Genomic DNA, 113,677 nt, shown 5'->3' on the forward strand with positions numbered 1-113,677 from the left:
CATCACTCCAAGCAAACAGACGTCGAAAAACAGGACTTGTAAATTGTATAAAATAGAAAATCCAAAACACTCACGTCTTCTTCGACACCGCCAGCACAACATAAAGGGTTGTTTTGAGCGCTTTAATGGCACAATCAGAAATTAACCACATAGATGCGTGTGAGTATATGTGTGTGTGTGTGTGTGTGTGTGTGTGTGTGTGTGGGAGAGAAAGCATGAAAGCAAATCCGCTTTTGTGTTTTCCCTCTGGACTGTAAGTGTTATGTCTAGGGACCAGGATTACAACTACACCTACATTCTTTAATTGCATTTTTATCAAACCCGGGAAAAATGATGATGTAGAAAATAAAAAAATATATACTACAAGAAGACAAAGTTAACAGCTATTAAAAGAAACATTGTCACTACTTCAGGGTGTAAGGCACAAATTTACATGTGGAAAAACAAGCAGGCAATACCGATGTGTTTATGGTTGTCTTTTTTCACCAGCTCATCTGCGTGACATAGCTAGAGAAAATACGTTCTGAGATGGAGGCATCGCTCCACTTGCGTGCAGCGTCATGTACAGCTTCTAATTTTCTATGTCTGTGTGTGTGTGTCTGTATGCAGATTCCTGCACTGTTGCTGCAGCTGTGCCTGTTATATTTGCAACATGCAACAGTGAGCATTGATGGCACTGGTTAGCCAGCTACCAATCAGGACAAATGTTACTGTACTGACTCACACAAAACCACAGTGCTGATTGGGGAGTCTGGGTAAGGGGTTGGGGATATTCGCTGGAGGAGTATAAGGGTAAGAATTGGGAAATCTGATTGGTCTAAAACAACAGAAATTCTGGTCCGTGAAGGTAAAGGTCCCTGTCTGGCACAGTTTAAATAAATATCTCCTCCTCACCACAGAGGTCACATATATCTCAAGCTGCAGGTCCCACTGAGCACACAGTAAGACCTAGTGGACATTAAGTCATCAGGAAAGTTCTACTGGCTCCAGTTTAATGACTTTAAATATTATTTTTTTTCCCCTTACACATTAATTATTATTAAAAGATCTCTTCTCTTTCCTCCCTCTCTCCCTCTCTGAGCCTAGAAAGTCAGTCATTTTTCAAAAGCACTTAATAAAAATAAATACAACAAGCTATTAGTATTAACAGTCATGTGTTATTCAGTAACCAGTACAGTAGAAGATTCTTCTGGCCCAGGCTTTCGGTCAAACCCAGGCAGGACTTGATTGCTGTAACACTGAGAGGCTTTGCACAGTTTCCGACAGAAGCCAGATGTGTGTCCTTTCAGTCAGAGCTCAGTCTCTCTGTGTGCCTGCTCACTTGGATTCCACAGTCCTCAAGGTACTGTACAAAGTTTATTTTCCAAACCCTCCGCACTGTCTTCTTATATGCTTTAACCAGCATGTGAGAAGTATCAAGTTCCGGTGACCAAAGACACCACAAACGAAGGGAGCCACCGTCTTAGATGCTACAGAGTGCCGTAGGATGAAATATTCAAGACGAGCATCATCTTCTTGTGTTTCAGTAGCACATGTTCCCATGTGTGTTTACAGAGGAACTGGGAGTCAACCAGAGCCTGAGCTCAATGATGGTGACAAATAACAACAACCATTTGTATAATATTTACATATTTATATAAAAAGAACGTGTTTTCTTTAAAAAACTGTGTTGCTTTTTCACTGTACTGTACACCAAAAACAAACAGACAAAAAACACTAAAAGGAGATGCAGGTTGTACAGTATTTTCAGTTTTTTTTTATCTCTTTCAGAAAAAACCTTTCACCACTGTCCATTCACATTGGACTGACTGGCTAACAAGTTCACTATGTGCAGGAGTCACTGGACTTGGCTTTTGTTGAGAGTGATACTACGGTGGGTTTGGGTGGGACATCGGGCTTGAGATGTTTGATGCCTGTTCGGGGCAGTGAACCGTAGGAGCTCATTCCAGGCTGCCGTGACAGGGATATGCCCTGCGCTGTCATTTGTATGGAGTCCACCCTCTGAGGTGCAGGTGGTGGAGTCTCCACGCGGTTGAAGCTGTGATGCCTCGCCAAATGGGAGGAGTTAGATGAGTTGGTGTTGTGCTTCTTGAGGACGGAGGATCCAGAGGCAGCGGATGCTGACCCTTTACGGAGCCCATAGACTGACGAGTGAACCTCTAAGCGTTTGCCCATCTGTGGAACAGCGGGAGGGATGGTGAGAGAGGCCTCGCGTTGGGGCACACGAGGCGGCAGCACCCCATCCGGATCAACCATGTTGAGGTTATGACATGGGCTCTTCACTGTCTTGTACTCCAGGGTTGCCCCCTGGTCGTCCATGACACTGTGGCCCATGCTCAGGTCACTATGGTGCGGCTGCTCCACATACTCGTGCTGGTAGGACTGTTGATGCTGCTGTAGATGAGGCTGGAGCTGATGCTGATGCTGTGGCAGAGGCAAGACTACCACGCTGGGTATGTGCCCCGGTGATGCCCTCAGGGGTAGGTCTGTAGAGATAACAGGGGAGCCCATTGGTGGCATGTCCTTGGTGCAAGCGTTGATGAGGTTCTGGTTTCTCTCCCACTCCCGGCTTCCTCGGCTAGGCTTTCGACGTGGCTGCATGGGGGTGGATTCGGGCGTTGGCAGAGCAGCGAGGTCCAGGTGGTGCTGGTCCGCTTTTATCAGCATCTTCCCATTTGTTGTCAGTCTCCCGTTGTGCATCAAAGGGGTGAGGATCGCCTCAGGACGACCATCTTTGGCCTGTGTTTCAAACAGACCCGTCAGCTTGGTCACACTGTTCATGGATCCCCGGCGGGAGTGGAGATGGTGGCTGTCCTTTTCCTTGCGGCCTGTCAGGTCCATGTCTCGTCGCCGGTGGTCGCAGACACAGTATACAATGATGCCAGAGAAGATGGCCCCCATGGCAAATGCTAGAATGACAGCGATGGCCAACAAGGTCACAGGAACCAGCTGGTCACGACCCTTCTGGTAGCTCTCACGAATCACACCTGTGGAGAGATGTAGAGATGACATTCAGACTGACAGACCAACTGAGGTAGATACCGCTGCTGATGCATGACCTTCTCTCTAAGAAAAGCAAAGCTGTTGGGAGGCGCTGCATATTATTAGAGTAACCAAAAAAATAGAAGATGATATTGAATTACGACAATTAAAAGATATTTTCTGGGTAAAAAGATTAGAGGTTTAAATCATTTCATGAAAAACATGCAAATCAAGAAGGGTTTATCCCATCATAAGGAACACACCTATTCAAAATGGGCGCAAATTGTAGCTTGAAGTAGCAACATTCAATATTTCCCAAAAATCCAATCTTAGGCTGGAAATGTGTTTTGGAGGGGTGATTATGATTCACATTTTAAATCCCAGATAAAACCGTCTGCTGAAATGAAAAAAGATATGAGCTCAGATAAAGGAGCCTGAAATACCCAAACCCTTTCTTCTCATAGATGCAAATGGGAGACTTTTCATAAAGCTAGGATTCAATCTCATGAATCACAGAGAATACATTAAAAAGCCTCCGATTAGGTGCTAAATCCAATGAGCTGTGTCATCAGTGTCTTATGAAAGCGCCACTTTCAAAGGCTGGCAAAGACGCCCAGCGATACGGCCAAATAAAAGATAATTCAATAACAGCAGCTATGAAGTATTCTAGCAATGGCAGAGTGCGAGCAGCAGGTTGTGTGTAATAAAATGGGGTCAACGATAATCTGCACACACATACACATGAGTGTGGACACACACAACTCCCACACGCACATGCACACACACGATAACCTCCAGCCTGTTGATGGATGCAGACATCTAATGGAGCACTCTGTTCGTTGGGTTAAACACACCAGTCCACAGCAGAGAGATTTATAATGCATTCACACACGACCTGTGACCAACACAGATCAGTTACCGCAGACAGAGGATTACACAGGTGGGCTCTATCACGTAAAAAAAAAAACTCCCACAGTGCACCGCTGGTCTTAATACCGTGGCTCAGTTACACGTGTGTTCTTCACTCATTGTCTGATATCATGGTATATATTATTCTCTGTGCAGTACATGAAAGGATTTTGAAATACTGTCTTTCACCTTTTTATGACCTTTAAAACCTGTGAAAATCTAAAACACAAAAAAATGTAGAATTTCTAAGAACAATAACTTGATTTTAATCTTTGTGAACTTCACTAAACTTCAATAACCTATAGTACCTATTTATATACAAGCAGCACTAATGGGTAAAACGTTTCATGAATCATCCTCACTTATTTCTGTTTACTTGCATTTAAAAACTCATTTTTTACCACCTTTTGGCAACTTTGCAATGTTTACACTGTTGCTGTTCAGTAGATTTTATTTCAAAATTTAGAAATGTATTATGGAAAGTGAAATCCAGTACAGACAGGAGCTGCAAACATCAGCGTTTCTCACAACTTTGATGTTTGCAGTTCTTGTGTTTCGCAAGAAGATTGATGCAATTTTGTCTTGTTACTGTTTCCATAAATCACTCCTGCAGATCATCATTAAAGTGTTTCAATTTGCTCTGTAACTTTCCAAAAGAAGATACCACAAAATGAAGCGCTAGTTGCAGTAATTCTGTAAAATCCTGAAAAGGGGCCGAGTAAATCGTGTTTCGGCTTTTCAGCTCAGCAGTGTCACAGAGGATGTATTGAGAGAATCTTCTTTCTGTGTCTCCTCAACAAGACATAACACAGACACAGAAACAACACAGTAATCTGTTCTCATGGAACCGAAATCCAGACTCTCTTCAGCTAACATCCATAATCCTCACTCGCTGCAGTCATACTTCATTAGGCTAAAAACACGACTTAAAGCCCATTCCCAGCTGTAATAAAGCACTAGGCAATGCATCACCCTCTGCATTGACTTTAAAGCTCAACCTGGATAAAGAGGAGCAGTTACATTTTGCTCTGATCATTCCTCATTTTTTTGTAAAAACAAAATGTCACTTCTGTCTTTAACCGAGTGCTGACAACATGCAGCTCGGCCATACCTCATTTTGGAGTTAAACAAAAGGTTCAAGAACTTCTTTTCTGGCCAAATTGGTTTCTTATCAAGGATGTGCCTGGTGGTGTGGATGGTGTGAGAAGTGATGACTGTTATCTGCAGAGAAACGTTGGGGTTTGACAAGTGTTATGTGGGCTGTGCGACCAAATGGCCTGCCTGCCTGATGAAACATCTGCTTCCCATCTCATACATGATCGGAGAATAAAAGAGATACTTTTCCTCACTGCCATCTTTCATTTTTTTTGACATTCTTCTGTCCTTAGATCTTTTTTCCTCCCCACTTTCTGCTACTTTGCTGCCTAACAGAAACAATGAATCACTTTTGTGACTTTCTGCTTGTTTCAGAGTGTTTTCTTTCACACTGTTCCGCTTCCATGTGGTTAAGTGTTCCTTTCACTGGAAACTGGGAAGGCTGTAATTATAACCTCGTGGTCCTTGTGAGTTATCATCCTTTGGCAGAAACGACAATGGTGACGGGTGCTGCTTGAGAGCTGCCGGTTTAAACATTTCTGTGAACGATGAAGAAAAGGCAGACAAATCTGGCTTCACTTGAGGTGAGGAGCCCCTAAAATCTCCAAAAAAACCATTTACAAAGAAAATGAAAGTGCAAGCATAAACAACTCTTTGGCAAATCTCACTTTTTTCCACAATCCTTTGATAAATGTAAATAGGTTCATCCATCTCTGTCTATGGTGCTTACATGCTGAAAGTGTAAGTCAAAACTGTTATGAATTTTCATGACAGAGAATTTATTGCCGCCAAAGGTTAACTTCTTCAACCAGGGATTTGGATTTCACATTGAATAACAAAGCCAGAGGGCATCAGAGCCAAATGGGTTGTCCATTCTGGTGGAGGAGGCGAACTGTGGAGCAGGATCTTTGTCTTCTATTCTGGGTGGGAGAGCCGTGGTTAAAGCCCTATTTAACCTGCACCACTTGGCTCTTCCTGTCTGCAACTTAAAAAAGAAAAAGAAAAGAAAATCCTTTTATTCTTTTTCTCACTTTTTCACCCCTTCCATCCATCACTGAATCACTGACACACAACCACTGTATCTTAAGCACTGACACACACTTCTGGAGGTTACTTAGCCAAAGGCCGTGGGTCACACACAAAAGAAGGAAAAACTTAAAAGACTTCCGTCTTTCATGTGAAGAATTGTTTCTCATCTTAGAGATATTCAGTCCATCGACTGAAGGTGGCAACGCCGCTCATTTTGTTCGAGGCTACTTTTTGATCCTGGCAAAACTTTGCATAACTTTCACAACATGACCATGAAAAGTATCAAAATGCTGCTAAAACCCACAGCTTTTCTGCTTTGGTCTAGTCTTGGTGGAATTCTGCCTGTACATTGACTTGCCTTGCCCCCACAATGCATCGCTTTGCATCCTGCAGTTCAACACTTCTCTCAGCGGTTGAATTGATTTAAATTTCACACCGCCTCAAGCCTCAACGTGCAGATATTAAACAAATATCTCAGAGATTCTCTGTCAAAACAGCCTGGGTCGGCAACACTTACTTGTAAATCAAAAACATTGTAATCTGCTGTGACTGGAACTTGTGAATGCAGTCTCTCTCTCTCGCTCTCTCTCTGTCTGTCTAACACATAGACACTCTAACACTCTTTTAATCTCTTCAGAAGCACCAGCTGACTTAAGCCCACAGAGCTTGTCTTTGTGTTAGCGTTGAGGAAACTTCAAAGGCAGTTAAACATCACAGAGGGGTTACGAAGAGGACCTAACCTCTGACTTTGAGTTGTTACACAAAGACATCGTCTGCAAAATGATAAAAATCTTAATCACTCTTAACTGGACTCGCTGAGTTGCCACTTGTTGATGGACAGAACTGTGCAATTTAACAAGTGAACAACTGAAGCAGTGGAAGAAGAGATGATGAAGAGGAGCAGAAAATGTTGAGTGGGTACTGTTTACTCTGCCTTTGTTGCAGCGAGCGGTTTACTTTGTGCAAAATAGTTTGTTTTCTGGAGCTTTTAAAAAGGGGCATTGGTGTTTAGATGATGGCAGCAATTCATTAACTTCTATTTAATCCTCCAGTTAGGATATTATCCCATTATGTCGTGTGTATCTTTGTTTTCGAGAGGCACTTGCATCAATGGTGTTATTCAATATTAAAGCATTCATCAGACAATCCTGAGTCAGTGCATTGCATACTAATGAGCCAGTTAAGACATAATTAAACCACTAATTACAGCATTCTGCACCTCAGGTATTAACACTGATGTACTAACTTATCCACCACCTCCCTGCATACAAACTGTAGTTTTTAATACTCACAGGAAATCAACCTAAATTAAACGTCCCTGGGAACATTTTTCATCAAGTGTTTGATGTCTTCAACTGACACCACAACTGTTTCTGTTAATGGGTGGTGAGCTTGTTAAGTGAGAATACACAGCATGAAATACGCAGCTGAAACAATGATTCCACTTATTTTTGTATTTTACTGCTATTGCATGTTGAGATAATAAAAACAGGAGCTCCCTCAAGCAGTGGAATCATAAGTCACAATTTAAAAACAAAAGTAGATTTTAAGACCAAGTAAACTCCTGAATGGCTTCTCTTAGTGTAGTGTTCACTCCTGTTAATTACTATTCAGTATTAATGAGTCAGGGTTACACAGATATTGTTTCATTCAAGTGTATTTAACCATGATACATTTGCAAATAATATGTGGCTTCTGAGTTTTATGATCAAAGAGCTACACACTATGGCTACATTTTAAATGCAGGTGCTGATAATCATTCGGAAACATATTCACACACAGGCTGTATGTTGTTCCAGAGAACAAAGACTCAGCTTGTATCTGCTTGATGAGTGCCTCACTGGTGGACATTGCGAACGTGACTGTTTAAATTCAGTTCAAAGTGGAATAATGACAGCTGAATTTGGGTTAGACAAGCTTCAGACGCACAAAGGATGAGCTGCTGCGTTATGAGATTCGGTCTCACATGGCTAAAAAGACAAAACAAAGCTTTTGTGCGGACTGGCAATGGCGAGAGGGCTCAATGAAAAGCAAAACCGAAACATTAAAAATGAAAAAGTAAGCAGCAAATGTGTGGAAAACAAAAGCCATCTTAGAGAACAATACGCTAATCAGTGGAGGAAATTATGGCTTTTGGCTTGACGTCAGCAAGGGAAGTGCGTAACACCCAGGGAAAACATCCAGTCCACAGTTTCTATTATGATTCACAATTAGCCACAAATAATTCTTCTGCCTCACAAAGGCCGATTACAATCTTTGGCCAGTAAGAATCACTAAACCAAATATCTACAGTTAATACAATAGTAAAGGTGTTTGAATGACACAAATATGAGTTTTTAAGTCATTTGTTTAAAAAAGGCCATTCACCCAACTTGTTGCCTAAATTCTTTTTTATGGGATTAACCTTAATCCCATCATTCTCCTGCAAAGACATTTGAATATACTAATGTTAAATTTCCCTGTGTGCTTGCCTTCACACGCTCCTGAAAAACTCCAGCAGCGAAATGCATCATCGGACTGTGAGGAGATTTCATGTTAAACTAAAGCCTCTATTACCTCAAATCTTGCCGGCTCACCTCCAGGGGAAAGTGATTTGAAAGGAGAGATGTCTCTATCTATAATAATCAGACTGACCAGGAAATTGCTCACTGCTAGGAGACATCCAGCTGAAAGCTACTGTAAGGTAATATTTATGTACTGACCACATTTAAAAGACAGCTACTAAATGGAGTTGTCTTTCCACTTGGCAGTACTTGATTGTGAGGTTTAGTTAGCAGAACTAATATGGGGATAAAACAGTGGTGGCAAATTTGCTAGAGAAGCTAAGTTCAAAGCAACATTTTTGTTATTGCAGGGCATGTAGCTGGATAGAGTCAGGACAGAGGAGGTCAAAATCATAATAGTACTCAGCTTTAAAAGGCAGTGTGAAACCAGAATTTGACTGTAAACAGCACTTGTTACTTTGTCTGCTGGTGCTGGATGCATTTGACAGTTAATTCCCCTCATAAGGACAGGTAACATTCAAGACTGACACAGCAACCACAGTAATGATGGGGAATAATTCCTTCAAATCCCTCCCAGAAAGTGACATGAAGTGAAATGCTTATTCTATCAAGGCTTTTTGGATGTAAAAAAAATAAAAATAAATAAAATCTAAGTGCCGCATCCCTGTGTGAGCGGGGTCATACTCTCCCTCTATCATACCTCCATCATATCCAGCTCACCTTGGCACACAGGTGTCAGAGAGCTGCCTGCAGCTGAAAATAAGCCTTGCAGAGCAGCTGTCAGACAGTGGGTATTACCGTGAAATCCCGACACTGGGGGAAATCATATCTCTCAATAAATTACAGTATAGCTCTTGTGTAATAGAAAAGAAACACCATGAAAATGCCATGATGTTGTTTTGGAAACACATTGAAAAGAAAAAAAAAACATTGTGGTGTTTTAGATTAAATCTGCAAAGCAAGATGAATAAAAGTCAATTCATTCAGTAACCTGACACTCGTGAATATGTATGTTGTGATTCATAATGAGTATAATAAGAGACGGCAAAAACATCTCACCAGACACCCATGTCTCCTAGAAATTGTGTTTATATAATAATACTCATACTCGTGAACTCTGTACGGCTTCGCTTTGTGGTGAAACCTTAAGAAAATCCTGCTTAGATTGCATGTACAGGCAATGTTTCTTCAAGTGTAGAAAGTGTTAAATGCAGTTAACAATCAGTTTATTGGGTACACCAAGCAAAGATTACTGAACATGAACTTTCCTGAAGTAAATTTTAATTTGATACCACTGTCAGTATAACATGGTTTTAGTTATTGTATTAATTAAGAAAACATCTTTTCTTATGCTTCAAAGCACTGTTGACATGTGAGGGTTTGGGTGTCTTAACATAACCTTTCTCTTACTGTTAGCAGGTATTACAGACAATGAAACATGTTGTCAGGAAACATTTTGATCTCATTGTATTCAAAATTAGGGTGACATTACATTATGCTTTAAAGTTTATATGTAGCTGTAAGGTAGCTGTATATATAAATGTCATTTCGAGGAGACAGAGTTGCACCAGTCCTTATTGATTTTTGGTATCTTGCCCAACACTGTTTCAGCTGCGGTTAGTTGAGTTAGTTAGTTAAACATTAGCTACAGAATGAAGACAGGGTTCATGGTTAGAACTGGGGCCCAATATGAGAACAAATAACTAAGACAAACACTGGTGTTCACTCTGATCAGCTACAGTATCTCAATGACTTATAGCCTCTTATTCTCCCCTGTTCCATCTCATCTTTCAGCCACCACCTTCATTCTCTTCACTTCCACCCTTATAACCTTCACTGCTATATTGTTGTTCTGTGCTGTTTAATAAATCTTTATCATGTGTGTTCTTTTTCTCTCTCTTGCTTTTCACCACTCCCTCATTTCCCACGTTTCTCCCCCTGTTGTTTCTCTCCATCTCTCTTTCCTTTCACCTCTCCCCTCTCCTGGATAGCTGCTGTAATGAACCCATAAATTGAAGCAACACAGTGGTGGCTACAGGTCGGGGTTGAGGGGGAGGGATGATGTAAGAGGGGAAGGGGTATTGGAGAGAGTTGAGCCTGACAGAGTGAGGGAGACAGACGTAGAAAGAGGAGAGAGAGCAGAGGGGGAGCGGGGCAAGGACTCATTCCTGCAGACAAGGGAGGAGATATGACTTTAGTTGGAAAGGAAACAGACAATAAGGGTAGAAACTGGGGATGAGGAGGAGGTGCAGAAAATGAGGAGGAGGAAAGGAGACAGAGAGAGGAAAGGGGGAGGGGCATTGGGGGAAGAGGCTCCATAAATTGGTCCAGGAATTAATTTGCACTAGGTAAGGTATAGCCTTGGAACATGCCATCCCAGTCAGATGAGAGGTCCTGTGGAAGGGAGACTGATCACAATGGCAGCAGATGGTGATTTCAGGGGCAGGGTGAGCAATGGGAGGAGCAAGGAGAGGTGTGTGGTAGGGTGACAGGAGTGGAACAAACAGATGAGGCAAAGACAGACAGACAGACAGACAGACATACAGACATACAGACACCAAGCTCAAATGTACTGTGAAACACAAACGGCCACCTGGCAAGTGCAATGGCCCCTCTGGAATGCCAGATAATGATGCTGTTGGGTGCTAAATATCACCAGTGTGTGAATACTCATCAGTTTGCAGCATTTCTAATTACTCTGGTGGTGTTGGGCTAATACATATTGGCAGCACTGTAATATTCATTAGCAGATAAGATTCCACAGTGTCTCAACTGCAAATGAAAAAGTTGGGGCTTAATTGTAATTTCTTTTAAATCACAAACAAGCTTGCAAATGACTTTCGGTATGTATAACCCTAAATTTTTATACTTAATTTAAAAAAATTGATGGTATGGTTGAATGTTTATCTCCGTGTTTTCTCTGTCAAATTGGCTGCTTGGATTCATCTCTGTGGCATAAAAATGGAGATGAAATGACTTTTACAAAGTTTCTGATGCCACAATCATGTCTCATTTTAACTTTCACATATGCAGTTTGAAAAGTTTTCACAGTACAGTTGACACCTGAAGCCAGTAATACTGAGGGCGACAGGAAGGAAGAGGAGGCAGGATGGGTGGAGCGGTAAATGAATACTGTTGACTGTGGTGCTCAATGTGCCATGCTGGAAAAGCATTAAGCTGCATGGAGGCAAAACTCTGCTTAATACCATCAAAGCAATCAAGGCAGCAAAATATATAAATAGCAAAAGAATGTATAATCTTAGACCAAGCCATGCAAAATATCAAGAACTGCTCACAGGAAACCAACACAAGAAATCTTGTCAGAGCTGACTTTCAGAGAAAAGAAAAAAAGAGCTGCAGAGCTGAAATTGAAATAGAACTTATAAATACTGAAACAAGCTGCAAAGGTTTCTTAAATCATAATAACAACAACAATAATAATAATAATAACAACAATAATGATCATACAGAAAAAAAAACAGCAGGAAGCATTGTTTTGAAATGTGAAGACTTGTTGCCATCACCTGAGCATAAACATCCCACTTTCCGCCCAAATGTAAGAAAAGGGACATGGCAATGACAGCTTTCGGCTTTTGTCAAAGTACGACTTTCCTCACCCATTTGTTGTGAGGCTCAAGTAATGTTACACCTGCTCAGGTAAAGGCAACAAGAAGAGTGACAGCATGTTGTGATGCTGGCTGCAGGCATGCTGTCTGAAGTCTCTGCCACCATTGTGCTTGGATCTACCCATTGGTGCCTTGCTGCTTCCAGCTGACATGCTGTTCTCACTGCTGCGCCTCTGTTTATTCTATAGACAGTAGATACTGAAATGTGTGTGTTGGGAGACTTAACCAACATAATTTCTTATTTATAAATATTATAAATGCTCAACATTACAAATTAGTTTTGTGAGTATGTGTAAGGCTATATGACATCATTTAGCTACTATCAGCTTCCATCTTCTTAGGGATTTAGAGTTTTTTAGCTCTTTATTTAACAGACTGTTTATTTGTTTTGGATTCAGATGGTCTTAAGAAACCTAATTTTGTCAAGTGTAATTTTAAACACGAGAAAAAACAATAAAAATGTCATTGAATAAAATCTCTTTCTTAGCTGATTTCTTTTTCCTCTGTCCTATTCCATTTCCCTGTCTTCCTCTTTACATGCAGTGTGTTTATGGAAAGTATTGACCGGTCTGTACTCATGACGAATCACCATTATTAATGATCGATATCTCCTCAAGGCTCCAACAACATAAACTCTGTTATTTAGCAAGGACATGTTGCATGTTGTTTTAATGAGATCTATAATATGTCTGGCTGTTTTATTAAGGGGCACAACATGGATCAGAAGGACCATTTTGACCTTTTTACCCCCTCTCCGATGTGTGTCGTGTCTCCTTCCCTTCTGTCATTTTCTCACTGTCTCATTCATCTAGTAAGCTGTCCTTGAGGCCCTGAAGCATTAGGGAGGTTGTTAACACAGGAAAAAAGGGCGTTCAATGTCATGTTGCTGTGTCGCAAAGAATGAAAGACCTGGGGTCTGGGCTATCTTCTCATGGAAATAAATATGTTGCCATATTCCTTTCAGAGTGTAATGGTCTGCATATTACATTCTAGTTGATGGATAATAAATTAATCCTTCAGAGTGTGTGTATGAGTCTTTGTGTGAACATGTATCTTAAAGAACAAACAGTTGTTTGTACCTGCATCTTCTCTATGTTTTCTGTAGGTGTGTTTACCCACATTTCGTTGGGGGGTTTACCTGCACAGTGTGAGGCAATTTGTCCCCTAGAGAGACAGTGATTCTCTACTATCTCTACACCTCGTCAGCTGGAAGCAACAAGGCAGCCGCAACTCTCAAACACCAATCTGCTCCCCCCTCCCTTGCCACAGGTGACAATGGACCAAATTGACTGCTCACTGTTGCGTTCCAAGGCTTACCATTGGCTTTGGGCTGAGTCTGAGAGGGCACGGCCACGTAGGGGTCCTCCCCTTTGTCTGAGCTCATTGGGGGTTCCTTCCGCTCCACCATGCGGCCCCGCCCCAGGGGGCCCTCGGCGGCCTCAGGTAGGGCCGGGGTGGGGAGTGAGAGGGTATGGTGATGGTGGTGGTGATGGTGGCCTGCCAGACACAACACAGGTTAACTCACGCCTGGGCCGTACAGGGACAAGTGAGCATGGACCAGCAGGGGTAAAGACGCACACACACCCACACACACACCCACATACACTAGCTGCTGGGCTGTGTGAGGCAACAAAGTGTTTCTCCCTTGGTGATCCTGAGCGAATCATTAGCAAATGTGTGTGTGTGTGAGTGTGTGTTTCTCAAAATAGACATGTCTTTTTTTCCCCTGTCATTCTCTGCCTCTCTCTGCCTTTTTCACTCTCTCCCCTCCTGTTCTGACTGACATGTCAAAGCACTGTTGGGCCTGTCAGAGCAGAGCAGAGTACAATAATATTTCTCCACAATCACCATAGGGGGCCTACCTTTGAAATGAAGGACAAGAGACAAACTTTGTTTCCACTGCTCTAGTCAAAAAGTCTGCCTCTAACTTTTCTTCTACGGCACAGAACTTCTATGTTCACACTCTTCCCCACTACCTTTCTTAAGGCTCGTGCTGCTTTAAATCAAACTTTTCAATCATTTAATTTACCTTTAAATCAGTTGGTTTTGGTTTTGGTTAATTACCAGGCCAGATTTATAGACATTCTCTGGTTGAAGCTTCTTTGTTACTTTTCTTTGGCTCAAGACATACTGTCACACAAAAGCTGTCACACTTAAAGATTATGCTAACTAACATTTGTGTTCATTTCTGTCTTTTTTTCCCACTCCTGCTCCTATTTCCTATTCACTTCCATGTTTCTGTCTTAGTTTGAAAAAAGAAGATCTGTCAAATGTTTCATATCTGCACATCTGGTAATCTGTATTGAGTGAAGCCCTCAGCAGCACGGCTAGATCAATCATCAGAAATATGTCATTAAGACTTAATTCTTTTCTGTGATCTAACTCCTCCTTGTAATTAAATTCCTTAATGGCTAAATGAACTACTGGCCAATAGTTTGAGGGGTTATCATAACATATCCAAGAAGTTACTCTGATGGTGAGACTGTAACAACAAGAGTAAAAACAGGATGTGTCTGTGGATAAGATTTTCACAGTAAAAGCCCTAACACCTAAAATTTTGACATTATCTGACAATTGCAACAAAGTACTCTTTCATGTGTGGAAGACAGATCATATCTCTCTATTCTCCGTTTATGGCAGCACTTCTTTCAAACTGTTTTTTTTCCCCCTGCATCCACCTGTCTCAATTTTGTCATCTTCTTTCATAAGCAGAATTTGTGTATGAGCTTTGTCTGTATGTTTATTTTTGAACCATGCTAATCACATTCCCGTCCCACTTGCTTCCACTTAAGCCACCCTACACAATTTTGCACAATCTATAAATTGTATTTAACATGTGTTTAAGCCACACGTTTAAGGAAATAGGAAGGAAATCTCACTTTGATGACAAGCGACAACACTTTTATCAGCCTCCTCTGTGGAGCTCAGTCCCCAATTCCCATTTTAACATGCTCTCTCCACGGAGGAGGTGACAGCAATCTGTGTGTGTGTGTGTGTGTGTGTGTGTTTGCAGAAATGTGAGTGCCTTTTCAATATGTGTTTACGCCTGTGTTTGAAGATGGAGAGGCTTTCCAGGGGGCTAACGTTGATGCTGCTGGTAGACTACGCACAGCAGACACCCGCACACAACACCACCCAGAGCCTCCTCCCCCTCCTCCTCCACCGTGTTGCATGGCAATCATTAAAATGATTTATTTAACTATTGGCCCAAGGCTGAGAGATTAGTGTGACAGGCCTATTTTATAATTCATTCCCCCACCGCCAGGGGAAGTGCAATTCAGGCAGATGACACACATAGAGAGGGAGGGCTCGGAGACTCAGAGCTCCTCCACAGATTAGAAAAAAAAAAGCCCTAAACTGCCGACGGATGCACATCCCTCTCTTTATACAGATTAAAAGAGAGGAGAAGTCTAGTCTGGAGTAGAGGAGAGGAGAATAGAGATAGGGCATTTATTTATCTTCAAATCCATATCAACTACCAGCAGATAGACAGAGGGGCTGGGGCAATAGCTGAGACTTCATCTGGGGGGTTGTAAACTGGGTGTTGCCTGTATGTGTGTTTGCGTGTGTCTGCCTGGAAACACACAGCCAAGCCTTTGGGAGCATATTCAGCAATATAGGGGTGCACACCAACACAGATGCTTTTTCTGTGACCCTGGATCTCCAAAAGGAGGGAGAATCACAGAGGGGGTACAGCCATAGGGTGGTGAGACAGAGAGCGCTGGGCCTTCTGGAAAAGCTTCAAAATATCTTTTCTTGTCATTCTCTGTAGGTCTGACTTTTTTTGATCTGGCAGCTGCGAGGTGTGCGTGTCTGTGTGCGAGCGAGTGAGAAAGAGGGAGAGAGATTCACCAAAACTGATGCGTCCTCATAATAGATAAAAATAAGGTGAATAGGTGATAAGTGTAACACTAACTTTTCTGTTTATCATTCCTTGAAAAGAATTATGGAGTTGAATGAGGAACATTGTATGAGTCAACTATCAGTGAAGTTCAGCATGTTCAACTGTGATATAATGTTGTGTGAATCAGAATGTATAAATATTTGTGTGCCCGTACCATGCATGTGCTTGGTTATATTAGGCTTTGTGCGCCGAGCATCTATGTCTGTGCAGAGAGTCTCTGCCAACTGTAAATGCTCCATCGTGGTCGTCAGAAACGTGTCTGCTCTACGCTGACTCTAAACAGGCTAGTTTAATCTCGCTCCCTCTCCCTCTGTCCACATGTCCTCTTTAATTTGCACATCGAAGTGTTTCTTCACCATCAAGGCCTTAAAACAGCAACAACTAGATCCATCCAATTAGCAAAGCAAAGGTCAGGGCTAATCAATGCTACTGCGCAGGGGATGACGAAGACAGGCCAGGAGGAACAAGATGAGAGACGAGACCTAATAAAACTAATAGGATCACAATCTGCTTTAAACATTGTTAATTCTACATTTCAGGTTTCTAATTCTGCCTCCTTTATTCTAAACACTAAAGAGGCTGGATGAGGGGAAATACTGTGCAAAATTAAATTGACTGAGAAAGCTTTAATGTTTTATTACCTTCGTAACTGGTGGGAATGTCTATGAAGAAGAAGGAATAAAATGAATTCAGCTAAAACCTGGGGTCATTAATAACCTGTCTTTGCACAGGTGGGAGGAGTTTTCATTTCCTTGAGAGGGAATATTTGATTGACAAGATGAAGAGGTGTGGCTGAAGTTAAAGAGTCTGAAGAGATGAAATGCAGCACTTGTCTTTTATCTGATTTCTTCTACAGTATATAGGGGATACATACCATTCAGTGCCACAAAGGTATCTGAAAGAAGAAGAAAAGAAATGAGGGGAAAGTGTTATTGTGTGCAGTAAAATAAGCTTTTGCTTTAATGTGATCAAATACCATGACTTTTTAAGTAATTTGGGATTGACTGGCTGTTCGATATTCCCTTAACTTTTAATCAGAGGTGATCTATATGGCCTCTACAGCTAATGAGGGCCCAACGTTATGGGTTCTCTAGACTAAACACACTGATGAAATTGAAGGGAAAATGCACCACTTCCATTTGCTCTGAGTAAATAGTTGAAATTGAGATGAAATGGACTAAGATGAGTGATTCAATGTCAAATTGTTTTGAGGTCTTCTAGCAAATTGAGCAGCTCGGCAGAATATCAACAGGGCATCACATTTAACAAATCCAAATAGTTATTCTGCACACGTAATGATCAAATATACATTCACTTTATGTGCCAGTCTTTGGTGCTGTATAGTAAAAGAGACCTTTCAAGACTGCTGAGGTTGACCGGGTTGAGAGCCCTGTTTTATTTAGTGTTTCAAAAAGAGCCCTGTGATTTCTCACAAGTAAAACCCCTTCCTGTGTGTGTCACTGAATGTTTGGGTTGTGTTTTCATAGCGATTTGCAAGAAGGAATCCAGTCTTTGCTCAATGGGGCACAACACTCTATTAACCGGGGGACCAGAGAAACAGCGGGAGAAGGACAGAGGAGGATGAGAGCCGAAAGGGACAGATGGATGGAAGAGACTGAAAGAGAGGATTGTGAGGGCGGAACAGACGGGGGAGAAAGAGGTGACAGCAGCGAAGAAGGAAATGGAGGGCCGAGAGAAAAGGGAGATGGAGTTAACAGAGAAAAGAGAAATGGTATGGGGTGTATAGCAGAGAGGAGGAAAGATAAGAGTGAAGTGGGCCTGCTTACTTTGGCAGTCTCCCAGGCCATCTGTGTTACCATGCTCCACGTCCTGCTCAAAGGCTGATCTGCGGGGAACAGAGACATCATGGTCAGCAATGGAAAATGGGCCAGGCCATGCAGGCTCACCACACCTAACAAAGTAACAAAGCCGTAGAAATGCTACAACAAAACACCCCCAAACACTGCAAGCGCTGTGCTTGCTAACGGTGAAGCCCTATACTGGAGAGAAATCAAAAAAACACCTAGCAGTTGCCCCGGAGGCCTAAAATCAGTGGTTACGAAGAATGCTGGCAGGCCAGGAAATCCATAGCTGGCATGGGACTCATTGCCTTTAGTGTTGATACAAATAGATTCATGTTTTATTTGACTGCAAGAAAAACCGATATCTTATGTTGTTTAGCTTTAAAATAGATGCTGCACTTATTTGCTTTCTTGCCAAGAGTTAGATGATTTTGTACCCGGCTCAGCTCAGGGTGAGAAGAGGGGGAAACAGCTAGCTCGTCTCTGCTCAAAGGTAACAAAATCCACGTACCAACACCTCTAAAGCGCACTAATAACAAATACCTGCACAAAACTGTGTAAACACAACACTTTGGTTGTTGTTGGGGGGGTGGGGTAGGTACTACAGTATTACTATACCAGCTCCGAGCAGTTGCCAAGCAACCAGAAAAGACTCAGAAAAGTTTCTGGTCCTGGCCAAGACATAGTACGGCGCAAAACATCGTGTATGAGTAAATAAACGAGATATAAAGTAATAATTAATGACATTTTCCTTAATACTAACCTGCTGCTGTTTTTCCTGATTCATGTTTACTGTCCAAGTTTTTTCTTAAAACATTCCTTTAGAAAGTAAGGAGGAAATGTACATAATACACTTTTTAAGAGAACTCAAATCTTTCTGCTTTTACTCTCTATCTGACATCATCTATGTTCAGTAGAGATAGTATAAGGTTGAAGTCCCAATCACACGGGCCAAAACCAGAGCAGTGAGGGGTAGCCATGCTTGAGGGCCATCATATGACACAGAGGGAAAGAGAGAGGGTTTCGAAGATGTTATTTTCAGATGCAATCTGCACCAAGACCTGTTTTCTTCCTGAAAGACCACCAAGCAGGCAGTAAGGAGATCTGTGAAACAGAGCGGACCAACTGTCAACCAGGATCACAGTCACGCATGACAGCTTTTCACAGCCTCCCCCCCTCCTCTTGCCTGTCCACCCGCCTCTCATCCTCCGCACCCTCCGCTGGTCACAATTATAGCATGAAGAAGAGTGATTTTCGAAAACAGCATCACACACCCCTTATCCCCTGATCAGAGCTGAAAGCGTGAACCTGACAACAAGACCAGGGACAAGAGATTTTAGTGAAGGGGGGTACCACTGAATTTCTGCTGTTATGTTCACAAATCAGAACCAAAATCTACTTTTGTACATTTTTATGTGGAAGAATATTTAAATTTTTCATGCATTCATTTACGCTTCATCATTTTATCCAATTTGACAGAAACTTAACTAGGAAGGAGAGGGTATATTTAACTCTCTTGATAAACAGTTTCCATTTTAAAGAAAAATATATGATAAAGGCATCACGGACAACAACGGCATCCTCTTCTTTATTTGTGGGGTTAGTGCTAGATTTAATCTTCTTATCTGATTTGCTTATCATACTCATAATCACAAAGCAGACGGAGAATTGCACAATTAAACCTGTCTAAGGACAAGTGCCATCCAAGTATACAGTACCTGGTAGCTGCCAGAGTTTCCTTATAGACTTTGTCACCTCTCGCCCCTCTGACTTCGTTGAGAAGACCAAAACACTGGCCACCATGTGGTCATGGTTCCCAAATAAATTGCTAATAACATTACAGGCTGTAGATTACATGGTTTAAATCCTGTTGGTCTTGAGATGAATGTACAATTAGTTATCACACTACAGCTGCGGTGTCTAAGCCGTACTTGGCACATGTGAATGTGAAGGAATGACAGTGTGAACTCTCAGTTAAGAGGTTCAGGTCCTGTAGTGGCTACATTATAGTGCAGTGTGTTCGAATGTGACACGACAGACGGTTCAGCTCAGGGTTAAGATCCCACCACAACCACACAATGCATATTTAAATCAAATTGCACACTGTGTAACCAGAGGCAGATTTGGTTGCTGAAATGCAGGTCAGGCATGATAACATTAATTATTCATATCAGAAGTGAATGCGCATCGAGGGACTTAATACACTGTATGGTGTGAGGTGCTGCATATTGTTGCCCTACAACTTGTCCATTTAATAGGACTCGTGGCTTTCATTTACAGGACATATTTGTAGTAAACTTCAAATGTAGGGATAGTTAGGGACTCAGTCAGTATTTGCACACAGTTTTAACATGTAATAACTCACACATAATCCAGAGAAAAGTCATTTCTTATTTTGACGTTATTTAAATTATTTAAATAATTTGATTAATTTAACTCATAATGTTATTCACTCAGTGAAACACAGCTATGAACCTTGTTTACATATTAACAATACAGCATCATATGCAATCGTATGCATGAACAGGGGGTGATTGGGGACCATATTGCAGGCGACCAGAGGACAAGCTGTTTTTAGGCAGTAGGTATAAGAAGCATAACTCCACATGGGAAAGCTGGCACGCTATCACCAGGGCCAGATGGAAGAAGAAAGGAGGGGAGGCATGCAAGAGAGAAATAATATGTCAGAAGAAAGAAAGGAGGATAAAAATAGATACACAGACTTGGATGAGTTTGCACAGGTAAGAAAACAGAGAGGTAGTTGGTTAGGAGAGGTAAACAAAAACAGACAAGAAAACATGGAAGAAAGAAGTGCTGGAAAGGGGGTTTTATTGAAATGAGGAAAAGAAGAAGTGAAGGAGACCAGCAGTCCTTCCTCTACAGGAGCCTTTTTGTATAAGCAAACATTTTTGTCTAACACCAAAATGCATCTGATTTCTCCCTCCTGTGTTCCATCCCCCATTCTGTCCAGCCTGGCAAATGCTGTGAATATCTCTTTACAGTCCAACAGATCCTACCAAACCTAATCCCACCCTCTCTCCCTTAGAAATGCCGTACAGTGATGGAGAGAGGTCATCTGCCCTTTTAAAGCCTCTGTGTCGGCTCCCTCTCTGAAGTGGAAACTCAATCAGAACAACCACCGCTTTGGCTTTGCAGAATAATAACAGGATGGGCCTGTGTGTGTGTTTTTGCAAGTTTTAGCATGTACATGTGGGCACATGGGCCTTCGGTGTATTGGTATGCCAAACCAATCGTTTTGCAACAGGGCGATCAAATTCATTCATCGTCAAAAAGCCACCAGAGCGCTGGTGCTTTTGTTATGACTTCATCTGTGAAAAAATTTTTCCCACCGCAAAACTCCACATGCTGTTTGTTCAGAAAGCATAATGCAGTTCTGTGTCATAACTACTGCCACAAATTATAGTTACCACGACCATCTAGCTTTCCCCGGCGCTGCATACCCAACCCCGAGCCTCGGGCAAACAACACTTTCCTTCCATTCAACCTTCCAATGGCCTTTTCAGCTGAAGGAAATTACACTTACACACCATAAAATTAGAAAGATCAGAGACGACAAATCGAGAGAGAGGAATGCTACTAGGCATGACGACAAAGGCGGGGTACGGTTTTATAAAACTTGCTCGGAAAACGTGTCTCTTTGCTAAACACAACTAACCAGCACAATGTTTCACTTGCTGGTTAATACAGTAGTCACATTTAGCCACTTTCAAAGATATACACCAATCAGCCGCAACTCTAAAACCCAATGGTTTTTGGTGTAAGCTTGTCTTATACATGAACCCTAGAGAATGTCAAGAGTAATATTTAGCTTATTGTATGATGATGGAAAGTTTCAAGCCAAAATACTTCATGGCTTCCCTTGCCTATGTGTGTTGACAGTTTGTGTTTCATGCAGATTATTGATATAAAAGTGAACAAACAACTATTTACCTAACCTTCTATATGGAGAAATGAACAGTTTTTCTCTTTGCCACTCTATTATGACTCCTATTGACTTACTTTGTGTTGCCCACCACTTGTCTGCAGGCTCCTTCTGACACCCAACCACAATATGGGTCTCTGGAGGCTATACAGGATCTGGAAATCAGAGACGCACACCATCAGCCCCACGCCACATTAATTACTTAGTTCTCATTAATGGTCCTTTTGGAAAATTCCTTTTGTACTTGTACCACTTTTCAGAGAACAATACTGGACATACAATTCACAGACAACATCAAAAAAGAGAACAATCCAATCATACAAATTTATTCAACAGAACTCAGTGGAGGTTATAAAGAATCTAGTGTTTGAACAATGGTTTGATGAAGATACGCACTTCTTGCATCTTCCATGCCTTTCACAACGCGAGAGCGGTACTTTCACAACACAGGAGGAAAAAGCGACCCACAGCGCGTGACTCTTGCTGTCTATCTGCATGCCAATGATGCGCTTGTCCTCCACACCATCTATACTGCACCTAGAGGAGGTGGAGAAGAAAACAGAGAAAGGGATAAACAAGAAGTAGAACAATGGGTTTCATCTCTCTACTCTTCTGTTATTTTGGGACAGTATAATAAACAGTTGGCCAGGAGAAATGTAAGAGGTCACAAATTTAACAGTTCGTTTAAAAAGGTAAAAGGAGCACGATCAAGATATGGCAGTGAGACAAAGGGTGAGGTCAGGGAGAGCAGAGATAACGTTGGACTAGAGAACATGGGGTCAGGAACAGAGTGGGAGATAAAGAGAGATAAAGAAAGGGGTGATACAGATAGAACAGATAAACAGGCAGATGGGCACTGTGAGCAGACAGCAACAACACTGCACTTAACCGTAAAACCCACTAAGAGTAACTCAGCCCCCTCCTCTTCCTGCTCCATCCTTCCATTGCGCCATCCCTGCTTCTTTGTGTCCCCGGCACCATAGGAGCACACTCTAATCCCTTTGGGTGTGTCAAGCACTTTTCTATCCCTTCTCTCCGTCCATTCCTCTCGCCATCCCACCATCCAGCTCCTGGGATTTAATCTCCCCTTCGCAGTGCTCTGGTCCTGCATTATCTCTCTCAATTAGGACTTAGAGTCATTCTGCACTCTGTAATACACGACAGTCGGGCCTGCTCTGATCCGACCAAGCAGGCAGGGAGGCAGGCAGGCAAAGTCACTTATTGTACGCGACTGAAGCCAGATGGCCAACAGCAGACGAATGCTCGGCCTCAGCCACAGCGACAGAGAAGAAACAAAGTGGGGAAAAACAGAGAAGGCGCAAGAAGGAGACACAGCAAGGGGAGAGCAGAGAAGGCAGGGCCTGCCCTTCATCCCCTCCATACGGCTCGTCACATGGCCGCAGCATGTTGGATAACAAACAGCGGTAACCTTGAAAGTCCTACTGTCAAGTCCTCAGTCTCTTTCCCTTCTACTTCCCGGTTGGCTAACACGAAAACATATTCTCAGCTCTGCTTCCTTCCATCTCCTCTCCCTGGTCTTCACCTCTGTTCTCTCTCCCTCTGTTTGTACTGCCATTCGTTCTCCCTCATCTATTAATTTTCAACTAAATATTTGCTTTGGCAGGGTGGTACTGTGCTTGATTTTTTTTTCCTTATTCACTTCCACTCCAAACACACAACAACTCTCAACTCACCATACCCAGCTCACACGAACACAAACATGCTCTAATGTCCATACTGTACATGCACCAACAGACGTGCAACCTATTACCAAGAGAAAGCAGACTGGCTCTGAAGACAAACACAGAGCCTGGTGTTGCCTTTAATCAGCCAGTGTTTTGGAGGAGCTGGGCTCCGCTGTGGTTGGGAACCACAGTGCTACATTAGCCAGAGCCTTGGGGTCTATGTCTTTAATTTTGTAGCTGTGGTTGGGCAGAGTGTAACCTGATAAAACTCTTTTGAATGATGGAGTAGCCATCTGTTTGGCTGGCTTCTCAATACAGCTTGGGTTGGGGGAAGTGACTGGTACCGATGGAGCTGGTGGGTTGGCTGAGCCAGGAGATGGTTGGAAACCTGTAATATTACACATATACACACACTCTCTAAAAACACACACATTCTATATTTGAGCTTCTTTTTTTTCCAAGTGTCTCTCAGTTTCTATCCATCCCTCTCGCATATACATGTACACGCAGTGCAACATACTTGTCAGGGTTGTAGACGTTGACCTCCTCCAGAAACAGGCTGTCATTGAGGAAGCCCTTGTTCATCTTGGCCAGGAACTTGAGGACGATGCCTTTCTCAGATCCCAGGAAGACCACCGTGTGATTCTTATGAGGACCCGCCTCATTGTCCACCACAATGCGCGTCAGGCGATACCTTCACAAGGAATAAGAAGTAAAATAAGTCTAGCACTTAACCAGTCTGTCAATTAGTTTGCCTGAGAGAGGACCGAGTTTGCCCATTAGATGTGCATGTACAAGCAACAGATGGTGATGAGAATACCAGTAGGAATAGTATGTAAATGTTGTCTAAGTCCATGACTCTTCTACCGCAGCGTATTCAAAACTTTGTCAGATTCTAATTGCATCCATAAAAATTTCATATAATTTGCGGAAATTATATAATCAATCAATCAATCCATCAATCAAGGAGGAGCCTTTCATCATTCACATCAGCTGTCTAAAGCACAATAAGGCACAGCAGGGGAGATTCCATGTTAATATTCCCTTTTATTAATCTCATTATTTGGCTGTCATTTCATTAGAAACTCAATCAGATTGCCATAAGGCATGTCAGGTGGTTTCTCAAAGAGAGGCATTAAAAATAGTTGCTCAAGCAACAGACAATCGTTGTGATGATACTTTCTCTTCAAACTGACACGGTTGGGCTCAACACATGGTGGGCGTGCATAAAACTCAGTTTTCATTTTAATAACAAGCATAAGTGCATTTTGGATCAATGTCTTTTTGTGGGTGTTACAAGTAAAATGCAGATGGATCAAATCAGAAGAACAGGTTTTTAGAAACACCTTGTGAGGCTGTCTACTTTTACCATCTGATCTAATTGCTTCACAGATGCTACTTAGAATATATCTATCAATTACTTTCAGGGCCAAGAATCTCTTGAAGTTATCAAAAGACACATATCTGCTCATCTGTGTTTATTATGCAAATCCTGTTTTCATGAGTTTTTAATTGGAGGAGATTGGATTTTAAGATTAAGATTGAGATCTTATCTGGAAATCTGGGAAGTCCACTTTGAATGGTTTAGTGAGCGTTCTGAAAATGGGTGAAGAGGTACCACTTGGTAAAATACTTTTTACTTGGAAAGAGAATTTGTTTTGAGCAACATGAATATAAATTTTAACTACCGTAGAGAATACAGTTTACACTGTGAGCTCAATACAAAACAAAGGCAAAGTCCTCCCATCCCATTTCTTTCTGTTTTCTTAAAAACTCTCTTAAAATGCTCCATGTCAGTGGTTTTATCCAATCAACAATAACAGCAGTCTAAAGGTCTAATGTGGTTTTGATCCTTTCAAGCGTAACAGGAACTCCAAGGACTATGTCAATGGGATTTGATCTCAGCAAAATAATACAATCTCAAGGACTAAGACATCCACTGTCTTTTCTATTCAGGATAATAAAAATCTCAAGAGGGGGATTCTCCAGAGTGTCTCCCCCCTTCATTTGATTCATTGTGCTCAGCCAGCTGAGATCCTTGCCACAGCACAGCAAGTCTCAGGACAGAAAAGGCTTTTCGAAATGTGCAGCAGACCCTCTTGCTGAATTTCAGGCTGTCCTCTCCAGAGTGTAACAAGTATCAGACCCCATAACGGATTTTGTTTCAAGTTGACTTCAGCTCAAGAAGAGCACTTCACATAGAGACTGTTAGAGAAGTCATAAAAGTCCTGGCTCCATGTCCACCACCTATGCATTCATGATGCTTTTTGAGCTTACATAATGCTTTTAACTGCTGCCTCTGACTTGCATGCAAGGTTCTGCTCACTGTGGTGTCAATTTAAATCATATAAAACAGCCTGACTGCTAATTATGCAAAGACGGAAAGACTGTGTTATTCATAGTATGGCCGTATGATATGCACCAATGAACAGAAGAAGTTATAAGATAACCTTGATGAAAGCTGTTCATATTCTGACTAAGCCTGTATGTAGGTCAGAGCTTAGCAAAGTAGCAGCCAAATGTGATACGACAAGAATAATTTGTAAAACCCATGGAGAATCCTTAAACTGATGCTACGACCACTGAGGTTTGTCAAGGGTCTGGCAAGCAGTCCTAACCTTAAATCGTGAGCAGCTGAATTTCAGAATGAGGTCCCAGTGAAAAACAAAACAAAGTAGATTTTTACTTTTTACCAAATGCTCTGTCAGCTGGTTTTGCCTTGCTGATGGGATGGTGGCGCATCATCCTATTCCCCTAGAGGTTGACTGAAATGTCTGTGTAGTGTAGCTAAAAGCAAGAAAGACCTCTATGATCAAATGGTATCAGCCACACTGCACTGGCTTTTGGGAAATGGGCTCAACTTTAGAAACTCTGGAGAAAAGTCAGGCATTGAAGAAAAACAAACTTTAATCCTCTCTAAGGAATATCCTCAAAGGATTTAGACAAACAATTTGCAACAAAGACTAAACATAGTTGAAATATTCTTCTTAATAGGGGCTTATAAGGTGTAACTATGAAATCACACATTCCAACCACTACTGAGAATTCAAATAGTTACTAGTGTGGTGTGGGTAGGTGTTTTCTCTACAACAGCAGAAATAGGTCAACTGGTCGGTGGCCGGGTACTACTGCGTTTTAATGAGCACCACTTCAAGTAATTATTGTCTTTGGCTCAGGAGGCTCATAGATGAAGACAGTCTTTGGAGTGTCTAATACTTACCGGACCATGGTCTTGAGGAACCAGGGCCTGTTAGCGATGGAGGGAACGGCCTCATCCATCAGAGGATGCATCTTAATGAAATTGAGTGTGTCGTCTGGGAACTCGTTGGACACTTTGTACCTCTCTGCGGTTGGAGTGCCAGCACAGCTGCCAGGCCTGCAAATGTAGACGAGCAAGAGGAAGGTGATGATGAGGAGGCTTGATGTGTGAAAATAAATGATGAGCAAAAGGGGGGAAAAAAGAAAAGAAAAACTGCAACACTGACTGTAGGAGGAGTGCCCACTTTTTAATGACCTGAACTCCAACAGAAGACAGAAAAGTTCTGCTCCCAAAAATCAATGTGAGCATTGCTTTAAATTACTAAACTCTCATTCCAAGAGGCTTTGGTTAGAGCAAAGGACATAAGATTTCTTCTTTTCTCTGGCACTGAGACATACTATCCATGTGATCCTTTTACAGGGAGTTGGTGAGCTGCTTGTAAAAAAAAAGAAGTGCTTTTGATAGTGTATCCCCTTTGCAGGCATCTCACCTCTGACAGCTTGTAAAACCCCTTTACTGCATGGTCTTTGATACCCTGCCACACCACATAATCCACATCCGATCTTAGAAATATTAGCCAGATGGTCACTGAATATCTGACACTGACAACATGTAAAGGCCAGACCATAAATTGTTTATATATATGTCTACTCAAGGGAAATTGATGTTCATCTTTCTGTGAAAATCTTTATTATATAGGATTTGAATGTAATGTTGTGTAAGTATGACTAAAAGGAATCCAAGGAGAATCCTTCAAACCTTTGTGTCCATCTACATTTCCATCTCTATCATGTCCTTAGAGGGAAATGACAGAATATCAAGGACTAAAAAAGTTTGTAGTTTTGACTGAAATCCTACAAGACCAAATTAAGTGCTGTACAAAAATCTATAATGAAAACATATTTAAAAAAAACCTTTTTAAGCATTCAAAAAAGCGCTTTCCAAATTATTTCAAGTCATGTAAAACCTTCAAACAGATTCTGTTAAATTAAGTGAAAGAATTTGCAGAATCATTTGTCACAAAAAGAGACAGCAACAGCCATCGCTACAGCATTTTCTCTAGAGCTCACATTTATGTCTGGGGACATATGGAGAGCAGAATGAAAACAGACATCTCTTAAATATGAAAATCTGTAAACCATTCAGTATGAGAGTGTAACACATGGAGGAGCAGTCTGCTGCAGGACCAGACCTAGGTGGCATTGTTACAACTCTCCGTCTGTTTGCCTGCAGATAAAAGGTTTGGGAGGAAGGAAAATGAAATCAATCACAACAATCCCTGCAGAAACAACAGTAGTTACATCTGATCTTTGCAACACCTGACCTTGTTGAGCATAAACAACTAATTATATGCTAAATGAGAAAAGTGAATGAACTCACACATATACACTCAGTTGCACAAAGCATGGAGATGAATGCAGAGTACACGCTTTCTGTTGGCGAGGATCTGCCTCATCAGCCATATGGCAACACACACACACACACGCACACAAACAAAGGATACCAACAATTATCGTGGCACAGATCTTTGGAGTTAAGCTGTTTTTTTTTTTTCCTGGAGGATAGTAGAGCAGCTCTTAGCACACTAATTAGCAAGCAATAGATTGGAGATTGATCAGGCTGGTACATTTGTGGAATTAACCAGCCATCTGTAAAATGATCTCATGCTTCATTTGGTAATACTAAGTCCTTCTTTGATGCAGTTGCATGTACGGAAGAAGTGAGGTAATGGCTTAGAGCTGCAATTGTGAGAAGAGGTGGTGTCGGTGTGTGGGCTACTGCGAACATAGTATGTAGCTGGGATGCAATGTGACATAGGAAGCAGCAAAGTATGATGCAACATGATTTAAACATGTAGTCATATTCACACACATCTTAATTCAACAATTGTATGAATTGATTGGGGGGTCACATATTTAATTTTGTTTGTATTTGTGTGTGTGTGTGTTTGTGTGTGTGTGTGTGGGGGGGGGGGGAATAAAAAGAAAGGTAGGAAGAGACAAACAGTGTGAATGAATATATTGTGTGTGTGACTGTGCTAAATCCTGTGTGTGTGTGAGAGAGAGCTGTGGTTAATTAACTGCTTTTGTACCTTGGCTTGGGAACCTTCTCCTCAGGAAAAGGCGTCCAGGTGGAGTCTGGGGATTTCTGCTCTTTGAAACGCCCTGTGAACGTGTTGGCCACCTCCGCCATGTCATAGGCACATACTGCTGAGCCTGGAATACTGCCACACACACACACACAGGCAAAAATGCATTTAACAGATCAAAGAAACACCTTGCCAAGTCTGGACTATCACCAGGAGACAGAGAATAGATTTACAGTCCCCTTTCGGAAGGGTTAAATCCCGTGGGATGTAATCATTTTAGCTGTTGGCTGTTAAGCTGGGTGATATAAATGTTGCAAAATCTTGTCAGATTAGAGAAATAAGACGTCAAGTTATTTATATTTAAACAAAAAACATTTTTTGCAGCAAAAGCTTTACTTCAGTATTCTAATAGAATTATTCTTGTTTCTGTACTTATTACAGTTTCAGTGCATACAGTTGGGTGCAAAAGTTTGCATATTCCTCATTTTAAAATACTAAAATAAGTAAACAAAATGTTATTTTAATCAACATTATATTTAATGCACATTCATCTAGTAACAATCCAAAATCATAATTTAATTAATGTATTAATGTATGTATGATTTTCCTTATTGTACCATAACTTTTTTGTATACACTCCTTTTATGCAAAAGCAGTGTATGTATATGTTTGCATGCTTTTACAATGAAATATGTAAAGGGATATAGGGGATACAAATATAACATCAAAAATAACCTTTTTGCCATCTCAAAAAAGCGGGGGGTGCAAACTTTTGCACCTAACTGTAGTATACTGTTTACTGTAGTGGTGTTTGCAAAGCCTCATGAAAACAACATTCTGTAAGATTCCCGATGAAGACTGGGTTTCCCAAAAATCCTCTAGGCATCAAAGTTTATCACAAGTCCACTGTTAGGCAAGAAATACAGACAACAGATTATCTTTTTATTGCTATTCATTTTTGGGGGAAAAACACCCATCCTGTGATAGCAGCGGACACACTGTCTTCTTTCCATCTGTGTGGAATCAATGCATAGCGTGTTGCTGAGTCACATCTCTATTTCGCCTGCATCTGCTCCCAGAAATAAAAACTAAGAATTGCGTATTCTTTATCAGACTGTCCTTTAAAGGGAAATCTTATTCTGTCCCTCAGCCAGCTGGATTTTATGGCTGTTGCATCATGGGTTAAACTCATCATGTAGACTTCGGGGAGACAGCGTACACAAGAGCAGTATTATAGAGAACAAGGTCAGAGAGCTGTTAATCCTCGGCTTGGCTACTAAATTACTATAATTGCCCTCTGCATTGGATATGTAAAGAAAGTTAGACAGTCATATGTCTGTTTATGCCAGGCTGCAAACAATTCTGAGAGATGGTGATGGTGAGCGAGTCAGCCAGTTAGCAAGCGACTGAGCCAGACATCCAGACAGACAATTAAACGACACAACCCCTGAGTGCTGCCTACAGTCTGAATGTGCTCCCTGTAATTTCACCCCCAGACTGTTAAATGGAAAATTAATGCCAGGATCAAAACCAGCGCTTATAGAAATTTTCACAGGCTCTGCTTCATTGGGTTTTAATGTCCATTAACCACGCTCAATTGCATTGTCACAAGCAATTGTCCTATCTGCTAAAAAGCAGCCATAAAATGGAAAATTACAATATAAGCGAGCTATCAGCCAAGCTCTATGCTGTGCGGTAATTTTCAATTTAGATATCAACTCACCGCTGCCTATAAATATTAAAGCCGTTCAGAATATGAATTGTAAAAGGAAAAATAAGATTAAAAACCTGTGTGTCAAAAGGGCAGCAAAACTGTTTTGACAGAGATTCAAATATTGACCCAGTGGTCCAAAACTTTACACGTTGCCAAGAGGCACAGCAGGGACACGCACTACTAACATTGACAAAGGTCAGGCTGTCATAATGGTAAAGACCTGAGGGCTTTTTTTGAAGTATTTCAAGCTAACAAAGATAATCAGGTTAATAAATGTAAAGTGCTAAACAGCTGTTATCACACATCACACAGCAGAGGAACGGGGAAAAAAAGACACTGATCAAGTCATTTTCTTCTCTTACTAATTTAAACCTCTTCAATGTGTTAATGAGTTTTCATGCTATTTTTGGTACCTGTTGTACGGTGTGGAGAAGGTTGCCATCACTACATCTCTCCCATTGATGTGAATGACATCTGTCACCGCCTGTAGGATGTTGAAGTAGAAGTGGGAGTCACCAGGAATAGAGCAGTTGAGTCGAGACTTGAGGAAAGAGGTCCACTGTTTTTCCAAGACACGGGGTGAGCCGCCTCGGTCATTCTTACAAACCCTCGCAACACGAGGAAACACAACCTACAAGAAACCACACACAGGTGTGAGCTTACATTTGAATTGCTTTTGGTTTTACAGGTCACATCTGTGGTCTCAGTCTCTTTCACTAAGTGTAAGTGTATTTAGCACTATAGATTAGCACCATAGTCAGAACAACAATGGACAGCTCTAAAAAAATTTTAATCTCTTTCTTTCAAACTTGTTGTCAAGCCCAAGTGATGTGACTTGTAGCAATTTATCAGATTTCATGTTGCCCCTTTGGGAACCACAAAAGGCTGTTTAAAACATTTTTCGCATGTGCAGTTTTATTCCCCAGTAACTGCAAGCAGACTTTGCAGTTATTAAATTGGTGTGGATCATTTACATATTTGTTAACCACGTTGGTTTAACAAATCTGAATAACAATTTGGTGACTTTATTACCAAAGCATTTACCCATTTTTGCACTCGTGTCAGCATTTAAATATAAAATAATAAAAAAAACAAATACATAAAGAGTCCTTTTTGCAGCATTAGAACATCTTCTAGTAATCGTTCATATGATTTAACAATTTTAATACAATCAGACAAACAAACAATAAGTAACCAGAATTTCCAAGCTACATGTACTTACATGTACTCTGCGGCCATCGTGTTTGAGTATAGTTGTGACTAATCTCAGACAGTATCATCTAAAGTCCCTTAATTAGCTATTATTAAGCTTCAGCTTGTTATGTCATCCATGTGAATTAGCTTGGATGAGTCCATAACGTACTCAGAAAATGGGCAAACTATATCTTATGTTGACGTTCATGTGAAAGCTCTACACAGAGTAAACATTGAACCACCAGGTTTAAGAATATACTTTTGAATTTAATTCCCGGGAGCTGTCTATAAAGGCCGTGCTTGGCTCTTTTAAACGACAAACCTTGGGGAGACACCACAGTGTCTTAATCCAACGTTTCATCACTTTATAGCAAATTAAAGACACATACCAGTAAATTGGTATGTTTGATATGCTGTTAAAGAGTCAGCACCTGGCAACAGAAAATTTAAAGTATACAGCTTCAAATAGGAGCCCGTGGTGTAATTACAACTCTGCAGTAAGATCATGTAGCCAGTATTGTAATTAGTTGTTGTCACACTATACTTAACAGCAATAAATCTAACCCTGACCTGAAATTGCAACCTAGAGTAAACAGTGTGAATGGGAGCGAACAGGCATTTTAACCAGATCCCTGCACACATGCACACCCACAGACAATCACACACACACACCCTCACCCATGCATACCCACCTCCCCCCCATTCATATACAGACACAAATGTCCATATGCAACGAACGCACAATTTCAACGAGAAAAACACACACGCCCACAGTCATGAAAAGAAGATACACTGACCTGTGAGATTATACAGCACTGAGATTACAGAGAATGTTTTATATAGAACAGGCGAGACCCTCAAGTTGGATGTGGAATTATGTCAGCTTTGCATATTACAGTTCCCGGTGTCACATTTCTACTCCCAACAGTTAGGTGAGCACTGGATTATCTGTGTGTTACTTGGGAAAAGCCAGACACACCTTACACTGAACAAATAGCTTAATCGAGGCTTGTTAATTCACTTGTGTGTAATGACATTTTTATGCTTTTGCATTTTCCAGATAACAATGTGACAACCCAGCAATAAACTAACACCAACATGGGGAATGCCCGTTTCTTCTTCAGGCTTTCTACTTCCCCTCCACCTCATTTCTCACAGACAACTTGGGAAACCTTAGTTCCGAGGTCAAATAGGAGCATTACCGGACAGATGCAGACGTGCAATTCAAGTGATGTATTTAGACGTAAAAATAAGATCTACAGACATCCACCGATTTTTTTTCTTTGTGAATCTATTTTAGGTCCTGCATCCTGTCCAGTGTTTATCTGTTGCTGAAAAATGTCTTGGCCACTTTACAGATCCTGAAAACCTCCTTGCAGTTACTTGATACACCCATATCCTGTTAGTTTCCTCAGGCATGTCCCGATTTGCGCGGTAAATAGGAAGTCACCTCTGATTAGACTTCAAACAATAGCAGAAGAATAGGGCCTCTGCTTACCTTTCCCATTGTGTTGTACTCCATAGCAATTTCCCTAAAGAAGAAGTAGATGAAGTCACCATAATCGACTGCCTGAACAAAGTAGGGCTCTGCAGGAGGAAGAAAAAAATATAATAAAATATGAAGTGGCGTTTTGCCGTGACAAAACAGTTCTGACACCATATTTCACAGTAAACAGCCAGAATATCTGTCATATTACGCAGAAAAGCACTGACTGTGATCCTTGAGTGCCTCGATCTATCATCCATCATATCAATGAAACAATTTGCATGCAAGAAAAGGGGGATCGCTTTATTGAGTTTTGACAGGCAGGACTTGTGCTTGTTTCTCCCCAGGGCAGAGCAATTTCCTGGCTACCTCAACTCTACCAGGGCAGGTTGGCAAAATGACTGCATCAAACAGAGCGTGCAGCATTAACATACTGTAAGTACCCCTGCTCTTCATAGCTAGATTCATACACGGAGCCGCAAAGACCCGTAGACACATAAATCATAAATCAAGAAAACACAAACATATGGTGGCTCATGCCTGTCCAAATTGTAGTTTGTTTTTTAACTTGTCAGCCAGCTTGATACTTATGAACCACAGGGACGTTGTTTGTGTGTCCCTTACTCACCTTTCAGCCATTTAGAGTCATGTTTGACAGTGCGCAGAGTCGGGCTGTCTCCTAGGCTACGATAGATGACTGCATCGATCGCTAGAAAGTCTGTTACAGTGGCCGAGTACAGCTTGCCATCTGGAGAAGGAACACAGAGATGGAAAGAGCAATAAGTAGGAAAGTCGGAGATGGGGAGACGAATGAAGAGAAAAAGGCAAAGGGAGAAAACGGTGAAGAGAGTGACGTTAAGTCAAAGAGAAACACATAAAGCCACTCAGAGATTCCTCCGCTCCGTGTCTGGATACACAAACATGTTTCAGATGGCTCAAACCTGGAAAATGAATGAATCACACAAACCAAAGTGACTCTCTGATGGACAACAAACAGCCTGTACACACACACCTCAACATGTTGCACATTTGTAATTGCTCATTCTCGCACACACACACACACACACACACACACACACACACACACACACACACACACACACACACTTCAAAAGCACAAACAAACACTGCACTCACGCACCGTCTGGGAGCACCACGCAAACCCACAGCTACACACTTACATGCACATACATCCACACAAGTGCTTTACAAACACGATCCACCACCAGCATGACCTCAGCCTGCTTTGGCTATAACCACAGTGGAAACTCAAACTACATAATTGAAAGGATAGCAGTGAGAGGAACCTTGTTCATTACTCAGTGCTTCCAGCTCCTTCCAAGCAGCTCTGCTACACATTAACTGGTCAAGCAAAGCTCTGCTTATTGGCATTAAACAGGCAGGGACAGCTCATCAATACTGCCACAAATTGGTCCAAGTAAATATGAATTGGGGCTAGATGTTTTTAGCAGGCTGCATCAGAAGAATCGTACCACGCCAACGGAAAGCTGACTCATTCTTATCCAATTCGTTTGTAACTCGTCTTCAGTCTTATGTAAATTTTTTCAATGTGAGTGAGAAGCAAAGAGAATGACAGAGAAGCAAGAGACAGATGATTCTGTTGGGGTTTTTTTTCTGTTACCATAGCTCTACTGATGTGTTTCCAATAGGGTCTAATAAGGAACAAAGTCCCGGCACACAGCAAATGTGGTCCCAAGTTCGATGATTTGCTCTAGTGCATATAACACACATTGGCTTTCGTTCTTGACATGTTGTCAGAGTATTGCTATTAGAATAAACCACAGGGTATTAAGAACAATATTGAATACAACCGCAACTAATCCTCCCGCTCAAACAGACTCAGCTTTCCCATCTAGCTCAAACATGTTCCAATGTTTAATAAGTGCAGATAGGAGAAAATCAGGATTAATGTTTTTGCCTCACGGCAGTAGTAGTATCTCACAAGCTTAATCTATTTTCACCCTACAGAAAGTTGTGCAGATCTTCATTACTGTTAAATCACAGGACGGTTAGTGAACGTTGATGAATGTAATAAAGAAAATTCTCAAATTAACACAAACACACACACACGGTTAAACTTACCAGCAAACAAGGCAACATTGGCGTGCTTGGCATCATATGGGCAACGTGCCATCCCACTGATCTCCTCTCCCAGCGCCTCTAGAGTGTCCGTCTAGGGTCACAAACAAGGTGAAAGATCAAGTCAATCAGGGTCAGAGAGTTAAGACAATGGCAGTGTTGTCAAACAAACAATGGACTTGAAATACTGCTTTAGACAGGAAATGTTGGTTCCCAGTTGGAGGAAAAGATCCAGAGGGACAAAATAAGAAACATGTTAAAACAATGCAAATCTGAAGGCACTGCTAAAAATACCGTGTTAAAGACGATAGATATCGTGTAAGACATAATAGAACAGTGCCAAAAGGCTGTGGTACCCAGCCCAGGAGTGTGTCCATTTAACATCTGACCCAAACTAGCCTCCCATGGATCCCACTCTGGTGTCTTACTGAGAGCTGTCAAACCAAAGCAGAAAGAAAAACAGGCCTTTTCTACAGCACAGTATGTGTAGATGTGGTTTGTTTTCTCCCTGCCATCCTTAACACTTTGACAGGCGTTAAAGAAGAGTTTTAAAAACCCTAAAGGCAGATCTTCAACCCATTTACGGCAGTGTTTTCCCTCTGCCCTGATTTCAAAAGTCTGTGAAGGTGAAATAAATGGACGGGGGGGAAAATGGGTGCCGGTTGTTTTCGAAGCACTGCTGGTCTGCTTTTGGGTTTAGTGGAAAGATCTCTGTAAAGTGGAATTTACTTTGTGCCCATTTGCAGTGTGATTGGCAGCACATGGCAAAGGATCAAATGTGGGTGAAATGTCACTATCTTCCCCACCATGGGTAGGCTTGTCTTCCCCAGCAGGCCATAGGACACCCTCTTTCCAACAGATACACACAAATGCGAACACAAGAGAGCAGAGAAGAAAAGCCATGCTGCACTCGCCAAAGGCTGAGGTCAGGGAAGATTACTAAACACACTGTTTGCCTTTGGACTTCACAATCCATAGTCGTTTTTCTTCCCTATCAGTGTTTCTATCTCTCTCATACTCCACTTCCTCGCTTCTCACTTTCTCCTTTTCTTTTGACAAAGAGGAGCAGAGCCTGCCAAGACTGTAAACCGCTTACACCGCCCTTTCTGGTCTGTAAACAGGTCATTTTGTTTTCTATTCCTGTCTCGGCGGAAACGGTTATCATCTGCCCACTAAAAAGGTCACACACACACTCCGGCGCAACGCTGGAAAATCCTGCCAGAGAAATTGTTGAGGCTGATTTGGCAGAGAAAATTACAAGTGACCTTTTACAACAAACACACAACCACCAGCAGCGGCGCGTTTCTCGATTTCTCATTCCCTCTGTTTCTTCAGAAATTATGGCTGAATAATATATGGTATGAATGCTGGTATGAATATATAGTGTTATTAGACAGGGGAGGCTGTAATTATGGATTAGGCAAAGTTAATCATACAGGACGTGAGTGGCTGAAGGTCAGGTGAGTTCCATCTCTGGTACAGAGCAACAGGGCAACTCGGTTGAGCTTGAAACATCATCAGCTTCTGTGGCAGCTACCTAACAAAAACACTCCCACACATCACAAACACACACAATCCCTATCTCTCATGCCACAGCAGCTCCCCCCACTCCTCCATCTTCTCAGTTGATTTCACCAAGGCAGTGACCTCTGTCTGCTGGGCTTGACTTGCTGTCACTGATCTATTCCTGCCACTTGCACAGAGGAAGACACTCCCAGCCCGGCGGCAGATATACATATGGCTCCAGTCTCCTGTCGAGCTGGTGTGTGTGGGGAAACAACAGCCAAGTGCTTACTTCTTTGCCCTTAGCCTTGTCTATAGCAATATTCAATATTTCAGAAAGGGGCAATAGCAATCCATAAAAGTGCCACACTGAAGCACATTTTTAAACATTACCATAAAGAAATTTGATGTTTAAACAGCCAGATGGATTTTTTTTTACCTTGTTTACCAGGCAAACCTCATTATGCTGTCAACTCCAGTAGCTGGAAAAAAGAAAGAAGTGCTTCAGCTTTGTAGAAACACAATTCAAAGTAATGGGATGGGAACAGTGGTGCTGTCACACTTCGTCAGAGCTGCCTCATTGACACACTGTTCTGTGGGGATCTACTGTAGCCAAGCAGACAGATCTACAGTCACCTTGGCTCCAGGTGGAGTGTATCTAGATGAATTAATTAATACTACAGCTCATGTGGTGATTTCCATAAGCTAAATGCTAATTAATTTTACAAACATAATGTAGATCCAAACCATGCCCAACAGGACTGTTATAATTGGTTGAACATCAGCTTCAGTACTCAGGGTGAGGGACACGTTCTGCTTCAGCGTCTCTGTTGTTTTTATGAGGACTCTTTAATGGGCTTCATTTGTCATTGCAGAGGGATTTATACAATCTTACTAAGGACAAAACTAGGGTAAACTGTGCTAGATCCTACTTAACAGCTCTTTGCTTTAAACCTGCTTGAAATCCTGGTGAAATATGCTTGAATATGCTGCTTGAAATATTGTTGAAAGTACAAAACATATATTCACAATTTGGTTTTATGGATTTGCTGCATGATTGTGCTAATTGTGCTAATTGTGATGGAAAGTTAGTGACTTGTTAAGGAAAAATGCCTAAATCCTTCTTTTACTGACTCTGGTGTAGGATACATTTTCGGATCTGTGCCATACAGTTTGCAGCTGAGTTGAGTCCTCGTATATTTCTTTGTATGCGTTCCATATTTCCACCTGCACATCCTTCTCCAACTGTAAGGGTCAGGAGCACAAGTTCACACCTGGGCAAGAAGGAATTGTTTAAACCAAACAAGAACACATCCCCCCAGGAGATTAATGGTCATGGCCCATTTTTCTGCAACCTGTTTCTGAGCCCTGGGAGGATGAACCCTTTCTCTGACCACCTTTTACACTAAAGCAAGAAACATGGAGTCTTCACAGTTCCTAATTTGTCTCAGTGAAGGATCTCAGCTGTCCAGTTGAGGTTATTTGGAAGTTGAGTTTGAAATATTTCAGTACTAATCCAAGTAGGTTCTTAATTTTGTGGAAACTTGGTTAGGGCTTCACAAATGTATTCTCCAGGGTAGTTTCATTTCTCACCTGACCTGATTAGGCGAGTTAGGTGGACAATAGGAAAGGGTGTATTTTCCAAAGATCCTGTTTAACTTCCAGACTCACCAGTCACATAAGAAATTAAATGACACTGTCTAAAGGCAGCTTCAAGATCCAGCTTCAAGAAGGACGACAGAGCTCAGACTCACAGGAAGAGGAGAACCCTTGTAGGCTAATTGTTTATATAGCTGGTGTGTGCAAGAAGTTAAAATTGATCTTTGGAAAACAGAGACTCATTTGTCCAAATGACAAGACATTAAAACACAGAAAAAGTACTATGATGTACACAACCCACTTCCGTGAACAGTGTTCAGAGCTCTACATTGCAGAGAGCAAAGAGCCTCTACACAGGTAAATGACCCAGCACAGCAGGGGCAACACCTTAAGACCAGCCTGCCCGCCTGTGAGGACAAAGGACACTCGTTTGAGCACAATAACGTACACACTTAGGTCAGAGAAGGTAAATGGTTTGAGAGAGGATTGAAAGGGGCCATCCACGGTGTCTTCAAGTGGAAAAATTCTTTCCTCTGACAAAGGGACAACAATGTGTGTGCCAGTGAGGCCACACCTAACAATCTATTCTTTCAACATATAAAATGTTGATCACATGAAAAAAGCAACATTGTCTTCTTTTTTTAATGTACATTATGTCAAGCAAATAGGTTGTGGCACAGCAGCTTTATAGAAACATGTGTTTTCACCTCGTTGATTACAATAAATTCCTTTGTGAGCTATACATTTTTTCAAAGAGCAGGGAGGAAATTTCCCAGTGCACCCCAGTCCACCAGTATCAAGTCGACAACGCATCACCTGGGACTCACTGCCTCCAATACTCCCCACTGTTTTCCCTGCTTCACCCCGGCAACAGGCGATGAAAGTGACTCCAGTCATGTATCAGCCCAGCTGGATGGGGTGTTTATTATTACAACACAGCAAGGGAGTGACAGAGGTAGAAAGCAAGAGAGGGAAAGACAGAGGAGTCGGGAGGGGGGGAATTAAGGCTGGCAGAAAATGAGGAGACAGGGGGGAGGGCAGGAGTGTTTAATGCTGTGGGAAATGATTGTACCTACTGAGGTTTCTGTGTTTTTCTGTTTGCGTAACCACGTTCTGATACTAGCAGCACAAGGCAAAGGTGACAGATAATGAAAAGAAGCTAATGGAGAGAAAATTGGTAGGTTTGGAGGAAGGTAAGAGGTAAAAATAAAGAGGTAACCAGGCAGGGAAGGTGTTTGAACAATAAACAATGTGGGGCGTTGCTGATTTGGGTGAGTGCCCTCTCTGCCCCCTCTGTATCTCCCCTCTGCCTCCCTCCACCTCTGCTCCCCATCCATCCCTCCATCCCTCCCACTTGGCCTCACAGCGTAGTTGATTAATGTGGGATGAGGCTGGCCCTGAAACAGAAGCTCTTTTCAGCACTGTCACACTGGGGAGATGGAGAGGCAAACTGTGGCCAAGGTGGATTTAACCACAAACACACACAAACACAACACCCACACACACACACACATTTGACCAAGCAGAGTGGATGAGCCCAGCACGCCATCAAAGGCCTGGTATCTGCCCAGAGAGTCTGCCAGTCTGCCAGCAATAGAGTGTCTGTGTGTGTGTGTGTGTGTGTGTGTGTGTGCGTGTCATAATTTTGTAAAATGTGTGCTTTGAATGTTTGCTTGTTTGCACAGTTGTCAGTGATTGTAAGGGTCCATACACACTTCGCCCTTCACATGTGCCCCAGCATTTGTATATATGCTTGTATATGTTTATGCAGGTTTGCATGCAAATGATCTGTGGCAGTGTTGACAGCCTTTATATTTAATCAGATTTTAGTCACGGTATAATGATTCAGTTACTTAATTGCTATTTTATTCAACTAAAATAATTATAGTGTGACAAGTGGAAATATTTTTCAAGAGGAAGAGAATTTGTAAGCACATTAAACTGAATCACTAAAATTTGCAAGTGCTAATTACAGTGAGTAACTTTGAAAAAGTGGGCAAATATTTAATGAACACTTTTGTTGTGGGCAGATGTTCCGCTTGGGCTACTAAGCCTTTATCTTAAACATTTTGCATTCATTTTGACATTAGGTAAGTGATCTCAAAAACCCTTATGTGCCACAAATCATATTCATAATGCATTATTTTTTCATTTTGCACAGGCAAGCATGCCCATTTATCTAAGCCTTACTATGTTTTACTACACTCTATTTCATGTCCCCTTAACTCCCGCAGACTGGATGCAATATCTGTGCAGTACCGGCAAAAACACAAACCTTGAACTCATAACCAGAGGAGCAATAAAAACCTAACCACGCCCGATAAATGCAGAGACATAAATTCCATTTTCCTTGCAGGAGGACTGTGAATTGAAAGACGTCCACTTCAAGTGTTTGGCATGCTGAACCACAAAGGCAACGGAGCGGAGACATCTTGTGTTTTTTAGTAAACAGATCTGGTGAACCAAAGCAGGAGAGTGTTCCCCGCAGGCCACCTAGATAACATCTCAACAGCTGTGACCATTGCATCTCATCCTAACAAAACATCCTTCAGAACAAAGCCACTGCTGTCTTCCTGTCTTTCTTAGTGTCTGCCTGTCTCTATCTGACTCACTTGTCTTTATTTTCTGCGTATTTTGTTCAAAGTCTAAATTACATCTAAGAGTTCTTCACCAGGAATTCAGTAACTTCATGTGCTTTAGAGTTTAAATAAAAAAATTGAACATTATCAATTAAAATGCTGCTCTTTTTCTATAATAGTTTTTCATCCTAACCCTGGGTCAGCAAAATGTCTTCAGAAGAATAGAAAGTCCCATGTGAATGAGCTGTAAAGGCAGTTCTGCATCAAATCAGCAGCGGATTTCTCTTCTAGGGAAGCAAGTTTGAAGACAGCCTGTCTGTTTCTTATGTTTGTCTGTCTCCCTGCCTATTTGCCTTAAAATCACTGCAGTCCCTGTGCGTATGCTTTTGTATTTGCCCATCTGCTTCCTTGTCTTTCTTTTCCTGACATCTCCATTTTTATCCATCGAGTCAATCTTAACAACAACCTTGACCAGCAGTCATTGAATGCATCTTTACAAGGTAGTTTTGCTTTTCTTGAAACCATTCCAGACAAGCCCACATGAATACGTCCAGGCAGTCGTCTGTTAACAGAAGAAAGATGAATCTGATTTCTGGATCAAGCCTTCACCTGTGCTTGAGTGTGTGTGTGTGTGTGTGTGTGTGTGTGTGTGTGTGTGTGTGTGTGTGTGTGTGTGTGTGTGTGTGTGTGTGTGTGTGTGTGTGGATAAGAAGACAGGTTTCTCAGCTTCTAAATCAAGCATGTCAAAGTACACCTGGAGAAAGGCCCTCCGCCTGCTAAGTTGTTAAAATCATCCATCTTCGTCCATCGCTCCGTAGCTCACCCCCTTCAAATTCCCATATGGTTGGGGTTAAAACAACACTTCCTGTGTGCTGTGTGAGTGTGTGTGTCGTGTGTTGAAGAGAGAGAGACAGAGAGAGGGAGTGCCAAAAAAAGACAAACGTAAAGTGGCAAGGAGACTGCACAGGTATGTGCACAGTATGTGTGATGAATGACTGTCATTGAGGTCAAAAAGAACCCTAAAGAGTTTTTATTTGTGTGTGTGTGTATGTGTGTGTGTCCCTACCTTGTAGGTTCGGCAAGAAGGGTTGAAAGCATTTGTTCCACAAACAAACAAGGTGTCATCATTTTGCTGCAGGAGAACTTTGATGAAATTGTGACATTCGTCCTTCAGGGAACACAGGGTAGGAGAGAAAGGAAAAAGAATAAAGGTGGTTCACGATGCCATTTGTGTCTTTTATAATAGATACTTTTGCAGTGAAAGCCTCATGTGGTTTTTAAAACAAGAGGCTCTTTCTTTTCTTCTCTTTTGAATTACAGCATGTAGTGCTCTACAGACAAGTGAAAAGCAAGCGTAACAAACATCAAGCATAGAATCATGAAATGTACCATTTCCTTTTGGTACATTAAAGCAGATTTTAATATGACATTTAGCAACTTTGTAGAACAATAATGGAATTATTATTCATTTTTCACAGTTTTGGTAGAACTTAGAAACACAGAAACCACAATTGTTGGGCCATTTGATTTGAAGATTCTATGTGAGATGCTCTGAAAAATGGTGGTAGTAGAAGGTTACATGAACTGCAGCGTGTTACTGCACCTGCAGGATCTCCCGTGTCCTGTGTTAAAGTGTGTGTGACTGAACATGTGTATAAGTGAGTGAAAGGGAAATGGAGAAACTGTGAAAAATTGCACCCGGTACAGTTTGTCTGCATTGTATAAAGTGTGATTATAGAAGTGTTCTGTGAAGAATTTGTTCTAAAAATGAAACTTGTAAGTGTAAGTACTGTACATTAGTTGTGTGCTGTCTCTACCTTGTGTTTCCCTTTCATTCTGCACGTGTCCACATCTGGCTGTCTGGACTTCCATGTCATTTTCTGGAAAAAAAAACAAAAAAACAAGAGGAGTGGGAAGTGAAGAGAAAATTAAAGTCCGAAAGCAAACAAGATAAACACAGAGAAAAAAATTAAAGGCAGTATAAAGCTTAACAACCAATCTATAATGGGAAATTCTTTCATCTGAAATTCTCTGTCACTGACTCTCTTTGCAAGACACCTGCTCTGAGGTGAAGTTTCGTCTAAGTGCTGATTGGTGATCACTTTACCTCCTTGAACTTCTAAATCTCTGCCATAGAGGGGGAAATGCAATACCCATCCTGGATCAGAACAGAGTCTGTCCAAGGACAGATCCTTCACATTGGAGAGTTGTTTCTGTGAATTGATGGGGTGGCACACTCAGACACACAGACACAAACACATACAATACGCCTTGGACTGTGGGTCAGCGCGAGCCAATATCTGTCAGTCGGCCACAAACATGTGAATAAACATATAAACCCGCTGTCATTGTCATCATTCATCATTCAAGGTATATCTGGAATCCAGCCTCACACACACAGCCTTCCGTCCCTGCCCTGTTTGGCCCGAGGGTTGGCGTTAAGCCCCCAGTTCAGACCACCGCTTTCTCTTTACAACATGTTTGGAGCACAGCCACTGATTAAAGAGCCTCAGTCATCAATCAATCTACGTGTCTCCCACCAGCCTTTCATCTGCAGCCTGCTCTCATTAAGACCCACTCGCTGGGCTTTGACATTGAAGTGGATGAGGTGGAGGGACGGCGGGTTGTTGTATACAGGACGATGGTCTTGTTTGAATTCTGTTTGCATGCATTATGTTACGGGCAAATGATGGCACTGAGGAGTGGTTTGAATGGAATTGGAAGTAACTTATTACAGCTGAGGACCTATGTAAATATGAGAGGCTTTTTATAGTCTGAAAATATACTTTTGGATCTTGATCCCTTCTGCATCCTGCTTGTCTGCAGTTCTTCCTTTGTTTCCCTTCTTTCGGAGCTCTCTGCCCTTTATTTTCCCTGCTCATCTTCTCATACGCAGTTCCCCGCTTTTTTCTCTACCTCACACACTTCCTGTACTAGTTTCCACTACACAGCCATCAGACCTTCCACTGTCCCACTGATCGTGGATGACGCAGGTCGGTTTGCTAGGTGACTGACTGGCTACTGACTGAATAATCTACTTAACAGGGGACAATAGTGAGCATGACAAGCTCACGCCGGTGACTTTGTGAGTAAGATGTCTGGCAGGTTGCACTCAGGTTATTGGGGTTACGTTGTCCATCGCAGCACACTGAGAACAACATGTCCTCAATGAGACAGACGTCTCACTCACCTTACTGAAAAAGATCTCATCACTGTTGGCAGTGTCTGTGTCCACCGTGTATATGTGATCCCTATGAGCAAGAGAGAAAGGGAGAGAGATGAGACGATAAGAGGTCAGACAGCAGTAGACAGTCAAAAATTCAACAAACAATAAACCCATTTCTTTTCTCCCCGCTCCGCTTCCCCCCTGCAGGCAACAAACAGCGTCTGAAATGGGGCTTTGTATAAACTTTGTTCAAACTTCAAAAAATGACAATAAACAAAAGGAGGCCAGAGCTATTTGCTCTGTCAGACAGAAACAGTCAACAAAGGTTTAGAGCGTAGTGGCACAGGCCTGGGGACAAAAGCCTCTTTGTCCCAGAGAAAGGTCTTGAGGGGGGAGAGGGAGGAGGGGAAGGTTGAGACGGGAGGTGCCAAGTCACTCAGAGCTGTTCAGGTCAATTAAGCCTAGTGTTTGAGCCACAGGAAATCTATACTAATACTCGTTATACCTCAGACAAGAAGACTTATGTGTGCTGGCGTGGAAATATACAGGCTTCTCCTGTATTACACAGTCCAACCATACAGGCCCCAGCAGGGCATATGGAAGACATAAAACTCACAGGGGTTAACTGCATCTCAGGCAGGCGCGCAGGCTGGTTGAGCAGACATGTAGCTACACTTACCTACTGTGGAGAATCAGGGTTCAGGCAGAGAGGCGGTCTGAGCAGGAGCGACAGGAAGAAATGGGGATACACCTTGTTTGAGGAAGAACCAAAGGTGACCGTGCCAAACAAGGTAACTGCTTTAATTTGTCGGAGATTAGATGCTGAACGTGTTTTTAATGAAAGTGTGTAACAGTGGCATCGTCAGACTCACAGCTTAATTACGTTCCAGCTCCCCAACCTGCGCTCCATCAGCCAGCCTTCCTTGCTCTCTCATTAACTAAATCTAATAAAGTCTTCGGAGGAACAGGCGTCTTGAAATGAATCCACTTATATCGCTTTCCTGGGGGCCACCGCCATCTCCTCGAGGATAAAACCAAGTCTACTGTACATTATCAGCCACAGCGCTTAAATTGAATAATTAATCTTTGAGTGCAGTTGAAATTAAGAAAACAGCGCAGCTTTCTCAGTGGGAGAGGACACATTTCTGGTCAGGCGATTGGTAAAATTTGAAGATTTCTTTTTGCTTTATTTTAAAAATTAAAACACATCACAACACTTTTCTATAGTACAACATGGGAGCACATTGCCAAACATTTCTGGCTTACTCAGTTCAGAGTGAGACCCTGTTATAAAAAAAATCCACTGTAATCAAAAACATTTTCACGAAATATTCAGCTATGTCAGGAAGGAAAGAAAAGTCAACTTAAGTTTAGGAGGATGTATCCCATGCCCTTCTTACTGTAGATTCAAGTTCGCTCACTTTAGAAAATGCCAGATGCTGACTGTCACTGTGCAGTCTGCCATGACTAAAACTAGAGCACTTCAGGCCAAAACCACAAACTCCACTGTAAAATGTTCTTCATTAAACCTCTGTGGTAGCACTACCATTGCACTACTCTAGCTAATTGATCTGGATTGAATGTCCCGGGGTTCCTGAACAGCTCTTCTGTGTTTCTGTGTGTTTCAGTGTTTCTTTCACCTTGGTTGCAAGTGTAATAAGATACAGGTCAAATGGCTAAAATAAAGGTGGAAACCGGTACAAAAAAAAAAAAAAATCCCCTTCAATGTAAAAGACAGAAGAAAAAACTTTTAAATGGAAAAGAACGATTGGTGATTACAGTGATGGGTGATATCACTATAATGTTCAGCTATGTCTCAGTGATTTGTTCAATTAACTGCTCTTATATCTTAAAACATCAAACTTTATATTAAAAAGACTAAACTAAATCAAAAGCTATTAACTCAGAGGATTACTTGGCGGATTTACTGTAATCTCATGGGTTGTTTTACTGCCTGCAATTTTAAAACTGCTCATGAGTAATCTGTAATTGACTGCTCCATAATTTTCTCCCCATCCTGTGCCTCTCTTGTCCTGTTGCTGACAGTGCTCTCTGGGGCCAAAGGCTTTCAGCCACAGGGTTTTTGGTTCCAGCAGAGATTAGAGGGAGCCAAGCGATGAGACGTCCCTCAAACATCCTGACTGGAGATGCAGAAGGACAATGGGGCGGCTGTGTCTGTGTCAACACCAGCTCTGCAAACACACACACACACATGTGCAAGGAGACCCCCTCCTTTACGCCAACATGCTCACACAAACGCACCCTTTCCCCTCTTTATCACAACACCTAAACTCACATTACAACATAGTCACTTCCATCTGGAGGTTGAGTCACATCTATAAAATGTCAGAGTGAGAGAGAAGCAGGGTCTTCAAGAGCAACACTGCCGCTATTGTACACCATAGACCATTAACTACAAATCGAATACAGTTTGCATTTGTTAACTAAAGCAAAGTTAAACATTGATTTCTACTTTCCAGGAAGCCAGTGTTTTTTAATTGATAACCTATGGAAATGAAACGTGTGTGAAATACATGATGCATCAGGCATTGCCAAAAAGTTTTGGAGTAATGTATGAAGTGTTGGGCTGCATTTGACAATTATTTTCTCTAATTATATATTTTCTTTATTTCTTTAACGCTTTTCTGTATGTACTGACAAAAAGTGTAAGGAAAGGCTTGTCACACTTGCCATGGCCCCATAACAAATGAACAAATCAAACAGTAGCCAAACGGACCATACAAAATGTAAAACGTTTCATGTCCAATTAGTTTTTTGGCTTTAATATGTTACTGTTAAACTGAATCCCACTGAAAACCTGGAGACTGCAACGCTGCTGGCTGCTTGAAGGTAGAACATCAATCTAAAACACTCTAGTGTGTTTAAGCAAATGGATGGCACTGATGTGATGTCTGACTAGCAGTTTCTTTGCAACTATCGATATGGTTTTACACTTTGCAACAATTAGCATAACCTCAACTTAGTGGGTACTTTTTTATTCTTACTTCATATTATTGTCTTGTTATGGGTCTTCAAACCAGATGTGCTTGATCAGTTAACCCAGATGCTCACAGTCAAGGTCTTGTTTCAATAAGAGTTCAGACTAAACAACTGTCCTGAGGAAACACTGCTGCTCTGTTAAGCAAAAATTCAGCAAAGATTAATCTTACAACCTAATTTAGTTTTGCAACAGACCATTTCCATTTGCTCTGAGCAGTAAACGATGAATACAAAAATAGGCATCCTATTGTTTATTGTTTTCTAAAATAGAATCAATTTACATTACAGATGCACAAATTTACATTTGAATTCTAAAATTATTGTGAGAATGAAAAATGTTGTGAGTGTTTCTCCACTTCATTTGCATACTATGTGGACTGATCCACACTTTTCTGATCAAATTCGCTTTGTGCTACAACTTGCATTTATTTTTTGGATGAATGGCGCCATTAAAAAACATGCCAACTTAGCATTTAGCAGCTGTTTGCTTTGTACCATAGATGCAATGACAACTATTACAGGATAGTGCAGAAATCTTTAAACTGCATTGATTCTGGGTCCAGATGAATAAAACTCTGTGTAGATTCACAACTTCAACCGCATGTACCCACAGAGACAGTTTTTATAAATCTCATCATGAAAAGTAGCACACAAGCCTTGTGACCACGATCACAGTTAACTCTAAATTGAAGTAGAATCATGTGAATACTTGTGGTCACTCCACTGTGGAAGAAAGACAGGAAGAACATTTACTTATTGTAATGCATCAGCGAGATATAGCGAGTTATCAGATATGACTAAAAAGGATGGCCCTGGACTTCTAGCACCAATACCACTGACCTATTAACATTAAACCATCAGCACTTTGACATGTTAGTCTTCTGCAACATATGGTCGAAGGATGATGAGGTATTGACATAATGTGCTCATGCATAAACAGCTTTTACAAAATGACTGGAGTATGTGTTTCTCACCAAATCTATGTTTCAAGTGTGGGAAACGGTGTACACATGTTTTTAGTGCCTATGTATTTGGCCCCTGTTATGAGCAGGGTCTTTTTCTTGCTGCATGTGATTCTCTTTCTATCTACTTTGTCTCTTTCAACTTTAAACAACAAGTCAGACATACCCTGAATGTAGAACAGTAACACAAAACATATGGATATATAGGATCTGTGTTGCCGATGTTGAAATCTCAAACACTGAGACTCTGAGGAAAACAAAATAACAGAAGCCATTGACTGACTGTCACTGTGAATCACTTGGCGTGGGCTTCACATTTCCCGAAATTCAGTGACAGAAATGTGTGAGTAGGACGGAAGGTATGCAAATATCCTCTTCGATACAAATATGGAGGCACTGTAAAATGATGGGTACAGAGAGAAAGAGCTGAGAAGTCCAAGTTAGACAGTAGACCAACTGAGCACGGGCAAGAGTGTGAGATTGAGTGCAATAGAGTGGCATAGAGGGTCTCCATCGGACATGTGGCCATGCATGGCCATGAGAACACAGGGGCTTTGTGTGGAAGAATGTCGTTTTCATAACAGCACATTTCTTCTTGGGTAACCGCGGGCCAGCTTGGTCCATCTGCTGGGTCTTTGTCAAACTATCTCACACTCACTGGTAGCAGAAAAGAGGAGAATGTGATTAGCATGCACCCTGCACTTTTTACCACCACCCTGCTTTCCTCCAACTAAATGCCTGCATGTCTTCTCTCCTCTCCACCCCCCACCCTTTCACTCTCATCGCCCTCTTCACCCATATTCCTCTCTCTTCATAACTGGATCATGGGTGGTAAAGGAGGGCCCATTGTACATTGTTTTGGCTTTCACTGGTTCAAATCCTCTTCTCAAAGTAAATGGGGGGGGGGGAACCAGAGAAGCCAGCAGGCACCTTTGGGATGTGGGGGGAGTTCTTGAGGTTCTGAATAGGCTGAGGGCATCAAGAGGCCCTCAGTGATGTGGTGGCATGAAATACAACAAGCCAGAGTTCACTCACCCCAAAGCTGAAGCCTGTTGTCCTTTTGGAGGGTTGGGGCTCGTCTATAATCTCTCTACATTTGTTTTTTTGGGTGTGTCTCTGTGTGCATATGAGTATGTGTGTTTTGTCCGTTGCTAGGTCGGCAAGAAGACTTGTTTTGAGCATCCAAACATGGTGGAGATAGCCAGGCATGCCTAATACCTGCATGTCATTTTGTTTACATGTATTGATTAAAATGTATTCGGGAGTCTCAAAATATTTTCCACAAACCCGTTTACCGTCCTAGACAGCCCAGTAAGAGCTGGGAGTGTTTGCACTTTAAAATTATGTGTTCTAAGGAAAGGAACCAATTTGTTTCTGAATTAGCTTATTTTTTCCCTTTGGAGGGTTTTGTTTTATCTGCACATCAAATAACAGAAACATGCTGTTAAGCAATATGCTACTTTTTAACTTACGGTGAAAAGGCATTCCAGGTAACACCAAGAACTGTATCCTAATTACTGTACTGTATATCCACATACTGTATTTCTGTTTAAAATAATATAAAAAACATAAACAACTAAGTTATTTGGAACTTTATTTTGGATTGCATTCATGTAAAGTGAAAGACATTATACATTATGTGCACCTGATAGTAGCCAAAGCAGTCCAGTGATGCTGACACAGCATGACAGCTGTAGAACAGTCTCAAGGGGACAAGGACAAAAAATAAAGGATATAATAATAACCTAACCGTGTTGATATAACGCCAATAAGTCAATGTTTGCAGAGGTGGAACGTAATTAAGTACATTTACTTAAGTGAATTACATAAGAAAAATTTTAAGGCATATCTACTTTATTCAATCTACTTCATTCTTCAATTGCACAACATTTGTACTTTTACTTTACTACATGTACAGTAGTTGCTACTTTTGTAATGTGATTATTAAAGCAAAATAATAATAGAATTGTACTGATCCTTGATGCGAAATTGAAAAGCTGACAAATAGTACGTACATTAAATGAAGCTATTGATTACTGAAGTTGAAAGCTTTGTTTGACAGTGTGGACGTGGCTGGATATCGGTGCTGTTAGTAGAGGGAGAGGAGGCAACCATGTAATCCCAGTCATTAGTGGGTTTTAACAGGATTTGGTCCTGCTACAATAATGGAGACTCTAGTGGCCTCCACTGCAGGACCCAAAGAGACCCAACCGGGAAGAACAGCGGCCACAGAGGCGCAACTGTTCCAGAGGACTCAGCTGAGAGAAGGTAATCTGGATTTTAAAATGTGTGTGTGTCTTTGTGTCTCCATGTGACTGGTAACACACCACAAATTTTGGTCCCTGCATTCGCTAGGCTGATCTTTCTCTCTGTTTCTCTCTCTCCCACTCACACACATACATTCTCTCTCTCTGGTTCCCATGCTTCCCAGCCTCAAAGAGGGTGTAAAGCAAGTGTGGTTGGCGTTACCATGGTGAAGGCTGACCGAGGACCGGGAATGGCGACTATGCCCTGCATGTGGAGAGACCTGGGGCATGCTGGCTAGGCTGGCTTCTCACACACACACGTACATAATTATGTATGGCCTGAATTATGTATGGGCTGCCTTGTCTCATTCTTTGGATGTCTCTACTCCTCACATTTGCAAACCAGTTGCGTATAATCTGTGCATTTTCACATTTTTAGCTCAGCCGTCATTCCCATTGTTAACAATAACACTTGAGGTAATTGCTGAGATCATGGAAACCTGGCAACAATCTGAAAAAAGAAGCCAGATTAGGAAAAAAACATTTAAAAAACCATAAGTAATATGACAATCATAGAGAATTTAAAGAAACCATTATCTTAGCTAAAGGTATTTAGAAACGACAACAAAGGGAATGTTCACGATCATTACCCAAACTGTCTGTTGCAAACATCCATCACAGTTTAGATATCTTTGCTTACCTTTTGCTGAGCAATGAGAGATCATTGCCAGCATTTTGGGTGTGATTATCTTTAGGTTTACCCCCAAATAAAGTGGTAGGTATGGTTTAAATCTTGGCTTATTTGCAACCTATTTAAATGCCTGACTCAACTCTTGCCAAATTCTCCCCAGAACTTAGTAATTACACTGAGAACCACTGATTGAAATTATGCTTAAAACAATGAAAATAACACCTCAGTTGAAATTAAACTTTATTTTCCGTTACTTTATAACTTCATAACTCTAAACATTAAACATTTTACTTCTAAAATAGCTGCTTAAATAATTGAGAGCTGATAAAGCGGAGCTCATCTTGCAATAGTTCTCACAATGGTAGCAGTCCAAGAAAACACATGGTTTCTTCTGGAAGCCTGGGGACTGACAAAAATGAGCTTGATATCGCCACGGCACAAACGTCTGAGAATTGAGATTGGAGTTTAGATATGTCTGTCTGGCTACTAAATGGCAAGTGGTTTCAATCAAATCTGTTGACTGAACACACACACAGACACACACACAAACACACTGACACACAGTATACAGAAGTCATTGTAACATGGACTGCTGTAGTTACAGCTGTATACACACACCCTGGTACACACTCTCACAGACACATATTCACATATTTTTTTGCAGAGATCGAAATGATAAATCTCCCATTTCGCTGTGATGAATTCACCCAAAATGCTGTTCACAGTGTACCCTGACCATGAAATATGGGCCACAGGAATTGAATCTTCCTGCGTCCATACAGTTTATAGCTTTTTTTAAAGCTTCTGAATGTGAGTCTACTGTTAAACACCTAAAATACACATGAGAACAGACACATATGAACCACTCAGTTTGTACATAAATATGTTTGTTTGTTTTAATGTTCATTACACATACTTTAATATAAACTATCTCAGATTATTATAGATGACGTGTAGCTAAATTCTAAAATAAACAAAGGTTTGGAAAAGGTTGGTACGTGTTTCTCTGCATAATCATTTTCGTCTCTCAGCAGGTAATTGTGGAAAAAGTGAGAGAAATCCAAGACTAATGTTTGTCTTGTCAAAATTAAGCAACCAAAAAGACTTTTTGATACCATTTATATAAAAAGACGGCAGTCTAATATCATGTCAGCCAGTGCTGACCCAACGGATAATGAATCTCATTGAAACTAATTCACAAAATAGGATTCAGAATAGTAAGGGACTATTCACAGTGGATTCATAATGAACGTTCAATATATGAGTCTAAGAGGGTTAATGGTATTTTACACATATTGGAAAAGCCATATGACCTCATCAACAGAGGCCATTTTGTTCAATATCTACTCACATACAATGGCTGAAAGAGGACTGCAGAAAGAGCATCTGATTCCACCAAATCAATACATTTCATTCAAGATCCCAAACTGAGGACGAATTATCAATCACTGCATCTGTTGCTGAGTTCCACCGCTGCCAAAAACTTGACTCTTTCCCTTTATGGATTAGGCCACTTTTGTCTATTTACAATTTCATCAGTTGCTATGTTTACATGCATCTCGCAGCTTAAAAATCTTGTGACTTTATTGCCAGCGCCAAAACAGGAGCCAAAGGGATTTAATACACTGAGCAGCCATTCAAAAAACAGGCTGAAACAGTGTTTGGCTTTGGACTGCATTCACAGTGGCCATCTGCAAGCTGCTACGCACCAAGAACTGAGGCTCACTGGTCTAGAGGCATGATGGCAAAGCTGTGTGATTCTGGCCCCAGAATAAACAAGTCATTTGACTGGACAACCATCATAAAAGCAACTTTTGATGTTGCCTGGTTTTTTTTCTGTTGCATTGTTCATTGTTTCATTCACTGTTGGCTCGTTTTCACATTGATTTCTGAAGTGGTGATTGTCTGCGCTGTTTGCCTTAAACTGTTTGTCATTCCAACTTTTACATGTCTTTATTGATATTCTGTTAGGGCTCATGGATCTTGTCCATTGACCTTCATTTGTGTCTATGATATTGACTGCATTCTTCTCTATGTGAGGACCACTGGTCATTAAGCTTGGTCTAATCTAAGGCAGACATTCCAGTTACTTAGGGGCCACATAACCCGGCCATGTGTCAGAATTCCTGTCCACTTTAGGCAACTATGCCAGCGTGGGACCAACGCACCAGGTGACCTTACACATGCACACAAGCACAACTCACTGCATACAAAGTCACAGGCTGTTACACCCACCCCCACCAGCCCACCAACACATGTTCACCATCCCAAACGTATATCTATACACTCACATATGCACAGATGTCACACTCAAGAAATTGCTTTTAAATCCATTCCGACAACTGGGCAACATACTAAACCTGGTAACACACACACACACAAAGACACACACACACACACACATTCACAAACACCTACTCAAAGAAACCCTCTCATTTCCCCCCTTTAGCCCTTGGGCCCCTGCCACCCCATGTGGAGCAGGTGGGCAACAGGCAGACCAAGTCTCTGGCGCCCCATCACACACACACACACACACACACACACACACACACACACACACACACACACACTTCACATATGCTCTCTGTTTTACTGTGTTTCCTTTCTAAATCTCTGCCCACATCATCTGAATGACCCCAGATATGTTAAAAAGCTCTGCCCCCCCTCGGCCACTTAATTTGACATGCTTGGAAGGAAAACAAAGCCCCCTATTGTGGCTTTCAACAGTATCCAATCAAGCTTGCCACTCAATTAGCTATGGACGGCATAGAACAAGCGGATAAGGATCCATTTTATTAAGGCCTTTATAATGCTGCCCTAGCATTATACTGTACATTCTAGCCAGCTTGGAAAGCAACCCCACCTGTTGCTGCTTTGGACATGGACCTGACTATTTTTACAAATCGCTCACTTTGCCATGAGGTGAAACAATATTTCTAAAATACTGATGATAGGAGAAAAGACCAAATCAATATTGATTTTCTCCAGGGCTCCAGATGGTGTAATTGAGCTATATTATCTCAGAAAGTTGAGTCACACGAAAATAAAGATACACACCATTGGACAGATAGAAAACAATACAAGAAGGTGACAGACTAGAATAAACGCAACCAGAAAAATAAAGGAGATTTAATAATCGAATTGCGAGGGCAGCAAATATAGAAATAAAAAGATAGAATTCTTGTATTTAGTCCTTTGCTGAAACTGTAGTTTGTATTTCCTCGAATCACAATTATACCTGTATTTATACCCTAAATTTGAATTATAGAGAGTAGCCTTTTGTCGTTTCTTTAGGGGTAGGTGTTTCATTTCCATCAGTGCATGTGTATGTGTTTGTGTGGCTGCCTAGATGTTGAAAAAAAAACCAGGGCACAAGTCTTCAGAGACATCGTATAAGGTAAAATGGGTTTTGACTGCAAGCCCAAAATAGAAAACAACGAAGAGGTAATGAAAGAAAAAGTCCAGCCTGTAAAGTGCTTCAAAGTCTTAGCATTTTGCTTCGAATTACTCCCTCTAGAGTCCCAAAACTTTAAAAGGACTCAGCACAGCAGGGCTCCTAAGTTCAGTTCGATATTTGCCTGGATCTCAGCCCTCAGCCATTTTTTAATTCTAACAAAAACAAACCTCAACTGGCAACAGCCGATGAGATTCATTTATTGCTGAAAGTCAACTTCAATCAGCAACTGTAATATGTGAGGGAATGATGAAAGATTAAATAATCTTAGTGGAACAACTCTTGCTCATTTTAATTATTCCTAACCTACAGTGGCCTGAACTTATATTTCACAAAGCAGTGAAACTAGCAGTAATTTGGAGTCTCCTTAAATGTATGTCTGTCAGTGATTTTCTTTTTATCACTAAATAAGGGCCAGGGACAAATAGCAACAATTTGTGAACATGCATCTAAATGCAGAGAAAACACATCTGACCAAATAACCATTATGACTCACCTGGCAGCGATGTATAATGTCCTGTTCATGATCATAATGAGCTGGATGTCCAGTTTGTGCCGTTGTGTGTTGTTCCTGCCAGGTTTGTGGCCTACAAAGGCTGGATACTGCTTCGTGTCTGCAAGGACAGGATACAAATTAATCATTGCAAAAATAATTTTCTAATTGAAAAATTGTAGTAACTGTAACATCAGGATTTTTGAAGTTTATGTATTTTTTATATTTTCTCAAATGTCTCATGGGTTTAGGCCAAATGTCAGGCCATATGTCTCAGCTGGATGGGAAAACGTCACCACAATTGTTGCTTGAGCTCCTCTCACGACCTTAAATTGAAGGCTAAAATGTGCTGCAAGGTACCATGCAATTGTTCTATTGTTAGTGGCTTTGGATGAAAGCGCTTGGTTTGAATACACAGTCTAATATAGGGGCAGGTCTGCGTGAGGATGGCTGGCTTCTGTTACAGCTCTCCTGGCCAGGAGGTACAGCATTACACCCGGAGAGAGTAGAACGGGAGAGAACAGAGGGAAAAACCGAAATAACACAGGGGAAACAATGACCATATCTTTATCGCCTGCCACAGTGTTTATCACACACAGCATTAGGAGCCCAACAGAAAAATAGCGGATTATCCTTTGATGTAGGGTGGGCTCCATTTCAAATGCTGCTTTAAATCCTTCATTTTAGTGTGTGTAGAGGGCCTATCTGTGGGCGCCAAATTACACTCCATGCCTTCAAAATGCATTTGGTGTTGGGGGAGAAGGAGGCAACGGAGGAAACAAGGGTTTGAGAGCGATGTGGAGCAGCACAAGGATAGAACAAGTGAGAGAGATACCGAATAGGGGGATTTGCAAAGTGGAAAACAAAAAAGAGAGGCAAAAGAGTGCAGGCAGAGTGTGAGGGAGGACTTGTGATTTGAGGAGAAACAGCCTGACAGAGAGAAAGAAAAAAAAGACAGAAAGAAAGATACTTACAGTTGCCGTGTGAGATGCTAATAGGCTCGCTGTCTTCGGGGAAGCCGGCCCCGGCTATTTGCAGCAGCGTGAAGTAGAGTAACAAGGCCCCTGACCTCATGGTCGCACCAACGCTGCTGCTGCTGGTCCTCTGCTACAGATTCACCTCAGCCTGTACAAAGACAGAGTGAAGTGGCAGACACAGAGGAGATGGGGAGGGATGAAGAGAGGAGATGGGGAATGCAGGAGGAAAACAAGACAGAAAAAACAAGGTTTGTCAAACAAATCTGTTTTCACCTGACTTCCTCCTGAATTACTTTCTGCATTCTTTGTGTGAAACAAAGAAACGCAGGACTCAGTGCGGGGAGCGAGGAGCAGCAGAAAAGAAACGAGTTGGACAAATAAATTCAAGTTCACCTGAATTAGCTGTTTGTGCATTTTGCACAGCCCATTGCAGTCTGTCAGAGATATATTTATATATGCATTTTCGATGACTCAAGTAAGCTGTGTTGCAAGCAAAACAGAATTAATTGGATTAAGGTGGTAATATGCGTCATAGATCGATGTCAGGCACAGAAGATCTCTGTGCTTCCTCCTTCCTCTCTCTCTCACTCACACACACATGCAGAGTGTGACAGGGTCTTAGTGAAGTAGCAGAGCTCTTGTTGAGATTAGTCTGCTGTAAAGTATCAGCAGTACCTGGAGATGGTGTGAATGGTCTGGCAAGTACCTAATTTCCCATTTGTCAGTTTTCTACAAGGGTAGCAATCCCACACCCAAATTCCTACAGGCTGATGACAACCATGAGTTACATCTGTGCATCAGTATTGCAACTGCACTATTTCCCAACAACAGTGCTTTACTCTTCTCCTTTTCTTCCATATCTCATTTCCCACTCCACTTAGTCTATACCTTATTCTCTGTCAAGCAAGACTGCTCACTTCCAGGAAAAGAAACACCTGCATGTATTTTTTCTTGATTATCTGACTTTAAATCCCGAACAACACAATGTTCTCAACAAGCTAATTTACTAATGTAGTGTATAATGTGTAATGTGCCCACTAAGGTGGATTTATAGCGCATGCCCTAATTGTGTTGATCTAATATTTTCATTGCACAAACCAAGGCAACTGAACTTTTCCTACTGCAGTTTGTGGCAAGAAATTACACCCATTAATCATCCAAGACAATTATTTCGTCTGTAATCTAATCAAGAATAAAGCATTTAATTTGCATAAAGGACTATTTTTTTTTGCAGTTGAAGCTGCAGGGGTTAGATGTTGCTAGGTAGATGGAGTAAGGGATGTTTCAGGTATGAAGAATTAAATAAAATAGTCAATTTCATTTGCTCCACTCTGATAAAAGTTGTTTATCCCATGGTGTATTTTCATTTGCTATTGTATAGATATACAAAAAGGGGGAGAGAGAGAGAGAGAGAGAGATGGGGGATTACTTTCACTTTTCTATGTCTTGTCTCTCTCTCTCCCTCTCTCTTTCTCTCTCTCCCCTCTCCCCTTTTTCTCTCCATGCTCCTGTGAATCTCATTCAGGAGAGGAATGAAAACACTATTCACTGGGAGAATCACTTTAACACTGAGGAGAATACCAATACTAAAGCCTGGATACGACCTTGATCTCACAAGCTGCTCTGTTCCCCTCCCTCCTTTTGCACTTCTTAGCCTTTTTTTTGTTATTGCACGCTACAATTTATGAAGAGAAAAATACTAAAATGGATTTTCCCTCACCTTTACCCTTATCATACAGTGAAGGCTGACTGAACTACACTGACTGACTTGGTGGTGCTTTCCAACTTTATCCAAATTTTAAAGAAAAATTCTTGCTTCTCTCTAAACAGTACAGCAAACCTCTTTAGTGGCACTGCAATGTGTTTTTCTGCAAAACCTTGATCCGGAAGTCTTCTAGTAATTTACTGACTGATGAGCAGGAAGAGGCACAAGACAGAGCGCTGAGACCTAAGGGTGCCACAGTGAATAATGAAGGGAGGTTCTGCTAAGCAAGAAAGCATGATGTAATCGGGCTCCGTACTGGAGTCTCACAAATGGCAATTATTCTGTAATTATATTTTTTAAAAAGGACTTGATTATGCTACAATCAAACAAGAAACTACAACATCTGCTTCTTCAGTATGAATACTGCAGTGTTATTGGTTGTTTAAATTAACCTCGTGGGATTAATCATACTCGGCGCACATAGTGAAACTCGGTGGCTTCTGAAGGCAAAGCACATATTCAATCCATATCAATGGGGTGTGATAGGATGCTCAAAACTGTTAGTCAAACCATCTCGCCAAAATAAATTGAGCACAAAATGACTTAAGTGAAACCCTTAAGCCTTCCAGTGCCCCTTTCATTACCAGCTGCCACACATGAGTAAAAGGAGAGAGCGAGGCACAGTCTATCTTTACCGAATTACATCCTTTATGTGGAAGAGCAAATTGCTTTCCTGTGTGTGAATGTGACTGTGTGTGTGTGTGTGTGCATGTTAAATTCAGATATATAATGCTACGTTTGTATAGCACTGTAGATGTCGGCTTAAACACAGGCACACCTACAAACTGAGAACATCAGGATCCAGGAATCAAGGCTCGAACATGTTCTGATACTTCAACATTAAATTACCTACTACCCAAAACCACACACTTGTGCAAGGTGGAAGTGTGTGGATTTCCTCTCTTGTAAAAGCTCTCCTTGAAAAACAACCAAAGAGAAGACATAAAGAGTAACAGTGGAGCCCTGTGCCTCCTCCTCAGGCTTTTAATAGATAATAACATTTTGAGAACCTTAGCTGCTATTCCCTTACACCCTCAGCACACTCTCAGTGACAAAATAGCTGGTTATGTGTGTGTTTGTGTGTGTGTGTGTGTGTGCGTGTGTATATGTAAAAAGCAGAAAGGGGAGAGAGGGGAGAGAGTTAATCAAGCTGGAAGCTGGCAGGAGGCCACCAGCAGGTAATAAAAACACAAGGACCCCCCACAATCTGTCTACTTACCCACCATCTTATGAATAACTGCACTCACACACACACACACACACACACACACACAAATGTATATAACTAGAAGCAGGAACCTTGAAGAAAACTTCATGTAAACTCACATAAATTCATCCAGCTCAAAGCAGACAAACTTTTACAAACACAGAAACGGGCCCACGCATCTACTTTCCCTCCAAAGACAGAGCATGCCTCATGGGAACAGCCGAACCAAACTGCATTAGCTCGAATAATAAACAAATTATTAGGCCTAATGATGTTATTGCTGCTGTTGCATCAACATGTTAGCTATGGGTGCTCGCAGCTAAAACATGCACACAGTAACACTCGTTTATTAGAGCAACAAGGTCAGCCACAGTGGGCTCGAGGTGAGGGAAAGGAAGGAAATGTTACCCGTCATTTAGCTACACATTTAGTTTGTCACTCTGGTAAAGAGCACAAATAAACAGAAAGCAGAGGTCCAAACACACGTGATGAAGCATACTCACACACACACACACGCACATTAAACATGTTAATCTTGAGAAGCTCCTATTTATTCATCTTCTGAAGGCACCCACTGGGCCACCCATCAAACTGTGCAATGAAGTGAGAGTCTGCCATTTAATTACATCAGAGCAGACCTGTTGACAGTGATGTTTCGGAATGCATTTAGACACTGTCCCACGAAGAAAAACGACGGCACCTCTTGTTTCAGCCGAATGCCTAAGAACAACACATGTTTACGCTCAAATGTGACCTCGTCGACGGTAGAATTAGTGTGACATCGCTGCACAGCTACAGATGGATAGTTACAAATGAACGCTTTAACCTTCACCAATCTGTTGAGGGTTACTTTTGCTTAACCACAGTGGTATTAGTTCAAAAAAGGGCTTTAGATTTGTAACATAACCTTTGATAAATGCTGTTACCTTGTGAAATATGGCGTCAGATCATAAAACACCTACTGTAAGTGAGTCATTCTGTAGGACAGATACAACTTGGGGGATGTCTTGTGTATTTATGTTTGTGTCTGTCGTTCATGCCCATCAGTCTGTGCTTGAGTCACATATTTTGAATGGCTCCTATGTACAGATGGTCTTACATAGCACAGCTTTACAGAGCAGTTGGCCTGTGTGTTAAAGACATACATACATAGGGTCATATGTTCTGTCTTTAGATCAAATCGTGCAATTTTTAAACATGTTATGGTCAGACACTTGTGGGGTTTTCATCATTGTATAATCAGAGGGAAGTGTTCCATATGAAGGTTTTAAAGTAGCAGCTTCTTGTAAATGTTGTCTGACAGCATTGATACAAGTGCAGCCTGCTTGTGTTTATATTTGGCAGTCTGGGTAATGTCCACAGATCGGTGCTGAAGGGTTAACAGATGACAGGAATGCCAAAGAGAATGGGCTTCTTACTGGTGGTTCATGCTGTTGCATGTCTATGTGTCTTTGTGAGCCAGTCGCGACATTTGGAGGAGGCATTCATATTTGTATCTTTAATTGGAATTTTGTAATAGACGACGCAAGTAGAATGCAGAAAACACTGTTTGGGAGTTTGCATCAGTTTAGGGAACACCGTGTAATAATCAAAGAGTTGGCTGTAAGTGTCTATTCAAATGAATTATGGGGAAAACATGTTTTTCTCTGTTATTCACAGATTTCACAAGGACATTGTCTTCAAAAAGCAGCTTCAAAAACATGTTTTGTGGAGTTTCCAGACACTTCATTTCTGCAAGGAAAGTTTTTATACTTGTGGGCATTTTGACTCACCTGCATTGTTTGATTGGATAAACTCACTTTAGAATACGTCCAAACTATAAAAACTATATAAAAGAGTTAAAACTAAATGAGACAAACTGGCCGTTTAAACATGAGTAAAAGTAATACAAAGGGTGTCTCTGAAGATTACTTTGTGTGTGTGTTGCTTCTCTGCTTGCTTTTCACGGTGGCCGGAACTGAATAAGAAGTGATTTTCCAAGCAGTTTCCACTGTGTGACAATCTCATAGCATTGCAGAGCACAAACAGATCTTACACACGGGTGTGAACACAACAGCCCCAACAGCAGACCACACTAAAACCACACACTTTTACAACATGACCACATAAATACCAAATTGCTAAGCCTAACTGAGGTTCAGACTGCCATCCATAGTCACACCTGTTCAAAGGTATGTTGGGGGGAGTACTGAAAGTGGTGAGGTGTGAAATTAGAAGAGAAGAAGACCAAGCAGGGAATGTTGAAAATAATGCACTGATCCACCATATGGGGATAAGAAATACAGCGCATCCAACCACCTAGGGTGCTCAAATAGGGAGGGAAGCTTGGCAGGTATTTACACTTGTCATCCCTGGGCTGATAAATCAGAGAGAAAAGACAGGAGGAGCTGTCTGCCTGAACCCAGGAGGCCATGAGAGGAGGGAACAGCGAAGGAGCAAGAGGGAGGAACCTGCCTGTCTCTTTGAGAACAAGAGCCAAACTAGCAACCAATATACTGTAAGCACTCTAGTACAGGCACACACACTTGCATACTCCCAGAAATAATGCTTAAGCTATCAAAAAAGCATCCTGGTGTTTTGCTTTTCCTTGCTTGTTTTTCATCTCTTAGATGTTGCTTTTTGAATGAATATGTGTATGGAGGTAATCCATCATGACTTGATTATTAAAAGACAATGAAGCGGGCATGAATGAGGCACCCTGTTGCTGTAGGCCCTTTGATGAAACAGAGGTCTAAATGCAAGAATGTCCCCCTTCAAGGAGGTGACAGATTGATTCTGGAAGGGGGCCAAAGACTTCTGAAAAAGACAAGAGGAAAAAGAGAGACAGAAGAACTGCGAGGGAACAGAGGGAAAGCGCCAACTTGGAACAACAGGACCTAACAAAGACGTACAGTGACTGGAGATAAGCTGCTATCTTTATAACTCTGCTTCTGTGATCTAAAAGCCATTAGGCCTGGACATGCCTCTGTGCTTCTTAATCATTAAAAACAATTATCTGTCGCAAAGCGATGAATATCCTTCTTCAGGATGCACTGAGGACACTCTTTGTAGCAAATTACCATAGATTTAGAAATAAGGATAATGAAAAGTAAAATGAAAAGTGTAATGAGGAGAGGAAATGAAAGGAACTGAATGAAATGAAAATGGGGAAAAGGGAACGAAAAAAAAGGGAAAGGAAGAGATAGCAAAGCACTGAGGGGAAAAGAAGAGGAGGTAATGGGTGTTCGCTGTCTGAGAATGATCCAAAGTAAACTGACATCACACCAACCCTGCCATCAGCAGAACTCAACCAAGGAGAAAGATGAGAGAAGATAACTACCTACAACTTACTGCATTGTTTTTTAAAGTAGGTCAACAACTTTTTAGACTGCTGGGGCTGAAATAAGCTCTGTAATTATGTTGGGAAACATGGAACAGATTAACATTAGATAAAGAATATGTTACACTGAGTTACATTTTAGTGCAAACCTTTGCATCTTCTGACTTTGAAATGGCAAAAAGAGTAAAACAAATATATATTTTTTGAACAACATAATATTAAATGTAAAAGTAAATAAGAAAAAGCAACAAAAATGGCAAGTATTTGTTTTTTAAAATACTGTTGCTTGCTAGTTCAAAATAATTTCTCTTGGACTTAGCTTGCTGAGTAGGAAACGTAAACCTTGCATGTACTAAACATCAGCAGGTAATGTAGCTCACAGCACGACACTGCCTTGGAGAGATAATCAAGTAGATTTACTGAATACTTTCAGCCTTGTTTAATGGGCCAAATCGTGTGAATGGTTATGCTCCTTCACTACCTCCATTGTCTCAAGCACACAGTATGAATGGCTTCATTAGTCCCACTAGTTGTGCACGAGATGCAGTGTAACACATCAAATACCTGAACAAGCAATAGGTGTTTGTTGAGTGACATGTTTGATTGCATTGTAGAAACATGGCTAAACCAAAAGAATTGCCAAAAAGCTTAAGGCAAGAGTAGTTGCCCTCACAAATAAGTTAAGGGATAAAAAAAGAAACAACTAGATGCATAGTTTGCAAGTTCAAATAACAGTGGCCGACCTACCTGGACGTGGCAGAAAAAGGAAGCCACAACGGGGATTTCTGACAAAGCAAGTGGAAAAAAAACCTTGTGTGACAGTGAAACACCTGCAGAAAGAGCTAGTGGCAACAGGCACTGAGGTTTCAGTAAGGTGAATACTCTAAGACGTATACTACTACTTTTTAAGTTTTTTTATACACTCCAAAACATAAAATGTAATTCTTTTATCCTCCTAACCAACCAAACAACCAAGCAATTTCAGTATTTTGTGTTTTATAAATAAGTTTTGGAGCATTCTCAGAGAGGACAGATTTTAAGTATGCTAGTATCAATTTAGGTTGTATATTTCAGCTTTAATTAAAACATTTGCTATGATATCACCATCATTTCTATCTTTCCCCGGTCTCTTCATCCTTCTGTAGTATGGTGCAGATGGTGCTCTTTGTCTTTGTCTTGGGAAAAAAAAACTGCATTTCTGAATCAAAACAAGCCCCCACTCTTTGGCGCACATATAACCACACGCACACAAAACACACATATATCACACACACACACACACACACACACACACACACACACACACACACACACACACAAGCACAACTGGTGCTTAAGAGATTGACCCCAAAAACGAGAACAAGGTTACACATTTAAATATCAGAACCTTTTCCAGGTCTGTCAATCATTGCTCATGATGATATAAGCAAGGCAACTTAGTCAGTCTGGAAGCAGCTGATACAGAGCTGTGTGGGCAAAGCACAGAAAATTGTTACTGATAAGGACAGGCTTGGTAGCACTCTGTCGTCTTCTGTGTCTCTTTTGATCCAATTATCGCTTTGGTCTGCTGTTACTCTGTCTTCCTGATTGCTTGACATCACCCCATTTATCCCATTTACTCTTTATGTGGCTTGTAACGTAAGGCCATACTTTTGTTGTTTCACATAGTCGTCGGTCTCTGAGTAAAGATCCACTGTTTAGTGCTGAATGTGACCCTGGTTAAAGGGCAAAAGCAGCTGAGAGATACAAAGCAAGACTCAGTGTTTCTCCTGAGGAGTAGCAGTGAAGAAATAGCAGTAAAAAATGTCAGAATGTCACTGAGCTAAATGCCACATTAACTCCGCAGAGAGAGAGGAATGACTGAAGCCCAGCACCCCGTGGAGCACAAATGGGGGTGTTGAAACTGTCACACAGCATAATGCACATTTTACTTGGAAACTCTCTCTACGAAGGCCGACTGGGGGGTGCCTTCAGGCGATGCTGTGCTATGCTTAGTCATGATACAGAACAGAGGCTTCCAGTCTGGGAGGCTGCGGTGTCAAGTAATGCTTTAAATTAGGCTGCCTAGTGTGGAAACAATAAGTTGTTTAAAAATGTTTTTTTGATACAGAAGGAACGAAATGCAAGGAAGGGGTTAAACACATCCCCCCCTCAGGCGCTTGTCCTCGGTAAACATCAGCTAAGCCATCAGCAGTGAGAGGCGTAACAGAGAAATCCTTTTCTGAGGGTCTCTGGTTAAGTATTTCCAAATCTAAAATGCATGAGCCCTAAAATGATTTTTTTATGTAATTTCTAGAAACCTGGGAAAAAAATGGCTCACTAACAAGATGAGGGAAAAGCTTGATGGACTTGCAGCAATTCATGCGTAAGTTCTTTGAGCCATACCAGAAACTTGTTTGGGTCTTTAAAGGAGTATTGGAGAAGTAGCTGAGGGACAGTGTGTTCCTGGGATAATTTTCGCACAAATAAAAGAGTATGAGCAATCAATAAAACAATAGCTGTGATTCTGGCCTAAGAGCGAGATAGTTACAAACCCTTTTCTTCGACAGGTCCAGACTGTAAATGAGAAAAGTCTCAAAGTCAATATTCAACGACGGCTCGCTAAGTGTTTTTTACTATGGATGTTACAGGGTGAAGCAGATTTGGAGGAAACAAATGGAATTTTGTGTCCCTGTTGGACCCCAGCTAAATAGATATTGGACATTAGTACCTGCAAAGGACATGACCTCTATTCTTTGACAGACGGAAAGGTCTCGAAGATGAAATAACCTTATACTGCTGTGGAACAAAAAATGTCAAGACATCTGGCAAAATAAAACTTGAAAGGCATCCATGAATTTATGTTGCAATGCGAAGGCTATACTTGTTTTATGTATATTTTACACGTGCATTAACATTCAACTTGCGCAGCTGTTTTTTGTCGCGTTTTTTTCCTCTCCTTGCAACTGAACTGGAAAAGCAGACACAGGATACAAGCAGGTGGCCTGCAGGGACTGAATAAGAGGTGTGATGGTTTTCTCTTGTTGTATCCATCTGGTGCAGTTTTCACATCTCACAGCCGTCTGCTTCCTCATAATAGGTGTGCTTCAGAGTTTTACAAGGTGTGATACCATCTCTAGCTGTGCCTCATTGTGTACCTAATGCACTCCTCTTCCTGTTGCTCTTCAGTCGGCTTTGCTACCTTTTGAACTGTTTCAACTTTTGCAACCATGTTTAGTCACTGCGAAATTAGCAATGGTCTGCTGCAAACAGTGAGAGGCATACTGGATACATCAGCATATGCATTCACATCTTTTTACGCATGCTTGTGACCAACATAAGAAGGAAAATCCATAAAAATGTCACGTTACCTTGTAAACAATGCTGCTCAATAACACAAGATACCGTGTGCATCTGTTTCCGTCACAAATGTAGCATGATTTCATTTGATGTTTTGCCATCACAGAAAATCCTTTCAGCTCTCCTAATGGCATTTTCCTGTTGAGATCCCAGTTCATTTGATGCAGGTTCCATTATGCTAAGTGATTGAGTCTGTGTCCTCGCTGATAACTGGCTAGCTGGCCTTCTGTTCCACGGCAACGGACCTATCAGATCTGACTGAGCATGATGCTAATCTCTATTAAGGTAATGTGCTGACCATGGTTCGGGGGACAGTACAGCACGACACTACCACACATTTTCCTGTTTGTTTCTCTTATTACCTGTCTCTGTTTCTTATTCACTTAGTGCAAGCCATCTTGCTCAACCAGTCTCTCTACATCTGCTCTCTTTCTTCCATTTGTTACATTACTTCTCGCAGCTTTTCCTTCTCATTGTTCCCTTACTGGAACCAAATACAATAAACATCTTCAGAAAAAATAAAACCTCATGCCACATACTCTGTTTCTCTCCATTTTCTCTATGGCAGGAAACATATATTTATATTGGAGGATGGAAGAAACTAAACACAATTACGTTCTGTGTGAGTCCGTGATATTGTGATAGTGATAACAGAGTATCTTGTTTTCCTTTAGTGCATCATATGCAATGGTATTATGAATCATTTCCGATGAACCAGGACATTCAATCCAGCTGCTTCACAAGGCCACAGTCACAGACTGACAACACATTATACCGCAGTAGCTGTTGTATTGCCAGTGTACGGGATAAATCTGTCTGAATGTTGTTATCTCCACACACCATATTGTACGAGTGATGCCGCTCGGATCCAGCTCTAAACTAATGAACGAGATGACAATGCTCAGGCAGGCAGATCACTGAGATGAGCCGGCATTGTTCAAAATAAAATGTACAACCAGAAAATGCACTACACAATATACAGCCGATTAAAAATAAATGTTGTCAGTCTGCAGCAGAGTTGTGATTGTCATTACCATTACTGTTATGTCACAACAAGAGGTAACACAATAAGTGCAGTAATCAATTCTGGCATACAAGATTTTTTTTTGCTTGTTGGAGTTTAACTCCCAGTAAATTACAGGAATTTAGAATTACAAAAATACATTTCAAAAAAGATGCATTTAAAGATACACAAGAGAAGTGATATACTGTAAGTATGTTATCCACAGGAAACCATGTCTCTGCCTTTAAACCTGATTAGAGCAAAGTCAATGAGAACAATGACACAACTTAGTGTGACACTATGCCCACAGTGCTGTAGAATAAGACACTTTACATGACAACAGGAATACAAGACTAGTTATTCAGTGATAACTTGTGGACATGTAACAGTTTTTATTGATAAATATACAAACTTAAAATTCCTTTTATATGTTGTGTTGGCTTTGAAACAAAACGGAGGCAACAAATCTTTTCATCTTGCAAAAACTGTACTATTTTCTATTTTCTAATAAAAGCAACTTAATGGAAATAGGCAATTTATTACTTTAACGTGGGTGTTACCTGTTGTTTCTTTTTAATCAAGTAGAGTAAAATGTATAAACCACATGCTAAACCTATTAACTACAATAACTACTTGGCTGTGTAAGCTAATTACCATTACCAATTAGCTAATATCCTGCCTACAAATTCCAATCTGTACATACATGAGCCCAGATTATTAGTAAAGCTCAGTTAAACTCAAAATGTGCACATTGAACAGTATGATACTTGGTTCGCATATGAGTTAATTTGAGAATAATTAAGATTGCAAGTTATAACTAGAATATTACGTTTTAAAATGTCAAAAAAAGTTATAAAATTGAGCATTTTCATGACAAGCACTAACACAAACACTGAATGCCAAGTTCATGTAATAAGCTGTATGAATACTGGTGCCACAAGAGAGGTGCTTTTTTTATAATGAGACCACAGATTCAATACAGAGAAGCAGCTCTGCTTCCCCACAAGTTCATTCTTGCAGCAATGTAAAAGACAGCGCCAGGGTCAAAGTGAATCCAGTTAAAAATGTTATGAGATTACCATAGGGAAAAGAAATACCTTTCTCCCAGTGTTTGTGCTGTTGTAGTCTACTGTAGATGGTGAAGTGTCCATTGCACTTTAACTTGTGGCCCGGTTGGGCTCCATGAGTGGAATGTACATATGTTAATTGTGCTAAGTGTGTGGCAACTAAAAATACAGACTGTTTCCTTAAGGAGGGTTTTTTCATCCTAGACGAATACACACAGAGAAGGCACCTATGGGGTCACAGACTTGACACAAAAATAGTTTTACACAGTGAGAGGAAATCTAATTCAGAAAGACAAGAATAAGCTCTGCAGCTTTTCTTTAGAGTTGAACCAAAGAGAATCTGACCTTGTGTTTGTTTAGCAGCTGTCTGAACAAAGACTCACGTCACAGTTTCTCATATGCACAGTAATTATGCTGTAATTACAGTGTACGGTTACAATGAACACTGGTTGTACTTCGAGGCTTTAAACTCACGTACTAACTTGTGTAGAACAGTATGAAATTACATCTGAGTCATTTTATTTAAACTTTTAGTCTATGCAGACCCTAATTCACATTTGAGTTGAAATTAATTTCATGTGTCACATGACTTTTACAAGCTACAAGATCCTTCTCAGCATCTCACTCCCTCAGCTCTGCTCGTATATATTGAGTCTCTGTTTCTGCCTCCCATCACAAATTTTAGCGAAGGGCAGATGACGGTTCTCCGATAAGTAATTTTCCATGCTGTGTCACAGCGTCTTTGTGATCACTAACTTCTTATATCAGCTGTGTCGTGCAATTTTTCTAATGGAAATGTTGCATTAATTCAGTGGCTAGGGCTATACATCATATCTGTAAATTTTCCCAGCAGGGTCTCAGAGCGAAGTCAGTCTGAGTTCGACCAGGCCTGGCTAGTCCAGGCTAGCTAGTTTGTATGGCTTTCAAGAAATAGATTGAAAATGTACCGAACTAAGTCCAGAGCGATTAATGCGTATGTCTTCATATGCCAAGGGGACAACAATGTATCTACATAGATACATTCAAATTAAACATCTATCTTTCTTCGTTAATGTCCTCACTTTAGAATTGTAGGCATTTCACCCACCAGCAATGATAAAAAAAAATTTGTGGTCAAGTAAATTATAGTTGCATCATACTCAAAATGGTCAAACAAGGAAAACAGAAGTAGTATAATTTCCATAATATAAATGAGCATTGAACTGCAGAAAACCTGTTTACAGTTTATGATAACGCTGCATAATTGTTGAAAACTTGAAATCTAAAAGGTGGAGGATACAATTATTCTTTCTTATCTATTTTCTCTTTTTCACACCATGACTCACTAAGTGTTGTTCCTCTCAAGTGATAAAAGCTTTAACAGCCTCCCATTTCGCGCTTACAAATCCTGATTACTTTTTTAAACTTAAGAAAAAACATTTTTCATCAGCAGACAGAGAGTTTTATAAGCATAAACTACATGCAAGGCGTCTGCTAAAAACCCCAACCAGTTCCTCTGCCGTTCATCCTTAACCTTGTAACCCTCTAACCTCTTCCGCTACCCCAATCAACATCTAAAGAACTGCTTTAACGACTTCCTGTCAACATATGGACGGAGAGGGGGGGGCAGGGAGTGACGGGGTGTAAGACTGAAGTCAGCGAGTGCCTTAGATCTGACCTATTGTTCTCAGTCTGATTGATAATGAAGGATGGAGTGTGAAGACACTGAGGAGCGAGTCTGCTGTAACTGTTGTGCATGCTTCTGCGATCCAGCATGTGGTTATGTGCTTGCTCCCTTTGCAGGTGTTGTGTTACAGTCAGTCGGTCAGATGGTGGGCGTGCGCCTACCTACAGCTCCAAGGCTTTACACAGTGGAGACACAGAGGCAAACCAAAGCCTGTCAAGCCTACTCGCCGTGATGATATGCTAATACTAAGATTACTGATTCCTTTCAATCAAAACCATGAAGAAATCCATCTACTTCTCTGTCTGTCTGCCTCTGTGTTTCTCTTTGTCTGTCGCCTGCTCTGTCTGCCTGACAAAAAACCTACAGCATGTCAGGAAGACAGTTTAAAGCATCTTCTCTTAATTATAAGCTCTCACGGTTTATAGGATAGAAGTTTAAAGAAAGGTTACAGGATAGTTGCTGAAATGTGTAAGAGAAGGGTCACATATAAGAGAGAGAGAGAGAGAGCAAAAAAGTACATTTATGGTTATGGAGAAACATCTATCATAGTTGTTTATTCAGTGGATGAAAAGTTATCACATCAGTCCACATTTCAGGAGAGTCTGATGAATTATGTGGAGGGAGGCCTCTTTTTTTTTCTCTCTGACACACTTTGGTATTTAGGAGAGACAAAAGAGTAGCTACTCTTTATCAAACCTTAATGACTGAGAACCAAGAGACATTGATTAATGACAGCACAAGTATGACTATACACCTCTATTTTGAAGTGCACTCTTTTATAGAGGATTGATGACTTTGCTTGTTTTATTTAAAAAAAGACACTAATAGCTTGTCTGCACAAAAAGTGTTGCGTGTTCATTGTCGGCCATTTACACTGGGCTCTATACTCTGAGTTTGCAACTTGATGACTGTTCGGTTTATAAAAGTTTCTTTTTCATCCATCTCAGGTAAAACCGATGGAGCATATTTGCTCACAGACTTATACTTCTGTATGTGTAGAACCTTTATGCTTGCACGTTATGTACAGCAGTGCATGAGTGCTCCTTTAGTAATTCCTCCATGTGTAATTCCTCTAGAAGTGATCCATGTTTCTACTACAATTCATAGTAAATCATCCCATATTTATTACAACATCTCTGTCTGGTCAAACATGGCATTGTCGTAAATAGAGCCTTTAACTATTGACTAAAAAGTTGCACCAGACAAATTCAGTAATTAACACTCACACAGAATATGCGGTGGGTTATTTCACTGGACACTGGAGGAATGAAAACTTCCTTTATTAGAAAAAAGTTATAGAATGAAATTAACAGGGTGCACAAGAGAGGCTAGTTCCCACAGGTTTTTACTTGTTTAGTATATTCTGAGATTTGAAAATCTGTATATTTCTCGTCAAACTCAGCAGCCCACACAGCCCTGGAGGAACAGTTTTTCTTAGCTCCAGATGAAAACTCTGTCCATATGCACACACAGGTATACGTAGGTCAGGAGAGCAGTGGGATCCCTCGTTGCGACATTATATACACGAACAAACAGCCACAAAACACAGTATCACTCCTATTTCCACCATATTACTGGGCAAATGTGTGCATATGAGCGTCTGCATGCGTGCGCTTTAACTAATTTCCCCATAGGACGACTTAAGCTGGCTGTCACTGCATCCTGTGGCACACTCACATTAACATTTCATCCTGATTGTCTCTGTCAAAGCAAATCATCATCTTCATCATCATTGACTGAAAGACTGTAGCTGGACCCCACGTCATTCCCTCGCTCTAGTTTCTAGTTTCCTACTCTGTTCCCATTTGTCCTCCCGTCTCTGCCTTTAGCTCCCTGTTTTTACCTCCTGCTTCCCCTCTCTGTGTATCTCTATCTCTCTTAAGATAAACACAAAGTCTGGCTCTTCTCATGCAGACAAAATATCTATAAGATGAGCGTCATCACAGTGAACTTTGCTGGTTTGGCTGTTTAGTCCAAGAGAAGCTGCAATGGAACACAATCCATCTGTCTACATAATTTTTCCTTACATCAACCGCAGGGTTTAGATTGACAAGCAGATTATATTCGTGGGGAAAATGTGATTAATCAGTTTGCCTGAATAATGTAAATCAACGTAATGGTATTGAAGACAAAATAAAGGAGTGAAGATTAGCTGGATGGAGGGAGAAATAGAGGTTTTAAGGGAGGGGGTTGCTCAGGGTTCAAGTTTCTACTCAGCTGAAAGGCAACAACAGTAAACAGGCCTCAGCTGCTGTCACACTGGCCTTGAAGAGAAAAGGGAGGATAGGCAATGTCCTCTTTTATTCTTTCTTCTTGTTTCCCTCATTCTGTCTTCTTTTGATGAGTCCCTGGGGTAACCTGCCCCTCCCTTCCATCCATCCCTCCATCCATTCCTCCTTTCATCTATCCTGATAAGATCCCATCCAAATCATTACCACTACCATTTCCAATCCAAGGACAGGGCCTGTAGCATCACACACATGCACACGCACTCTCACACGCACGTAATCACAGAAAAAGCCTGCAAGACAGCACTTTACAGTCTGTTAGCTGCAACAATGAAATCTGTGCTTTTCTGACAGAGTTAGGACCCCTAAAGACATAAGAGGATCAAGTTGCTCATCCGGTAACTTAAACCATTTAACTGTTTGTGCTTTTAATTCCACAGACATGCAATTTTTAAACAGAAAACAATGCAAAGAAGCTATCTTGTCAAACAAGACCTAATACCCTGATCAAGCTGGCTTAATGAACATACTCCTGGGGAATTTAGAATACTGCTTAAGAAAAAGAGAATTTAACAAACTTAGTAATCGAAAAGTTTTAATCTTTGAGCATTTTTAAGAACTTCAAATGGTGCTTGTTTCCCCTAAAAACAAAACTCACAATAGAGGATACTTTGACACCAACTTTGTCTTGGGTAGTTGAGTTTTATACTAATAAATGCTATTATTAGACAGAATCTAGTCTGAGTGTTGAAAGAAGACAGGTGGATTACTATATTTGCCTTAAAAATCTGTGGTAAATCAAGCTAATAAAGAATATGTGGTTTGACTCCATCACACATCTTTGAAAGGCCAGAAAAAAACTGTTTTAGATTTTTTAAAGAATGTATATTTATTCATAAATTAAAAGTTAACTTTGTTGTTTTTTTCTTTTTGTTTATTCATTTAACTCTTTTTACCTCTATTTTGTACATTGTTTTGTTCACATCACTGGTTGAAAGCCTTCACGACTTAATACAACACTTAAACTCCATTTAAATTCACTTTGGCTATAGACTGAAAACTCTTGGTACTACAATTCTTTGAAATTTCCACAAACAAGAATGAGGGATGGATGACTTTATACACCAGAGACCCTGATAACAAAATAACTATGTTATTTTCATAGATTTTGTACAATATGTGATATTCCAACAACATATGAATTTTAACAACTCTAGATAGAATTCATTAGCATGTGTAAACACATTTATGTGCCGTGTGTCTAATCATTCACTACTTTTGTTTCTTTCTCAACTTGGGTTGTTAATTGGTAGTCACTTCAGTTTGTAAAGGAATCAGTTCAGTGCAGCATTGCAGAAAACTTCATTTTTCATTTTCATTTTCTTCTGCAAAGATAAGCCATCTGTGAAATGATGCTGTAGCAATTCATTCTCTTGTGGCATATTAATGTGATGAACTAAAATCACTGGCAGGTTAGAAGACACTTATTAAGGATGGTTATGAGGTGATTGAGTGAAGGTATTTAAACAGATTTCGCAGTAAAGTCCAGCTTCATACCTGCATATCTAAATATTTTTAAAGGACAAGGTATAATGCTGTGTTTGCCATCAAATCTTATGTACTGTACAGCACTGTCTGTCTCAAAGTACTAAAGCCCAGCTTGTTCAAAATAGCTTTCCTGTTGGGGTTAGGTTGACAGGCACGTCTGTATTTTTATGTCATATTGAATCCATTTCCATTCTGGAAATCCATTCTGTAGAATAAGCACAGGCCACCCAGGTATATCTGGATCTGACGTGTTTCCAGAAGCACACAGACATCTACTTTGACCTTTGACACCATTTCTACATCTGTCAAAATACTAAAGCTGACAGCTGAAGAGATGTCTACAAGTCCGCTGTTGCTGGCTTCGTGTCTTTTGACTGGCTGATGAGATTGGTTGGTGGACAGGACAACACCAACGGGCAGCAATAGCAGCTAATCCCCTCGTGCCATAGCCGCAGCACATGCCACAAGGAAACGGAGCTGACTCACTGAAGGAAGGTTGGAAGAGGAGAGAGGTCAAAGGTGACAGAGGCTACTGTGAAAGTAGGAGACCATTTTAAAATAAAACATTGAAATTTGTGTTTAATCATTTCTTCCTCTTACTTTTAGTATGTAAAGCTTTTGTTTTGAGTTCACTAAATTCATGCACCCAGTTTAATATTAAATGAATGTTGAACTTATCACCCATATAAACCTTATATTTGAACAGGACTTGTTTTTTTTCTCTGTGTGAAGAGAATTACATGATATCTACATGTAGTTGTATGGGAGGTACTTGAGTCTAAAGCAGCTAACAGCGAGGAACACTTACACATCAGCAGCGACTTGGAGTTTAGGAAATAGTACATTCTGTAATGTCACCTAGAATATATTTTCTTTCTTGCCTAATTTTTATTACATTTATAATTAGTCACAAAATGTTAATTGTATCACCAAATTTAATTCATCTGTGGGTTATTTTTCCTTGTAACCAACCCTGACCACTTTCCTATACTTGTGCAATAAAGACAGCACTTACCAGAAAATGTTGCCAGGGAGCATAATTACAAGCAATTATGTTGACATATGTGGAAAAACAAATTAGTGGTATATAAACACAATTTCTAGGAGACATGGTTGGATGAGGGCCACTTGAAGGCAAGATTTCAATTGTCACTAGAGTGTATTTACAATTGTGGGAACAAATAATTAAAATGCACAAAGTGCATCACATTAATCCGAATGGACGTGATAATCTAGAGATAATCGCTTTCATAAAAACAGTATATGTTACTGCACTTCAGTTCATTGTTTGTATGGATTTTAGCTCCAATGACGAGTATCCATGGTACAATAACTGTGTAGTGTTGTGGAACTAGTGCTGGATATGAATGAGAATTCAACCAACCACATCTGTCATACATTTTTCCGATGGCTCAGAGTAAAATTACCCTCTCAACCAGAGCCTGAACACAGTCCCAGAGAAATGACAGAATTTGCAGCCAGAAAAGAATCACTGGGCGAACACCCAATGACTTTTTGCAACTCTGAATACTATTTTTAAGACAGTCCCGGTGGCTGTGTTCACAAATACACACACATACTATATACTGAACTTGCAAATACAAGAGTTCCTTCCTTTTTCCTCTTCACAAGTGTAAAAAGGAAACAAGGAGTACGAGAAAGAGTTTGGCAAACCAACATAACAGTATGGTTTGCCAGGAGATAAGAGCCATGACACCACCAGATTTATTTACATTCTGTGTATCATCACCGTATGAACCATCATTAATACCCCGTTCTATCCACAGATTAGCATCTTACGGCTATATGCACGGCCTTCCCGTTATACACTTTATAATTGCAGGATGTGCATTTAGAGCTGGTGCTAGCAGAAGATATGCAACAACAACACAAGCTAATCCGCGAGCTAATGTGCCTCAAAGGGGTTTAGCTCTTGGGAGGGACTTAAAAGAGAAACAGGGGGAGAGAAGAGGGACTTAAAGCAGTCATTGTCCCTCCAGGAGCAGATTAACTATTTTAAAAGCAAAGGTGACGTCTATTGCTGGCTCACCATGCAAGCCGGCCAGAGCTCTCAAACACTGTGAGATGCCGCTTCTCTTTCGAACTGTTTGCTTCTCTTTGTCTTTCTCCACAGTGCATTCTTCCCTGTGCAAATATATCTTTTCTCAGTTTGTGTCTTTATCTTTCTCACCTCACTCTCTCCCACATGCACTCCGTCTTTCTTTTCCTCTACTCAAGCAGGAGACCGGCATAAGCTCACCGAGAGCGGCTCCGGCTAATATCAGACTCGCCTGCCAAAATGAGACACTGGAAGGACTGCCGATTAAAAGTTATTATGCTGTGTCGAATGCACCAATGAGTGAATGGGAGACATCGGGCCACAGGGCCTCTCTCTCCAAAGGGAGCAGCATAAATGGGTGGTGAAAAAGTTGGAAGTATACACATGGGATACACAGGAGCAAGGGAGATGACAGTACTTGAGAGAAGAGGGAAGGAGAAAGTAGGGCATGAACGAGGAGAGAGAGCGAGGTAAATATGAGGGTTTATTGTGAATGTGTAGCAGATGAAGAGGGATGAGAAGAGGAGGCACCACAAATCTACACAAGGGAATAATGAGATAAGTGGCAAAGTAAAGAGGGAGGAGGAGAGAGGATAGTGAAAGTAGGAGGTAGGAAGGAGAGGGCGCTACACACAGGAAACACTTAACATTTACTTAAAGGAAAACAAAGACTGGTACAGAAAAGCATGGCATGGAAATGCAAATAAATCCCCCCTTGCCACCAAAGTGTTTTTATTAACTCTAAGAAGCAGCATGAAAGATGGAGGGAGGCATGGGACATGTAAAAAAAAAAAAAAAACACTCCAATCATCGTATTTCTCCTTCCCTTTTCTTTCTAAATCTGTGACACTGTGTAAACAACATTGTGGCATGTGTGTGTTATAATAATTCACTATGGAGACATGTTTTTCTCTCTGCCTTCACACACCAAACTAGTCCTCTTGTATCATCTGCATAATGCATGAATTCTCTGTATAAACCGTCAAGGGAAAAACTGTGCACAGCACTAACAGTAGAAAGCAAGTGAACTTTAGGTATATGTGCATAATATGAAGTCCTAATGAATTATTACATATGCCCTTTGGTGTAAACTGTAGGCGTCCAGTTCCTTTGCAGTATTGAAGACATGTTACTTTAAGTATTCACTGAGAGGAAAGATCCTGTTGATTCACTCCAGCACCTGGGAGTAGCCCAAGAGCATGACCACACAAACACACTGAACAGGCTGCACATGAAGGCCTTAATTCTCAGACACACACACACACACACACACACTTGCATACATCCATACCAACACAATTCAGCTCCGGTATAATGAGACCATCATGATGAGGGCACACAGAGTTACAGACAGCCATTCATTCACCAGAGCCGTGGAGTCTCCTGAAGTCTTTATCTGGCACTAGCCCTAGTGTGTGTATGTGTGTGTGTGCGGCTGCCAGGCAGGGTGGGCCCCAGTGAAGAGGCCAACATGGCATGACCTCAGCGAGAGACTTTCCTCCTCCAGACCCTGGCACTCACACACACACATGTACACACACAGTGCTCCCAGCGTTCCTGGCAGCGCCAGTGAAACCAGGCTGCTACTCCACATCTTACAGCTACTCTTCTCTGCTGATTTTCTCCAGGTCTCACTTTATCTTGTCTGCTACCATCTCTACTTGTTTCTTTCTCAGGGAGCCATAAGAAACACAGATGCATTGTCCAGCCAGTAGCTTTCTTACGATTCTTAAGATTCTAAATACTACTTTTATTCAACACCTGGAAAGTGATTCATGGGCAGAAACACAACTTGTCCTGTTTTTACTTATTGTTCCTGTGAATCATATTTTACTAGCTTGATGGGAGCAAGAATGTGTTAAGGATGCCAGCATTGATCAGTGGATTCCGTCACAAAGTCAGCTCAAATCATTTTTCTGCTGCTCTTCACAGTGTCTCACAGTTACTTTCCACTGAATCCCTCTGTCTCTGTATTTACCTCACAGTTTGCCATTAGGAACAAAGACAAAATACACTAAAAGTACATTGTCCATTATGTTTCTTTGTTATCAGGGCATGTTTGTCTTGAGACATTACGCTTTTAATTATGCATATGTAATTATATATTGAAAAGTCTAATTTCTTCTTTTATTCAACACCAGAACACTGAAAAACAATTCATTACTACACTTTACTGAAAGAATCCTGCATTGTTGGCTGGTTTGTCTGGCAAAGCAATTTGCTAAAAATATGTTTTGTAAGTAAAATGTATTTATTTTGTAACCTCTAATGAACACAATAACATTCAATAATGTAAAATATTATAAATATTATAAATTACAGGGTTAAAAACAAGCAGCCGTTAACAAAATGTCAGGTATCGTGCAGATGCATTGCACAATCGCAGATAATACAAGACAATAATATTATTAGAAACTTTTCCTAAACTTGATTCTACATTTTTTAAGGCTCCTACACATATATTAAAAAATATTTCCTTTGAGCTTTTGCTAAACACAGAGTCACAGATTTGCATAGCTATGGTAGGAGACATATGGTGCATTTATGTACATTGCCGCTGCATAATTTATCTGTATTACAAGATATACTCCAGAAAAAAATAAATATTAGAACTTTTAAAACAAACTTACAGATTAAACAAAGATGAGTTAATTCAATATGCCAGTGAATAAACGCTCCCAAAAAGTTTATAAGGGAAAGCACAGAAAAAACTTTCCTGTGTATATTTGCTGAAACACTTTGTCATGAGATGTACCAGAAGTAATACGTACCAGATGTCAAACTCTATGCATGATATCAACACAAAATTAGGCTCGATCGAGTGAGGCACGCTTACAGATAGGAACACACTGCCAAGAATATACGATTGATAGAAGTTTGTGCTCAGATGAAATGTCGGGTTGTCACGCTAACAAATAGAATGAATAATAGATGGCCTGCATAACCCCACCACCTCTATCACTTCCTCTCTTCTCTCTTTGTCTGTCAAAATGTGATGAGCTCTATACGAAACTCAAGAAGCAGCTTTGGGTGTGAAACTGTATCCCTCTCCGGGGGATTCAGCCATTTTGTTGAATTTGCATCTTAACAACCTTTCTGAGTAATTGAAAAAGTGGTGTCAGAGCCCAGAGTCTTGATCTCTGATATGGTAATTACCTTCCATTTATGCCAGAGACTTTCAGGGAGTCTTGAGTTCCAGAGGCAGCAGCTGTCTTTGAGGAAAAAGCGTAATGACCTGCATATGTCTCCCTCTTCTTGGGAGCTACCAAAATGCATTTGGCTGGGCATTTTCATCTGTGGTTGACATCTCTGATTATAAGAACCAGTAAAGTTGTCTAATCTTCTAACAGCAGTCGAGGGAAGGAGGCAGGCATAAAAAATGGATGGATGGGGGTATGGACGGAAGGATAAGGGCAGGACTTTCATGTGGTTTTACCCCACTCTAAAATGGGTTCCAGAAGCAAACGTGCTGCATACACACAGCGCTTAAATCTAAGCTTTTGATGACATGCTACTGGTTTAGTGTGTGTGCATGTGTGTGTATGTGTGTGTGCGTGTGCCGGAAAATGGATATGAGGACTGTTCATCAATGACAATCCTCGTACAGACACACAGTGAAATCCTTTGTTTGAAAAAAAAAAACTAAGTTTGAACATGAGCCAAGAATAAATTATGAACTTTAATGAAACAACATAAAAGTGCTTGCAACTGACTGAAGCACACAAAAGTGTGCAAGTCAGTACTTAACCATACATTCTTTAATGCATCAAGCCATTAACTGCAGCACAGCCTCTGATCGAACAATCCTCCTTTCTAAAGATCCATCCAACGAGAACTTTCACGTCTTTACTGTCCGACACCAACAAGTTTTTTGATCATCCCACATATACCTAAACACATGACAGCTGGCATACATCAGCTGCCTGTAGGACTGCTGTTGAAACCAGGCAGCTTTTATCATTGGATTCAGCACCATTTTTCATCAATATCTGTGGATGCTAATGCTGCAAAATGTCAAAACAAGTTGCTCAGTGGGACTATACTTCAAGAAAGCGAGATCTGACAGATGAATCTCTTTGACTTGAGTAATGTAAACATATTATTGAGCAGGTGCATGGATATGTTTGTGTGTGTGTGTGTGTGTGTGTGTGTGTGTGTAGGCAGGTGGGCATGGATTACTGCAGAAACCCTACACATACATAGAGAACTTAACCTATTCATTACATTGCATTAACTTCCCTTCAGTTGGATTCCTTGTTAATGGCGGGAGCAACTGTGTAACATCAGGCATGTGAGGCAGTCATGTGAAAACAGCTATTTCTGCAGCAGCTGCACCTGAAAACATGCACTTTTTATTTGCGTGTGCACTTGACCTGCTACGCCGCACAAGACATTCTCTCGGTCATCATCACCGCAATCACTTGATTAGCTGAAGTCATTTGTCAATTATCCTGCTCACGTTGAGAGCTGGGCCAGCCGGCAATCACGGTCAAATGGAGAGAGAGAAAGGAGTAGTGGAAGCGAGGAGAGAACTGGAGGGAGCTAAATGATCCATGACATAGCCAAAGCTCCCATTCTCTGATTTATCCTTTTATGCCTTAAAAATAAAGTATTAGTAGTAGCTTCATCAGCTGCTTTTAATCGAATAAAATGCCTGAATGTAGATCGAATACTGGTGAGGGGTGAGGAGGCTAAAAGGCTCATAAAAACTGCAGGCAGAGAAATTATAATTGAGCTTTTACATAGAAACCGAACATCTTTCTTAAGTAAGCTGACGTATCCCCGCCAACACCACTGCTACGTTTTCCTCCAGCGCTTAAGTTGTGTGCAATGTTTCTGACTGGACTGCATGGGGCAGTGGTGCTAATTACATACAGGACATTATCCCTTGGTATACATGTAAGTCTTCCCCTAAGTCACAATCAATACAGAGTTTGTTAAAAAGCCACTAATGTCCATGGCTCCATGCTTCGCAGACACTAAAGACCTCGCTCCAGATCCAGCCACGACAGCTGAAGACACCAAGCACATACTGCAATCAATACTTTCTCATACTGGCTCACAGTCTTTTGCTCGTTGTCTGTCTCACTATCTGTCTCTCTGCCTCAGTCTATCTCAATCCTTCCATTCTTTTTAACTTTCCCCTTCACCTCTGTCATTTCCTTATCTCTACACCCCCTGTTACCAAAGACGCTATCTCCAGCTCTTTTACCCCAAACACTTTCTATCTCTTCATCTGAAATCGCTCATCCATTCCCTTCCTCTCTCAATTATTCACTCTGTCCATCTTAATCTATGTCTCTCTGCCTTTCTTTTTTCTCTTTTCTTTCCAACCATCTTTCCTCTATCTCTCTCTCTCTCTCTCTCAGCCCATCCAACAGCTTCATTGTGTTTGGGTCAGGGTGAACAATGTCAGCCCACACGGGGCCCCAGTGCAGTCCCAGCCGAGAAGGCAGGGAGCACCAGAGAACACCCATAACTCAATGTTTCAACTGGGGTGCGGGATAAAGGGAAGCCTCACACATGGCTGACTATGTGGGTCAGCCTTGGATCATTTGTAGAAGAGGCGGCCAGCAACTGGCACCAGAATCCCCCACTGAGAGTGTGTGTGTGAATGAGTGAGTGGGTGAGTGAATGAGGGTGTCATGTCCCGTGCAACCCAGCAGTGAGGCCCCCCTCCAGTACATCCCAGCCAACTATTCTATGGGAAACCTGCTCCTCTCTCCATCCTCGCTGCTGCTTCCCTCCACCCCCATCTTCTACGCAACCGCACCCCAACGCCTTTGTGAGCACCAAGGACAAAACAGGGGCCACCAATTAGTCCTCCCCCATGGGGTGACATGGCCGATGAATAGAGGGACCCCCAAACCGTCCACGCATATAATCCCAGGCTTCCCTGTGGAGGTTGCACTGTCATAGCCACACACATTCAACCTTGTTTTCAGAGAGGTCTCTTTCTTGATTTAAAGGCACGGCCTGATGGTCCAAAAAAGGCGAACATCCGGAAGCCAGTGAGGCAGTTTGCCAGGAGAAAAGGATGAAACTTGTTCTTGCTGCGCGTTCACCCAAAAAGACATGCAAGGATTGTTTTGAGAGGGAATGAGGGTGATTAAGAAAAGGTGACTTTTTCCCATCAATCACCAAGTGACATAAGCAACAATAACAACTTGGAATCCATTACCAAAACAAACATACATAGCAGGAGAGTCTGCAACCGGAACCTCACAGGCTGTGTAAACTAAAGTGGTGACTGAGTGGGTGCAGGAGGAACTAAAACATGTTAAAATTTTACAGTTTTTGAGCTGCTGAGTTTTGACTTTTCTAACATTCAAACGTCCCTGATGTCTCCTTGTCTTTTTGAAACACAGTTATATTCCATTGACTGTTTGTATGAGAGATTAGGCTGCATGCAGACAGTCTGGCATTAACCCTCACTAAGCACACTGATACACACACACACACACTACAGGATTAAATGTGCCATTTTCTCCTCTCACCTTTTAAAGACTGACCATAAGCAGTGAGCTTAAAGAACATTTCCCACGAGAAGGGAGAAAAATAAAAAGACTGGTTGCAGAAAGAAAGGGAGGATAATAAATATGTAGACATGAGTTTTCTCAAGCAAATCTTTCTCTGCCGCTGTTTAATGTCACTGAGCTGAGTCCTGACAGTCTAGAACAGGTGAGGGTTTGCAAAGTGAACTAATTATTGTTCCAATAACCATTCAAGAATATAACAAATAACTCACCCCCAGGTATACTGTGACATTTATAGATAATCATTCTTTCCTAAAACATGAAGTAATTAGTCATTTCACTCTGTTTTCCACAGAAACAGCTTCACATCCCAAGCCCTGTGGAGGTTTATCCAATATGGAAAATGTGCATAGTCACTCTTGAGTTAAATGATCCACTCCACAAATTCAATACATTGGAAACACACAGCTGCAGTCTAAACAGCAGCAACACAGCAAAAGCAGAAACTGAAAAATATCTGCTCTCAGAGACACATTGGCTCTTTGTTCATATTCAGCAGCAGTATTTGCTCAGCTAAGCTATTTAATGCTTGGCTGGAAAGTCAGGCAGCATTTTGTCTTTGTTTCAGTTCACATACCTGAGGAATACTTTCTATTCCTAAACACTGCACTGGGCAGAGGTGTCAGAGTTTATACCTTATGAACTACAATTCATTGCCCCTGTGAATCAAAAACAAAGCAGATGTTCAGGGATGTGATGCAGCTCTGATGGGGCCACTTACAGCATTTTCATTTGGTCTCTTTCTCATTGATGTTTTATTTCTTCAAAGTATAGGTGGTATGCCATCTGAAGGTGAAAGCTGCAGGGCAGAAATGGTTTTTGGGATCTCATTGAGGAGGGAGTTGGGTGGGGGTGTGTGTGTTTCGGGGGGGGGGTGTTAGGAGGGCTGGAAGGCAATAGATCAATGACTCCATGTTCCCACTGAGAGATAAAGGAAGTACAGGGAAAGCTGCAGTCCGTGCCCTAAAATAGCTCCACTGATTGCAGCTCAGCTTTAACCCAAATAATGAGAAGGCTGACCAAGGTCTGCTGAGGTCCCTACATTTTTGATTAGCTCATGACCTCCGGGTAGAGTGGAGACAGAGGAGAGTTTTCATACTCAAGAGACAGAAAATGGGACAGACTCTCTAACTTGTTCTGTCTGTCTGTGGCCTTGTCAGTCTTTGAACTTGGGTTTTTGTGTAAACATTACAGTAAAAGATCAGGGTCTAAGGTGGTTGTGGAGCCCACTCACAACAACTCTGCATGTGAGTGTATGTGTGTGTGTGTGTGTGTGTGTGTGTGTGTGTGTGTGTGTGTGTGTGTGGTGCATCTGTGTCATCACATATGACACATTAGCCCTACCTGGTATTAGCTTCAAGTGTGCAGAATGTGAATGTTTGAAAAAATGTAGTATAATCTAATCCTCCTGTTCTGAGAGAACGAACTAATCCTGGTGCAGTTGAGGAGATTAAGTACACATTAAAATAACACTAAATGTCCATGATCTCAGTGGATATATTAACAGAAACAAACTAAGCCTAACTGAACCACGGAATGAATAGTCAATGAAGCCATGGCTATAACTCAAGTTATCTTCACCTGTCGACCTTCCTTTTAACTATGTGGTCGCAGCTGCATTGTGGCTATTTCAGGTATCCCATGTTCTTTGGGAGACATTCTTTTTCACGTTGTGTGAAAGCAGAAGCAGGAGATTCCTTTTTCAGCCCAGAATGACTTAATCTGTCCTTATTGGAAATACTTTTTTATCTTTTTGATTAACACCAGCTATGTATTTATGTGAACAATGGCATCAGAGCCATCTATGCAATTAACCTAACTGGCTTCTTTCAAGACAGAGGCTGTTCCAACAGGTACATTGAGTATTTTATTCAACAGTTATGACTCTTTTAAACTAAATACAGTTTGAACAGTTTCAAGTTGTGGATGTAACAGGGTCTTATCAGATAGCATGCACACAACCACACTTTTTTGGGTGACGTCGATCGGCCCACGGCAACAAAATAATACCCATAGGCTGCTATTTTGCTTCCCTGTTCCTCTTTAATTCTACATGGGCATGACCACATTTAAACCACAAATGGTTTCTTCAGGTGGGGGAGATAATTTGTGGAAACGATTTGTGGTTGAAACATCAGCTGGGAACTAGATAGCAGCGTGCAGGTCTTTTTTCATTCTTTCATGCATCACAGCACTTCTCTAGTTTCTGCTTTCTTTTTCTTGCCTGGTTTTGGTAAAAACTGGCAATGGCAGTCATGTTATGTACCTGTATATCTTTTGCATTTGCATTATTTTTATTCAATACTCCGCTTTTTAAGATTAACTGTACATATGTAGATCCACGATTCTATTGAGATAAAGATCCTCATTTTGCACAAACCTTTTCGAACATGCTTCCCCTCAGAGCCTCGACACCCTTTTCACTGTTATCCTAATAGAGTTTAATGGTAAAAGACAAGACTCAGCATTCACTGACCCAGAAAATAAAACAGAGGATCAGCATGCAAAATAGAAAAAACATAAACGGAACTTTAAATAAAAAGAGCAGCAAATAATTGGAAAGATGATGATTCTGGACAAGTTGGCTCATTAGTACAAGGGACTTCAGGAGAATCCGTCTCGTGGTTCAGAGTGTTCACCAGTAAGACCTTTCCTGTCGACTAAACTAATAAACAGTTTCCAGCTGAGAGCTGCTTGTGCCATAAAGAAGCATCCTCTCCTTTCTTTCTTTCCATCTGTCTCTATCAATTTCTCCGTTCCATTTTTGCCCCTCACTGTTTTGTCCATTTCTCCCACCCACCTTCTTCCTTTTCCTGCGTTTCTTTCTGCACTAAGCCTCCTCCTTCCCCGCCTCTGCTCGCCTTTCTCAGGGTCAATTAAGCTACAGTAACTAAAAGGCAGGGCGCCCTCTCACATTCCATCCAGTCCCCTTCAATGAGTGACTACAACTTTGGCTAAAACAAATGAGCATTGAAGGAACCAGCTCCAGACGCTATTACCATATGAACAACTCACTTCCTACTGCACAATGAACTACCTTGACAGATCTTCCAGGGCCTCAGGCTGTCGCTCATGGAACTCTGTTATTAAAGGGTATAAAGAAGGTCCTGTGTGCAGGTTGTCCACCCTGTTTCACCTCTACTGCTCTGGCCTCGTCGGCCTGGCTCTGCTTTCCCAGAGCTGCAATATTTACCTCACAGGGGGTCGAGAGAGCGGCAAAGACGCTCGCTCGCACACACCTAAGTACACACAAGCTCACAGCGGGGCAGGCATAATCACAAAGAAAATACATGAAACAAAAACTTTGATGTACACACACTTGCACACATGTTCTCAGAAAAATATGCACACACTTTCAACTACAAGAGCACCATACTGCGCTCATGAGAGGCCAACCTCCACCACAGGCTGCCTTATTTCTCTTCTTTCTTCATCTACCTCCTCCTCCTCCTCACAGAAACACTGCAAACAGTATGTACAGTATGTCAACAACTGAAGTCTTCAAGAAGCAAGAAAATGGGTGTATGTTGATCTTTTTATATCTAATAGCTGTTACAGACATTTTCATTCAAATAAATGCTTGTTTTGTTGCTATTGCTGATCACCTCAACGCAATTCTGACTGTTTATCAAAGCTTTTCTTTTTGAATTTGGCAGTGGGACTTATTTCTGGGAAACTGGAAAATCTTCTTATACATAAACAAATCAGTGTGAGTGTGACAATAGGTTTGAGAGTAAACAGAAAAGAACTAGGTTATTTGCACAGCCACTGTGCAGTAGCTGAGAAAACAAGAAAAAGACTAAATGTTAGTTGCTAAAATCTTGTCTTACCTTATAAAGATGACAAATCTAGAATTTACAACCTGCAACTCTAAACGTTAAAGACTAAGATCTGCTAGATTAAAAAAAGTTCCTGATCAACCAAAGCAGAGAAGGGAGAAATATTATATCATTTGGTTGGTTGCACAACACGGGTTTCGCAGCCTTATCTACTTACTTGATCTGTTTGGGGGGGACGTTTTGCTGAATGGCTCTTTGTGATCAACTGCTATAGCTTACATTCTTGGCCTGTATCGTGGGTGGACAGAAACACAATCAGGTTCCATTGGACACTTAACAACTTTTAATAGAATCATGTTCTTGTTTTAAAAAAATCTGAAAAATCAAAACTAAAGTATGTTTGTATTGAGGAAACACAAAATACACCGTGCAATCAGATCTACCTACACTCACAGGGACACGTCTTTTTTCTTTTCACAAAACGGGAGAAAAATGCTGAGTTGCCCCACAGCCAAAATATGTAATTGAGGATATACCTTAGTCATTCTTGCAAAAACTATGACTCTGTTTGGTTTAATGTTCAATTCACTAGCATATTGTAATTGAAAGAAACTGCAAACAACAGATGGTGTGGAGAAATTTTATGTGATGAAGCAATATTGTAACATACCTTGTTTTAGTACTCCCAGTTGAGTTGTAATGAAGAACAGTGCCAAAAACATGAAACTGAAGAAATGTACTGTTTGTGTGGATGTATGCAAGTGTGTGAGGTTTACTGGTCTCTCTGGGACAGAGTGGTATCTAAAATTGAGATTATATTTTAGATGCCTTTGTTGCACTGAATGGAGTCAATAAAATTGTCTATCTTGATGATAGTATGGATGTATATATTAAAAATATATAGGCTACATATTCTGGAGATTCAGTGTAGGGTGAATGTAGGTTAGTTTTTTGGTAAATCCGTAAATATGTGAGTCTTGTCCATTTGAATTTCCAAAGCTAGTCTATATAAATATTTCATTTTATAGTTAAATATGACAAAAAAAAATGAGACAAGCAAATGTGTGCAGTGGTTTAACGAATGACTGAGATTAGGAAACTGATTATTGAAATGGTTGCCAATTCATTTTGAATTGTTCGCCTAATGGATTAATCTATTACTTGTTTTTACTCCATACATCCCAGCCGACGTCTTTGTCAAATTCAATTGCAGTTTACAGCAGGCATCTGACCCCAACAAAACAAAGAAAACCTGAGTCAGGGAATCAGGCTTCTCATGGATCAGATCTTCATCTGACCGCAAAGTCAACTGACTCCGAGAACATGTCCAGCTTACGGACACTTGATACACAGAACCCAGCCCGAAACCCTGATAGCATATACCAGAGAAGGACCCAGTGCACATACATTGCCACCCAGAGGCAACGTGTCCTTCTGTGTAGCTCTAGATGCATGCATGACATTGAGAGGCCATATCTATGAGATGTATCTCCACTTATGTGCACATATCTCCATGCCTCTGTGTATATGCACATGTGTCTGCATGCACAGCATCTAGAATTTCCAGCTAACCATCCTAAAGCTATACAGGCTTGTGTACTGGTTGTTATCTCTCACACATATTTGCTCATCAACTCATCACCATAAAACCCCTCAGAGCTGGATAAAGTTCCATCATCCCCCAGGTAATAAAATACACTATTTGTCCTCTTATACAATTGGCTGCAATACAGGTGCGCTCTTCTCTGTTCATTTAAGAGATAGCTATCAGTTAAAAGGGTAACCAAAGCCTCTTTACTTGTAGCCCCCCCATCCCCTCACACACACACACACACACACACACACACACACACACACACATCCCTTATTTCAATTCTTCATTACATCCCACTGTGAATAATATCTCCTTTTAGCTCTGTTTACTTGAGGCATATGGCAGGCCTACTGTGGTCAGCAAGCTGTTTCTATGACTAACCTTCCCACTACGGTTTTGTTACTGCACCCTTATGACCGCATGAGATGAACTCATGATTGGAGCAGTTTCATCCAAAAGAGGAAGGCAGAGGTCATTCGTGAGAAGAGGAAAGACAGACACACTGGGCAAAAGCAGTATTAATGATTCTATTGATTACAATCTCACAATCCTCCTCTACACCATCTTTAGATGTAACACAATGCATCCTAGGGAATGAATAACCATTGCTAATGGCTATAAAAAGCTCCTGAGAATCGCTCTAGCCGCTAAAATCGATATCTCGGCCCTAACCACAATCTTTATTTAATCTCAATACAGTGGCAGAAGGAATTAAGAAAGTCATAACAGAATGGGAGACTTTGCTCCTTTTGGATTATCCTAAATTGACTAAAGCACCACCTCTAGTTCCTATCAAAATTTTGCACATTACATTTAGTATGTGAACAGGTTCACACGGATTCAACCCTGCTAAAAACCCTGTTACCATCCAGTAAGTTGTTCTGGATAAAAATAGTGCCACTCTTCCTTTGTTGTGTCAGACTGACTCCAATCATTCGCACAGGATTCTAAATAACAATTAATTAAATGCATCTCCCATGTTCTCACACCTTCAATTCAGTTGATGCTGTAGTCACAGCCCATGCAGTATTTACTATAGTAATTAGTCCAGTGTTACAAGCATGACAATCACCGTGATGAAGGAATAACTATCTGACTGCCTCCAGGGTGGGACAGGCTGTGAGAGCACTCAAATAAAAAGTCACGCCTTATTATGTAAGTGGTGGAGGTAAGAAATACAGCCTCCCCAGGTATAATTGAGGCCATGCAAGCTGCTTCTTACCGACAATCACCCTGAACAAGACAGAGACACTTGTGTAAAATGGAAATAAAAATAGCTAAATCTCTGCAGCAGTCTGCTGTTCATAATCACCATATCTCACGGTCCAAAATAGAATATGAACTACTCAAATATTTAAAAGTGGGGAATTATGAGTAGTTTACACTTGTAGGCAACCGAGTCGTCTTTGTGAAATTTAAATACTCTGTTGTTACATTGTGGTAAAATAACTTCTGTGCTTGTCTTAAACAACTAGAGAAGTCTTCTTTTTTGACCCTATAAAGCACAACTACAACCGGCCTACATATGTTGTACTAAAATATGGTCAGTATGTAGCACTGGAAGCAAACGGCATATAGCAATAAAAAGTATAGGATGCATTTCAAACCTGTTACTTAATTGTTCAGCTGTCCTGCTGTATTGTGTTCACATGTTTATTTTTGTGTCCACATGCTTGTGTGCATGCGATGGAGTGTGTGTTTATGAGCACACTTGTAAACAGATGATTCAATTACTGGTAACCACATCCCTTTTATTCACAGTGCGGTAATGACAGCAAATATCTTTGTCTGAGTAGCCTATGCTATCCATGAACGTTCATTTACCAAAGCTTTGGTCACCCAGTGTTAGAGAGCTTGACTAACACAAGAAAACACACAGAGACAAAGACAATTGCAAAAAAGTCCTTCACTCGTGAATGTGTGAAACAAATGAGTGCTGCAGCGGCGCCAGTGTGAACACACCACCATGTTCCATCTTATCAGTTGGCTGCATGAAAACCTGTTTGTTCTAGATAGAGTCTGCAACAATCAACTAGTCAGCTAGAGGGAATTCAGCCGGCTCTGGATGACTGCATCTCACAGGACTGAACAGAGACGCAAATCCACCGCTGCACAGGGGAAGGATGAAGATCAAAGTCAGGTACAGGCTGAATGACAATAATAGGACTACACCACCAGATCAACTCTATGCTCCAAACTCCCAATCTTATCTAGGTCAGAGCAGCACCTCCAAAGACTACTCCCACCTCTTTTCCATGCCGTCTGACTTCACTGCTGTCACGTGTGGTGATGTAACGTACTGTAACTTTGCAGTGTAAACCAAAGATGGAGCACAGGTAGTGGCGTGGAGTCTTGAAAACAGACAACAGCAACACTACTCGTTTTAAAAACCAAGTGTTCCAAGAAGAACTTGAAACTAATGCTTCAAAAATAAAAATGCAGTTTCTGATTCCCTGCGTAATTAACTCTCAAATACAATTTTAAAAACAAAATTACAATGTTCTGTTGTGCTACTAATTAGAAGCAAAAGACAAAAAAATCACTTTAACTGAAGATATTTAGGCATTAATTATTGGAAAGTGACTTCTTCCTGCTACACCGTGTAAATGATTAACAGATAGGGGGTATAGATAGCCTTACCTGCCGTCCTGCATTCCTACCTATTCCATCTAGTTACCAGGCTAGCATTACTTACTTATGCACCCACTGTTAGCTCATATGTACTCGGACAAACACAAACACAGAAGTGAAAGAACGATAGGAAAGAAGAGAGAAACTGAAGAGGCCTTGACTAATGAATTAGGCATCTTCTGTTTTCCTACCTGTCAGACAGCTGGGAGCATCAGCTTTAATCCCTAAGCAAACAGGAATCCACACTAAGAAAACACAACTCTCCAGCGATGATGTCTCACCGTTTCTGACTCATCAAACTCTCCTTAGTGGAGCTGGGCGTGTATCCATTACTTCCTCAGTCAGACTCCAAACCCAATTAAATAATCAAAGGTTCAATCGCTGTATAACACCACAATCAATCAAAAGAGGATTTGTTGGTTATTTGGTTGAAATTAAACAGATCCCGCAAGAAACAAATACAAAGAACTTATCAGTGAAACAAATGAGTCGGTCCCAGATTAGCTGAGAATGGGAGTAGATCAAAAGACAGAATTTTATTATGCAGCTGCTGCACTGTCCAATCAAACCAAACTACGCAGAAACCAAAATAGGCCTCATTGCAAAATTCTTAGTCACAACACACAGCAATTTATGCAGGAATGAATACATAAAAAAACAAGACACTGGCTCAAATACATGTACATAACCTCACACACCTTTACAAAACCCAGAAGCAATCACCTCCTGAAGAACCCAGTCAGCACACAAATCAAAACCTTAACAGGTTCAGAAAAGCAAAGAGGCTTTTTAACAAATAATGTAAAAAGGCCCCTAGTAGACTGTGATGAATGAATCATGCCAAGCATGCTGCGAACATTGTCAGACCATTGGATGAATGAATACATTATCATGTGAGGCACAACTTCTCTTTTCCTGCCTCACAGCTTGTCTGTTGTCCTGCCCATCTACCCGCTTGTCTGATTACCTGCCCACATACAGAGCACCTTTTGTCCAGATTAAAGGAAGGTGGACGGGGGCGAAGTAAAATATAATTTCTTTTCATAAGAATTGATTTAGAAAAGGAGCTGTGTTGAGTTTCTTAACTCTGCACGCCTCACAACATCACTGCTTTCCTCTCTTGCTAACTGTCCATTCTATCTCTATTACTTTCTCTGACAGGCTGTCTTCCTCTCTACCTGTCTGCTTAAATATCCTAGATACCTCTGTGAGTCTGTGCATTGCTCCATGCCCCATAACCCCTCAATATCTGTTTCTACTGAATTTTTCCATCACTGTCTTTCTGGTAATAATTTTTCCAACCAGTTTCCCAAAATGTTTTCTTCATGCCTACAAAAATACATTAATGTATGGGTTATTTGAATAAACATATATTCTTTGTGAGAGAATACTGATATTTGGACTATATTTATATGAAGAGTAAATGTTTATATTAAACAAGTTTGTAAACTGTTAAAGGCACATGCAAATCTATGTCTTATTTCAGCAACTAAAGTCTGATTATAGCTTATTTGCTTTCTTACCTAGAGGAAGATAAGATGATAAGGCCAATCTCTGTTTCTCTGTTTTTCTAGACATTAGACAAATTGTTCCACCCATATTTTCAGTCAACTCACTTGACTCAGGCTAAAATCATGGCTAAATATCAAAAAGGTCAGATGACTTGAACCATGAGGCGCTGAGAACAGAGTTTTCCACAAAACCAAAAACCTAATTTCTATTTATTAAAGTGTTTCAATAGCCTAAACCTACAGTAATAACAAATAGGATACAGAACATGGTACAGTGCTCAATTTCCCATTAGAAAAACCATTTCCTGGGTTTTGTAATGTCAACTATTCACCATGACATCTTTCTGTGCAGCAAAAGCAAAATACCTTACCTGACTTACCTGCAGTTTTAAAATAAAAATCATTAAATATCACTCAGGACGTAATTACCATTTTAGCACAAGATATTTGGAAAACCAAATTAAAGTATTTCACTGTATTTCATTGGGGTTAGGGTTGACTTTCTGCACCTGTCTACCTATATGCTATTTTCCATTTACCTATCAGGAGTTCTTCTTTTCAGTGTCAACCCAGGCTGCTGTCACACCATACATTTAATCAGACCAGCAGCCCTGGCTATACTGAGCAGCCTCCCTGTGCTGACTGAATTGTGTGCATGTGTGCTGTGTGTGCGTCTGATGTGAGTGGGCCTTTGTGAGGCCTCCACTCAGCAGAGTGATGATAAGTACTCCCAGCCCAGCGCTCCGCATGAGCTGATGGACAGACAGGCCAAGAACACTGGGGGCCTTGTGGTTGGACACGGATGTGTGTATGTGCATTTGTGCATTGTGGTGAAAAGAGTGAAGGGGGAAGATGGTGACTGTGCGTGCGTGTGTGTGTGTGTGTGTTTCTTTTTTCACTAGCCATGCCACCAGACCATGCCACATGGCTGCAATTTGTTCATTAGCTATGTAATAAATGTACACACACACACACACAGAGGTAATATTGTTCCAAGTTCTGCCTGATTGGATTCTGAAATAGAGGACCCTCTGGGGGATCTCTTGTAGTCTGCCAGCCACTGTGACCAGGAGAAGACTGATTTCTTAACAAGGTTTGGGGCAACACACACTGTATTTTCTATTATTATTATTATTATTAGCAAGGAGCATTGTGAATATAAAGTAAAAAATGTGTTGGTTGTGCATTGTTTCACATATTATCATCTAATATCCACAACATAACTGAATTGTTTTGACTGCTTTCATATAGCTCATTGTAATATTTCCTTATTGTGTTTCAGGTTTATTTGTTTAAATATGTGCAGGTCAATGTAAATATTTACCAGTCACCTGGACATAATTAATATTCAGGCAAGGTCAATTACAATCAATCTATCATTAACATTAGTGTGTCAGATGAACTAGGCATGGTTGTAACAAATTACCAGCTGGTTTGAGCTGAGCTCATCCTGCCAGGTTTACAACCAATAGATGTTTGCATCAAAAAATGGAAAGCAAGAAATTAAATCCCTACTGACAGATTATTTGAACTGAACTGTTGCTGTAAAGGAAATTCAGAAACATTGGCAATAAAACAAAATCTGGAATCTGTCTGGCTGTGTTTGACTCGCACATGGAAACCAGCGGGTTGAGATTTGGGAGAAGAGGCTGCTTGTTCCACGTTCACCGAGGCTTATTGCCTCTGGGAGAGTATGACTGCTGCACTGCCATGAGCATACAGATCACCTTACACACTGGCTTTCCTCTACTTTGATGACTGATGCACACATATGCACATGCACTTACGCACACACATGCATGCACACACGCGCGCGCGCGCACACACACACACACACACACACACACACACACACACACACACACACACACACACAGCCATGCACGTCCACTTCCACAGATTCCTGAGAGCATTAAAACAACAGATTTGCACACACAGACACATTCACCTTTACCCCATCCCCCACCTGGATTCATTCACCTGCTGCACCTGAGTATGCAACCTCCATGATGTCACCTGCAATCCTATCACTTCAAAGGCATACAAGAACCCTCTCACTTCCTCCTTTGTCCCTAGTCCCCTAATGGTAATTCCCCTGCAGAAGGTCCATGCATGGTGAAGTAAGAACTACACAGTGCACTATACAATCAGGTATTCTTTAGCTCCTGGCATTGGCACTTACTGTACTGTGCGCACCACTGTAACAATGAAAAGCTTTCTTTATTCGTCTTCCTCTTCACATGAAAGAAACTGCCCTCATGTGAGAATTTGTGTGTTTTGTGTGTGCATATGTAAGTGTATGTGTAAATGTGTGCGCACAGTTGAGTGAAAGGTGATTGTGTGTGGTGAGAATCCCATGATTACAGTGCTGCTGGTTGCCTCTTCTCCAAAAGGTCCCATTGGAAATGCTCACAAGCAGGGTATGATGTCATGAGACAAGGCGATAATACAACCACTACATTGGTGCATCGTTAGCCATTAAAAGACCCAAATGAGATTATGAGGTCATATGGGTGGTGCAAAGCCTTCAGCCAAAACAAGAACTGCTTCTCTGAAAGTAAATGCATACATTTAGTATTCCTTCTGCACCGAGGGAAAATCTAAATGTGGATGAAAGGCAGAATGCACAGGCAGAAAAAGACAAAGGGACAGAGATAGAGAGACAAGGCTTGGTAGCAAGAGCTACTCCCTGCCTTGGTAATTTCCATAAGCAATCTATCAATGAATTCAGCATGATTTGCCATCAAAACATTCAACTAAGCATGAAACGGGAGGCCCTGGCCCATCTTCCACCTCAGCTCAGTGGAAGCCTTTTCCATTGTGAAGCGAGATAAAAAAACAGCCATTCAATCTACTGTAATGCACTGGAGATGTACTAGCCCCATGAGTGTGCTATCCACAAGGAGGTGCTTACTGTGAAAATATTCTTCTGCTCTCTTTCGGAAAGAGAACAGAGAGACAGAGTTTATGTATGTGTGCGAGGGAGACTGAAAAGATGCACGCTCAGAAGGCGATAGAGGGTTTGCTGCTGAGATAAAAATGGAATCCATTTTGGTTCTTGAGGCACACTTATCCACTGTGTGAGGGCTTGCTTGGTGTATTAGTCTTCCATTGCATTCAATCACTCCCCTCTTTCCCTTTCTGTTTCAATTGTTCTGCCTTTCCCAGCTTCACCGTTTATATCATTTCCTCCTATCCTCCATAGTCACACCTTTTTCCTTTCCTTTCCTCCTCTATCCTCCTCCTCTTCCTCTCACTTCTGGTCTCTCTAGGCAGCCAGGCACCCCAACACTGTCTGAGGTCCTGAAACTATGGCAACGGAACGAGAGAGCAAGCGCTCTCTATGATTAATAGATGAGAGATGCAGTGCCAATCGCTGGGGCCTGGGGAGGAGGGACAGATGCACTCGAACAACACCACGCAAACATGCACACAGTCACAGAAAGTACACAAACTGAGTACACACACAACTCCCCTACACTTGATGCACACACACCTAACCTCAACCAACACGCACACACCATTAGCCACTCTTAGTGCTGTACTCGCAGAAAATGGAAAAGGGCCTGACTTCTCCTCACACAGACACATCAACACAGTGCGTCACAGCCAGATTCAGGGTTACAGGAGCAAACAAAAGGGTGGCACAGTTTCCCTGATGCTCCACATCCACATGATAGACACCTTGTTGGCTATTGGCTGCCAACTACCAAAGTAACCGCACAAATAACCACAGCAACGGATGCAACCCTAATGAGTCTTAACAGACTGTGGATGTCTCTATGACTCACAGCTGGCTGCTTCCACCTGTAAAAACACAACAGCAGGACAGAAACTGGGACATCATATTTTTACTCTGTGTATCACAATGTACATCATCTGATCTGTAGTACAAGACTTGGCTCTTTTCAAGGCCAGTCATTCATCCATCTCCCAGGCAATCACACAAAGCCCCGCTGCTTTTGGATTATCCCTGCAAATGCATTTCCTTTCCATTCCATTTTAATAATGACAGGCAGCCAAACTAAGCTGTGACAAAGGCATTGCAGCATGTTAATGTCACACATTTCAAATATAACATTTCTATGAAGAGAAACCTCATGAGCTGTTTTTAAATTCATCAGTGGGTGCGTTTTCCTTTGGCATGCACATGACAAAGTTTGGCTCCTCAACAATCTTGTCCAAGATGGGCTGGCTATCACTTTCTAATTCACTTAATTTCTAACAACAAAGCTTTGCCAAGGACCAACAGCCAAAACACCAACAGACACTCAGCCAATTCAGCCACTGACTAGCAGCGCCCGCCCCACAATAAGCCTTCTGCGTGGTCCTTCATGCCGCTGGCTTTCTTGGCACACACAACATACTCAATCAATTATGCTAATGTAACGAGTATGCAGAGTGTTTCACACATGGACGGCTGATTCAGTGGATGCACTGTAGAGTCATTAATAAGGAGTCGGAAGGGTTAATGCTAAGTGGGAAAAAGCAGCCAGTGAGAAAAAAAAACAATGAACCTAGGAGGCTGGAATGCCATACATCCGTGTGTGTGTGTGTGTGTGTGTGTGTGTGTGTGTGTGTGTCTGTGTGTGTGTGTGTGTGTGTGTGTGTACCATAGAACAACAAGCTAAAACAAGTGATTAGCAAGTGATTACATTTTCAATGAGCCATGCTAAGGATAGATCACTATGGACAATACTCAACAGAAAGATGTATTGGACCCTATAGTACCCTGAATTTATCATTTCCTGTAAACACTGTGCAATATGTTCCAACATAACTAAAAAAGATGGGGAGTATAGTAAGTGTTGGCTCTTTAAAAAATTAAAACACTAGCAAAGCAGATGAATGGAAGTTTAGACACAGGTGTGCTGTCATCTCCTCTTAACCCTTATCATTTAGTCTGTTTCCTAAGATAAAATGAAGAGCATTTATCAAAAACTATTTCGATTTCAGATGGCCAAGGAAACCTGAAAACAGAGATGGGGCAGGTGAAAGTTAAGTAGAAAAATGTTCATTTAGAAGGAAATTTGTATAATTTGTTACAACAGACTCCCACTGAATCTGAACGGAGACCCAACTCCAGTACAGCTAAAAGCAGTGAATGTGCTACCTAACATCTGTGACATAGAACCATTCAAATCCAAGCATCTTTGATAATGCTGACCTGCATTTGTGAAAAACAAATGTGCTAGAATACATACACAAGCTCATAATTATCCTTTTTAAAGTTCCAATACTAAAACAGGTTTAGCAATAAGTCAGTGTAATTGATGCTGCAGCAATTTAGAAAGATCTGTAATCTGGAAAATGGGTTAAGCATCAATAAATCACATCAAGATGAGTGAGAGGGGTTTGATGCTTTCTCACACTCTAATTGTTAAAAAAAAAGCAGCCCACACACCAAGGACATGCATCAATAAAACATGGCTTTTATAAAATATGCATAAATACACACACTATTGAATGCTGGGTATTGACACTGACTGAAAGCCGACCAATGGTTAACAGGAGCAGACTGGTCTTGGTGTTTATAATAGAAGGCCAATTCATTTGAACAGGGGCAAAGCCATTTATCAATTATTCAGATCTACTATATTAAGGCTGCATCTGCATCTGTCCTTAACTGGCATAGATAAACACTCTCTTTATCTTTCTGTCTCTCTCATTGGCATACACACACACTAATGTGCACACACACATACAGTGTGACAAATTAACATCAGTCACACACAATGCCATCCCCATTGCCATTGTTAGGCGATCAACAGATCAAACGCTCCACAGAGCATTGCTCCAAATACTAAGCTGCAACTCTGGCCACTCTGCTCCATTCTGCTTCTCCAGGAAGAGAACCGGCAGACTGCTGTCACAAACGTAATCGTGCTGTAATTCATGTATTTGCGACACAACATGGCAATGTATGTGTTAATAGCAGGATTAGCACTTTAGTTTGTGGTGTTGTAGCCATTATGAAACAGTGTGGTGGGATGTACAGCCCATGCAACATCTCAGAAAATGCCTCCAGGACATTTGAATGCCTTGAGGCTGATGTTGTAGAGGGAGCAGTGGTAAAATGTTAAAACATTCTGCTGTTTCACATTCAAGATCGACGTATAATGCCCAGCACAGTATGTAGACCGACTCTGAAATGCGCACGTTACAGACGAAAAAACATGCAACACACGAGAGAGCCAGATATTTCCAGTGATTTCAGAAACAACAGATGAAATACAACACCCTTTTCTCCCAGGGTTGGCATATTGAATTATTCTAACTTTGTTCTGTTTCTAAGTCCAAAACTAGAATTATGTTTCCAAAATACCATGCGCTGCTGCTGAAAACCAGCTGACAGGAGGCACATTCTGCTGAGGGCATTCAATACGTATTTCTATCATCACCCATGCACACTTCCTGATCCTATAACCTACATTTGAGTTGCTGAATGCTTTAGCAGCTTTCTCCTACCACCTCTGGTTTGGGGGTCTTTTATCCTGGGGGAGGAGAGCAGAGGAGAGGAGAGGAGAGGAGAGGAGAGGAGGGCAGAGGAGAGGTGAACCACTGGGAATTACTGGGTGTTGGCAGTCGCCAACTGGATGTGGTTTGTGAGGCCTCTATCTTCTCTCTGCTTGTTAAAAAAATAATATGCAGCAGCACTTCATTTCACAGTAAATAAATTTCTGAGACAGGTGCAATTTTGTGTTGTGGTCAGTTACAATCATTTGATTGATATTTTGGAGCAGAGTACAGTGACCACTCATCCTCCTGGTACCATGAAATCCCTGAACACACCCCTAGCCAGTGTGTGTGAGACAAAAAGGGGACAGGTCTGAGCCTACAGAGTACTCATTTACTACCAATACAAATCTGCTTGTAAAATGATTTTTAAATTGTAATTAGTATTAAGGTTTGATGAAAAGAATTTAAATAAAACAAACGTTTCTAAACGGACCAACCCATTAATCTACACGCACAAACTCTGGATTTTGAGTCATGTGAAAATGACAAATGAAAATCCCATCATTCACGGTAATAATGGAGCAAGCACTCCAGTGTTAATGCGGTTCGATAACAAATCAGGCATGAATGGGTTAATGGCATCATATAATTACTGCAATTTTTTTCCATTAAAATAATGTAAAATCCATAGTTTTGCAGCCATAGTTTTGTAAGATCTTTACAGAGTCAATGAGGTTGAGAAAACACCGTTAAACGGGGACCCAACAGGGCAACTGCCGCTCCAGTTCCGAGTCCAGCAAGTTCCCACACACGCACATTAGTTGTTTGCCTAATGTATCCGCTACCTGGATTGTTACTGACATAGTTTAAGTTGTGTTAAGCCTCAGTGTGATCTATAATATCATGTATGGGTGAACAACATCAGAGGGATTACGCACGACATTGTGGTCTGTTTATATCGACATGAGGTTAACTATTTTCTGGTAAAAACGCGTCCCAGATCCAATTTAGATTGGACAATTGATGCTTTCAGGGTTTTTTTTTTTTCACTTTCAAAATGCTTAACAGTTACGAGAAATGCCCGTAAGTGGATAAAGTAACCGTGGGAAGCTTGTGCACTTGTCGCCCGGCTGTCCAGAAAACGAGCCACCGGGGCTGGAAAAGACACGGTACACGCCATGAGCGCACCTAAAGTTTGAAATAAACAATCAAATCTTACCTTCAGCTCATGAATGGATGTGGCTCGGAGTGGTTGTACAGCTCGCTGTTTTAGTAATCCATGAAAAATGGCAGTTAAAGCAGTTCAGACGTTGCTCGTTTCAGAATAACAATACGAGCGCTACTTTTCTCTTGCGCTTCTTTTTGTTACATGCCGCGCTCAAATCACACCTCTTCAAATCGGAATATCCATCGGAAATCCACACTGGAGAGAAAGCCGACGTTTTGGCTTTTGGACTCCTCTTGGTTAGCTGGAAAACTGACTGGGTGTCCCAGCACTAGCTACGGCGCTGAACGCAGTCCCTTCCACAAAAGCCGACGCTCATCCTATTTGGAGATGAAGCTTCTTACCCGACTGGAGCGCAGCGCAGCGAGCCCAGCTGTCACCCGCCCGCTACACACACACACACGCTCTCTCACACATGCATTGGGAGGAGCTACATCTCTGGAACGGGGGCTATTGTGTCAATGGGTGCCAGTTATGGACAACTGTATTTCTATTTTTACGCAGCGGCTTTTCATAAGAATGCGCAACGGAGAAGGAGAAAGGGTGTACGCTATTTATAGTTTTAATACAGAGAAATTAAAAAATGAAAATCCTAGAGCTAAGTTGAAAATTCACATAAGACTGGCATTATGTAGCCATGCAGGATGGTCTGCTGGCTGTGTCACTCAAACTGTCATTGGTCATTTTGGAGACACAAGAAAGATGCTTCCTTCCTCTCACCCGCATCGCCCTGCTTTGTGACCGTTTTGCCCCCAGCCGATGTGTGGTCAGGTTCAAAGCTTCTCTCGTCTCAAGTCTCAGGGCCACCCTTGTTTCCCTGGTGGTCCCTCCTGGTCCCATGTGCTTAGGCACATAAAGACGCATGCTCTGCAATTAGTGGGTTCTTACAAATGGGCCCTCACGTGGATCTCATCAGAGAAGCCATTATTACCAAGTCTGAAAAGAGCAGCAAAGTTCAAAAAGTTGTTGCTTAAATTTATGGTGCATTTAGGCTGCAATCTGATATCTCTCAATTTGCAGATACACTTTCTTAGCATAAAATCAAGCCAAAATCAACATCAATTTGAGAGATTGAAAAGTGCAAGTCTGTCAAAAGGCCAAAAATAAATACTTGCACATGTTCTCAGATACAAACACACATTACTGTACATTAGTGTCTGTGTGCACACATGGGTGTCACAATCTAGATGATACTAAGATATACAGTATAAGCTGCAGAGTGCCTAATGTGTAAAAGGGTTTATCATTATATAATAACAGGCCACCTGTGAAAGCAGCAGCAGTATGTCTGTGTGCGTATGTGTAACTGTGCCCCTGAGTAATGCCTGTCAGGCTCCATTGCTACTTTGTTACTGTAACAGCTCAGTACAGTGCTGCCTCCACAGGCCCAATCCTAAACACTGTACTGTTGTTCTTTAATGTAAACCAGTATGCTCATGCCTGCCAACCATTAACGTATCTGTTATCACTTAATTTGCTTTAAAAACAAAACTCATTTGCTCCGTCACGCAACTGAAGCTAATTTGAATCCAGTTTGTTTATGTATATCTTATTATGAACAGACTACAGTTAAAGTGGGGTTAAGGCATGTGTATGTAGAAGCCCTTCCTTAGCAATTAACGGCATGGAGTGCAATCATACATCATACAGCTTATCTTACAGTATAATGAACAGAAGGTTGGTTCATGTTCATTAAAATGCTGCAAGAGAGACGCGTTTGCATTTACAGTATTCTGTTGGCACACGCACTGTATGAGTCATTATGGATACTATACACAAAATACTAAATTAAAGGCATTTTGGTTTGCTAACAATATAGTTGTGCAAATTCTGTAAGATTCTGAACCGACAGCATGCAACCGCATTCACACACTCTAACTCTGTCTTTGCATTCTGTAATTTCTCTCTCTCTCTCTCTCTTTTTCTCTTACTGTCTCACACACTTTGAAGTGTTGCTAAGTGTAGGAGGCAGGCAGGGTATAATTCGAGCTCAATAATGTCAAGAACACACAGCAGTTACTCTGGAAATATGTTCACATCAGATCTTATCTCACTTATCTTGTCCCAAGCGCATAACGACTGTGTGTGTGTGTGTGGAGAAAAGGTTGGTTAAAATTGAGCAACTACAACATCCAGAAGCGGGACAGGACTGCAGGCACACAGCAGCAATTCTTCTGAGACTCAATTCAGGTTTTTTCAGCAGCTCTTATAGCTGCCTGTCACCTCTCCCCCAACCCTTGGAACTTGATATAGTATATTACCTTTCCAGTGTTTCAGACTCTCCTGCTCATTTTACTGGCTTCCTTGAATGTCCTTCAGCTAATTCACACCCTTGTGCTGGCCTTAGAAGATACTATACGAACTGCACCAACCTTCTTCTAGACAGTGTGTAGCAATAAATTCATTTTAACAACATGCAGAAATTTCCTGTGCCCCTGACATTTCAACTCTGTTCTTGTTATTTCCCCTGTCATTTAAAGCTACAACTCACCAGTGGTGGAAGTACCATGATCCTATATTTAAATAATTACATAATTAAAATTATACATTGTTGAATAAGTGTTTAAGCAGAATTGCACTGTTCCGGCTAAAGTGAAGTTATATGTATAAATACATTTTGAGGCCAAGTTTTCTAAATCACTCAATCTGAGCTCTGTTTGGTAGAACAACTAACAACTCATCAGAAATAATTTTATCTAAATAGTCATGTAAAATGTTAAGTGTTGCAGTAAACCATGGTGCACCAAACAGTACAAGTGCTATACACTAAAGTGTGCACAGAACCTCACACTTGTATTTACTGATTTATACCCAGCACTCACCCACACTCGCACCCACATATAATGTGACAACAACATAAAGTACACCCGTTGTGGAGAAATGCACTGATTATCTGTTTACATTAAAGTGGAAACACGATTGTACAAATGTTTAGTAAGAGTAATAATAAGTAAAAGTCTTGGGGCAAAAATGAAACTTGATAAATCTAATCTACTAATGGACGGTGAGCCTTTATATAGTTTCTCTTCATTTCTTATCAGTCTCTGTGTAAGAGTCATGTGCTGTGAGTTGGAGCAATGTAACATCATTGTTTGATTAAGCTTTAAATTACTGTTTGAAGAGATGATTGAGTGTATTATATGCAAAATCTCCAAAGTGTTTACTTATGGTGTGTCTGCGAGTCCAGAGGTAGAGAGGTCAGGTCAGCAGTTCAATCCCCGCCACTTTCTGTTCATACCTATATTAAAATATCCTTGTGCAAGACACTGAAAACCCCAGCTCCATCATCTTCAGTATGTGTGTTGTGTGTTCTTTGGGTATCGATAAAGCACAAAAACACTACTATTATTTATTCACTTTTTTTTGTTGTTCAGAAATTAATTTCTGGCGGGAAAATGTGCGGTGTTCCCTTCAGAAATACCATGCATGCAAGTCAAAAGAACAAAAGTACTACTTCAAACAATTCTCAAGTTACATTTTCTTTTTCTTACTTATGCAATACATATCATAACACTGAATATTCCTGATTTTAAAGTTTTTCAGACATATCTAAACATACAATCCTGTTTACTCACAAGACTAAACCTTTATTGTGCCAGAAAAAGTGCTTGTTAAGAAACAGTAAGCCTGCGTCAACCTGTAGTGTGTAGTGTGTGTGCACTTGCCCAGGTGTGGTGTCTCAGCCAGCTAGAGACACAGGAGTTGTGCCTTTATATCACAGAATGGTGTAGGTGATAGGACGTCTATTCAAAGCCTGCTGAGCTGTGTGTTTTACGGCCGGACCACTGGAGGAGCATCATTTGTTAAAACCGCCAGTGCTGCTGCTGCTGGAGTCCTAATGGTTGCTGCTTACCTGTGGATCATACAGACAGCTGAGAAAGGAGCAGAACCCTTTTACAGTGGTAACTGCCATTGTACTGTTGCAGGGCAATCACTGAATCTGTCTGCTACCTCTCCTCTTGGTACTTTAATGGGCAGTGCATCCTGTTTATGTTCCCCAAGGGGTGTAAAGTGGAAAAGAGCAAACAAGTACATCTAAAATATGGGGCTGCTGCTGATTGCTAAACCTTTCCATATTTGACTTCTGGAAGCACAACACTTACATTCATGGCAAAGAATGCATTCTGCCATTTCTTTTAATTGATATTCACTCATGGATTATACTGAAAACAGACAGGAAACTGGGGATTGCAAGAATCTAGTCAAAATCGGGTAAACACTTACAGATTCTTCATTCTGTTTCTGTCTGGAAACATTGTCCAAGTTCCGCTTGCTTTATCATGAGGCTTCAGGGCATGAGCAGTAAATCGAAAAAGGTAATGTTAGGGTTTGTTAATTGTTTCCAACATTAAATGTAATGTTTGCCTGTGTGTGTAATGTAATGTATGCTTGTGATGTGTCTATGTACTGATGACGTCATTAGTGACACCATGTATCTTTGGTAGTTTGCTTTTGATATTTGCCTTTGTAGTTTACCTTTAAAGTCTGTTGACAGTGGTCAAGGAAACAATGCAATGCCAAATTATCATTATGTGATGAATTGAGTTTTCATTGGTCTATACTTATAAGGAGTTGTTTTTCTGCATTAAACTCTATCTGCTTTGATCTCTGTTTTCCAATAAATAGTGTGAACAAGAAAGAGCCCGGTGGAGTTGGCTGAGTTCGGGTGAAGTGTTAGGTCCCTAAGACCCCGTCGGGCTCCCCTTGTGCAAGTAAAAGACAAAAGTCGACTCGTTTTGTTATTTCACCGTTGTTGAACTGTATTTCTAGGTGTAATCAGCGGTGTTGTGGTTGTTAGAACCCAACATTTAATGTGGATAAAAATGTTACATTAAAGCATATAATTTATAAGTATTGGTAAATGGTTGCTCAAAAAGTGTCAGAAACATGGAAGCCATGTGAAATAAAAATAAAAAAGTGCATCCCGCACAGAGCACACAAAAACGTGTTCACCACAGTTGAGCAATTATGCTCAGCAGTCTACACAGGTGTCCCAGCTGTATTTCAGCATTTAGGCTTGATAGAGGGAAATTATTTAGCTCTTACCACTGTACATTTTTCACTCTAAAACCCATGAGTCTGTTTTTAGTGGTGGTTCATCAAGCAGTATTCAAACAACTAATATGTAAAGAGAACTGGAGAAATGATGTGGCATGTAGTAAAATCAAACCTTAATCGATCGATGATGTTCCCACGTATAGCTCTTCTGCATTGATACTGAGGTGGCTCTGTGATCTACTATAAGAATCTGTGTGTTTGATGTGGTTAACAGTTTTTAAATAATTGTGATTTTTTTAAACAATTACCTTATGAACAACACAGTAGAGGCAGTTCAGGGTAATGGCCACTCAAAGGAATTGGTAGGCAGCACAGAAAACTACCAGGAACTGCAACTACTACCACAGAAACCCAAGCTACATACATTATAATGATAGCATTTGATCTGCAGATGATCAGTTATATGCCTTACACCACACACACGTGTATGCATAGCTCCTATTGGTGTCACAAGTCTTGTTTTTCTGACCACAAAATGCAAAAAGCAGCCCAAATTAGAACTTTGTCAGCAGATACTCCGTGTATTGTTACTCTGCATGTACATTTTTGCCTACATGTATGTTTGTGTGTTTATGTTTGCTGCATTAGATTGTTAGTGTGAGGTAACTGAAGATTGAGAAGATCCTGGATGACAGAGTCAGGCTCTACATTAAGGCAGGAAACAAAAAATAATTTAAGATTGCCCCTGAGCAGCTGAATAATGATCCTTAAATGTCTGACAGCCAAGCAGGGAGCTGTCGCTCACACATGTGGATCGGTGTGTGTGCTTGTGTGTGTGTATGTGTGGGTAATGCAAGTGGAGCTCGTATCATAAAACTGAGTGACAGTCACATGCCTTAGCTTGGTGTTTATTGTTTAAAAGATCCCTCATCTCTGATATGTTTATGCATTACAAATACACACAAAGTTTATTCTTATTTCTTAAGAAATAAGAATCCCAGTGACATTTTTATTCAGCATACAACTTGCAAGCAACACGTTCACACCATTTTAATTGGTCTCCAAGAAAATTCTAGTTAATGTAATCTTTTAGTTTTTTTTCCTTTCACTCCATGATCACTCCCCATTTAAATGGTTTTTGGAAACACATTTGTATTCAGGGATGATTAATTGCTGTTAAACATTCATACTGTACATCACCTACTTACTGTTTTCACCTGGTAATATAGACAAGCATAGTCGGCTATTAGAGTGTCTGCATGTGTGAATGTTCTTTTAACAAATGTTATGATTGTTAATTATAGTTAACATGCTGGAATTGATTTTATGTTGGTGTATTGCTGTGCCCTGCTTATTTGACTAGCTCAGCAATTCTGAACCAACAGAGGTGCTATTATCTCTAAGTCATGCTCTTGGCTGCTATCAGTGAATGTGCTGAAATATGCAATTATGATCATATAATACAGTGATAAAAAAATATATTTCATGTACTTTTCCCTGCATAAAATGCCTTTCTATCTTGTCATCAATATGTAGTCAAAAGTCCTATTAAAGGGAGAGTGTAAGCCAGAGGCATCTATTTATGTCAGCCTATATAATAGTTTATGGTGGTGTGTATGACCTGTAATGGTAAAATGATGTAAAGCATGACTGAGTAGGGTACCGTAAGTACAGACCATGTGCAATCATACACACACGCACACACACACACACACACAAACACACACACAGACACACACACAGACACACACACACACACAGGGCTGCTGGGCCTCACCCTAGCCAGCTTCAGTTTCCTCTGTGCATCCAGGTTTGCATGAGAGCCATGAATAAGTCAGCATTTCTGCATGATAGGTCTGTAACTAGGAGTGACAGTTAGAGAGCATAGTCTTTAGAATCTCAGATGGGACTCAGTGTGTGTGCATGTGTGTGCTTGTGTGTATGTGTCAGGCTGAGTGCTTGTGCGTGTGAGTATGTCCTCCTTCCTCCCCTCCCTTCCCTCCCTCATCTACCTCACAACATCACAGATGTCGTGCTGTTGATGAAGTCTGAGAGAAAGAGAAAAAGGTTGAGGATGTCAGCTGCGAATGGAGCTGAGGGTTCAAGCAAACAAACTGGATCATCACTTAACCCAACAGCAACATTGCTGGATTTATCTGTGATCAAATATTCCAAACTTAAGATTCAATATCTTTGTTGCATGGGGGAGCTGATGCATTAAAGAAACTTAAATCTATGTGCAAGGTGTATATGGGCAGTTTTGTAAACAAACTGTGACTCAATCTTCTTTAAAGACAACAATGTAGCTCCATGTGAATCTGTCTTGAAATACAGCACATAAAGGCATCAAATATTTAAACATTTACACCCTGTTTACAGATATCGGCGGTGTTATATACTTGCAATCGATGTGAATGTGTGCTCTTTCTTTGTGTGCTGATAATTCATGTGTTAAATTGCTTTTTAATTTCTTGGCCCTGCTCCTACAGGCCCTGTTCTAACAACAGCAGCCCATTCACAGCCACGGGCTCCACAAACAGTGCCCTCACTCCAACCAACTCCCGAGTTCAGTTTCATCCATGGCCTCTTATCTGTTCTCTACCCACATGCCAGTTCTTCTCTAGTTATCAGTTATATGTCACTTGAAATCAAATTACGGGAGATAGATATCACACATTTTTGTACAGCTGACCTTTCTCTCCTTGTTCTGTCCACATGAGCATACAGGATATTTGTGTACACACCATCGAAGCACAGTGTACATTGTTGCACCTACAAATGCATATCAGGTGTTGAGTGGAATTGATTTTATGAAGCAATGATGCTGCAGAGCACAGCATCGCTCGGTAATGCTCCAATAGCATACAAAGTGAAGCAGATGTTCCTGTGACACTGCATATTAAAATTCCTATCTTCATCCCAGATCCAGATTTGACATTGGTGTCTCAATTCTTTCCTTAAACTTCAGCTTTCACTTCACCTGGGCAACTGGATGTGGGCATAGCAGCTGGTTTAATGACATGTACATACAGAGGGTGCTGAATAAATCATCCAGCCTCTATTACACACCCATAGTGCTCATCTATTTTTCAGTCATGGGCATTTCTCTGTCTTTCCTTCTCACTCCCTGTCTGTCTGCTTGTCTTTGTTTGTCTTTCTTTTAAGGCTACTAAGTTGCAAATTAGATACATATTTTGGTGTGTTTGTTGTTATTCTTTTGTCAGTGTTATTCCTATTTTCTGTTCTGGTGTACTTGGATACTTTCTATTCAATTGTGCTTCTTTGTGGCTGGTTGCAGATGAATGGCTGAGTTCCATGTAACAGTGGGAGGGGAAAAAACTGCTTGAAATTTGACAAAAACACAGTATTCGAGTTTAGAGCTTTATTAAAGGAAAATCAGAACAATCTGCATCTCATTAATTATCTCTTGATGTGTTGTAGTTTTGTATTGTGATTAATCCACAGGGGTACAGTGAAAGCATGCTTAGATACATAATACTGGCCAATTTCTTACGCTGTCTTTGGAGAATTGATGTCATTATGATCAAGCCCTCTGTGCTCTTCCGGAGACAGACCTTGTCTTTGAACTTTTAAATGATTGATGGGTGAGATGAAAGTGAATGTAGGTCACTCTGGGTGAGGGTCAACAGAAGCAGCATAAATCAGACAAGGATAATAAGTAGATATCTCAGAAGATAATGGCTCGGCCAGAGTCACAGCAGGTAATTTCAACATACATAACAAAACAATCTGCTATTTCTATTGAACACTGAATTGCACATTTGACTACTAATGGATAACTTGATGTTGTAGCAAATATAAACAGTTTAGTGCTGTAAAATTTCACTCGTGATTTAAGGTCACTCAGAGTGAAACATGTGATTGTGATTTTTAAGTGATGGCAGTAAAACCTGTACTGTACAGTTATTGTCAGAAATTGCTCTCTGCATTTTCTGTATGGCTGAGTCTAGTTGCTTATGGCAGGAGATAGAAATGATTATAGTGTTTTTTTCTTCCCCGGTGTCTCTACACTGTATCTGATTTGTTATCAGATGTGTCTTCTGGACGTCTGCTTTGTGATCTCCCTTTAAATCCTGTAAAAATATTTTTGTCTCCTCATTAAGCAAGTTCACTCCACATTTCCTCAGACAGGAAAAAGCAGCTCGAGAAAGAATGATGCCAACGCATTTGATGATAAGGAGACCTGAGCTCAAAGAAAGTCAAAACACACAGGAAAATACAGCTTGTATGTGAACCAGTGAGCTTCTTAGTGCTTGAATTTATCTGCAGTATAAGGAATACATGTGCATATATTTAGGAATTTTAACTTTGATAAGAAAATGCTAATCACTCATATCCAGTCTTGAGTGAGATAGTTCCAGTTTTTACTAAAATATTGAACTATCATGTTAAAATATTGAAGTGTTGTTTAAAAGTGAATTAACTGAATGGAATTGGCTCTGTACTGGGGCTGCAGTAGTGTTTGCTACAAGGCGCATGATAGATTTCATTTTAAGTTTACACAACCCTGAACATACTACCGGCATCAATTAGCACCTCTCTTGCTCAGTTTAATCAATGTCCATACATTATTCTAGTACAGCGCATTGTTGGGTTTCATTAAATATTCATAAAGACATAACATCCATATTGCAATACCACTTGCCCCAGATTTTAGCTGTATTTGTGACACACATTAGGCTGTGCTCTCAGGCTCACAGTAAATAACTAGGCCTCTCTTTTTTTTGCTAAAAACTCAACAGGGATCCTCCTCTGACTGCATCTGGTTGAATCTCCAGGCTTCTGTCTGCCTGTGAAAGTAATTCTTGGTGTATTGTATCTGTATCTCTGTTGCAATCTAGAGTTGAGCGCAAACTCAACAGGAAATCTCAGAAAGACAGACCCCTTGAGTTCTCTGTGTCTGTGAGAGAAAATGACAGAGGGACATTGGGAGTGATGCAAGCTAACAAAAGACAAAAAAGATACAAATGAAATGCTAAGTAAAGAGAACTTGGGAGCAGATGGGGAGAAAAAAAGATGAGAAAATCATAAAGGCAAAGTCAAACTAGAATAAAAAGCAATGGGTCAGGGCCATAAAGAGCTGAAGCTGGTGTCAAGAGTAAAAGGGTGAACAGACAGAAGGGAAAGTTCTGTTGTCAGCACAGAGAGGACGACAGGTGATTGAAGCATAATAACAGAGGGAGGAGCCTGCCTGACCCCTCCTGACCTTATCCTGGATCTGGCTCCTGGGAAGAGTTGGAGGAAGTGGGTGCAGAAGCAATCCTAATATCATGGGATATCCTGCCACCTGCCTGCTAACCTCTCTTCCTCCAGTGGTAATGTATGTTCCCATCATTTCACAGTCACCTCTGCAGGAAGAGATTGAGCTCAAGAGCAACACAAGCACACAGTGCACACACTCATAGAAACCTCATGCTATGACGCACAGACATTCACGTGCACGCCAGCACAGATGGACACATGCGCTCGTGTACGTAGGCCGTCACACATGCTGACACGCAAAAACACACACCCCTCCAGTTGACTCAACAACACACACGGCCAAGGACACATTCACTCGGGTCACTGCATTACGCAGAAATGAAGGACAGTGTTGAAATGATACGAAGGAGGAACAGCCAATAGATTACAACACAGAAAGTCTGCCAGAGATGGCACCAATAAAAACAATATTATCATGAAGTGCAGTGCAGCTGGTTTGGTTTACTGAGTGCACACAAGCTTATTATCCTTCTCAGTGCAGGTTTAGAGATGTACACAAAAATGAAAGCTTCTCATTTGAAGTGTTTAAAGGATACACACAATTACCCTGCAATGAGACTTCCATTTTGTAATTACTAAAGCCAAATACTAGATGGCTAGTATCTCCAAAAAGAAAACAATTGTTGGTCTTGTACCTCAGTATTCCTGGTTACATATACCACTGTCTATCACACAAAGTTCAGCAACTTGTGGATATTTTCTCTTCTGTGGAAGAAAGGGCTAGCCCTGTGCCCCCCACCCCACCCATGAAACATCAAAGCACGGCCACACTGAAAACTTCAAGCCCATTTTGGCACAGACCCTCCTACCTTCAGATCCAGTAATTACAGCTTATACAAGACATCAACATTATTACTCGTCAAACCACAGTATAATAATACCACAAAGCACTTCAAAGAGACAACTCACATTTCAAGGGAAAAATAAAAACTCATGGATTATGCATTAGGAAGGACTGATTCAAGCTTCCAGAGCAGCTGGGGCTCACTTTGTGTTATCTGTAGCAAGACTCAAACTTCATCAAGATATATGCTGGGATATTTGGAAAAACAAAATTTCACATGATCGTTGAAACAGATCACCAAAAATTGTAGTTTTGGTTTCTGTCTTTTGCATTCACAGTGCGCTGCCCATTTCACATGAAACAAAAGAATGACACAGCAGCCAAGTTTGGTTTTAGACAGTGAGGTTAAAATGCAGTCCATTGATGATTGGGACAGCGTTGCCATCATAAGCGTTTTAAAATATGTTTCAATACTGCCCCCGTGTGTCTCAGGTTAGCTGTGTAAAAATAATGCACACGTTCTCTACTTGTAGTTGTTCTTTATATTAGTCTCTTCTATAAATCTAATAAAGTTATAATCAGATAATGCACCAGTAATGAAGGAGCTCTTGAGCATAAAGTTATTTTATGATTTATTTCCCTGTTCTCCCTCTTAAAGAGAAAACAGAACACGTTTGATATGATTACACATATCATGGCAGCAGAAGTACGAGAACTGATGCGAAGAACAAAGGACCAGGTAAAAAAAAAATAATGTTAGAATTATGCACATTTACTGCTTTAATATACACAGAGGAGACAAAAAATTATCTCAAATGTTGTACTCGAACGAAACTGCTTACAACAGGGGTGGAATTAGCGGCTGGTCAGGTGGGAAGTAATTAAATGCATTTACTCAAGTAGTGTACTTAGGTGCAGTTTGGAAATACATTGCAGGAATATTTTCATTTTGTCACTTTGACTCCACTATAATTCGAGGGAGAATGTTTCACTTTGTACTCCACCACATTTACAATATTTCCCAGTTCTGGATGCCGTTGGCTTTTCTACTTCTACTTACAGGAAATACAGGCCTTTGCAGTAGACTTGAACAAGTTCAATGTCTGAAGAAATCTATTTATGAGGCACATGCCAAAACAAAGCTAGACTTCACTTTGTGTTGTCAACAGCATCAAGATCTTTATATAGTGTTAAAATATGCTTTTTTAAATCAATCAATCAGTCAGACTCATGCCTAGAGAAATCATGCCTAGAAAAATATTTATTTGTGGAGTACTCTTACCTAAAGTCAATTCTAGAGAATGTACTGAATACTTCAGTTTGAGTAGCAAATTTGAAGTGGTACTTCTATGTTAAGTATATTAAAGGCAAGTACCTGCACCTGCAATATTGAATTTATATACATCTCATTACATAGATCTACCACCTCTGAGTTTTACTAGCTTTTAATGACCAGTATGTAGCATTACTGTATCAACAAATTATGCATAGAATTATTTGTTGTGAATTTTGATGGGGTAGTGTAAAGCTGTGTTTCATACAATTATATATTAGAGGTTTATAGTGAGACAATGTACATCACTTAAATATTTAGCAACAAATATTTTGTGCTCTGTGTAGATTCTGTAGTGTCTGTAATTCTGAAACAGTGCTGCAACAACATTTCATGCCCAGATTAACAATCTTGCAGGTTTTAACAGCTTCTGCCAAATGTATCTTGGATCACGTACAGAGATGTTCTGATATTTTTAGAACCTCTTCTAAAAAAATTTTGGCTTTCTGTCTTTACCACTAAAATAACAGCTTATGTTAAAGAGCCCATTACCCTGACTCTAACAGAAAACTCTCCATGCAAGATGACACATTTAGTCAGTAATCCAGCATGTGTTGTCACTTTAGACAATATTGAGGTATACAGGAGAAATTTGAACTTAGAACCAACCTGCACTAAACTTTGTCATAGTTCTTCTAGCTTCAAACTGGAGACTGTAGTTTCTTATTCTTTAAACTTAGACATCTGCACTAAAAAGAAAGTCATGCTGACAAGGAACTATGCACACTTACATAAACCCCGAGAATTCACAATCACAATGAATAGCAATAGACTTTATACACCGTGGAATAAAGATTGTCTATTATGGGAGTCTCTTTTATATTCTCTGAGAATGTTCAAAGTCCAACCCACTGGTGGAAAGCTAAAATGGTAAAACAAAATGGGGTGACATTGTTACACCATGATGAATGGTGTGTGAGTGTAGATGCATGTGTGGGCAGAAGCCTGTTTGCAAGAGTCTTATGTCATTTTAAACATCTGAAACCCATAAATGTTGCCATCAGTGACACAATGGTCTATATGTGAGTGTCAAAACCGAAAAGCAATGCAATATTCAGCACAGTTGTACTCAGAAGCTACATCTTTAATAATGCTTTGACCTACTTCGGGATGGGAAGTCAACAATTTCGTCATCAGCACCCTCCAACTGCCATGACAATAAATGTCTCCACCTTCCCCAATGTCACTTACTTGTCAGCCATTTTAAATATTCATGGACAGTGTCTGTCCTGTTTAACTCAACATGCTTTTATTGGGTTTGAAGCTTTCAACCCCCTCACATCCCTATTCAATAAAATAAAGCTTCAGCAAAATGTGTGGGAATACAGTGTTTATTCTGTGTTAATTAACTTTATTATTGCAGTGGTGAGTTATATTTGCAAGTCTCCGAGTCACCTTTTAGTCAGCTTCATAATAACCTATGTTAGTTGAGAAAAGATAAGATAAATCTTTATTCGTCCCAGAGCTTGGAAATTTTCGTGTTATAGCAGAAGCAAAAGTGTGTAAATGTGTGGCAAAAATTTCTGTACAGAATGAAAACAAAAAGTCAATATAAAAAAATCTATGTAAATAAAAAAGGCAAAATATACGATACAAATAAGTACAATTTTACAATTGAACAGTACAAATAAGTTTACAGTCATACAGTACAGTAGTTTTTACCAAAATAGTAGTGATGTGAATTATTAATAGACCTCTATGCTCATAACTATATGATATAGAGGGGAATTATGTTCAGAGATTAAAAATGTAAAACAATTGCACTTCAGATAATGTGAGAAGCAATCCTAGTCTGTTTTAACTATTTGGACTGGTTATAGTCAAGTGGAATCCAGTGTGTTAAGCAACAGTGACACCTTGTGATTATTTAGGCCAAATACGAGGATTAGAATCTCCCACTAACCAAGAGTAATATAAGGTAACATAAATTGAGATGCATTAAAATAATTAACACAGTGATACACTTTGTCTTGTTACCTGCCTGGTGATGATGGAAAAGTGTGGATTTATTCACCATGTTATAACTTTTGGACATGGTTACAGGTGTACCACATTCTTCTAACAAGTTTGTTCATACATCTCACAGGTCTGAGTTTGCTTAATTCTTCTTATGACGGTGGCTCATCTGGACATCCATAAACAGGTTTTAGCACCACTGCAAATTTGCTGAATTAATAGCTACTTTCATCCTTTTTTGAGACTGTGCAATAGAAACAGTAATTCTTTGAATTTTAACTTTTTTAACTTTTATTTGCACAGTAAGGCAGGTCCCTGTTCACAAAATGTAAACAAGGTTCACCTCAGCTACACCTGTGCAGGTGTTCACTATGAGCCAGAACAACCACAACTGTC

General features: G+C 40.9%; 1 protein-coding gene and 1 long non-coding RNA gene across 4 annotated transcripts; one reads left to right on the plus strand and one right to left on the minus strand.

Annotated features, from left to right (window-relative positions):
- Nucleotides 1–296: 296 nt before the first annotated feature.
- Nucleotides 297–99,306, minus strand: sema6a (sema domain, transmembrane domain (TM), and cytoplasmic domain, (semaphorin) 6A). 3 transcript variants are annotated; one of them, XM_067521045.1, is made up of 20 exons: nucleotides 98,922–99,306; nucleotides 85,725–85,795; nucleotides 55,989–56,139; nucleotides 55,018–55,135; nucleotides 44,193–44,253; nucleotides 42,820–42,882; nucleotides 42,069–42,170; nucleotides 35,325–35,415; nucleotides 33,850–33,969; nucleotides 33,234–33,322; nucleotides 30,955–31,172; nucleotides 28,831–28,962; nucleotides 26,700–26,855; nucleotides 24,000–24,173; nucleotides 22,191–22,331; nucleotides 21,872–21,949; nucleotides 17,837–17,895; nucleotides 16,924–16,944; nucleotides 13,463–13,642; nucleotides 297–2,987 (listed from the first exon to the last, which is right to left on the minus strand). In XM_067521045.1, exons 3-20 carry the CDS (start codon nucleotides 56,086–56,088, stop codon nucleotides 1,825–1,827), a joined length of 3,066 nt encoding a protein of 1,021 aa, XP_067377146.1. In that variant the 5' UTR covers nucleotides 56,089–56,139; nucleotides 85,725–85,795; nucleotides 98,922–99,306; the 3' UTR covers nucleotides 297–1,824. The 3 variants fall into 3 exon arrangements, with proteins under 3 accessions (XP_067377146.1, XP_067377145.1, XP_067377147.1); XM_067521044.1 differs by lacking the exon at nucleotides 85,725–85,795 and having other exon boundaries at nucleotides 98,922–99,305; XM_067521046.1 differs by lacking the exons at nucleotides 13,463–13,642; nucleotides 85,725–85,795 and having other exon boundaries at nucleotides 98,922–99,305.
- On the plus strand, nucleotides 44,609–47,637 carry LOC137136063 (uncharacterized). The gene is made up of 2 exons (XR_010915545.1): nucleotides 44,609–44,959; nucleotides 46,215–47,637. It is a non-coding gene; the product is annotated as an uncharacterized lncRNA (long non-coding RNA).
- Nucleotides 99,307–113,677: the final 14,371 nt, after the last annotated feature.

This window comes from Channa argus, chromosome 11 (assembly GCF_033026475.1).
Source record: "Channa argus isolate prfri chromosome 11, Channa argus male v1.0, whole genome shotgun sequence".
Lineage (NCBI taxonomy): Eukaryota > Metazoa > Chordata > Actinopteri > Anabantiformes > Channidae > Channa > Channa argus.

What these genes read in the sequence shown, in the direction of transcription:
- sema6a (XM_067521045.1), bottom strand. Translation starts at nt 56,088, where the DNA reads ATGAGGTCAGGGGCCTTGTTACTCTACTTCACGCTGCTGCAAATAGCC. An exon ending in ATGAGATCTTTTTCAGTAAG is followed by an intron (nt 42,883 to 44,192) that starts GTGAGTGAGACG and finishes TTTTTTTTCCAG; the next exon opens with AAAATGACATGGAAGTCCAG. An exon ending in TACCTTTGTGGCACTGAATG is followed by an intron (nt 13,643 to 16,923) that starts GTATGTATCCCC and finishes TGTGTCTGGCAG; the next exon opens with GCCACCATCACCACCACCAT.